Raw genomic sequence first — 144,179 nt, forward strand, 5'->3', positions numbered from 1 at the left:
GAATGCATGTGAATATACAAAGGTGCATTGCATTAAACAAGTCAAATGAGCGTGAAATAATGGCCGGCCTACCTGCTTTCATCCATCATTTGTTCTAAACTTATAATTAATCAATGAGCTGAGGTGGAGTCTTAGCCAGTAGTACCATGAGGGGTGTGTAATGCACTTTAGCGTAGACAGCCAATCAGTTGCCAGATTCAATTTGTCAATCAAACACAGCAGCCAATCAGAGAGCTGGCCATTGATCAGCAGGCCCTTTATGACATCACAGACAGACCCACGGAACTCTCTGTGCTTGTCTGCTGGCTGGCTGGCAGTTGGGTGGGTGTGCGGCAGAGGGGGAGGATGTACGTGTCGTTTCTCCTGAAAATTGCGGTTTTTCGGCGTTTCCGGAAAAAGTCGCGGTCCGACGCGCAAAAGTGGGGTATCGTAGAAATCGCCTTTTAAAGACGCACCTTTCTGGCCCCACAAAAATGGGCATTTCAAATTAGAAACAAGTCAAATGAACAAAATAGTGTGAATAAGTAAGTATTTCAGGGGTGAGTTAGCAGGTTATTGATGTAGTTAGTCCTGATTTTTTTGGAAGTTGCAGTGACCACTACGCCATTCAAAATAGGCAGGCTTTAGCATATGCAGTTAGGCCCCGTAGGATGATTTTAGCCAAAATGTGCCCCAAACACTCAAACCGGCTTGTACTGTAAGTCCCCGGAAAAAGTGACACCTAGATCCCTCTCTTCCTCGGTAGTTTCAATTATAGTGCCATTTACACTATATTTAGTCTTTTTGCAACCCAAGTTCATGATTTAGCATTTTTTGGCATTAAACTGTAGTTGCCATGCTCTTGATCATTCCTCTAAACTACCTAGATCATCAATCATTTGTTTTACCCCTCCTGTTGTGTCTATCCTGTTGCATACCTTTGTGTCATCTGCAAAAAGGCAAATTTTACCCTCAATTCCATTTGCAATATCACCAATAAAGATATTAAAAAGCAATGGTCCAAGTACAGATCCCTGGGGTACTCCACTTGTAACCTTTCCCTCCTTTGACTGTACTCCATTTACTACAACTCTCTGTTTTCTGTCCTGCAACCATGCTCTTATCCATTCAACTATCTTAGAATCCAATCCCAAGCTTTCACGTTTATTTAATAGTCTGCGATGTGGGACAGTGTCAAAAGCCTTACTAAAGTCTAGATAAGCTACATCTACAGCCCCACCTTGATCTATTACTTTAGTCACTCAGTCAAAAAAGTCAATAAGATTTGTTTGACATGATCTTCCCTCAGTAAACCCATGCTGTTTTGGATCCTGAAAATTGCTGGTTTTGAGATATTCTGCAACTCTTTGTTTTAAGAGTGTTTCCATCAATTTCCCTACTACTGATGTAAGGCTCACTGGTCGATAGTTGCTTACCTCTTCCTTGCTTCCACTTTTGTGCAGTGGGACTACATTAGCTGTTTTCCAGTATTCTGGGATTACTCCAGTAGCTAGTGACTGGTTGAATAATTCTGTTATTGGTTTTACCAGCTCCCCTTTAAGCTATTTTAGTATCCTTGGATACTATCTGGCCATCTGGCCCCATTGATTTATCCACTTTCAGTTTTGAGAGTTCTGTGAGGACTTTCTCCTCTGTAAATGTACTTGTTTCTCCCTCAGTTTTCTGACTATACTTGCAACTTAACTATGGCCCCTTCCCCTCTCTTTTAGAAGTGAATACTGAGCAGAAATAATTATTAATATTATCTGCTATTACATTGTTCCCCTCAAGAAAACTTCCACTCTCTGTCTTTAGTCTTATTATTCCACTTTTTGTTTTTCCTTCTTTCACATATATACCTAAAAAAAGTTTTCCCCCCTTTACCCACTGACTGGGCCATTTTCTCTTCAAGGGAAGAGAAGAAAGACTGTTATGTACGTGACGCACTGTTAGGACAAGAAAATTTAATAAAATGTAACCTTTAATTGTTTATTTTAAGATTTGCGACATATAAAAAACTGTTAAAGTGACAGCACACCCCACATAATAAAGTCTATGAATATTGATTGAAACAAGGGGTTACCTTATAAACACTGCCAGTGCGATTGTTCACCCCCCCCCCTCTTTTTGTTCCCATTTTCTCTTCAGCCTGTGCTTTTGCACAGCTGATTACCTTCTTAGCCTCCTTCCAGCCTCCTTCTGTCTAACAAGATATACCTCTTTGGCCTCATTCTTCTGCGTCTGCTTACATTTCTTAAAGGCCAACTTTTTTGCTTTCACAATACTTGCTACTTCTTTCACAAACCACAATGGCTTCCTTTTTCTTGTGTTTTTCCTAACTCTTTTGACACAAAGTTCTGTTGCTTTTAGAATTGCACTTTTTATTTTTTCCCACTTATCCTGCACTCCTTCCAAGTTCCTCCACTCTGCCAAAGAATCCCTTACAGGATATAGATCTGGTTTTTTTTATTTGACGGGGCGTGGCCACGGCGGGAGGAGAGTAGGTGAGAGTGCTCGAGCCTCCCCATGCCGGCTGCATGAACAAGCGTGCTTTTCCCCCCGGGCAACCTAGTTATCTGCTCCGAGGAACAGCGTCTTGATCTGGGCATAGGAGTCCCTACCGTTCCGGGCAGCGGTGATTCGTGGTGGTGAAGCTGAAGCGGTGGCGCTTTGGAGCAAGTGGATGGACGACCTCCCCCCACGCTGGTGAGAGCAGCGGGCGACTGAGGGACGCGTCGGCGCTGGTAGCTCCCGGCACCCAACCAGGAACACCTGACGTCACAAGCCGGGGACGCCGCGGTCAGGCATACGGCGGCTGGGTGAGACGGACGCCGGGCTGAGCTGCGGTCCCGGCAGAGTTCTGCAAGTGCTGCCGGAGCGTGTCGCCACCGGCTGGTGAGGCAGCTGTGGAGTGGCTGGGCGGACATCCTCTGTGGAGCCTAAAAACCGGAGAGAGTAATTGCAAATACTGCCCTGGGTCTGGTGTGAGAGCAGACGCCGGGGGCGGTTGAAATACCCAGAAGTCGGCTCCCCAAAAGTGCTGCGACAAAGAAACGACGGCTGTGGGCAGCAAGGGGCAGACAGTGAGGTGAAATCATCCAGGTTCCTGGGTGTGAGCCAGGGACCTGTTTGGGCAGCATAAGCCACGAGGACCGGAGATCCCTGGAGGTGAAGAGGGTGCTGGTTTGAGCACAGGACAGATTGTAAAGACAGTCCGGAGTCGCAGTCGACATATCTTAAGACAACACAGGCAGAGTCAGCGCCAAAAAGTGCAGCTAAAGCAGGAAAGCCCAGCTAGCAGTGAGTAGTTGTGCTCTTGCTTTTTTTTTTTTTCTCATAAAGAGGGGCCGCTGCCTGGTGAAGGGTGAAGGGTGCTGACTGGGTCACAGAGATAGAACTGTGGGACTGCCAGTTTTTTGTGCATACAGCATTATGGGCAAAACAGGGCCAAACACTGCTGCGGCAAGATTGGAAAAGTTTGCCCGGGCTCAGTCCCAGACAGGGAGCAGCTCGCAATCTAACACCCCAATGACTACTCCAGTAAAAAGTGGCAGTGCTCAGCAACCTCCTGAAGTTACGTTACAGCAGGTGTTAGATGCTGTGAATAACTGTGAAACCCGACTCATGGAACAGCTAAATAAAGTCCAATCGGACATTATGTTACTTAGGGATGATGCCCAAAAAACACGTGATAGGGTGACCGAGGTAGAGAGCCGTGTCTCGTTTTTGGAGGATACACTTACCCCCATGCAGACCCAGGTCAATGTGATGTCGGGTCAACTTACTGATATGCGCCTGAAAGTGTCTGACATGGAGGGGAGACTCAGACGTAATAACGTGCGTTTTATCGGCTTTGAGGAGCGGGTGGAGGGTAATGAACCCGAGAAATTCCTAGAGGCTTGGCTAATCCAAATGTTCGGTAGAGAGGCTTTCTCGGCCCAGTTCGCGATAGAACGAGCCCACAGAATTCCGGGTCGTCCCCCGGTACCTGGGGGCCCCTCCCGTACTCTAATCGCTAAAATCCTTCATTACAAGGATCGGGACTGTATCCTGCGGTTGGCTCGGGACAAATTGGACTTTACGTATAATGGAAAGAAAATTGCTACCTTCCCGGACTTTCCTATAGATGTCCAGAAAGAGCGGGCAAAATATAAGGATATAAAAATAAGATTGAGAGACTTGGGCGTGAGTTACTCTATGCTTTATCCATCCAAATTGAGGATTGTGGTGGATGGTAGCACCAAATTTTTCTTTTCTCCAAGAGAAGCAGCCAGTTGGCTGGATGAGATGTACCCTGGGAGAAAGCAAGTGCTGGCTAAATAAGCTTGTATATACGTTATTATTATCCCGCTTGGATATTCTCATACTTGCAGGACCCCGGCTGGGAGAGGAAAACTGTGTAGATGAGTTTGTCGATGCGGTAGATTAGTTATGTTATTGATGCATCTATACTGGCGGGATCTGGGCTCGGATAAGAAAGTGTATGGATGAGATTGTATATATGCTTGAATTACTTGATATCAGCACGATCTTGGCTCGGATAGGAAAGGGTATAGTCGAGCTGCATATATGCTAGATAAATTTTGTTACTGACTCAATTATATCTGTATGGACCTGGTTTAGATAGGGAGGGGGTTAGAAGAGCTGGCATTCATACTAGATTAAACTATTATTGAATTATGCTTATCTGCAGGGTCCAGGCTCGGTTAGGTAAGGGTATAGATGAGCAAGTATATATACCAGATAAAGATGGATTAGTCTGCCGTTTTTGGTTTTTCTTTTCTTTTCTATCTTTCTCCTTCTTCCTTTTATTTATAGTTGTAAGATCCGGGCTTGGGTTGGAAAAGATAAGAAAGGATATAGTTGTGATGGATATTTGCTGGAGTAACCTGTTATTGACTCATCTTAATCTGTACGGTCCTGGCTCGGATAAGAACGGGCACTGAGGAGCATGTATATTTGTCACTAATAATCTGTTACTGAATATACTTATACGTGCAGGTTCAGGGCCAGGATGGGAAGGTAGGAGGAGGGAGGAGAAGGGAGAAAAGTCATTTGGTTGCTGGTTGCCGGGGGGGGGGGGGGGGGAGTCTACTTAAATGCATAATGTGATGAGAAGTGGGTAAAAAGCAGCATGGGCATGGGGTGGGGGTGGTTGCTCTTTTTCGTGGCCATTAGTCAATTGCCCCGGGGGTAAAATTTATTTAGGGGAAAGTTAATTGGGGGTTATATTGCGTGGGGATATAGGTATGCCTAGTGGGTTAGGTCATACAGGGTGGGGGAGGGGGGAGGGGTGTTCTGTGTATTTTTGTATGTCAGTATGTATGCTTCACTCTGGCCTTACATGGTGCTCTATGGAAAGCTTAATTAGCGACTCGTGGTATTCTCCTATGGTGGGGGGCAAAATGATCAAAGCTATAGATTATGGTTAAGTTATTAACGTGGAACGTCAGAGGGATTAATGGTAGAATTAAAAGATCTTTGGTCTTAAAACAATGTAAAAATCTTGGGGCGGATATTATCTGTCTCCAAGAAACTCACTTGAGAGGAGATAGGCTACTGTCCCTAAGACGTCCGTGGATAGGATATGCCTATCATTCTACTTTTTCCTCAATGTCAAGAGGGGTTTCTATGTTGATTAAAAAATCTCTAGCATTTAAACCGGGGTTGGTAAAAATTGACCCAGCGGGGAGATTTATCTTCGTGGAGGGTAGTATCAATCACACAAGAATATGTATGCTTGCAGTGTATATACCCCCCCCCATTTTCTTACGAAATTATTAAAGCGGCCGTGGAGTTTTCAGATACATTCTCAGATTGTCAGGTCATATGTCTGGGCGACTTTAATAAGGTTCTGGACCCGAGTCTAGATAGATGGAGGAGTTCTAATGATGCAGTGGTTAAAGAAGATAAAAAATGTGCAGAATTTATGACAGAAATAGGATGGTGGGACCCTTGGAGGGTAAAATATCCCGAGCGTCAGCAATTTTCTTGTTTTTCCTCCTCTTATGTAGCATTTTCTAGAATTGATATGATATTCGTAACAGAGGGCCTCCTCGATAAAATCCCCTTGATAGAGTATAAAGGCCGTGGTATCTCGGATCACTCCCCTGTGGTGATGCAGTTGGACTTAGAGGGAGAGACGGGGTTTAAATATTAGAAACTGCAGCCCTTCTGGCTGGCCCAAATGGGAGAGCAGGAAGAAAATGAGGCGGTGATGGCAGAGTTTTTTGAGTTGAATAACGGGTCCTCTCAAGTGACCATAATGTGGGATGCCTTTAAGGCATTCATTAGAGGGGTCCTGATAAAGAAAATTGCAACTTTAAAAAAAAAGCACCGGGCAAGGGCCAACGAGTTGGAGGCAAGGATGGGCAATTTGGAGTCGGAATTCTTAAAGAAGAATCTCGAGGTTGATAGGGTTGCTTGGCAGCATGCCCAACAAGAATGGTTGGAATATCTACAAGATATAACATGTAGAAGGCTAATATCAGGGGATAACCGATGGTATGCAAGTGCAGACAGGGCAGGAAAATGGCTAGCACACCTGGCAAAACAGGACCGGCCCTCGACCGTTATCCCAAAGATCATATTAGAGTCAGGGGAGGAGGTGGTGGAGACCCCTAAGATTGCACAGGCCTTTGCAACATATTTCAGCAAAGCATATCAATCGCAGTTAGGTAAGAGGCAGGAAGAAATTGAGGAATTTTTGGGATTAATCACCATGCCACGACTCCCGATAGAAATGAAAGAATTTCTTGATGCCCCCATAGAATTAGAGGAAGTGATAGTGGCGATTAAATCCCTACCGGCTAATAAAGCGCCTGGGTTAGATGGGCTTCCCGGAGAAATATATCAGCAATATAATAAAATTTTGGGGCCGCAGCTGTTAAAATTGTTTCGGGCAATGGAGGAGGAGGCGAGTATAGCCCCGTCAATGTCGGAGGCCTCTATAATAATGATCCCTAAAAACGGAAAGGACCCTTCACGGATTGATTCTTATAGACCGATTTCATTAATTGCCTCGGATGCTAAAATATTTGCAAAAGTATTAGTGAACCGATTGAGCAAAATTATTAATAACATCATTCATCCAGACCAAACCGGTTTTATGGCCGGTAAATCAACAAGGATCAATCTGAGAAGGGTCTTCTCGTATATCCAAATGGCGGAGGTAGGGGGTATTGACGCAGTAGTGGCATCCTTTGATGCCAATAAAGCGTTTGATTCTATTGAGTGGAAATACTTGTGGACTGTTCTTAGGACCTTTGGGTTTGGAGATAGGTTTATAAAGTGGATTTCACTTCTTTATAAAAATCCTAGGGCAAGGATGACGATAAATGGGTTTACTTCTCCTTTGTTTCCATTGTTCAGGGGTACCAGACAGGGGTGCCCCCTATCCCCCCTGCTTTTTGCGGTGGCAGTTGAGCCATTGGCTTGTGCACTAAGACAACTATTGGGTAGAGGGGAGCAGGGATTAGATTTGGGCGTTAATATGGTGTCATTATATGCCGACGATTTATTAGTGGGTGTCTCTAATCCAGAGGTGGACATCCCCAGAATTCTGGAATATCTCCAGGAATTTGGGGAACACTCTGGTCTTAAAATGAATTGGGAAAAGTCGCACTTAATGTATATCGGGAATAATAATAATATCAGTATGGATTTGGTGGGCCTATCCAGTGGCGTAGCTACAGGGGTCGCAGCGGTCGCACCTGCGACCGGGCCCCTGAGCCAGGGGGCCCAACCCCCGCCACTATAATAGGCCGCTGTTATGTTCTGCGTATGTGGCACCCCGACCTGGACCAATTTGTCCAGCGAATAGGAGTCGGAGGGCGGATCTGGCGAGGTGAGGGGTCACTGCACGTGGGGAAGTAGGAAGAGAGGACAGCGCAGGGAGAAGAGCGCGGCGTGCCAGGAGAGGAGAGACAGGCACAGGAGAAGACCAGTAGCGGGTCCCGGACAGAGCCGGAACACGCCCAGGAGACAGCTGATGCCGCAGCAAGAAGGCTAGAACACCGGGAGTGGAGAAGCCGGCGGGGAGAGACTTCAGCGCGGGTCAGGAGAGGTGCAGCTGAGTGTGGCAACGCTGCAGCAGCAGCGCCCACACTAGCGTGCCCTCCTGCAGAAGAGTGACCCAGCACCAGCCCTCCAGACGCCGGGGGACCCCACCGCGACGGGCAGGAGCCTGCAACTTGTTCCTGATGTCAGGTATCTTTAGCCCGGGTCGCCCCAGGCCTGCCTCCCCGTCCACTCCCTGCCACCAACGCAGTATACCCTGAAAGACACCCCCCTGTTTGCTCCCCGTGGAGCGCACCTATCCTTGCCTGCACCCCACGGCATGCCACCGCATTTCTCCCCTGGAGTGTCCCTATCTACGCCCATGCCACCCTTAGCACCCCACCAGGAGAATGAGAGGTGACAGCCCCTCCAAATTTAGTAAGTAAATGTTTCTGCCTGGCTTTATAGATACATACTATATTATATATATTATAATATATGTGTATATATATATATATATATATATATATATATATATATGTGTTCTAGTTCAGCCTGGCACTCCTTGGACTTCTGCCGTGGGTGCCTCCTGGCAAAATAACATACATGTCGCATATATGTGTGTGTGTATGTTAGTGTGTGTGTGTATATATATATATATATATATATATATATATATATATATATATATATATATAATCGAGCACATATACAGATTTTAATTTTGTTGTATGTAGGGGGGCCCCAAGCTGACCTTTCGCACCAGGGCCCATGAACCCTTAGCTACGCCCCTGGGCCTATCTCTTCAGCCGGTAGAAAAGTTCAGATATCTAGGAATATGTGTGTCGAGAATGGCTACCGATTACATCAGCGACAATCTCATCCCACTGATTAAGGACATTAAGGTTAAGTATCACAAATTGGAAGGGTAAATCTAATAAAAATGTCAGTATTGCCCAGGCTCTTATATGTATTTCAACACTCACCGGTATATATTAGGGATGATTTTTTTAAGAAAATTAACAGCATTATCTCCTCTTTTATTTGGTGGAATAAGAGAGTAAGGATCAAGATGGACACGATGTGTAGAGATAGGGATGGGGGGGGGTTGGCGGTCCCAAATTTTAAGATCTATTATATTGCTGCCCAGCTGGTCCATCTATGCTCCTGGGTCCGGGAAGGGGAAGCCAATGAAGAGTTGGTTAAACTAGTGCAATGCGGGGGGGCAGAATTAGCTCCACTTCAGCGTCTTCTATTGAAAGACCTGCGGGGGAATCAGCCATCAATTATAACTCAAGCAGTGAAAATCTGGCAATGGGTATGTAAAGTGACCAATTACACGGGGATAGATCCCGATACCTCAATATTCTCCCTGAATACCATGAGAGAAATAAAAGAGCAGCAGGGAGGGCAGGCTTGGGGGAAATACGGGGTGACCACGTTAAGACAATTTTGTTATGAAGGAAATATTAGATCGTTTAGTGATCTACAGTTGGAGTATGATCTGCCCAGACATATGTTCTTCAGATTCCTCCAAGTTAGAAGTGCTTTGATGCAGGAAGGCTGTGGGACACTGGAGAACATTGCTGAATCACCAGGCAAAAAATTTATTAAACAACTTGGCAGTGGGAAGAGATTGTCTAAGGTGTATAGGTATCTGAACACATATATTCAAAATGAAGAATTGTTGGTTCTAAAAGAAAAATGGTCTACAGATATCCCGCGGCTGGTTGAGAATGATTGGAGGGAGGCTCTGTCATTTCCAGGTAGGGCTACCACCTCAATTCGAATTCAACAAGTACAATTTAATATTCTCCATAGGAGTTATATAACTCCGGTTGAATTGAAAAAAATCGCGGGAGCCCAATCTGATAGTTGCCCCAAATGCAGGGCCGAGTCGGGGACATTTTGGCATCTCATGTGGGAGTGTAAGGTAATTAAAAAATTCTGGAATGAGATAATTGTTAAAATGGAAATGGTGGGAGTCCCTCGGGGGTCCCTTACGGAGTTAAATTTGGTTTTGGGGGTATGGGAGGAGAGAAACCCGGCATGTGAATGGAAGCAAATGGTGACGAATTTGTCAGCCATTGCTAAAGTAATAATAGCAAGGCAATGGATGGCCTCCTCGGGCCCAAAAATCATGGATTGGCTCTGCATGGTTAATAGCACATGTGAACATGAGCGTTATGTATACGCTACAAGGGGAGCTGGCTTAAAATTCGGTAAGGCTTGGGGTCTATGGAAACAATCAAGGTTTTATAAAGTAGATGTTCGGAAAGATGGGCAATGAAGAAGGGAGGAGAGTTATAGATAGTAGAATGGCACAAGTAATTTGGGTCACAATAGCCTACAAGGTAGGTAGAATAGGGAAGTCCACAAGAGATAACGACTGGGTAAAAGGGGAAATTAAAAAAAAAAAAAATGCACTTAAAGAATATGTGTATATTATTTTTTTGTTTGAGGGGAATAGAGAGATATTAATCCACAGGGTTTATCACCGTACGTTGAGTTATAAAGACAATGACATGAAAAAGGGGCTAGCTTAATTTGGGATAATTTAAGGATAAAAAATAAAATCAATATGGAGTTTATTTTATGAAGGAAATATTATAAAGGATAGACACAAAAAGGGGTAGGTGGCAGGGTCAAAAATATAAATAAGGAATAAATTCATAAAGATAAAGAGTTCTCACAGTGTAACGTTAGAGACACGGGGCACCAATAGTTGCTCTTCTAGTAGGTAGGTTGCCGTACTTCCAATGTCTATAGTCTACGGGTATAAACTAAATTAAAAGGGTATCCAGAGCCATGAGCCAAGATCAGATTAACCATGCAAAACCCGGAACCAAAAAACGTCCGAGATGGAATTAGTAGGGGGAACTCTAAGGTAGTTTAAGGAGCCACGAGTTTGTTGGAGGGAGCTGCCAATAATTAGTAATGTAAGAGTTTTAATATTTAAGGAGAGCGGTACAGCGTCGGCAAGAAGTATAGGCCAAGAGTTTGTGTGTTTGTAGAAAGGGGGAGGGTTGGGAGGGGGGAGGATGGGGGGGCAGGGGTGGGAATTGTATGTATGTTATTAAATGAAATGTAATTGTTTTTTTTCATATATAACTATTTTGTATTTTACTGTATTACTTGTAACGTCGGAATAAATAAAACTCAATTTAAAAAAAAAAAGAATCCCTTACAGAGTTTCCCATCTCTACAAAATCAGCCTTCCTAAAATCTAACACCTTTGTTTTTGGGTGCGATGAGTCAGTCTCTGTCTTTATTTAGAACCATACTGCTTGATGGTCACTGGATAACAGATTTTCACCCACATTTATGTCAGATATTCTGTCACCATTTGTAAGTATTAAGTCTAATATTGCGTCCTTACGAGTGGGCTCCCTCACCAATTGCTGGAGGAATGCTCCTTGCAAGGAATTCAGCATGTCCCTACTTCTGGTGGAACTTGCAACAGGCAGCTCCCAGTTTACATCAGGTAGATTAAAGTCTCCCATGATTATCACCTCTCCTTTTAATGCCATTTTATTGATGTCCTGCAATAGGCTCTTCTCCCCTGTTTCTATGGTCACCCAAAGGGCCTCAGTTTTATCTTCAATACTTTGTATTAAAGTAGTCTTTATATAATTTTTTCACATATATTGCAACCCTTCCTCCAATTTTTCCCATTATTTCCTTCCTAAATAAAGTATATCCTGGTATAGCTATGTCCCAGTCATGATTTTCATTGCACCATGTCACGTATGTCGTGTCTCTGTTTCGGGTGGACACAAGTCTACAGAGGTGCAAAAAAGACTTGCTGGTCAGGAATTGTCATCTCAAGCGGAAGGTGACACAGCAATAGCGCTTTCATTTTATGCCACACCTGTGGCTGCGAGCAAACAACTCAGATTTCCTACAAGACCCACTGGCGGTGATGCAGGGCAGGCAGAAGCGAGTTTGGACATCTGGTCCGGACTTAAGGACCTGCCAACATTTGCTGACATGTTTACTGTCACCAAATACGATGCTGTCACTATTGAAAAATGGTGGAGGATTACTTTGGTGACAGCATACAAATAGACATGTCAGTGCATGTACATGTACTGGCAGGCAAAAAAGGCCATTTGGAGGCCCCTGCACAAACTGGCTCTATTTTACCTGAGTTGTCCCCCCCTCCAGTGTGTACTCTGAAAGAGTTTTTAGTGCAGTTGGGAACCTGGTCAGCGTGTGGCATAGGAGGTTGCTTCCACAAAATGTGGATAAGATGATGTTCATCAAAATGAATAATCAATTCTTCAACGAAGACCAGCAATTGCCTCCAGAGACTAAAGAGGGACCTGTAATGGTGGATTCCAGTGGGGACAAATTCATAATCTGTGAGGATGTATGTACTGAAGGGGGTGAAGAATCGGAGAATGAGAACAATGTCTTGCCTCTGTAGAGCCAGATTGTACAGGGAGAGATGATTTGCTTCTTTTTGGGGGGGCCCAAACAAACCAATCATTTCAGCCACTGTCGTGTGGCAGACCCTGTTGCTGAAATGATTGGTTTGTTAAAGACAGTGTGAATGTCCTATTTACGCAACAAAAGGGTGGGTGGGTGTTTCGGGGCCCAAGGTCAATTCCATCTTGCAACAGATTTAGATCCAAAAACAGCCGAATATACAGACTCAAAACACGAAACACTAAAAGTGGCTGGTGCACATGCCTAGTGATAAGGTAGAAGTGAGCCAGAGGAGAAGTGTCCCATGGCAACCAAAAAGCTGCTCTGTATACTTTTATATTATGCAAATTATAGGTGTTACTTCATAGCTGATTGGTTAACTTTTACTCTATTATCACTGCTTCATACTTGCAGAGGGGGGGGGGCTGCTGCAATGCGGGTCCCCCCGCCGCTGCAGCTGTCATGCTCCCCGCACCGCTGCCGGTCCCCTGCATGGGGCCAGCGCATGCGCAGTAACTTCATACATGTGCTGGCCCAAACCTCCATGGGTTTTTCAGCAGCCCTTGGGGGCTTAATCAGGTTCCAGAGTCCTGCGCATGCACAGTGTCGTCCGCGATACTGCGCATGCGCAGAACCCGTTCCGGAGAGAGGGAACACCTCCCAATGGGACTGCCTTGAGTGACTTGCAGGTCGGCCTTCCAATAGGATGTCATTAGCATGCCAGTCACATTGAAGCCAGAGCAGTCTCACAGACTGCATCTGGCTTCACTTTAGCACAGACAGTGGCGGATTTTACCTGGGGGGCAGGGGCGGATTTAGGGAGGAGGGCGCCCCTAGGCACAACAATAATGTTTACTAAGTAGGACAGTTTATAGGGGCAGTATCTGCATGTCCTATCCATTTACACTCTATTTAAGATGGAATATAGTACAGTACAGTGGATATTTTGCAGTTTTTGGTACATTTTGGGCTGACAGTACTATCACAGGCATCCAAGTGCCGCCCCCAAACATGTGCCGCCCCTAGGCCGGTGCCTCACGTGCCTAATGGGAAATTCGGCTCTGCTGGGGGGGCTACAGCCCTCCAGCCTATAGGTAAAAACCACCACTGTTCATACATCTGCCACTGGATTCGGACCAGTTCTGGTTTTTACTCATGCCTGAAAATGTACTTTTCAATTTAAGAAAAGTAACAGAACTATAAAAGTTGTAATGCACAAACCAACCAGCTATCTTTACATTATTGCGAATTCTTTATTTTAACGTAAAGCTCCGGACCATTCCGTTTTTTACCCAAACCCGTAGAAACAGTGTTTACCCACAGCATAACTATATACTGTATCAAGTTTGGATGATCTCTTCCAATACTTCCTTGGTACTAGAGATGGGTCGTTCGCGAACAAAGCGAATCTTTTGAACGGATCCCATGAAAGAACGAGTGAGCCGTCGATCCCAAAAAGGTGATCCGTTGTTATTTTACTTTCAATTTCGTTTTTAATTACAATGCATTTTCCTGATCTCAGCACTGCCACCTGTGGCAGCTGAGATGTACTGACTCCGGAGACTGAGTACAGTGCTGTGACTGCAAGTAAAAGAAGGTATATTAAGGCTGCTGCTGCTAGGGATGGCCATCGGTGCAGACACCATTGATGGTTGCCATCAGTGTTCCCTCTAAGCTGTGCGCACGTGCGCGCGCACACACCTTGACAAGCGTGCGCACAGACATTACAACTGAGCGCACAAAGCAGCAGTGGTCCCCTTTTTGCAGTTGTGGTCTCAATTAATGTGTTTTACCCATTAGCTACATTGTGTGCTGTGTTTTGAATGTTTAAATGTTTAATATCATTTTGAAGTAAAGTTAACACAAATGCTGAACGTCATTTTCCAGTTATATATAAGTGATGCACAAAAATGTAAATTTTATTCCAAAGTTGCACAGCCAAAATCTTTAGCCGCACACAGCCTTCGTAAAATTAGAGGGAACATTGGTTGCCATCGACGGCGATTCTGCACCCAGCCATCGATCAGTGTTTTGCTCGGTTAAGTATGTCCTTATTTGTTCAGCTCACTGTTTAAAAAAAAAAAAAGAAAGAAAAAAGGCAATAAATGATTGTAAAACAAATTATTCTTCGTTATTAACAAATTACCCCTTCTTTCAAAGCGAACCGCCGACCCGCCTAAAAGATACGAATCTTTCCACAGACTGAGCTGCTGGGACACAGCTCTCGCTAGTGACCCGTTTTGCCCATCTCATTCTCTACTTGGTACATCATCAGACGTCACCATATGAATAGTAGGCGGAGACGTTGAACGTCGCCCTCCTCCTCCGTTCGCAGAGAACACCTGCATCCGGGTCTTTTCTATAGCTTTACACTCTGGCACTATGGTCATGGCGGAGGGAACGGCAGTGCTAAGGAGGAACAGGCCGGGCACGAAAGCTCAGGTAATTCCACACCATTCTAGAATACAGATCAGTTGATCCTTTTAATTGACTTCGGGCATCGACACGATATGACATGCCAGCAGATTCCTGGGAAAAGGTTGATATATAGGATGTTGGACAGGCCTCAGCCTATACCGTGACGGGATGAAGGTGGGAATGCTGGTCCGCAGTACTACACGGAAGGCGACAGAAACCTTAGTATTTATTTCGTTTTGTGAGCGAGCCCTTTTATTATTATTTTGGTTATTATGCAGTTGACATAGACAAGATCCTGGGGGTGGGAGGAACAGTGAGTCAATAAGGATGTCCCGGCACAGAGCAGAGCGTCCCTGCTGGCTGGCAGTGAGACGCGATCCCCTTCTCCCGGGGGCCTTTTTCGTATTCGGGATCCGCATCCGAAGATGATAATTCAGGGTTAGATGGACGACGTTGGTTATGTCTCGTGGACCTTCTTTTTTTTTTTTTTGCCGTAAAGATTGATGCCAAGCTGTGGCTAGTAGCTCTGCTAAGTAGATAGGGTACGAGTAGGAAAAGGAGTGGAACACGGTTGCTGTCAGGAGGGGCAGCGCTCAGTAACCGTCAAATCCAATTTACAGTAAGGACAGTATATAAACTTCATACAGCTTCAATGATGGCCTGGAGGAGAGTGGCCATTTTCAATACAATATAAAATTACACCATATAACAATATAGTCATTGAAGTGGTATAGTTCAGGTATTTACTTATCGGTTTACAGAACTAAATCAGTATAAAAAATTTTTTTTTCTGTGTAAGGTTTTTGTAAGTATTTATGTGCATTAATGCATGAAAAGTGGGTGTTGCTGCTGCTTTATCAAACTCAAAACTGTTCATTCAAATGTTATAATGCAGTCGTTGATTGCATGCAACAGGAAATAGATTTATGCCCTGGTCAGAGTGATATCAAATATTTGTTAATGTTTTATGGGGACTATGTAAAAACCGGACCGGACAAGACCCCGGACCGGACATTAAAATCTGCAGTCCGGAGCTTGTAGTGTCTGGTTAAGGGAGGGGGAAGGGGGATATAACCACCTCCCTGTGTGGTCCGGACCATTTCGTTTTTATCTACATGCCTGGACCATACAGGTAGGCTTTATTATACCCCTTCTCCTCTCCGTGACATACCCTGTTTTATGGGGATACGGCCAATTGGGTGACAGTCCATAGGTCGATCACTATTGGTCAACATAGTCATGTTTTGTTTTTTCATAATTCACTATGTCCACTTGGACGTAGAGGGAGAATACAATAGTGTGCCAAGTGTACAGAGCCATGCAACAGAATGCAGTAAACGTTTATATGGTGCCCATATCGTCCTGTACAAAAAAATGACTCCTGTTGACTTATTGCTTGTGTTGATCTTTTGACGATGTTGAAATTTTTTTATGTGTTGACCTATTGATGACCTAATTACTGTCGACCCTGTGACCTATACCCATTTCATGTTGCTGGTCCAGTTTGTTTTTGACCTTTAATGAAATAATAAAAGCTAACTTTTATATATCGGTAGAGAACTGATTGTAGTCTATGGGCTACTTTATGGCCCGCTGGCTGGGTAGAGGATTCCCCCAGAAGTGGCTGCTTTGCGGTGCAGTCAGCGCATGTGTACACTCCCTGGCAGAGCAGTAGTCTACGCTTTCAGGAGCCCTTGGCCCAGCGTCTGCTGATTAATGCATACCGCTGATGCGATTGTATAGGGATATAGTCATATTATCGACCTGACTTAGGTCAACAGGATTCTAGGTCGACATGGATGAAGGTCGACATGGTTTTATGTCGACAAATGCGTTAGGTCAACATGGTTTTTTTCCCCCACTTTTTTTGAGCCGACATGTGCTGACAGGCGGTATTTCATGCCCTACCATCCACTAGGGTGTGGTGGGATACTAAAATAGTGTGCTCGAAGCATAGCGAGCAAAGCGGTTGACTTCCAACTTTGTCGACATTCGGGATGAAAAAATCCGTCGACCATGTCCCCGTCAACCTAATGACTGTCAACTTATGCCCCTTTCCCACTGCAGGTCTAAAACGGTAAATTGCCAATTTTTTAGCGCAATTTACCATTTAAGGCTGCAGTGGGAAAGTGCCAGAGTTGAAATGCTGGTTAAAGATAACCGGTATTTCAACTCGTTTTAAAAGCAGAGTCCTACACGGTTAAATACCGTTTTTGAGGCAGTGGGAATGCCTCTGAAACGGTATTTAGTTAAAAAAAATAATCGGCGTGGTGTCCCCCCCACTGCCGTAACCAGCACCAGGCTGAAGAGCCAGGGCTGGCATTGAAAAATCAGGAAACCCGACAAATAGGGCTTCGCTGATTTGGTACTTGTGTACTTTCACGGCTCCCATCGCATGCCATATGTAGTGGCATGCAATGGGATGCGGTTTTTGCAGTTTTTTTTAGCATTTTTAAAAAATCGCATGCGATTCGATCGCATGCGATTTTTAACAGAAATGTAGTGTTCACTCTAGGAGTGACACCGGGCAGGGCGATGGGGGGCGGACCGGGCACACCGACGTCACAGCTGGGGGCGTGCCCGGGCCACCGACGTAATGAAAGAGGCATGCTTGGGCCGCCATTGTCATCAAAGGGGGCGGGCCCGGCCGCCACAGTCATCAAAGGGGGCTGGCCTGGCCCCTCCGAATACACTGTGCTGCCGGGGAAGCGACAGGCATCGCCGTCAACGGCGACGCTGGGCTTCCCCGTGAGGCTGTTTTAGTGGGGCGCTGCGAGACGGGCAGGGCGCATTTTGCCCTTTAAATATCGGGCAGGGCACAGCACCCCGCTAAAACAGCCTAGCCGGAACACTAAAAATGCATCCAAATGCATTGAAATTAGTATCAAACATGTTCAATGGCCCCCAAATGTAATTTTTGAGGCTGTACCACCCCCACTATCAACGCGAACCCGAAGCGTGGCGAGCACAGCGGTACGCGTCCTATGACCTTTTCATACCCCCACTATCCACGTCGGCGTGGATAGTGGGGGTATGAAAAGGTTGTAGGACGCGTACCGCCGCCCCTCGCGGGCTCGCCACGCTTCGGGTTCGCGTTGATAGTGGGGGTGGTACAGCCTCAAAAATTACATTTGGGGGCCATTGAACATGTTTGATACTAATTTCAATGCATTTGGATGCATTTCTGTTAAAAATCGCATGCGATTTTTTTGCTATGCGATGGACATCGTGGGAGCTGTGATTGTACACAAGTACCGCTGATTTTTTTAAAACCAGCTCCAGGTCTGGGGCTGGTTCCCAAAATACGGGGGACAAAATGAGTAGGGTCCCCTGTATTTTAAGAACCAGGCACAACCAGCCAGCAGGGTAATGCCACAGCCGGGGACACTTATTATATAAGGTCCCGCGGCCAAAGCATTAACCCTACCGACCAGTCAGCCTGGCCAGGGGTCCTGGGGGAGTAGGGACCCCCCAATAAAGGGGTCTCCCCCCTCCAGGACTTACCTGACCAGGCTGAAGCCTGGTGCTGTCCCCGGTGGCCCTGTGTGGTGGCCACCGGGCTGATCATTGTGTAAAAAGAGAACCACCTGTGGCGACCACCCCGGCATCGATTGCAGGAGCCGAGAAAGTCGGCTCCTGATTGGCCAGAAATCATTCTGAGTAGAGACGCCGAGGAAGAAGGATCTCTGCGTCTCTAGTGTACAGCGGAGGCGGAGCGGGTACCACTGCAGCCGGGAGCAGCGCGACTTCAACAGCCGATGCCGGGGTGGTCGCCACAGGAGCAGGTTAGTAGGATTTCCTTCCCCAGGTACCCCTTTGGATTACTACGGATCCAGGACCCCGGACCCGGAACCAAACCACCGGACCGGACCCTGGGACCTACCTACGGGATCAAGATAGGTAAGTATCAGTGTGTTTGTGTAATGTATGTATTAAACTTTTATTTTTCTAATGTGTCAGTGTGTATTTATCTATTTTTTTTTTTTACTGTGGAACTACTAGACCCAGCGGGCCCTTTAATGCCCCGCAGGCTGGGACTTGTGGTTCTCCAAGTCCCAGCTTGCGGGGGAGGCTTGCTGGGACTCATAGTTCCACAGTTTAAAACAATAGGTTTTCCATCTATTTTTTTTTTTTTACACCATGATCAGCCCGGTGGCCACCGCACAGGTCCACCGGGGACATCACCAGGCTTCAGCCTGGTCAGGTATGTCCTGGAGGGGGGAGGAACCCCTTTATTGGGGGGGGGGGTCCCCACTCCTCCAGGGCCCCTGGCCAGGCTGACTGTTCGGTAGGGATGAATGCTTTGGCCGGGGGGACTTGTATAAAAAGTCTCCCCCCGGCTGTGGCATTACCCTGCTGGCTGGTTGTGCCTGGGGCTGGTTCTTAAAATACGGGGGACCCCTACAAATTTGGTGGACCGGGCACGCCGACGTCACGGCGGGGGACGTGCCCGGTCTGCCGCGTCACGGCAGGGGGCCTGCCCGGGCCGCCGCGTCACGATAGGGGGCGTGCCCGGGCCGCCGCGTCACGATAGGGGGCGTGCCCGGGCCGCCGCGTCACGATAGGGGGCGTGCCCGGGCCGCCGCGTCACGATAGGGGGCGTGCCCGGGCCGCCGCGTCACGATAGGGGGCGTGCCCGGGCCGCCGCATCACCCCAGGAGGCGTGCCCGGGCCGCCGCATCACCCCAGGAGGCGTGCCCGGGCCGCCGCATCGATGAAGGGGCTTGCCCGGCCATGACCACGTCACTGAGCTGCCGGGATGCAGCCATGGCCGGGCAAGCCCCCTTCAGCGATGCGACGGCCCGGGCACTCCGGCGGGCAGAATGCAGGCTGATTTAGCGGTGCGCTGCTAATGGGGCAGGGCGCATTTTGCCCTTTAAAAATCGGGCAGGGCGCAGCGCCCCGCTAAAACAGCCTAGCGGGAACACTACCCTTGTAGTTTACAACTTATTTCAAACGTTCAATAAGGTTTTCAATACCTCGTTGGTAGAAATCACCTGGTGTAGACTCGGATGAAGATCTTGTTTCATGCGCGGGGTCGTTTGTTTACCTTGGCTAAGCCATTCCTTTCGCTGGTTCATATTGATGTACAGGCACCATTTTTCGTCGCCAGTAACGATTCGGTAAAGAAATAGTTCCTTGTGTCCATGAATTGAACGGTGACAAGCAAGCAAACCAGCGGAGATTGTGGCTCATTGATGTGTTTGTCCTTTGCTTAAACCAGGCATGTCCAACGTTGGCCCTCCAGATGTTGTGAAACTGCACATCCCAGCATGCTTTGCCACAGTTTTGCTATTAGAGAATGCTAAAACTATTGCAAAGCATGCTGGGATGTGTAGTTTCAAAACATCTGGAGGGCCAACGTTGGACATGCCTGGCTTAAACTGTTCAATACAGTAGACTGTTGGCTTCCCAGCCTCTAGTTTCTGTAGTAATAATATGTATGTTGCCTTTCTTTCCTTCAATGAATGTATCAAATACATTCGCATATTAATACAGAGGAGTCTGAGTCGGAGGCGAGGAGTCGGAGTCGGAACATTTATCTACCGACTCCACAGCCCTGACTGCTAGGGTGGATATTCTCGCATCTATGCCAGGGCTATCCCGTGAACTGGCGCTGGCTGCCATTTCCCCTGACCCTGATGTAGAGAAAGGTGATGAAAATGATGATGGTGAGGAGATTGAGGAATCTCAATGGTCTCAGCCTCCCATTCAAGGCACGGAAAGTCAAATCCTGGCTATTAGAGAGGTATTACATTTACCTCTCTCTGCTCCTGTAGAAGGGGATCCTTTCTTTGTGTCTCATAGAAGACAGGAGGTTGTGTTTCCAGAGCAGTTTGACTTAGAGGAGGTTTTCAAAACAGCTTGGAAAAATCCTGAAAAATGCTTCCAAGTATCTAAGCGTTTTAAATCTGCCTTCCCCTTTGACCCTGAGGGTAGAAAGGTGTGGGAGCAACCTCCAGTAGTGGACGCTTTGGTGTCCCGCTTGTCCAAAAAGGTAGTGCTCCCTGTCCCGGGGACTACAACCTTGAAAGACACGGTCTACAGGTAACTAGATAGCACAGTTAAGGCTATATACACGGCCAGTGGCACGTCTCAGCGCCCAGTTCTCGCTAGTTGTTGGATGGCTAATACCGTATTCACTTGGGCGAATCCGTTCCAGGAAGGTTTACTAGGTGACATGGATGTGGCCACAGCAGCTGAAAAGCTGCATCACATCCAAGACACAGCAAAAATGTTGTGTGAGGCGCAAAAAGTATTAAGCGTCATTAATGCACGTAACTCGGCCATGGCTGTGTCGGCCTGTAGGGCCTTATGGTTATGGTAGTGGGCCGCAGATGCGGACTCTAAGCGCAGTGTGGAAAATCTGCCCTTCTCAGGGGACAGATTGTTTGGGAGTGAATTAGATTACTTAATTTCTAAGGCTACGGCTGGAAAGTCCACCTTTCTTCCGTCTGCTTCCACACAGGTAAGATGCCCTTTTACAGGGAATACCCAGCAGTCCTTTTGGAACTCAAAATTTCGACCTAAGGCCAAAGGTGGGGCAAATGCCAACAGAGGTGCTTGTGGTAAAACCAAGAAAGCAACAGCCTCTTCCAGCAGGGACCGTAGTGTGAGCACTGCTGCACCCAAGCCCTCAGCATGACTGGCTCCTCCCACCTCAAGATATCCTCGCGGTGGGGGTTTGGCTGAAATATTTCAGCCACGTGTGGGAGGCTTTATCCCTCGACCTGTGGGTCAGGGATATTATTTCACATGGCTACAAGCTGGAGATCGAAAGACCTCCCCCTCAAAGGTTTTTCAGACCGGGACTCCCAGCAGCTGTGGAGGATCGCAGGATTCTCAGGCAAGCGATGCAAAAGTTGGTACTCTCTCAGGTACTGGAGCGGAACCAGGGATACTTCTCCAACCTGCTTGTGGTGCCGAAGCCAGACGGCTCGGTCAGACAGATCCTAAATTTAAAATCCTTGAACCCTTATCTTTGGGTCTTAAAATTCTGTATGGAATCTTTAAGGGCGGTCATTGCAGGGTTGGTAGAGGGAGAATTCCTGGCATCCATCGACCTGAAAGATGCCTATCTTCACATACCAGTGTGGAGCCCACACCAGGCGTATTTAAGATTCGCCATACTGGACGAACAGTTCTAGTTTTAGGCCCTGCCATTTGGCCTGTCCACCGCTCCACGCAATCTGAGGATTCAGTGGATAAACATAATTCCATACCTGGACGACCTGCTCTTGAAGGCGGAGTCAGAGACTAGCCTTCAGAAAGCAATAGATTGCCAGATGTGTTTTGTCAGACCACAGATGGATACTGAACATACCCAAATCTTCTGTAGTGCTGACCCAGCGTCTCCAATTCTTGGGGAAGAAATTGGACACGGTGGAGAAGAGTGTGTTTTTCCTGGCGGAAATGATTGCCGCACTTCAGCAGTTACTGTTGGAAGTCCTGACCCCAGAGAAGGTATCAGTGTACCTGTGCATCAGGTTAATGGGAAAGATGGTGGCCTCATTCGAGGCACTCCAGTTTGGGAGATTCCACTCAAGAGTGTTCCAGTGGGACCTATTAAGCAAGTGGTCCAGCTCCCATGTCCACATGCACAGGTTAATCGGCTTGTCAGCAAAGTCAAGACAGTCTCTGCAGTGGTGGCTCCACACTCTGAACCTCCTTGCAGGGCAGAGATTTGTAATCCTCGGCTGGGGAGCCGTAGCACAAGGAGTACACTTTCTAGGGAAGTGGACACTCGTGGAAGCAAAGTGCTAAGTGCTCTCTTATGTAAGAGCCCCTATCTGATATTTCATCAGGATAGGGCGGAGCTTAGGACGAGACAACAGTTCCTGCCGAAAGTGGTGTCAGCGTTCCATGTGAACCAACCAATAGTGGTACCTTCCAGTTCAGGACATCAGGATACACCAGAATCCTTAGATGTGGTCAGAGTTCTGCACGTCTACGTCAAGAGGACTGCGCGAGTTCGTAAGACTGAGTGTCTTTTTGTGCTCTATGATGCACAAAAGAAGGGCTGTCCGGCCTCCAAGCAAGCTATTGCTAGGTGGATCCGTTCCACCATACAGCAGGCCTATATGGCCGCAGAATTGTCGGTACCGGCTTCTGTGAGAGCTCACTCCACCAGAGTGGCTGCTCGGGGCGTTTCCGCTCTGCAGCTTGGTAGAGCTACCACTTGGTAAAGCCAACATACCTTTGTCAAATTTTATAAAGTTGAAAGTGGCGAAGGATGATACCCAGTTTGGGCAGGCTCAGCACGTTCCCGCTCTTTCTTGGAAGCTTTGGGACCTCCCCAATGTATTGAGACCTCAGTACCCCATATGAATGATAGTGAAAATAGGATTTTAATACCTACCGATAAATCCTTTTCACAGAGTTCATATGGGGTACTGAGCGTCCGCCTCAGTGCGGTGTTCTGATTGCAAATTATAGTGATCTTGTTCCAGCTGTTCTTGCAGTTGCGAGACAGTGGCTTCATTATTATATTGTACGTTACAGGTCTATTGAGTTGTGTGGGAGCATCTGAGTTTTGGTGACATTTGCTCCCTTTATAATCACTTGTTGATTAAAAAGTTATTATGTTTCATGACACAATAACAGGATTAACTAAATTTAGTTGAGTGTTGTTGTGTTTGTTGTGGTGTGCTGGTGCGACTCTCACCACATTACTTGTTAACATGTTATTTCCTACCTCACATAGGGGAGATAGAGGGGAGGAGCCAGCACACCCTGGTTGAATAAATGTATGTGCCTATCTCCTGTCGGATGACCTTTATTCCCAATGTATTGAGACCTCAGTACCCCATATGAACTCCGTGAAAATGATTTACCGGTAGGTATCAAATTCCTATTTTGGTACTTATATGTGAGTTGGGCGCCCGTTACGTAGTTTGCTTAGTGGTGTATTGAGAATACCAATACACCATTATGCTTGCGTAAACTGGGCAAGTTACGCAAATTACGTAATTTACGCAAATTACGTAACTGGAGCCCTGCGAACACATAAAGGATCATATGCCCACTATCCACGTCATAAGTCCACGTGTGCGTGGAGTCAATTTTAGAAAGTGTGGCAAGCGCAGCAAGCCACCGAGCCCGAAGTGTGGCGAGCGAAGCCAGCCCCGCGAGGGGACACAGATACGCGTCCGCTCGCCATGCTTGGATAGTGGATGTTTGTTTGTGTGTGTGTGATTATACTCCCCATCCAGCTGTCCCCGCTGCCTCCGGGACTCTGATCCCTGCATCGCGGCCGCCATGACAGTTGCAGCTCGCTACGCTATTAGCATAGTTACATAGTTACATAGTAGGTGAGGCTGAATAAAGACTTGTGTCCATCTAGTTCAACCTATGTTTATAGTAGCTTATCCCCTGTTGTATCATATGTTATGATATTTTAAAGACAGATTTTGTAACTCATTCGTACCCATGGATGTTTTTAACCAATAAATGTTTATCCAACCTTATTTTAAACCTATTTATAGTGTCTGCCGACACCACTTCTCCAGGAAGAGAGTACCAAAGTTTGACTGCTCTGACTGTAAAGAATTTTTTTCTTCTAGATGAACAAAATCTTTTTTCTTCTAATCTAAACTCGTGCCCTCGCGTCCTAGATTCCTTTCTAGTAGAAAAAAGGGTGTTTGACAGTTCCTTATATTGGCCCCTAATATATTTATACATGTTGAGCATATCCCCCCTTAAATGTCTTTTCTCTAGTGTAAATAGTCCCAAATTGTTTAATCTTTCCTCGTAGTTTAAATTCTCCATACCCCTAATAAGCTTTGTTGCTCTTCTTTGGATTTTTTCTAATTCTATGATGTCCTTTTTATAGTGCGGGGCCCAGAACTGCACTGCGTATTCGAGGTGCGGTCTAACCAATGATTTGTACAGAGGCATAATTACTTTTGAGTCCCTAGTTTCCATGCCCCTTTTAATACATGCAAGAATTTTGTTGGCCTTTTTTGTTGCTATATTACATTGAGCACTACACCCCAGTTTGTTGTCTATTTGGACTCCTAGATCCTTTTCGAGTACTGATTTACCCAATTCATCCCCACTTAGGTAATAGCTAGCACACTGGTTTTGCCCACTCATCTAGATTGTCAAGATCATTTTGAAGCGTGGTGTCTGATGATTTAATAACTCTGCTCAGTTTTGTATCATCCGCAAAGATGGATACATTGCTGAGTAACCCCATCCCAATATCGTTACTAAAAATGTTAAATAAAATGGGCCCAAGAACTGAACCCTGTGGCACTCCACTTAGTACTGGTATCATATTAGATACGGCCCTGTTCACGACCACTCTTTGTTCTCTATTACACAGCCAGTTCCCTACCCATCTACAGATATTTGCCCCTAATCCCATGTCCTCCATTTTATTTATCAACCTCTTGTGTGGTACTGTGTCGAAGGCTTTAGCAAAATCTAGGAAAATCACATCTACAGCGTTTCCATTATCAAGGTTTTTGCTAACCTCTTCATAGAAACCAAGCAGATTAGTTTGGCATGAACGATTTTTCACGAACCCATGCTGGTTATTACTGAGTAAACTATGAAGGTCTAAATATTCCTGGATGCCATCTCTTAAAAATCCTTCAGATAGTTTACCCACTATTGATGTTAAACTAACAGGTCTGTAATTAGCGGGATTTTCCTTTTTTGAATAATGGCACTACCTCCTGCTATTCTCCAGTCTTTCCTGATGATAGTGAATTATCAAAGATATAATGTAGAGGGGAAGCTAATTCCTCCCTTAATTCCATTAGTACCATAGTGCCTCTGGGGAGCAGGGAAACCATGTGATGCTCCCCCAGCGGCTGCCGGGATCTCCCCTCTCCGCCGCCATTACGACGCCAGCCCCCGCCGTGCAGGACCACCACCGACGACCGCCCTGTAAGTAACAGCAGGGCGGCCGCCATCTCCCCCCTCCGCATGGCCACACCTACCCTCCACCTGCCCGCACCTATTAGCCAGGTGCCCAGCAATGGCTACGCTAAGCTACATTGGCAGCGTAGCCGGGCGCCCGGCTAACATAGAAGTACCCCTATTTTTATTAATCCATTCTCCTCGTTATACGGATATCTTGCTGGAAATTTATGATGAGTAATTTTGAATATCTTATTACGATAAGACGCATTATATGCATTCCTGTCTCTATCTGTTGGACACCTACCCGAATGGCGCCTTCGGGTATTTCAGCTATATAAATCTTGCAGAAAGTGTGATTCTATGGGCAGTATTCAATGAACATATTCACCGCATACAGCGAATCCTGTTTAGGATTCGCTGCACAGTCGCCGTGTTTCGGAGCCTCGCTGTCCCCCTGCTATCCCCCTATTGAATGAGGCAGGGGCTCGCTGCCCCTGACTGCGAATGTGAACCCCTGTGGCAGACGCCGCAGGGAGCCTGAGGACGGCGGCAGGCAGGGAGATGGAAGTCTCCCTGCCTGCCCCAAAACGTATGTGGGGGGGAGCAGTGAATATATGAATATCTAATGATCGGCTCTCGGCCCCCTGCTGGCTGCTATGTGTAAAAAAAAAAAAAAAAATATATATATATATATCTCCAGAATGCTTAATAAAAAGCAGGGGCGCTCACCAATTTTGCTTCAGTCAGCGATTTTAATGCAAAGAGTCAATCAAAAAAGTCGACGTTTCAACCCTCAAGGGGCCTTTGTCAAGACATAAAGATCAGCCATCGGTACAGCAGGCAGAGAAGAGATATATATATATATAGTTTCTATGAGGAGGTTTGGGTAACAACTGTGGAAGTCGAAATTGCAGCTCTATGAGGAGGTTTGGGTAACAACTGTGGAAGTCGAAATTGCAGCTCTACGCCATTACCGTATTACGACCGCACCCTGCGCAATTCCATGGCGCCACTTGCGTCTTATTAGCTTAAACGTAACTACCAGGGCTGGACGTGAAACTTTAATGGTTAAAGTCTTAAAGATATGTTCCCTTTTGTCTCTTTCTGTTCGCATGAAACTCCCTGAATGAACCCCAAATGTTGTTTTGATTTAACTTGTTTCAGTTACCGTCAACAGTTAAGTATTAATTTATTTACAGTTTCTTATATAGCGAAGCAGATTCCTTTGCACTTACAATAGTAGACAGTCTACTATTGTAAAGCGCAACGGAATCTGCTTCGCTATATAAGAAACTGTAAGTAAATAAATACTTAACTAGCACTTATTTATTCGTGATGAAGTGATCCTCACTGTAAGCCATAAAAGGATAAAAAAAAATGTATAAAGTGAACTTTTTTTTTTAAATCTTTTACATAGTTACATAGTAGGTAAGGCTGAAAAAAGACTTGCGTCCATCTAGTTCAACCTGGTATAGATATCCATTGCTGATTTGGTAGGTTCTGGTATTTTACAGACAAATTATATTTCTTATTTGTACCCATGGATGTTTTTCTCCAGTAAATGTTTGTCCAACTTTGCCTTGAACGCATTTAATGAGCCAGCCGTTACCACCTCTCTGGGAAGAGAGTTCCAGAGTTTGACTGTTCTGACCGTAAAGAAATTCTTTCTACTAGCTGAATGAAATTTTTTTTCTTCTAATCTATACTCATGCCCTCGCGTCCTAGATTCCTTTCTAGTAGAAAAGAGGGTGTGTGACAGTTCCTTATATTGGCCCTTGATATACTTGTACATGTTGAGCATGTCCCCCCTTAAACGTCTCTTTTCTAATGTAAATAGTCCCAAATTGCTTAATCTCTCCCCGTAGCTTAAATTCTCCATTCCCCTAATAAGCTTTGTTGCTCGCCTTTGGACTTTTTCTAATTCTATGATGTCCTTTTTATAGTGTGGGGCCCAGAACTGTACTCCGTACTCTAGGTGAGGTCTCACCAATGCTTTATATAGTGGCATAATTACCCATGAGTCCCTAGTTTCCATTCTCCTCTTAATACATGCCAGAATTTTGTTGGCCTTTTTTGTAGCTTCATTACAATGGGCACTACATCCTAGTTTGCTGTCTATTTGGACTCTTAGATCCTTTTCCTTTTTTCATCACACAACATACTTTTTTCATCACACAACAACAGCATATAATACATAACAAAGTGCATGAAAAATTCACACATCCATGGTGAGGTAAACCGCTGATAAGCAGTCATTACCAGATAGGCATAAACTGATAAATTAACCGTTCAAAAAGGGCTTGGTTGGATAAGACCCGGGTGCTAATTCTGCTGCAAGTCCCGATGGTAACTCAGTCTGGCAGATGGCTGTGCAGTACCTCTGGCTCACTGTGCTATTATCCCCTGCGTTCTGACCCTTCTTGCTTGAGTCTTTTTGTGGACAAGCGCCTCTTCCCCCGTTTAAAAAGTGTATTTAATTATTTATTTAGCTGCAGTAATTTACAGAAAAAGTAAATCCATTGTTTTCATTCTATTTTCTACTTCTCAGCCCAGAAAAAAATACTATGTCACTAAGTGATCATCTGGGCTTTTCATTTCTCTGCAAAGGCATCTCGCAGGCTGTGTTAAACAGTGTGTCTTGTGTTCTTTGCAGTCATACTGGCTTTATATAAAATTCCCTGTGTTCGAGTTAAGGTAAATGGAGTATATTCTGCACTATTTCATATCATCATTGGCACTAGGCATGGGTGCCTACTTTTACCTATTATGTCTTTTGTGCATGAGGGCTTGGCATGGGCAGTAAGATGTTATGCACACATTCATCACAAATAGGTTTTTCTTTGGCCCCCGTGTTGCAAGCAATTAGCAGGGACCCTCAATCTTGGCGAAGTAAAGTTTTCATGGATAAGGAGGGGTACTTACAAAAAATTTGTGGTGTTTACAAATATTCCTCATTTGGACACAACCATCTCTCTCGCTCAGATTTTTTATTTATTTTTTTGGTAGCAGGGGGATTATTCTTTTTTTAAATTATTTCATTGGTTTTTTTATTTCCAGGATTTTTACAACTGGCCTGATGAATCTTTTGAAGAGATGGACAGTACACTGGCAGTTCAGCAGGTAAATATTGTTTAAGCTCCGTTAAATTGTTGTCTTTTATTTATTTTTTTTGGTACAGAAAGAGGAAAAGGGGAAAACCTTGAGGGAGCCAGTTAGAATGTATAATGCACAATTAAGGCCCAATGGCCTTTTTAGTGAATTAAACATATAAAAATAATTATAGCACAATAATGAATAATACCAAACTTATTGGCGGGTATTTAATACAGACAGGTCAGTAGGAGAACTGTATATAGTCAAATTTGTTCTCTATAGAGGTTCCAGCCAAACCATTTAAAAAGAATAGTAGATGAAGAGGAATGGCCCCAGTCGTTTCAAACCTGTAGTGTTTATGAATCTTATTCTGAATAACTACCAAGGATGGGAGCACCTGATTTCCAGTGCTCAGCAATCGCACCCTTGGTTGTAATTAAGATTACATATTTCTGTCATATAGGCAATTGGTCCAAAAATAGGTGAAATAGTGCTATAGCAGTGTCTGCATGGACGGTTACACCTAGGATTGCACTGATCATCTGCAGTGCCTTACCCCATAGTGGTTTTAAATGTGGGCAAGCCCAGAAAAGATGGTAATTATCGCCTACTACCCCCCCCCCCCCCTTTGAAAGATTGAATCCCTCCCATTTTCATTGAGAGATCTGCCCAGATATCTCCACACTTAAAGTGAAAATGTAATTTTACTTTTTTTATTATCTAAAATTTTAAATTGATACCACCAAGAGATTCCTCCCCTGTGTAAAGGCCAGACAAGTTTGGCTTTAATAGAGGCTGGGAACACTGGTTTCTTCTGGGGAGGGGGCAGAAAAGAGTGAAGCCAATGTCAAATTTTTACAAACTTGAAGAAATCTTCTGAATAGCGTATGGCAGTGCCTGGGGTGCCGCAGCACAGTGATGGGTGCCACGGCACAAGTGTACCTAAAGAGATAGGCGGAGGGAAGTATGGAGTGAGGTGCCAGTAGGGAGGCGTGGAGGGAGATGAGGAGGGGGGGGGGGTTTGTGTGGGATGACTCGCAGTCAGTCGGCCACAGCAAGGGAGGGATGACCATGTGGTTCTTACCTGTGCCTTTGGTCAGAAGGGTGCGGCTACCAGAGTGGCTGGCGCAAGGGGGGGGTCTAGTTCTGGGAGTGTGGTGCAGAGCTGGATTAAGGCAGGGGCTCTGGGGGTCTCTTAAAGGGACACCCTCCAGCCACATTCCAATCTCTCTGTTAGCAATACAATCGTGTCACTGCTCCCCACCCACCACCACTGTCAGCCAGCAGCGCTTAGCCTCTAACTGGGTGAGGCTCTGTTTTCCCAAGTGCCAGGGTCCAGGAGTTGTGCGTCTGTTCCCATTGTCCCACAAAATAAAAAACGAGTGGTCTGACAATGTCATAGGGAGAAAAGTAATTTTCTCTATAATCCATATGGGATAATTGTGGTTTCAATACGATGGCGGAATAGAGGGCCCTCTCCGCAGGAGAACGGCACATAAGGATTTCTTCAGAATGGATGTACTGACTCGTCCCCAGCCACAAGACAGTATAGAAAAATGTGCCCTCAGGAGAGGATGCACTCCTGGAGGTCCGGAGAGTTTTTCTTCAGTTTACTTTACTTTATTATTTAAGGTTTGCTTTTTGGACTACACAGCATTCCTGCTTCGTGGGAAGACGGGTAAGGGTCAGTTGCAGGCCTTTCAAGGAACCGAACTGCTCCCTGCTGCAGGACCGCTGTCCTGAGTGGGTGATTGTAATTGCAGGCATTGTGCTGCAGCGAGCACACCCCCAGCATGCCGCACACCCTTGGCTTAGTCAGAAGACGTCTTTGGTGAGTATTACCCGGGTTCCCCAGTTTATGGTGATGCAAGATGGCTGGCCGCGCAGCCCCCCACTTAAATTGGATGCTTATGTACTGCCACCGGACCACCAGGGCATGTTGCTTCACTGGAACACTGTATAACAGCAAAAGCACCAGTATAAATACTTGTGAAAGCACCAGTGCCGTTGCAAGGGGCTGGGCTTACTCCGAGTGGGACCAGAGCTCTGTGGGAGCAAATTTTCTGCTTCCTACTTCTCCCTGCATGCTGTGGGCACCATTGTTATCACAGCAGACCTGTGTCACAGGGGGAGTCTCAAGTGCCTGCTTGGTCTAGCAGCATAAAATCTATGCTGGAGAATAGAATATGTCTTCACAGCTTGCTGCTAATACACTGCAGACTAAGAAGGTACAGCAGAATTTAACTGTCCTGATTGCCAGAGTAGATATCCTCACTCCCATGCCAGGGCTATCACCCACACGTGGTATTGCTGCCATTACACCTGAATCTGAGGAGGATTTAGATCTGGGGTAGCCAACCATAGTCCTCGAGAGCTACCAACAGTGCATGTTTTGCAGGTCTCCTCACAGAATCACAAGTGAGCTAATTAGCTCCATCTGTGTATCTTTTAAAATGTGTCAGTGATTAATGAGTGCAGCTGTGCAGCAGCTAGGTTGTCTGGAAAATGTGAACTGTTGGTAGCTCTCAAGGGCTAGGGTTGGCTACCACTGATTTAGATGAAGGCAATTACGTAGGGTCTCCGGAGTCTCAAGCTCTGCTTTAGTGATCTGAACCTTTAATCCTAGTGATTAGAGAGGTCTTAGACCTCCCTCTGGTTGACCCTGTTGAAGCGGATCCCTTTTTTGTGTCACATAAAAGGCAGGACATAGTCTTTTCAGAACAAGCGGATTTAAAGGACACCTTTCAAGGCTGCATGGAAAAATCCAGAGAAGTTTTCAGTTATCAAGATGTCCACATTTCCCTTTGATCCCTCAGGGAGGAGTGTATGGGAGGAGCCGCTTGCAGTGGATGCCTCGGTATCCCGCTTGTCCAAGAAGGTGGTACTCCCAGTGCCTGGGACTTGCATGCCTAAGGATACGGATGACAAGAAACTCTACTTCACGCTGAAATCCATGAATACAGCCAGTGGGACGCCCTTTGCTCGCTAGTTTTTGGATGGCTAAGTCCATTTATACTTGGGCAACCCAGATGCAGGAAGGGTTGTTGGGCAACATGCCGGTGGCACAGGTTGCAGAAAAGCTGCGCCACATTCCGGATACAGCTTTGTGAAGCATAAAAGGTGCTTTCTTCTACAATCCCCATGGCAGCCTTAACACTGGGATATTGCCCTTCCCCCATAGATTCAAACAGGATATTTTTCTCTAGGACAGCCCACCTTTTGTATAATAGCCCCCTCCTCTCTCTCCTCTGTGTCTTTTTTTCCTGTCTCCGTTAGAGAAGGACAGAGTAGCCTGTTTTATTTTATTTGAATCAGGGTTACCTTGATCAGCATGGAGCTGAATGCTGTTGCTCCCCGGGGAGAAGAAGATGCTAAGGACAGTGACAAACTAAAGCAGCCCATACACGCTGCTCTGTGGGCGTGCTGTACTAGCACGGATCACATTGCATTGCATGTGCATCCGTTGTGCATGCAATGCAATGTGATGAAACATATGTGCAAGCACATACTTTTTGTACTTAGGTTTCATCAAATTGCATCGCATTGCATGCACAACGGATGCACATGCAATGCAATGCAATGTGATCCGTGCTAGTACAGCACGGAAAGCACGCCCTCATAGCAGCGTGTATGGGCTGCTTAACCCTATGCATAGATTCCTGCATATGGTGTATGGAGATGCACGATAATTGCTGATTATGGACTCACACATGACGGCAACTGGAAGAGAATGCAGACGTTGATTGGTGGTGACCGGATCAGAGAGCAGGCAGACCGGGATGGAAGCCGCGTCTGTACGCTCTGGAGCACAGGCAGAAGGGGCGGAAGTTCGCGATGCGCGTCGCTTCCACACAGAAATGCCGGAGGTGTGTCTAGCAAATGTTTCCCGCGGAAACAAGGGGAAGCAATTTTTGTTCCGCTCGGCCATCCTGAAGGGAAAGGCTGGAAAGGAAAGGGTTATGGCGCCCTATTTAAAAACGCCAGGCGGAGAGACAGAGTTTATGCAGTCAGTGGTGTTGGAGCTGTATTGCTGGATAGCTGAAAGCCATTATGGATGCGCCTTCTCCCCACAAGCCGGTTGATGCCCCAGTGAGGTAAGCCCTTTGGTTTTTGGGCATTAGTTGTTTTATTTATAAGAGACTTAGTATAGTTTGTTTCTTAGAGTGTGCCTGCTGCTGATACTGTGCATAAGAAGAGGACAGCTAAAAAGAAATTCATAGAGGTTATCTGCATGTCTTGTGATAAACCATTTACGTCAGCTCAGAAAAAATCACTGTGATGGATGTGAAGCTGGGTAGAAGAAATTGGATAAGAAGGCAGAGCAGTCTGAGATTCTTAAAGATCTAATGAGCTGGATGAAGCAATCCTTTGTGATGAGTTTTGAGTTTTTACAGTCGCAGACTCCTAAAAGAACCAGAACCCAGGCAGAATTTAGTAATGAGGGGGGCTCATCTGAGGAAATAGAGTGTCTGGAGAAGGACTCCATGGATGAGTCAGGTGAAGTGGAAGTTGTAAGAACCTTTAACCTGGATTTAGTGGAAGGGATGCTGAAAAACATCTAGAAGGCCATGAACTATAAAGAGGAAGCAGGAACTTCAGAAGTAAAGGATCCCTTATTTGAAGACAGAGCAAAAAAGGGACAAACCTTTCCAGTCCACAAGATGGTGAGGGAAATGATTTCGAAAGAGTGGACAAGTGTAGATTAGAAACTGACACTAGGTAACCGTGTCGAGAAGATGTACCCATACAAGGACGATGAGTTATTGGGCTGGTGTTCTATGCCGAAGGTAGACGCTGCTGTTGCAGAACTTACTTCAAGATCTACTATCCCAGTTGAAGATGCAACAGCCTTCAACGATTCAATGGATAGGAAGATAGAAAATGCATTGCGCAAGGTCCACTCAGCTTCTGCTGGTTCGCTCAAATCCACGGTGGCAGTAGCATCGGTCTCGAGAGCCTTGAGATTGTGGGCTTCTAATCTTCATACGGATATAGGTGACATAATTTCAAAGCAATACTTGTTGAAAATTCTTGAGATTATGCAAAAGTCGGTGGACTATTTGTGTGAGGCTTCCTTAGACTCTGTATCTTTCGCAGCAAAGGTATGGCTGCTGGTGTAACGGCGAGAAGAGCGCAGATGCGAATTCCAAGAATAAGCTTGTGACATTACCATTTGAAGGAAAAAAATGTTGGGGTTCTAAGTTGGACGGGTGGGAAATCTATTCGCCTACCGCAAGATAGAATAAATAGTTTCCCTTACCCAAGTTCGAATAAACAGTCGTACAAGGAGGCCAAAACCTACAGACCGTGTAGGCCATACAATAGAAGAGGTTCCAACACTTCACGACAATCCTTTCGCCAGTCCTTTCGTGGGCGATTCCAGACTGATAAAGGAGGAAGATTATGACTAGAGACAGGATTATATGCAACATAAAAAGCTTGAAATATGCATGCAAATATGCATTAAAAGTTAAAATATGCTACATTAAATAATAAAAAAGTAATTTTTTACTTATTTATTTAAAAATCAGCATACAATTAGTTGCAAATAAACCTCAAAAATAAGCCCACCGCATCTACAGATGTCCAGTGCTTTAAACAGGACTTTTTTTTTTTCTTGGCTGCTACAGCAGACTGCAGCATCCAAAGCTGCTCTTGCATCAACTACACGGACCCTCGTCTCCAGCGCCGATGTCAGCATAGCGTGTGAGGGCGGCGCAGTGGAAGGCTTCCTCCCTGCGCTGCATACTCACTGTGACACAGCATTTCCTCTGCGCCGCGTGATATCACAACCCTTCCGCCCACCTGCTCTGCTGCAGAAGTCTGTCTTTTGGTGTAAAGTCACAGGCCAAGGGCGTGCAAAGGTTCAGGAGCTTCATAATGGCATCCGCCTGACTCACTTTGATCAACATGGATTGGCAGCCTAGAGCAGTGTCAGACACATCGTACATCCAAGGTTCCCCCAGCCTGCACACTCTACCACTACCTGGCCAGCAGCATCAGGGCAAAGCAGTGCTGTGGCTCGTGGGTGGGAATAGGGCGGGGTCTAAAATATGCACCATTACTAGATTTTAGGTAAAATATGCAATAACCAGTGAGAATGGGCAAAATATACAAATGCATATAATCCTGTCTCTAAATATGACTATCGCAATTTGTAAGAGAATGGAGGACCACGATAAGACAAGTGGGTGTTGAACATAATTCAGGAAGGTTATCACCTAGAGTTTGCAGAATTCCCAACTCACAACAGGTTCATGAAATCCAGGGTACCAGAAGATAGGGAAAGAAAAGTGGCACTCTGTGCGAAAATACAGCAATTGATAGAATTGAAGGCGATAGAAATGGTACCGGAAGGTCAACACCGAGAAGGATTCTATTCAAACCACTTCTTGGTGGAAAAAGCCAGTGGAGGGTTCAGGACCAGCCTAGATTTGAGATAACTGAATTACTTCATAAAAGCGATAAAATTTCGAATGGAGTGTCTAACTTCCATAATATCAGGGATAAAAAGAGACGAGTATTTGGCCTCAGTAGATCTGAGGGACGCATACTACCACATTGCCATATGTGTGAAACACAGAAAGTTCCTGAGATTCTATGTGGCAGGTCAGCACTTTCAGTTCACATGACTACCGTTTGGACTGAAGACCTCTCCAAGGGTATTCATGAAGGTGTTGATCACGTTAATGGTGGAGTTAAGAAAGAAGAAAATAGAAAATATTCTTCAATTTTATACACAGATGAATAAACAATTAAAAGTGGTCACATTCACTTTATTTATTTATTTTTTAAAAAGAAAGAAGAAAGTCCAGATATGGCCATATTTAGACGATTTACTGATTGCTGGGGACTGGAGTGTAGCTCTGACACTAAAAACATTACAAAGACACGGATAGATCATAAACGACGAGAAAAGCCAATTATGTCCAACCAAGAAGGACCAATTCCTGGGGGTCAGAGTAGACACAAGGGAATATTCAGTGGCCTTGTCATTAGAAAGGTGTCTGAAGATAAAGAAGTTGATGGAGTGGGTCTTACAGAGAAGAAGAATTCCATTGATAAAAGCAGTACAATTATTAGGGATGATGGTGTGCACAGTGGAACTCAAGACAACTACAGTGGTATCTGCTCCCACTGTAAAATAAAGGTTACAAAGACCAGCATTGCATAAAGTTGCCACAACCGGTAATAGATTCTCTGGAGTGGTGGACAGAAGACTTAGAGGGCAGAAACAGAAGACTTAGAGGGCAGAAGCTCAAGTTTGGCGAATCCTCACTTTCTAGTGCTAACAACGGATGCAAGTTTGTCAGAATGGGGAGCCCATCTCGGAAGTTCTTCAGTTCAGGGGACATGGTCTCGGGAAGAATTAAGAAACTCTTCAAATGCAAGAGAACTGCAGGCAGTCTGGGAGGCGATGAGTCTGCTGAAGTTAAAAATCCAAAAATCCCATCTCCGAATTATGTCCGACAACGTAACAGTGGTGTCACACAGAAATCATCAAGGGGGAACCAGAAGTCAAACGCTGATGAAATTGTCGGAAAAGATCATGGTCTGGGCAGAGTTGAATCTGTTATCAATCTCGGCTGTTTACATACCAGGCAAGAAAAACATTGTGGAAGACTTCCTGAGTCGCAAGGCGATATTACCTGGAGAGTGGGAACTGAACAAGGAAGTGTTCCAGGAGATTGTGAAGCGGTTTGGTGTGCCGGAAGTGGACCTGATGGCCACATTTACCAACAGAAATGTGAACAAATTTTGCTCAAAATTCTGGCATCCCCAGGCAGTGGCATTAGACAAGTTTGCGATCAAATGGAGATTCAACCTGGGATACGTGTCCCCCCCCCCCCCCCCCCTTCCCTTTTCCAGTAATATCCAAGGTACTGAAGAAGATGCGGGAAGACTGGGTACAAGTAGTAGTAATACTACTGCATTGGCCGAGAAGGGCCTGGTATACGAATGTGCTGAGGATGTCGATGCAGGAGCCTTGGAAACTGCCAGACAGACTGGACCTGCTGAGTCAGGGGCCCATGCTGTATCAAGATTCGTCAGCATTGTGTCTAGAGGCATGGAAATTGAGCGGCAGATATTGAAAAAGCACAATTTATCACCACAAGTTACGGAAATGATGATGGAGGCTAGGAAGAAGGTGTCTTCTGTGGCCTATTACAAAACTTGGAAAAGTTCATTAACTGGGGAGGATTTAAAGGTGACTTTACATGTATTCCCACAGCCAAGGTGCTACAGTTCCTCTTTGAAGGTTTTCAAATGGGTCTAGCCACAGCTACAATTAAGGCACAGATGTCACCTCTGAGTGTTTTATTGGATAGACCGCTAGCAGAAGACAGAATGATCAAGAGGTTTGAAAGGGCGATGAAAAGAATCAGACCGCCAATTAAGTTCATTGTAGCACCATGGGACTTGAACCTTTTGACTGTTCTAACTAAACATCCGTTTGAACCTGTGTCAGAGAGCTCGTTAAAATTCCTTACCTGGAAGGTTGTGTTTCTTGTTGCAGTAACATCAGCTAGGAGGGTGAAAGAGCTGCCAGCTCTCTGGATAGAGGAACCCTACCTAGTGATATTTCCAGATTGGGTAGTGCTACGAACACATCCAGAGTTTGTTCCTAAAGTCGTATCCACATTCCACCTGAACCAGGAGATAACGCTACCTGATTTCTGTACGAACCCACAAAATGAGGAGGAAGTATCTTGGCATACTTTAGATCTGGTCAGAGCTATATCGTTGTACCTTGAAATAACTAAACCCTTCCGATCTACAAATCATCTATTTGTGATTCCAGAAGGAATAAAGAAAGGAAAGGCATCGGTGAAACAGACAATATCTAGATGGATCAGAGAAACCATCCTGTTTGCGTACAAGAAAGTTGGCAAAGCGGCTCCTCCTATCATTCAGGCACACTCTACCCGGGCAGTATCCACTTCCTGGGTGAATAAGGCGAAGGTGTCAGTGTCAGAGATCTACAGGGCGGCTACATGGTCGTCGATTCATACGTTTGCTAACCATTATGCACTTAATGTGTCTACTGCCCACTTTGGGAAGCATGTGCTACAAGAGGCTCTTTCTGGCTGATTAGAGTCTATACAAATAAATAATTTCATGCAGTATTTAGCCCTCCCGTGTGTTTTGTTTACTTGGGTATGTCCCAGTGTTAAGGCTGCCATGGGGATCGTAGAAGAAAGAGGCGAATTATACTTACCGATAATTCCTTTTTCTTCCTAGAGATACCATGGCAGCCATTTGTTTTCCCTCCCTGTGTATTATGTTGTGTTGTGTTTTTCTTCAGGACCATTATTACGGAGACATTAAAAGACACAGAGGAGAGAGAGGAGGGGGCTATTATACAAAAGGTGGGCGGTCCTAGAGAAAAATATCCTGTCTGAATCTATGGGGGAAGGGGAATATCCCAGTGTTAAGGCTGCCATGGGATCTCTAGGAAGAAAATGGAATTATCGGTAAGTATAATTCGCCTCTTTGTGAAGCATAAAAGGAGTTAGGCGCTATAAATGTGCGTAATTCAGCCATGGTGGTGTCAGCATACAGAGCTCTGTGGTGGCATCAGTGGGTCACAGATGCAGACAACAAGCGCAGTGTGGAGAGTCTTCCATTTACGGGGGAGAGACTGTTTTGGAGCGAGTTAGACTAGTTGATTTCAAAGGCTACAGCTGGAAAATCTAAGTTTCTCCCAGCAGCATCCACACAGGTTCAACGTCCCTTTTTAGGGCCTAGCCAATAGTCTTTCAGGCCGCCAGGTTTTGCCCTAAGGTAAGAGGTAGATCAAATGCTAACAGAGGCACACGAGTCAAGTTCAGAAAGGACACTGCCTCTGCCCCTCATGACCGCAGCTCCAGCACAGCTGCACCAAAACATTCTGCATGACCGCTTTCACCCACCACGACATATGCTTGCAGTGGGAGCGCGGCTGTCGCACTTCAGCCATGTGTTTGATGCCTCCAGCCTAGATTCCTGGTTCACTGATCTTATTTCACACGGTTATATGGAGGAGGGGGAGTTCCTAGCATCCCTGGACGTGAAGGATGCCTACCTTCACATTCCAGTGTGGGCCCCACACCAGGTGTATCTCAGGTTTGCCCTAAAAGACGAGCATTTCCAGTTCCAGGCCTTCCCCTTGGCTTGTCCACCACTCCGCATTTTCACAAGACATGGCGGAAATGATAATCATACTCAGGACTCAAGGGATCAACATTATCCCGTACCTGGATGACCTGCTGATAAAGGCATGGTCAGAGTAAAGCTTCCTTAGTGCAATCGATACCACCATGCTGGTGCTCTCAGACTACGGCTGGATTTAGAATCTGCAGAAGTGCTCACTGGTGCCGACCTGATTTGTCCAGTTCTTGGGGATGATTCTGGATATGGTGGAACAGAAGGTGTTCTTCCCAGAGGACAAAGTGATAGCACTTCAACTGCTAGTGATGGCTGTTCTTACACCAATCCCAGTATCAGTCCATCAGTGCATCCGTTTGCTGGGCAAGATGCTTTCTTTTGAGGCAATCCAATTTGGGAGATTTCACTCCAGGGTGTTCCAGTTGGACCTGCTGAGCAAGTGGTCAGATTTGCACCTCCAAATGCACAAGTGTCACAGGCCAAGCTGTCTCTACAGTGGTGGCTGCAGTCTCAAAACCTGGTGGCGGGTAGGAGATTTGGGTTCTGGGACTGAATTCTCCTTACAACGGACGCCAGCCTTCTGTGAAAGCTTGTGGTGAAGCGGGACATAATGTGCTTTAATTACATTCTTAATTGTGGGTATAATATGAAATCCCAAATTTTTAAGACAAACTTGCCAGGAATACTAAAATTTAGTTCGTAGAGATTGAAGGAGGTCAGGGTGGAAGTTAACAAGGAGTGTTTCAGTTTTATAATAAGTGAGGGAGAGCAAATCCTCAATTATCCATGTCCATAACAGAGCCGTATAGTGAGGTATACAGGTGAGTGCCAGTGGCAGATCAATATAGGTAGATGTGACCGGAAGCCTGTCCTCACTGGCTACATTCTTTGGGATCACTGACCGGGTTCTGATTTTATGGGACCTGGCCAATAGGGGATTCCCTCTTACCACCTGTAACTGCCGGTACTTGTGTATTATCACAGCGATCTGCTACGCTACGCTGACAATGTAGCCTAAGGTACGTTGTCAGCGGAGCTGGCGCCATGATGATACAGTTGTTCATCGTGTGTTTGTTGTGCTTTATACTTAGAAAAAGACTTGTCCTTAATGTGTAGGTGCACCAAGAGAGAAATATAAAATATAACCTTTATTTCACTTTTATTAAAAGGCTGCGAAAATATTAAAACGAAAACACATGGTCATACAGTGGAATTCTCACAATATTAAAACAAGGGTGGCAGGCAGATGGTGCACTAGTAATCATATAAACAAGTGTCTCTTGTTGATAGTGTGTAACAGTGTCATGCAGTATTGGTACTGTAGAGATAATTCACTCTTACAATGTACTGGTCCTTTGACCTTGCTCCTGTAATGCTCTGTGTGCCCCACTAGTGGTATCTGAGCTCACTATATAGAACCTGCATGCACGATCTGATCAGATTCACAAGCAACTGATGTTAAGTATTGCCTCAATGAGATGTATGTTTGAACATAATGTTAGTTGCATGCTGTGTAGGGTGTCCCGTAGCACATGTGCCTTAGGGAAACATACCCCTGTCAGTGACTCCTGTGGCTCTATATGCACGAGTATCAAGCATATCGCCACTTGGGCACTGACACTCGCAGTAGGAGGTGCAGCAGGTTAGTGAAATCTCAGCCCTTATAAGGGCTTTAGGGACGCCACGCTACCAGACACAGAATCAAAAATACATAGTATGAAAAATAACAAAGCGCATCAAACTGCCCGCGCACCGCTAGCCGGCACGCGCTTCACAGTTTCAGCTTCTTCAGGGCCAACCCGACCCCTGCCCGGGTTTAAATACCAGTAATCCAGTATAATTGTCCAATCACGCTACGCGTAATGCCGCGCCTTCGGACGGTGTCAGGTAAGGTCCTGCTGTGCATATTCAGGTGAAAAAGTCGTTGCGCTGTCGGGGTATGCGTCAAATGACGCGTCTCCCTGTTGTCTGCTCAGGATTCTTTCTCTATACTCGTTCAGCATCTCAGTCATGTCAGTATCCCAGGTAACCTAATCTGGACTGACGCTTCCATTTGTGAAGTGAATAGAGAAGGTAAAAACACAAGGCGCATAAATATGTTGCAGTTGTGATTTATGGCATCTTACAGAGACATTGCTGAATGAGATCCCTTATATTAATTAACCCGGATTTGTTTTTTTCATATAAAAAAATTACATTGTTGCCAGTGTGTCTCATTCACATATAATGATTGTGTAGTAATATGATTAACTTGATGATATCCTGCTGTCTGTCTAAGTATGTGTGCATCGGATTGAAAAGAATACCCAAAGTTTGGGCATTAATATATGGGTCGATGATGATGAAATGTGTATTACTTGTTTGCACATAAGTGAATAAAGAAACTATGTTTAATTGTGTGATGTTTTACTCATTGTACAGTAGTGTTAGACCACTCCGTGTATAGGGGTAGTGGCAACAATGTCACCAATCAGGAAGGTTAGAAAAAATATAAAATGTGACTGCTCTCTCATGTTAAATAATAGAGAGGAGTGTGTGAAAGATCCTTATACAAAGATCGTTTTGTGAATGACTGACCAAATGTAGTGATCAAAATGATTTAGTGAATCTAGATAATAAATAAAACATGTTAATGGAAAGGTATAAGTTTAGTGCCTGGACTCTGTATCAATCCGTGATGAAGAATAAGATAATAAATTGGATGATAAAAAACTATACACACTGTGCGATCGTGAAAATAGAAGTGAAAAAAAAAATGGGTGGATTGGATCGTGTCCAAGTGAGGGGCCGATTTAGTGTTAATATACTTTCAAATAGGTGTTATACTTCTTTAATATGTGAGTATATGTGCGTAATTTCAAGTTGTTATTCAGGAACTATTTTGTCTGCAACAAAAACTTCTACCTCCAGGTACGGGGGACTGCAATGGGGAGCCCTTGTGCCCCCATGTATGCAATCCTGTACCTAGGGTGGTGGGAGTGTGAAGTAATTTTTAAAGAAAAGAATGAGAAGTACACAGATCACATCTTACTCTGGCTTCGGTACATAGACGATCTTTTGATCATTTGGGTAAGAGAGCAAAATCTGTTAATGGAACTGATGGGGGTCCTGAATAACAACAACTTGAACTTACGCCTCACATATGAAATGAGCCAGAGAGAGGTCAAATATCTGGATCTTCATATATCTATTGAGAGCGATGGATCTGTCTCCACCGACCTTTTTCCGTAAGCAAACAGCGACCAACTCGCTACTACTTAGTGACAGTTCACACTACCTGCCTTTGATCAAAGGCCTACCCAAAGGTGAATTTTTGAGGACAAAACAATATTGTTTCAGCAATACCACCTGCAAGAGGAGGGCGAGAACTCAGTGATCGTCTGGAGGACAGAGGTTATAGCAAACAACATATCAGGAAAGCCTACAATGACACTCAGACCTATGAAGAAGAACAACTATTGGTCCCTGCTGTTAGAAAACACATTGACACAGAGGATGACACGGTGCGCTTCATTGGCACCTTCTGTCAGGAGTGGCAAAAAATACAGGGCATCCTCAACAAACACATGGACATACTCAGAACTGATCACGATCTATCTAACATCCTGAATGATCGGATTCAAATGAGCTGGCGAAGGAGCAGGAATCTCCGTGATTTTCTCGTACACAGCCATTTGGAGAAGATCAGGAAACCTCTACAGAGAAAGTTGGGATCATACAAATGCCGCTCATGCAAGGCATGTACGATCATGACACAGAAGCAAGAATACACAGACAAGTTTGGCCATGTCAGGAAAATTCAAGAATACATCAATTGTGACACAGTAGGAGTTGTGTATAATCTCGAATGCCCCTGTAAGAAAACCTATAAAGGGAAAACCAAGAGGCCCCTGAACTACTGGAACACCTGTCGAGCATCAGAAATGCGGACAGAGATGAGAAAGCAATGAAAATTCTCTCCCCGGTAGCCTGTCATTTTCACAAGCACCGCCAAAGTAAATCTAATGGCCTGATGGCATAAGGAAAGGGTAGTTGTGGAATTGGGGGGTTCGTTGCACAAGATAGGGAGACTCAATTGTTTAATCTGGATGGCCCCCTGTCATGTGATTAATGAGACATATCCGTAGATCACAGGGGTGTGCTACCACAGACAAAGATAGGTTGTCCATTTAAATATTGGGGAGGGGAAAGGTTTGTCTTTAGTGGTGAACCAATTGGCAAGAAAGAGATCATAAAATATAACTTTTATTATTTAAGTTTAAAAAAGGACTCCGAAATATGACAAACAACATAAAACATCAAACAAGTGAGTACAGTGCATTAAAAGATGCACGTGCGGAGTCTTAGATCCACTGTCACAGTACTAGTATGTGCCTATGGCGATGTATGGGGGACACTTTAAAATATTCCTTGTTCAATTTTAATGAAAGTGTCACCAACTAGTTTCTGAGGTCTGTGTGTTAATTGGACTAATTGCTGCTAGGTACTTATTGTTTTAAGATAACACTAGTAGTCTGTTGTTGATATGAATGTGTCTGTGGTATTACCAAAGCGGTTCATTCAAACAGCGGATCACACTAATCTTTGCGATACTACGTAATGTGGGTTATTACAGTTCCTTACGGTGCAGCGGCACCAATGAGTATACTGATATTAAACCCATACATAAATTAAAGAGATATTGCTGTAGGCAAACAGGCATGAGTATTAATATATGACTGAGAAACTATTCACCCGACAATAACAAGTTGATAATATTGAATATTGCTTGGCCGGCGTACGCTTCGCAGATCTTCCTCGGGGCAACCAGTACTGTTGCCCTGGGCAGGTTTAAGTGGCTTAGGCATTTTTGAATCCACCAATGGGAGGCTACCTAATTTAATTAGTACCTCCCCTATCATATTCATTGACGGGGATATGTCTTTTTTGCATACTATGTTGCGTGAATGTCGCTAGTCATATTAAAGTAGTATTCGGTATGTTGTACTATGTCCACTGTTATATTGGACGTTTTGATCCATAGGTGCTTAGTATTCAATCATATTCGTGTTTGACCTGCCGATAAATTGGAGCAATCTCAAAATTCTTGACCAATATGGTGAAATATATTAATTCTGACATTAAGGGGGCATGATTATTGTTTTTGTTGATACTGGGAATAATCAACTTCAGTCTCCGATTATTTAAAGTCACATAGTCAGCTTATGTTAGCGGAGTTGCATTATCAATCCTTTATCGGTAAATACTTGGATCTTGTGAGCAGGGATCTGGACACATTAGAAATAAATAAATCTCTCCATTTCCAGGACAACCTAACAAAGGAGGAAAGGCAGGCTTTGAATGAAATAAAAAAATGGGACGACACCATCATTAAACCCTCCGACAAGGGGGGGAACATTGTTTTATGGGGACGAGACAAATACATCTGAGTTAGAATGTCAGCTATAAGAAATTTAACGTTTAATCCACTCGATAACTACTTAGAGATTTATAGGAGAATGGTGAAAAACGCCCAAGAAGAGAGTATCATCACAAAATCAGTTAGATTTCCTACAAGTAGAGCACCCAAGGGTGGCGACACTATACCTCCTACTCAAGGTACACAAAGACGAAACAAACCCACCCGGGAGACCAATAGTCTCGGGGGTAGGGGTCTCACAGAAGGTGCGAGCAAATTTGTGGACCACTGGCTGCGGAAATATGTATACACATTACCATCGTATACCCGGGACACAATGGATGTCCCAAACAGAATCCAGGACATCATCCCGAGTGACAATTGGTAGCTTGCCACATGCGATGTGGAGAGTTTTTATATACCAGCATCATCCACAAGTATGGCATTAATGCCACTAGGTATTTTTTAAGCATGGAGCGTGAGGACCCCTTCAATGACTTCCTGATACAACTTCTCCAATTTGTACTGACTAAGAACTTCTTTACATGTAATGACAAGTTCTACCTCCAGATACAGGGGACAGCTATGGGCAGTGTCTGTGCCCCAACCTGTACCTGGGGTGGTGGGAACGGGAGATAGTCTTCACTGATCACCATAAGATCTATACCAATCATGTCCTCTTGTGGTTGAGGTGAATATAGATGACCTGTTCATCATATGGGAAGGTGACAGGTCACTATTCATTGAATTTATCAACAGACTCAACCACAACCAACTGAACCTCCGGCTTACATTTGATATAAGCCAAGAAACAGCCACCTTTCTCGACCTGAAGCTGACAAAGGAGATAGATGGTCATATTTCATCAGACCTTTATCGCAAAAAGACAGCAACCAACTCTATACTACACCATGACAGCTTCCATTTTCCCCCAGTCCTTAAGGGTCTCCCAAAGGGAGAATTCCTTAGGACTAAGAGGAATTGCTTTAAAAGAGAAACATATGAGAAAAGAGCAGAAGAAGTGGGACATCGACTGGTGCAAAGAGGTTATAGTAAAAGGGCAATAAAAAGAGCAACAAAAGAAGTAGAGAAACTAGACAGAGACCAACTTCTAACCCAAAAAACAAAGATCTCCAACAGAGTGATGGTAAAGTACGCTTCATAGGCACCTTTTGCCGGGAATGGAGGACAATTCAGGATATTCTCAATAAGCATATCAATGTTTTGAGAACAGACAGACACCTGGATAAGATCATAGGTGATAAAGTCCAAATAAGCTGGAGACGGAGTAACAATTTACAGGACACGTTGGTTCACAGCCACTTAACAAAACCACAGCCCAACACGAGACATAACCAAAAAATGGGCTCGTACAGATGTGGTAGCTGTAAAGCATGCCCATATATGACAAACACCACAGACTTTGTAGACCAATTTGACAAAAAATGGGCTATCAGAAATTACATCACCTGTACCACAACTGGAGTGGTGTATAATTTGAAATGCCCATGCAAACGAACGTACATAGGGAAAACCATCAGGCCTCTCAAACAGACTGTTGGAACACATTAAGAATGCCAGCAGGGACAAGCAAAATATGAAAACCTTAACACTGGCGGCAAAGCATTTCCTTAGGCATCACCAGGGCAATCCCAAGGGATTACAAGCCTTTGGTATGGTCCGGGTAGAAAAGGGCATCAGGAGAGGCAACATGGACAAAGAACTCCTACAGCAGGAGACCAAATTAATCTTCTTAATGAACACCATGCTATGCAGCCTTCCTGTGAATATTCTAGCATAATATCCCAACAATACCACCTCAGAATACTCTGATCAATACCATTCCTCTAACTGTCTATGCAAGGCCACATTATACCTGACCGATAAATAAGCATAACAAATCTGTCATACCAACCAATTACCAATACCCAATTAAAAACCTTTCCTCCCTGGGTATATTGCACACAGAATAAACACTTCATTTTGCCACCCACTTCAGTAACAGGTAGTTGCCAAATTAATTGGCATATCAGATATGGAATACTCTTGAATACCAACAAAGTAACACAACACCATCATAAAAAAGGGACAAATGGTGTACCTTTTAATAAAGACAGCAGAACACCCACGTGATGTAGCACTGATACTGCACGAATGAATTGGTGAATTCTCACACAAGTTTTTTTTTAACCACCCTCTTTTTTTCCTTTGATTGCAATTCGCTATCACTTGCATGCTTTTTTCATCAATCACTGAAGTACATGTCACCCACAAAATATATTCACCTTTATAGCAACTCACTGAATGCCACTGTCTGCATCTGGCAATAGGAATGACAGGTAATCCACCGACACTTTACATGACAGCATTGACTCATCAATGCTCACATATTCCCAATCACACATTGCTAGCCGCGTCACTGAGCACTAACGGATAATCCCCACATATCCTTGACTATCTTTATATCACCGATCGCCTCACTTACCACTCCTAGACAACAATGTCCAGTACAATGGTGGACATAATGGGGGAAATTTACTAAAGGAAATGTGTAAAAAATTGGTGTAAAAATAGGTGTATTTGTATCCAGAAATACACTTATTTTTGACATTTACTATCCCGAAAATACGGCAATTCGTATTGATAGCACATCTATACGAATTGCCGTATTTTCCGGATAGTAAATGTCAAAAATAAGTGTATTTCTGGATAAAAATACACCTATTTTTTACACATTTCCATTAGTAAATTTCCCCCAATATGGCGAGAACCCTTAAGTGCAACCACAAAGTGTCTCCACAAAAGCACAGAATACCATGCACTATGATATATACTGCTTTACCGATAAAGGATTGATAATGCAACTCCGCTAACATAAGATGACTATGTGACTTTAAATAATCGGAGACTGAAGTTGATTATACCCAGTATCAACACAAACCATAATCATGCTCCCCAATGTCAGAATTAATATTTCACCATATTGGTCAAGAATTTTGAGATTGCTCTAATTTATCGGCAGGTCAAATACTAATATGATTGAATACTAAGCACCTATGGATCAAAACGTCCAATATAACAGTGGACATAGTACCACAATAACTCTCACTTGTAAGTAGACTGTGTCCATCTAGGAGTACACTAATGCAAATACACACAGGATACATACCATTTTGCTATCAGAGGTTGCTGGGCGCAACTTCATTAAGAGTAGCTGACTAGATGAATCTAATAGTCAGAGATCTCAATCAGTTATAGTCAGCATTAATATAAATAACAAACATGCCTCTCTACTTTCAGAATCAATATTTCACCAGATGGATTGATAACTTTGATATATATGATCTAAAGTACCAGATGGTGAAACCAACAGGATTCTGACATTCATGCCATATATGATTGGACGGCCAGGATCAATGGTTAAAACCCCATTAATTCATTACATCCACAATTTAGGATTAATGGTAACATAATTGATGCTGAACATACCGAATACTACTTTAATATGACTAGCGACATTCACGCAACATAGTATGTAAAATAGACATATCCCCGTCAATGAATATGATAGGGGAGGTACTAATTAAATTAGGTAGCCTCCCATTGGTGAATTCAAAAATGCCTAAGCCACTTAAACCTGCCCAGGGCAACAGTACTGGTTGCCCTGAGCAAGATCTGTGAAGCGTACGCTGGCCAACCAAGCTGTGCGGACGTCTTCACATCACTGTCTAATACTTCTGTCTGTGTATATCAGTCCTTATCAGGTAGTATAAGTATTTGTGTAATTACTAAAACGCTGCCTTCACCCGACTGATAGCCGGCATCTAGCGTGCCAACTAGCACACGCTAGGCTGCCTCGCGGCTGACACTCTCCTGATAGGAGAGACGCAGCTGACGGCAGCTACTTGCCTAGAGCTAATAATAATAACGGTGACCTCAACCGCAGTATATGTATATCACTCAGTCATATATTAATACTCATGCCTGTTTGCCTACAGCCATATCCCTTTAATTTATGTATGGGTTTTAATATCAGTATGCTCATTGGTGCCGCTGCACCGTAAGGAACTGTAATAATCCACATTACGTAATATCGCAAAGATTAGTGTGATATGCTGTTTGAATGAACCGCTTTGGTAATACCACAGACACATTCATATCAACAGCAGACTACTAGTGTTATCTTAAAACAATAAGTACCTAGCAGCAATTAGTCCAATTAACACACATACCTCAGAAACTAGTTGGTGACACTTCATTAAAAATTAAATAATTGAACAAGGAAGATTTTAAAGTGTCCCCCATACATCACCATAGGCACATACTAGTACTGTGACAGTGGATCTAAGACTCCGCACGTGCATCTTTTAATGCGCTGTACTCGTTTGATGTTTTATGTATCATATTTTGCAGTCCTTTTTCAACTTAAATAATAAAAGGTATATTTTATGATCTTTCTTGCCAATTGGTGCACCACTAAAGACAAACCTTTCCCCTCCCCAATATTTAAACGGCATAAGGAAAGGGGACATGGATATGGAATTCCTCAGACAAGAGACCAGATTAATTTTCCTGATGGACACTATGGGGGAAATTTACTTAAGAAAATTTGTAAAAAATAGGTGTATTTGTATCCAGAAATACACTTATTTTTGACATTTACAATCCCGAAAATACCGTTATTCGTATTGATAGCACATCAATACGAATACGAATTGCCGTATTTTCGGGATAGTAAATGTCAAAAAATAAGTGTATTTCTGGATACAAATACACCTATTTTTTTTTTTACAAATTTCCTTTAGTAAATTTCCCCCTATGAGTGAGATTTAATAGGATGAGAGATTCAGAAAGTGAGAGATTTGGTGAGAAATCTCCAGTTTTTTTAAAGTGGCAATCATTTGCACTTCAAAATCAAACTGGTTTTGCAGTGCAAATGATTGCCGCTTTAAAAAACCTGTAGATTTCTCACCAAATCTCTCACTTTCTGAATCTCTCACCCTATGTCTCCAAAGGGTCTCAATGAGAACAGCTATTCAGCATTCCTCGAACTCCCTACTAAACACTCCCATTACCTGTTTTGAATGCCCAGTTACCTATAATGCGGATATGAATGACTCTGAGACAATCAAGACAGGTGTGCACAGTTTGTAACAACATACTTGACAAACGTGGTCTTTTTAAGAGGTTAGACACCTCAACTATTGGACTATTTCACCTATTCTCCGCAGTGACAAGCATGATCTCACATATACATGCTCAATCTATTTCAAGACGGGATTGGGTGTTTTTAAAAGTCTGAACCTGTACGATCATTCACTGCAACATACTCTCATATGTAAATGAAATTTAATTTGGGCATAGGGGCATATTCAGAATAGATGATGCTATTCCCCATCTGTCTCCCCAACAACATAGGATATGTGGGACAGTGACCCATACTGTGTGTCTCCATATATGAAAAACTATATTCTTTATTATAGACATTATGGCTATTAGATAACCACTACATGAGAATAAATGCTCATTAATAACAGCATAACCATCATATGAAAAATTATCCCGATACAGAGCTATGCCCAACAAATGTTTCCTGCTACCTTTTCCCTGCAGCTGCCAGGTTGGTGGCTGCCTGGGAGGCATTTTTGGCCCAAATATCGACATTCTATTTGGACACCGAAAAGCTGCACTGCGTACCCTCGCCTGGCTCGCTGTGCTTGAAATGCAAAAACCCATGTTGACCTAGTCCTAATGTACACTTTTTAACCCTATCAATCTTTTCATGTGTCCACCTAAGGCCAGTTGACCTTCTCTGTCGACCTTAACCCCTTCACGACATTTGACGTATATATACGTCATGGCCGGGAAGTACTTCCCGACCGTTGACGTATATATACGTCATGGCTTAAAACTGTCACTGCGTCTAGAGACGCAGTGACAGAGGGACGATGTCTGCTGTCCCTGACAGCAGACATGTCCGTGCATGCCCATGCATCGCCGCCCCCCCGTCGGCGATCGCTGTGATTGGCTGTTCATTGTGAACAGCCATTCACAGCGTTTTCTGTGTCACCGGCGAATAACGTTCGTCGGTGACACGGGATCGGAGGTGATTGGTGCTGTAAAGTACAGCACCAATCACCGCGGGGTGTAAGGGTGACACTGGTGTCACCCCACCTCACCCCTCCCGCCCCCAAAGGCCGTGATTGGTTCGTCGGACCGACGGACCAATCACAGCCATGGAGGGGGGTTTAAACTAACGGTGACTGCACTGCAGACGCCATTCCGGTCTGGAATAGCGTGCAGTGCGGTCACCGTGCCCAGCTGCCGCCTATACTGACCAGAACCCATCCAAAATACTTACCTGATCATTGATATTGCTTATGCTTGTGACATCTTGTGACATCCTGTGACATCTTGTGACATCCTGTGACATCTTGTGCTGCTGCGATTTATTAGATAGAGAGAGAGTTAGAGAGAGAGAGATAGAGAGAGATAGAGAGGCCTAGTGCTATATTTTGTGCTGCTGCAGTGTGATAGAGCTATAGATAGAGAGATAGAGAGAGATAGAGAGAGATAGAGAGAGAGAGAGATAGTGACAGATTGTGCTATATATTTTTTATATAACTGACTGCTGCCCCCCCTTTTGTGCTGATCAGTATAAATTAACTGATCAGCAACTTTTTGGGGGCGCAGGTTTTTTTTTATATATAGATATACCTGTCAGTGCTGCTGCTGCAGTGTCATAGAGTGATAGATAGTGAGAGATAGAGAGAGATAGTGACAGAGAGTGATAGAGAGTGCTAAATTTTGTGTCTGCTGCCCCCGCCTTTTGTGCTGATCACTATATCTGAGGTGATCAGCAACTTTTTGGGGGTACAGAGGTTTTTTTTTTTTATATATACCTGTCAGTACCACCAAAGGTTGTGCACCTGCTGCCCCTCACTGGTAATCAGTGTCGCATCACTGATAACCTTTTTTATTTTTTGTGAGTGCTGTGGGGTCTTTTTTACATTTTTTTTTTTACACACACTGTGATTTTGTGTGTGTCCTGTGGCCACTGTGCGCTGATCAGTGACGTACATCACTGATCAGCTTTTTCGGCACAGGGTTGATCTATTTTTTTTTTTTTTTGGATCAAATTCCTGTTGCCTTTGAGCGCTGTTCAGTGACGGACGTTACTGACCAACATCTGTGCCCCTTCCATTTTTTTTTTTTTTTTGAACCCTTCAATTTTTTTTTTTTTTGTATTATTTTTTTTTCTGCACTACATACATACACACTACACACTACATACCCCCCGGGTTGAAATAAAGTTTGTACCCCCCCCTACACTATACACGTATTGAAACATTTCACTACCAGTAACACAAAAATATAAATGGCATCCCAAATGTCATCCCAAATGTCGTCCCAGTCATCCAGGAGAATGTATTCGGTGGAGGAGGCATATGCCATGCTTGCCTCTGACTCTGACACAGCCAGTGAGGCAAGCAGGGAATTTGAAGGATTTGTCTTAAGCTCCTCTTCCTCCTCTGATGATGAGGGACCCCCTCAAAGACGCCCCCGTAGAGCAGCTGAGACCCCCCCCCAATAATTGATCTCGTATGGACCCCACCACCAGACAATTTTGAGCCCCAGGTTCCTGAGTTTTTGGCCATCCCAGGAATCCAATTTGATTCAACAGGTCTCAGAGAAATTGACTTTTTCAAATTATTTTTCTCTGATGATTTTATAAATTTAATGGTGGACCAAACTAATTTATATGCCCAGCAGTTTATTGCTCAAAACCCCACGTCATCATTTGCTAGGTGGACCCCTGTAGATGCAGTAGAGATGATGACGTTTTGGGGTCTGGTGTTACATATGGGCATAGTAAAAAAGCCACAAATTAGGCAATATTGGAGTACAGATGTTCTGTACAGCACCCCATTTCACCGTATGGCCATGCCCCGGGCTCGTTTTGAGGCAATCCATAAATTTATACATTACACCGATAATGCACAGTGCCCACCCAGAGATGATCCCACCTTTGACAGGCTATTCAAAGTCAGGCCGGTCATTGATCATTTCAGTGCCAAATTTGCAGAGCTATACATCCCTGATAAATGTATTAGTATCGACGAGTCCCTTATACATTTTAAAGGAAGGGTTAAATTCCGCCAGTACCTTCCCAGTAAGAGGGCAAGGTATGGCATAAAAATGTATAAGCTGTGTGAAAGCACCACAGGGTACACCCACAAGTTTAGGGTATATGAAGGGAAGGATTCAAGAATTGAACCACCAGAATGCCCCCCCTCCCTCGTAGGTGTTAGTGGAAAAATTGTCTGGGATTTAATGCACCCCTTCCTGGATAAGGGTTATCACCTCTATGTGGATAACTTTTACACCAGCATCCCCCTGTTTAAGGCCCTTGGTTCAAGAGGTACAGCAGCTTGCGGTACTGTGCGCAAGAACCAAAGAGGCCTCCCCAAAACGCACATTGCCCAAGTAATGAGAAGGGGTGAAAGCAGGGGAATATGCACCGAAAATATGTTGTTGGTCAAATATAAGGACAAGAGGGATGTCCTTATACTGACAACAATTCATGGAGACAGTACCACCTCCATCCCTGTACGAGGTACCAGTACCCACACCTCAAAACCAAATTGTATCCTAGATTACAATAAGTACATGGGCGGAGTGGATCTTTCAGATCAGGTACTGAAGCCGTACAGTGCCCTGCGGAAAACAAATATCTGGTACAAGAAGCTGGCCGTGTATATCATCCAGATGGCACTGTATAACGCTTACGTGCTATTCCGTTCTACCGGCCAGAGGGGGACATTTATGCACTTTCAAGAGGAAGTCATAAAGAGCCTAACATTTGGGAATCAGCAGGCAGAGGGCCCCAGTACTTCTAGTACTGGCCCCCGTATTGTACCAGGGCAGCATTTTCCCAACGAAATCCCCTCCACTGCAAGAAAGGGCAGGACACAAAAAAGGTGCAAAGTTTGCTATAAAAAGGGAATAAGAAAGGAAACTATTTTCCACTGTGAAACTTGCCCCGACAAACCCGGCCTATGTATAAAGGAGTGTTTCAAAATATACCACACATCTATGGATTATTAGGTTCATCATTTCACCGTGCTTCGGGGGTCTTGCTAATGCCACATAGCACCCACCATTCATTCCACCAGAATCTGAGCTGCAAAAACCAAAAATCACTCCTTCCCTTCTGAGTCCTGCCATGCACCCAACTGGTATTTTTTGGTCACATGTGAGGCATTGCCGTACTCTGGAGAAATGGGGGCACAGATTTTGGGGTGCTTTGTCTCCTTCATTCCTTGTGAAAATGAAAAATTTTGAGCCAGAACTGCATGTTTGTGTAAAAAAATGTAATTTTCCATTTTCACATCCCAGTTGTACCAAAATTGGTGAAACCCCTGGGGGTTTGAAATGTACACTATACCCCTAGATGAATTCCCTGAGGGGTGTAGTTTGCAAAATGGGGTCACTTGTGGGGGGGTTCCACTGTATTGGTAATGCAACATAGCACCCACCATTCATTCCACCAAAATCTGTGCTGCAAAATCCAAAAATCACTCCTTCCCTTCTGAGTCCTGCCATGCACCCAACTGGTATTTTTTGGTCACATGTGAGGCATTGCCGTACTCTGGAGAAATGGGGGCACAGATTTTGGGGTGCTTTGTCTCCTTCATTCCTTGTGAAAATGAAAAATTTTGAGCCAGAAGTACATTTTTGTGTAAAAAAATGTATTTTTTTCATTTTCACTGCCCAGTTGTACCAAAATTGATGAAACCCCTGGGGGTTTGAAATGTACACTATGCCCCTAGATGAATTCCCTGAGGGGTGTAGTTTGCAAAATGGGGTCACTTGTGGGGGGGTTCCACTGTATTGGTAATGCAACATAGCACCCACCATTCATTCCACCAAAATCTGTGCTGCAAAATCCAAAAATCACTCCTTCCCTTCTGAGTCCTGCCATGCACCCAACTGGTATTTTTTGGTCACATGTGAGGCATTGCCGTACTCTGGAGAAATGGGGGCACAGATTTTGGGGTGCTTTGTCTCCTTCATTCCTTGTGAAAATGAAAAATTTTGAGCCAGAAGTACATTTTTGTGTAAAAAAATGTATTTTTTTCATTTTCACTGCCCAGTTGTACCAAAATTGATGAAACCCCTGGGGGTTTGAAATGTACACTATACCCCTAGATGAATTCCCTGAGGGGTGTAGTTTGCAAAATTGGGTCACTTGTGGGGGGGGTTCCACTGTGTTGGTGCTTGGGGGGTCTTGCTAATGCGACATAGCACCCACCAAAATTCCACCAGAATCTGAGCTGCAAAATCCAAAAATCACTCCTTCCCTTCTAAGTCCTGCCATGCACCCAACTGGTATTTTTTGGTCACATGTGAGGCATTGCCGTACTCGGGAGAAATTGGGGCACAGATTTTGGGGTGCTTTGTCTCCTTCATTCCTTGTGAAAATGAAAAATTTTGAGCCAGAACTGCATGTTTGTGTAAAAAAATGTAATTTTCCATTTTCACATCCCAGTTGTACCAAAATTGGTGAAACCCCTGGGGGTTTGAAATGTACACTATACCCCTAGATGAATTCCCTGAGGGGTGTAGTTTGCAAAATGGGGTGACTTGTGGGGGGGTTCCACTGTATTGGTGCTTTGGGAGTCTTGCTAATGCAACATAGCACCCACCATTCATTCCACCAAAATCTTTGCTGCAAAATCCAAAAATCACTCCTTCCCTTCTGAGTCCTGCCATGCACCCAACTGGTATTTTTTGGTCACATGTGAGGCATTGCCGTACTCGGGAGAAATTGGGGCACAGATTTTGGGGTGCTTTGTCTCCTTCATTCCTTGTGAAAATGAAAAATTTTGAGCCAGAACTGCATGTTTGTGTAAAAAAAATGTAATTTTCCATTTTCACATCCCAGTTGTACCAAAATTGGTGAAACCCCTGGGGGTTTGAAATGTACACTATACCCCTAGATGAATTCCCTGAGGGGTGTAGTTTGCAAAATGGGGTGACTTGTGGGGGGGTTCCACTGTATTGGTGCTTTGGGAGTCTTGCTAATGCAACATAGCACCCACCATTCATTCCACCAAAATCTTTGCTGCAAAATCCAAAAATCACTCCTTCCCTTCTGAGTCCTGCCATGCACCCAACTGGTATTTTTTGGTCACATGTGAGGCATTGCCGTACTCGGGAGAAATTGGGGCACAGATTTTGGGGTGCTTTGTCTCCTTCATTCCTTGTGAAAATGAAAAATTTTGAGCCAGAACTGCATGTTTGTGTAAAAAAATGTAATTTTCCATTTTCACATCCCAGTTGTACCAAAATTGGTGAAACCCCTGGGGGTTTGAAATGTACACTATACCCCTAAATGAATTCCCTGAGGGGTGTAGTTTGCAAAATGGGGTGACTTGTGGGGGGGGTTCCACTGTATTGGTGCTTTGGGAGTCTTGCTAATGCAACATAGCACCCACCATTCATTCCACCAAAATCTTTGCTGCAAAATCCAAAAATCACTCCTTCCCTTCTGAGTCCTGCCATGCACCCAACTGGTATTTTTTGGTCACATGTGAGGCATTGCCGTACTCGGGAGAAATTGGGGCACAGATTTTGGGGTGCTTTGTCTCCTTCATTCCTTGTGAAAATGAAAAATTTTGAGCCAGAACTGCATGTTTGTGTAAAAAAATGTAATTTTCCATTTTCACATCCCAGTTGTACCAAAATTGGTGAAACCCCTGGGGGTTTGAAATGTACACTATACCCCTAGATGAATTCCCTGAGGGGTGTACTTTGCAAAATGGGGTGACTTGTGGGGGGGTTCCACTGTATTGGTGCTTTGGGAGTCTTGCTAATGCAACATAGCACCCACCATTCATTCCACCAAAATCTTTGCTGCAAAATCCAAAAATCACTCCTTCCCTTCTGAGTCCTGCCATGCACCCAACTGGTATTTTTTGGTCACATGTGAGGCATTGCCGTACTCGGGAGAAATTGGGGCACAGATTTTGGGGTGCTTTGTCTCCTTCATTCCTTGTGAAAATGAAAAATTTTGAGCCAGAACTGCATGTTTGTGTAAAAAAATGTAATTTTCCATTTTCACATCCCAGTTGTACCAAAATTGGTGAAACCCCTGGGGGTTTGAAATGTACACTATACCCCTAGATGAATTCCCTGAGGGGTGTAGATTGCAAAATGGGGTGACTTGTGGGGGAGGTTCCTAACTTTTAGCACTTATGGTGCCTAGAAACCTACATGGTGCCTAAAAAAAAATCTCATAAAAAGGAGGCTCCAAAATCAAGTAGGTGCTCCTTCTATTATGAAGCCTGTGGTTTGGTCAACGTGCACACTAGGGCCACATATAGGATATTTTTGAAAACAAAAGAATTGGGGGAATCAATTTTTAGTCACATTTCTCTAGTAAAATCTACTGTATTCGTTAGAAAAATGTATTAAAATTGAAACTCTGCAAAAAAAAAGAAATTTTGAAATTTCACCTACACTTTGTTTTAATTCCTGTGAAACACCTAAAGGGTTAACAAACTTCCAAAATGCTGTTTTGAATACTGTGAGGGGTGCAGTTTTTGAAATGGCATCATTTATGGGGGTGTCTCACATACAAGTCCCTCAAAGTCACATCAGAACTGAACTGGTCCCTAAAAAAATCAGTGTTTGAAATTTTCATGAAAATTTGAGAATTTGCTATTCATATTGTAAGCCTCCTAGTGTCCAAAAAAATTAAAAGGAAGTTGAAATAATGATGGAAACATAAAGTAGACATATGGTCTATGTTAGTTATTAACTATTTTGAGTGGTATGATTATTTGTCTCACAAGCAGAAAATTTAACATTTTGCAAATTGCTAAATTTTCCATTTTTTCACGATATTTTGGTATTTTTCACAAAAAAACACAGACTGTATCGACGAAAATTTACCACTAACTTGAAGTACAATGTGTCACGAGAAAACAATCTCAAAATCACTGGGATAAGTAAAAGCAAAAAAAAGTTATCCCCACTTAAGTGAGACATGTCAGATTTGAAAAAAAGGGCTCTGTCATGAAGGCACAAACTGGCTCTGTCATGAAGGGGTTAATAGTGTCAACCTAACAACTGTATACCTACAAAATATGGTAAACTTTTTTTTTATAGCTTGTGTACTACAGGTTGAGTATCCCTTATCCGAAATGCTATGGGCCAGAAGCATTTTGGATATTGGATTATTCTGTATTTATTTTTATATTTCAGTGAGATCTTGAGGGTGGGACCCATGTGTGAATGCAAAAGCACATCATACACATGAAATACACACAAGGTTTCAAAATATGAAACCAATATTGTGTACTATATCAGGCACTGAGTTTGAATGCTAGCCAATCATTTTATTACAGATATTTAGTGCCAATTACATATCCTGTCCACAGTAGTGCCAGTCACAGATGTTCCCTGTAGTGCTCAACATGCACTGTACTTACAATCCATTGATTCTTTTGTACCATGCTTAGACTCTGAGCGCTGGGCTCCCTTAGCTCTACAGCCCAGGGGAGTCACCTACATGCCTGGTGGTCACACCGCAGCCTCCAGAGGTGATCCGGGCTGCGGCTCACCCCAAAGCCCTTCTGCAGCGTACCCTGGGTCCCTCTGCCAGACTCACTGAGTGGCGCACTCTGGGCAGCAGTGGCTCCTCTCTCCTTTCGGAGCTGCATACTGGGAGCTGTAGGGTCCAACTGCTGCGCCATGCCGCCTCCCTGGTCCGCTTTGGCCCCCATTGGTAGATCGGGCTGCAGTGCATCAATCAGTGGTTCCTGCCCGAGAGCCATTTGGCTAGGTGGTTCTTCAGCCACACTAGCATATGGGTGGGCGCCCATGCCAGTAACCAAGTAGGTATAGGGAGGTATACAAATTGATAAAGGTAGGCATGGAGGGTGGGTGCCCCCTCCTGTGCTAGTACCAGAGAAGGTACAAAACTGCAGCAAAGTAATTAGACAGAAAATGTGTGTCTTGGTGTGGTGGACCTTCGATCAATAACTAAACAAATAGAAAGTAGCTTTCATTTAGATGTATTTAAAAACTGTGAAATATTAAAAAGCATACAAATAATGACGAACACAGTGAGAATAGTGCGTGTTTAAAAACAGCACGTGCGGGGGTTCCATGTGTGATTCAATGGTCTTTATTTTGTTATTCTTTGACTGCAGCATTACAAAAATGCTCTGCTAAAAACATAGAGAAAAGAGTCAGGTTGCCCAAACCTGAGATCCCTTTGTCTCTATGGGTTATAATGGTTAATAGAATCCAAAATTGATATGATGTGTTAATATTAATCCTCATGATTTACTTATAATTGTAATATATATTTGCAGAGGAATATGCACATCAAATAAAAAAGGGACAAAGTATGATATTAGGTCTCTGGCAGACCGTGAACCCAAACAGTCGGTATCGTGTGTTCTATCCCCAAAATTGTAAGGGGGTGACACCGTGCCGACTGGACCACTGTAATAATAAGCTACACTGAGCAATAGTGGATGTGTTTTTTTTTCAAGGCCTTGTTTTTTCAAAGACTTCCAGCGTTTCTCTGCTCTAATTTGAAATGTATAATTGTATCTTATTCTCTGTGTAGATTAGCGTTGACAACGCCCGTTTTGACTCCTCAGCTGTCACGCTAAAAAACTTATTATACCGGCTGATACCCGAAGCTGCATTCCTCCAATGTGGGTACACGTATAAAATGAGCTGATTCATACCTACAAACCACATTCACTATTGCTCAGTGTAACTTATTACAGTGGTCCAGTCAACACGGTGTCACCCCCTTATAATTTTGGGGATAGAACGCACAATACTTTTTGGGTTTACGGTCTGCCAGAGACCTAATATCATACTTTGTCCCTTTTTGATTTGATGTGCATATTCCTCTACAAACATATACTACAATTATAAGTAAATCATATGAGGATTAATATTAACACATCATATCAATTTTGGATTATGTTAACCATTATAACCCATAGAGTTCTAAATCACTAGGGCAGGGGTGTCCAAACTTTTTGCGACGAGGGCCAGATTTGGTGAAGTGTAAATGTGTGGGGGCCAACCATTCAGCCTGACATTCTTTGAATCATTAATCACATCAGAATGGTCCCCCAGCCTGCCCCCATTCACTGTATGTCCTCCAGCCTGCCCCTCCTCCACTGTATGTCCCCGACTCTGCACCCATTCACTCTGTCCCCCAGCCTGCCCCACTTCTCTTAATGTCCATCAGTGCCTCCATTCATTGCATGTCCCCAAGCCTGACCCTCCTTCACTGTATGACTCCCATTTACTGTATGACCTCCATTCACTATGTACCCCACTCTGCCCCCCATTCCCTGTATGTCCCCCAGCCTGCCCCTGCTCCCTATTCTCTGAATGGCCATCACTGCCTCCATTCACTGTATGTCCCCCAGCCTGACCCTCCTTCACTGTAAGTCCCCCACTCTGCCCCCTCCCTTCTCTGTATGTTTCCCATCCCCTTGTGTGAGCCAGAGGACAGAGAGGCAAAGCAGGCACTGCAAGGACAGGAGATGCTTGGGCTCCCGCTGCTGCCCTCCTTCGCTCTGCATGTTACGAGAGCAAGCTTCCCCCTTGCTGCATTCCCTCCCCACACACTGCTGTCACTGTGATTGTGGAGTATGGTGGTATACGATTGCAGCAGCAGGGGTAGGACGCCAAACACATCTGACTGTGGGGGCCGGCACCTCCTCACTGCAGCAGACAGCAAGGTAAAGGTGCGGTCGCCGTGGCCCCACCTTTAGTGCCCTGTGTTGTGCTTCCCACATCTGATGCTCTGCCCGCTTCCAGCTGGAGGCTGCGGGCTGCTTGAAATGACAGCACGGGCCGCATAAGGGTATTTGGCCTTTAAAAGGCATAAATGTAGGTGACCTGTTTTTTAAAGCAAACTGACAAAAACAGACTATTCAGTCTCTGTAGAAATTGAAACCTTGTTCAAATACTAATCAACACACATTGGGGCAGATGTACTAACACAGTCTGGTTGCGCTTCTGAAATAACGTCCCGCTTCTCCTGCATAACGAGGAGAAGCGGGCACTCGTTATGGGGAGATGTATTAACATCCACCATGCCGATAAGGAGAGCCGTTATGCCCAGCGTTAACGGCTCTCCTTATCGGCTCCCTCGCCGCCCCGCACATGCGCACTCGCCGTCGCCCCCCCCCCCCCCCCCTCCCCCCCCCCCCAGACGTAATCCCCCCCAGTTAACCAGCGTTAAGTGCATTTTTGCACTTAACGCTGGTTGATACATCTGCCCCATTGACACTGTTGCAAAATTGTAACAAAGGGATCTGAGGTTTGGGCCACCTGACTTTGTCTTTTCTCTACGTTTTCAACAGAGCATTTTTGTAATGCTGCAGTCAAAGAATAACAAAATAAAGACCATTGAATCATACACGGAACCCCCGCACCTGCTGTTTTTAAACATGCACTATTCTCACTGTGTTCGTCATTATTTGTATGTTTTTTAATATTTCGCAGTTTTTAAATACATCTAAATAAAAACTACATTTTATTTTTATTGTGATTGATGTAAGGTCCACCACACCAAGACACAAATTTTCTGTCCTAATTACTTTACTACAATTGTCAGTAGTAGCACACCCCTGAGAGGTAATATTATTATTATTATTATTATCATCACTCATCATTTGTATAAGCAGGGGGCAAACCAATGTACTGACCAATCGACACATCCAATCCTGTGCGACAGACTCTCCCAGTTTTTGTCTACAAAACTGCAGTGTGCAGCTAACCTTCCCTCATAGCTCTTCTCGCCACAGGTCAGGCAGTGAGCATTTTCCTCACGGTATTCAGTCCAGCCCTCCTTGAGAAGCATGTGATGCTGCCAAATGTTGCACTCCTTTTGCAGACTCATCGGCTATAGTGCATATTTGTAGTAAGCTGGTTACTATTAGCAACTTCTCCATGGTTTGATACTTACCAATAATGCCATTGTTTAATATTGCATGGAGACATTTACAGTAATTTATTTGCTTATCCTGGTAGTTTTACAATGAACAACTCTGATGGGAGAGGGGAGCTACTCATGGTGGGCATTTTTTTATGCAACTAGCACAGTGGTATTTCCTTTTTATTTGTTTAAATGTGAAGCTTATAGAGGTAAGGGTTCTTGGCAGTGCTAGCAGAAAAGTTCCCACACTGAGTAGTAATGATATGCGTTTGAGGCATCAGTAGATCTGGGTAGCAAAGGTTAATGGTTTATACCTTGGTATATCTATATCTTGGGGCAGTACGGATGGGGTAATGGTTAGCATTACTGCCTCACAGCGCTGAGGTCAGGAGTTCGACTCCCAAGATGGCCCTACCTGTGTGGAGTTTGTATATTCTCCCCGTACTTGCGTGGGTTTCCTCCCACAATCCAAAAATATACTGGTAGGCTAATTGGCTTACAACAAAATTAACCCCAGAATATCTGTGTGCGTGTAGGGACTGATGTGAATATTCAAATATTCTCTGTAAAGCGCTGCGGAATATGTATGCGCTATATAAGAAACTGTTAATATTTAAATAAATCTATACCAAGAAGTAATCCTTTTTGCATATTTCGGTACTTATGTAATATCTGGGCTCCCGTTTTTCTTATGAGACCGCGGGGCTCGCCACGCTTCGGGCACAGTGGCTCGCTGCGCTCGCCACACTATATAAGATCAACTCCGTGCGTAGTTGGATAGTAGGGGTATGAAAAAAATGGGGTGCATTTAACATGGGAGCCCAGATAATACAGAAGTACCCATATTTCAGAAAACATATGAATGACATTGCTAATATTCCAAATTCAATTTTGCAGTACATTCAACAGAATATAAGAACAGATTGTTCCAACATTGACAAAATACTAGAACCCCCTGAAGGTCAAGATGAAGGTGTGTGGAAGTATGAACATCTTCGGTAGGTATTTTATCTTCTTTACAAGCACAATAGTTTGCTGTAAATTGTCAGTGACGTTCAACAAAACTTCTGTTGCATACAATTACAGTAATATATTACATTTTCCCTATAAACAACAAATGATATATCACAAAACTTGATTTTCTACCCATCACTGACCTTATCAATCCGCACCGTGTTGGTGGTATAAGTGGGTGGACCCCCAATCAGTGTACTGTGTGCTCACACATGGATAACCTTCCTTTGGGCCAGGTGCCTCGCTCAGCACACTTTACCCAATCAGAATCCATGTGAAAAGTACAGTAAAGTATGAAAGTTTTAATAATTTAAATGGTGAAGGTCGTGTCGACCTACTTATGTGTCGACCATATGTTGTGGATCTATTGACTGTTGACCTAGACATGGTATGTCAGCCATCCGGGTACCATTTATTAATTGAAACCTGTGGCATTCTTTTAATGGTAGACTAAATGATCTTTAGTTTATGCCAGTGGTTCCCAAACTGTGGGTCCTGACCATCTCAGCATGGGGTTGCGATTCCATGTTACTGACCATCAGGCTGATGACTTTTTAATCTTAGTCAGTGATTCAAGGAGTCTGAAAATTCTGTTGAATTGTCTGTTATTTAGCCTCCTCACATCACTTTGTGCCTCCACAATGCTGCCATGCCTGTGCTGTCTGCTGACTACACGTGATGTGATGACCTTCTGCAGTAACTTGCTGCGGTCCTCTGATTATTTTTATCACCTGATGGGGTCCCAGAGCAAAAAAGTTTGAGGACCCCTGGTTTATGCTGTTGTGGACACTACAAGTCCCAGCATGCACTATCACAGTTTTAATATTATGGAATGGTAGAACTGTGGTAAAGCATGCTGGGATGTGTAGTTTCACAACATCTAGAGAGCCATAGGTTGGCCAGTCCTAGTTCTGGGGATGATACAAAATTTATATATGAAAACCATTTTTACACCTATATGTTGTGCCTGTGTTAAGGTGTAGGGATAACAGGCATGCTTCTCGGGTTAAACGTGATATGACAGCATAAATGTCAGTCTATGGGGGAGGGTAATAAATCACGTATTGGTATTTTGTCTACTCCATAAAAATACAGACCTACCAATTCAATGTGCCAGTTTTTGGATGGATTTTTTGCTGGTGCAGTTTTGGCTTTTGTCTAAAGTCATATCTGCATCCACAGAAAATAGTTGACTAAAACACATTGATCCTCAAGTAATTTACGGATCCATGTGTTTGCTAAGCGTTTTTCGACCATTGCACGGATTGAATACCCCTCCCTCTCAGTATCTTGTGGCTAAGGTTTTACCCCCCCTTAGTCAACCTAGTTTGAGTATATAAGACCACAGCAATTTTGCAAGACATTGACGTGCTTTTAGTAGAATTTTTGTGACTAGGGCCCTTATTCTGATTGATGCGGATATTCCCGAATTCTTACGGTGCGGTCCGCACGCCACGCTGTGCTGCCGCGTGCGGCCATCGTCCGTAGAAACGCCCACGTGTCCTCCGCATTCGGACGGGCTCACTCTTTAAGAACAGGGCGTGTTTACGGACGACATACAAACCATGCGTGTGCGGGGGAAACACTCAGATTCTGCACGGTATTACAGAGTATGCACGGGAATACCGCATCCGAACGGATGGCAAGCGGTCCGTCCGCACGGAAGCGGTGTATTTACGCAAAACTACCCACTATTATGTCTATTCTGCAATACATCACATGACCCACTTATTCAATTACCTATCCTCATAAAAAAATGTTTATTTGGAATTGGAATCAATTATATGCCAATATATCCTTACAACCATGCCTAACACATGCATTGCACACATTAACCCTTACAGCAATTGAAGTGCAATGGTTTCAATTAAAGCACTGACAAGCGTCCTATTAGTGAGTAATGAGTAAAGGAGTCGATTGTATTGGGTTCAGGTGTTAATGCTTGTAGTCATTAGGCGTTCCGTTCGCCTACCGCAAGACCGAGTGGTTTCCGCAAAGCAATACTTGACTTATGGACACCGCACATTTCTATCGGTTTTGTTCGCGTGCATTCGGAGTGCTATCCGAATGCACGCCCCCCAACATAAGTGTACTCCCCCGTGTCCGCCCATGTTTCCTCCCAGTTTTGCCCACTTTGAAACTACGCCCATGTGTCATTCCGCATGACGCCCATAATACGCCCATATTTCCAGACTGATTGCGGTGCACAGTTTTGTACGGGATTTGGCCGAACAGGTACGGAGTCAATGCATGGCACATGCGCGTTGCGTTCTCCACGCATGCGCAGACGCCGTAAAGACGCTATCCGAAAGTATGCGGAAAAGTACGCATCAATCAGAATAAGGGCCTATATTACTTTGTACACTGTAGATGGTTTATATACTGTATAACAACTTTAAAGAACAATGCAACTAATAGGCTTGGGGTTCATTAGAATGAATACTAGGGATGCCAATCTCGGGGCATTTTTTCAATCCCGGAATTCCAGTTTGAAAAATGCCCAATCCCGGGATTGGCTGCCTAAATAAAAAAAAGGCCCGGCCACCCCGGCTACGGCGGGAGCAGCCAGGAGCTGTGTGGGTAGACTGCTGAGAGCCGGGCCGAGGAGCGATGCTGTTGCTGCTGGAGGTGCGTGTGGAAGCTGGCCCAGGGAGCTACAGGCATGCCTGAGAGTTGGGCCGAGGAGTGATGCTGTGGGTGGGCGGAGCAGCTGTTTAGCCTGCTCAGCGTGACCTTTGACCATCACGCCGGGCATCGGGAACAGCCTGGCAGCGTCTGAGTGTGCAGTCTAATCCCGGTGTTTTTGGGGCCAAATACTGGGATCCCGCCGATCCTGATCCCTGATGACTACAATCCAATATTTATATATACTATGAGAAAACTAAGTTTATATATCACACAGGAGGATCTTTTGCAAATCCTTGATTTTAGAGCATTGCTTATCTATCAAAATTAGAAAAAAAAATGTGCTTTTATCAAAAATTATTTTTATATAAAACAACCATTTTTAATGTTAAAGAATAAACCTTATTAGACATATGGTATAGCAAAATATCGGATACAATAAAGTAAAAAGATAATAGTCAGTGTAGTGATTAAAGATGTTCGTTGCTACAGTGTCTGTTTGGTTTTCCTATTCGTATTAGTTACAGAAAGCATATAATCTGTTCTAAATACAGTAGATGTAGTGGTAAATTCTGTCTCCATATTAGTTCCCCCTTTAAAAATGTGGGGAATCACTTTGCTAGTCTTCGCCACTAGGCATGCACAGTGCTGAGCTCTCATACATCATGGTTGCATTTGGCTGCTGTGCATGTAAAGATGCTGCTTCACTGGAAAAAATTCTCTTTCAAGAAAGTCTGTTTCCTCCAAAGGATGAATTTCTCTGGCACTTTGCCCAGAAAGCAGGGATTGCATTTACTTGTAGCATGTATTTTATACGCTATATAAGTAAATAGGAACTCCATTTTAAAATAAGTGGTTCCTCATGTTGTGGTCTGCAACACTGGGGTGAATGAGCTGCAATCATTAATCTCCTTTTCGAACACCCTCTCTGTGCAATGTGTGCGGATTCCATGCTATCAGGAGTCCTCTCGGGTTTTCGGTAGCTTGACAAGAATGTCGCCTGAAACACAGCTCAGAAGTTTTTTCTTTGTCTCTGTGCTGTTCCATTGCATGATTGTGCATGGCTATGGGTCTCTCACTACATCCTCCAAACAAGCATACTGTAAAGGTGGCCATACATCAGAAAGACATTGCACCCAATCATACAATGTCAATGGATTATATGCAGATTGTGTGCACACAATCATACAATGCCGGCCAGGGAGATTGGAGGATTGGTCCTCTGATCTGATGTGCTGCACGTCAGATCAGTTGAGATTGGGCACAGATTGCATGTGCTTTTAAGCACATGCAATTTTGTCTTTAGATGGCTCATACAACCAGAGTCATGTGACACTCCCTCCCTGACTAGCAGAGAAGAGAGGTACAGCTTCCGGGCGGCCCGTGGCAGTGAAGATGCTGTGAGCCTCAGAAGTTTCCAGTGGCAGATGGGCCGGCGGCTGGAGAGAGCAGTGGGCATCCTTTTGCACAATTCTATCACTACTCTGAAAACCGTTTTATTCGGGCTATTTAATAATGGCATACGATACCAGGTGACCCAAGCAGAGGGGTACCCTGGTGAAGACCTGTCTGCACATTAAGTTCTGGTCTTACACTGGCTCCACAACAACCAAGCAGTTTCTGTTTTGAAAAGTTTTTATTGATTTTCACAATTTTTGAAAACAAATAGAACATTAGTATGCATATATAAATGAGCTTTGTACAAATTGGTGTATAAATGACCGGGCCCAAAGACATGTTGGGTTCAATGTCTATTTAGACTGGGCATAACATTGTGCTTTAACTTTAGCTGTAACAATTTGACTATGAAATCCCGTTGGGGAACTAAAAGAGTCTGGGTAGTCCAATACAAAACAATATGCTTCCAATATGCTTCCTTGATAAGCAGATTGAAGGTGGTTTATATATTTGTGTGATGTATTTGTGTATATGGATTTTATCATGTATGTTATTTGAATTGTAAAGTCTGGGTTAAATTGCTCACACTTCGCTCACTTTTTGCTAGGTATTATCCTGCGCATGTCTGGGTCAATGGTTTCCATACAAATAAATCTCATGCCTCCCCATCTGGCTCTTATGCTGGCATTTTAGCAGCACATATATAAAAACACATTGCCTCTACAGAGGCATTATCTTGTTTACATCAGTAAAGTACAGCCCGCCCCTTGTCAAATACGTCATTTTGGAGGCGTTTTTCTTTTGCCGGTCCCTCGTTTTTTTTATGGTAAGTTCCACCTTCATATCGTCATCTTACGTTGAATGAGTCATTTGACGCTTCACATACATCGCCTCTACAGAGGCAGTATTTTGTTTATAGCAGTGAAGCTTAGCCTGCCCCGTCTCCCTCGTCAAATTACGCGTCACTACGGAGGCGTTTCACTCACGCCGGCCTCTCGTGGCTAGCTCCACCTCTAATATCGTCATTTGACGCTGAACGCGTAATTTGACGCTTCACATACACTGAGATCTAGACCTCTACTATCTCGTCATGTGACGCCGAGCGCGTCATATGACGCTGTACGCATTACGCACGCCAGCTATAATAGCTGGGCTGTCTTATACACTGGTATATAGGGGCCAGCCTTACGTGCATTATACCCACGCCCACTTTAGGACGGCAACCAATGCCGATACCAGACTATCAAATTGATTGACAGCTTCGGGCTCATTTAAACCTTCAGAGCGTACGTAGTAGCCACGCCCTCTGACGAAGTCTATACGACAAAAAGCGTCAGGGCGTGGCCTACGACGCTCCCTCTTTCCTCACTACTGGCGTCTGGCTCCTGGTTACCCCTGCACGCCTCCCTGCAAGCCAGCATAGCGGTGTCCTTTGGCGGATCCTTGTTCTAGCGCAGATGTGTGAGCAGTCTAGCCTGTGGCTATGTTTTAAAATCTTGTGGTACCCAGTCCACAGTGCTTTTACTTGTGGTACGAGTCTTTATCTGCTTGTACCTGGATTTTACCATTGTCCATTAAACTTTTTATAAGTGATATTGCACCATGAAGCGCCTTTTCTCTGCCTTTCTCTAGATCCATTTCTCTCTGCGGATTCCAGAGATTTCACCCATAGAGAAAAGCAGCTGCAGGTCCAAAATTGACTTTGGTGCTGGTATTCCCCCTATTGTCACATAAGGGGATCATTTACTGGAGAACTGTCTGAAATACACTTGGCGCAGAGGTTCATGCCTGTTCCATACATATATATATATAGATATAGATATTTATATGTTTGAAGTCTCTTGAGGAAGGGGTTGCACCCCGAAACGGCCCGTCGAGGCTCAATAAACATCTTAACTTCAAAGAAATTGCTGCAGTGACGTGCTTGATCCTCTTGGGGATCCCTGCTTTGTATCCTATTTTGGCAAAGGCACGCAGCATCGTTGAACTGATTGTGGGAGTGCCGGTCCACCACACGCTATATATATATATATATATATATATATATATATATATATATATATATATATAGTAAGCCAGCCAGAGAGACCCTCAGTCTCCTGGAACGACAGGACCAGCACACCCTTATATTAGATGCAAAAAGTGTATTTATTGAAGCATCGTGTCAATCATCATCAAAGAGATAAAAATTCATCATACTTAGCAGTGACTGGCCAAGGACTGAAGACAGCAGCATACAATCATGCACAAGTGCCCTTAGGACACGATGCTTCAATAAATACACTTTTTGCATCTAATATAAGGGTGTGCTGGTCCTGTCGTTCCAGGAGACTGAGGGTCTCTCTGGCTGGCTTACTATATCTATTTGTTCAGACCTTGAACCCCTGCCTGAATTACATTGGAAAGTGTGCGTTTCCCACAGAATATTGTATATATATATATATATATATATATATATATATATATATATCTATATATCTCTGCAGCGTGGGGGGTTGCGGCGGCACTCGAATAAAAACACATCAGCCGATGGTTGTAGTCACCACAACCATCGGCTGATGTGTTTTTATTTGAGTGCCGCCGCAACCCCCCATGCTGCATATAACATACACAGTTTATTTTCCTGTTGGATTGCAAACAACTGGGAGTGCCACCAAAGGATTTCTATATATCTATCTGAACATTTATTTTACATATAAATTCTTATGAATAATTGTGTTTATTTTGTATATAAAAATACTGGATGTTTTTTATTAATTTTTGTGTTCTTTGTTTTAACCTTTTAGGCAGTTTTGTCTTGAACTTAATGGTCTTGCTGTCAAACTTCAGGTAATCTGTTAAATGTAGATAAAAATATATATTTTCTATGTGCTTCAAAGTAAATTATTGCCTGTAATATTTTGTAAAATAATCAATATTAATGCTTTGTATTGTATTTTATTTCAGACTGAATGTCACCCTGAAACTTGCACTCAGATGACTGCAACCGAACAATGGATTTTTCTTTGTGCAGCTCATAAAACACCGAAGGAGGTGAGCCACTCCAAGGGAGGTTGCGCCTACATTTTGCCTGCACTGGTGAAACAGCCACTCGAGGAACAAATGCAACCTGTTTAAAAAACACTTTATTAGCCATAATGCTTCACAAATTGAGCAAAAACAGTATAGAAAAAAACTTGTATCTTTACTTTACAGTTTAATGTAGTATTGGTAATAATAATTCTTGACACTAGCCACAACAAGGATGTTTTCTGTGGAACATGCAGGAAGGAGTCAGTCACTCTAATTGAGCATGCATTGCTCCTCCCCTCCTACTTCACTCCTATCTATACAGTGTACACATTTCTGGCCCTCTTAAATTTTCAAATCAACCTAAAAAAATGTAGCTTCAAAAACATTTTTGGGGGGATATTTATTTCTAATGGTGGTACCGCAGATGTTTATATTATATTGTCAATGTATGGTAAAGAGTTACCTCTTTACTACATTTATGTATTTTGCGGAATATTGGTTTAGTTTGAATACCATAATAACTGGGTGGCAATTCATGCCAGAACATGTAACATTAGGATTTAACAATAAGCATTACTAGGAATAAAGTGTATGATTCCCACAGTGACTCATTCTCCTGCAGGGTGAAGTTCCAGCAGTGGCATAACAATGGCACTGCAGCCAAAGCTGTGGCTGGGGGGAGCTGGCTCTGTGGGGGCACATGGTCTCTGCAGATTACAATGGATCTGGTCATCTGTATGTAATCTGCTGAATATGTCCCTACAAAATTGGCATTGTCTTGGAGGAGACAGTTGCTAGAGGTCCCACTGGGTAGCGTATATCAGGTTGAGTATCACTTACCCAAAATGCTTGAGACCAGAAGTATTTTGAATAATGCATTATTCTGTATTTCCAAATATTTTATATTTAAATGAGTTATCTTGCAGTTATGTTGTCTAAACACATGAAATACACATAAATATATTTCCACTAAAGTCCTATGGGATACTGGGATCGTCATTGGGTATTAGAGGGTATCCGCAGGAGACAGACACATCTATTACTGTGAACTGGGTGTACTGGCTACTCCCCTCTGATTCCCCGCCCATGAACCAGTTTAGAAAAATGTGCCCTCAGGAGAGGAGGCACACTGCTGAAGCTCCAGAGAGTTTGTCTTCAGTTTTATTTATTTTATAATTTTGGGCTTGCTGTGTTGGACTTCACAGCATTCCTGCTTCGTGGGAAGTCAGGAGAAGAGTTAAGTTGCAGGCCTCTTAAGGTACCGAGCTGTCCCTGCTGCAGGACCACTGTCCTGAGAGGGTGATTGTCATCGTGGGCATTGTGCTGCAGCGTTAAACACCCCCAGCATGCTGCACACTCCTGACTCAGTCCGAAGAAGTCAGTGGTGAGTACATACCAGGTACCTCACAGTGGGGAACCCCGGTGCATTGTGCAGCAAGATGGCGGCGGTCGCGGGGTCCCTGCACAGGGACCGCGCAGTGCCCTCTGTCACAAACTGGATGCTAGGGGCTAGCCACTGGACCACCAAGGCAGTTCCCCATAAAAATGCTGTACAATACAACCAGCGCCAGTATAAATATTAGTATAAGCCCAGCACCATTACAGGGGGCGGGGCTTGCTCAGAGCGGGACCTCTATGGGAGCCAACACTGCTTCCTGCTTCTCCCTGCCTATCAGACGCTCCCCAGCAGTGAGGCATTGGAGAGGGACATCTGCAGCAGAACAGCAAGTGTTTAGCGCTTAACTAATGCTTATTGTGTTACTTTGTGCACTCAGTACTTTATGCATATTACTTGAATGTATATGTGCTTGTAAACTAACTTGTCATTCTGGGAGTACAGGTTAAGGTTGTGCTGGTCCCCTCAGTGCCTGAGTACTCCCCCACAGGCTTGTTAAAGCTATACACACACAGTGTTAGAAGCTCGCACATAGTTTCTATACACTTCACACTGATTTATATCTGTATTTCACTGTGTATTCTGTTTGTGGGAAGGTTACAGTCTCCGGCATGGTGAAAAAGATAACCTGTGTGATATGCAGAATAAAGTTTGTGCCTGGGTCCACCTCACAGATTACTTGTGAGCAATGCATGTCCCCACAACTCAGTGGGCTCTCACACCAGCTTAGTGGGACACAGCAGTCAGACTCCCAGGAGCCTGAATGGGCCACTGGTATTAAAACTGTTACAAGAGACTTCCGGTGGGCCGGGCACCTAGTGTGGCCGCATTTTATCTGGGCTCCAGCCCTAAACATTTTCTCTGACCTGGAACAGGGATTATTCAGCTAAATTTACCTACACAAGTTGACAGCTGCAGTGCAACCACATCAAGAAGTGGTTTATTCCTGCTATTGGATCTGGAACCGCTATTTCTCCACTGGAGTCGAGCCTGCAAAGTACAGGCATTCATGACCGCCCCCGCCATCTTGGGCACGAAGTTAGAAGCTAGGAGCCTCTGCTGTAGTGACTAATCTCCCGGCTTTTGTGCACTTCCCCTACATCGGACACTGCAAAAAAAGTGGTTTGCAGCAGATATGGATACTGGTGAGAGAGAGCTTACCTTTATAAGGTAGATTGAGGTCTCTCTGAAGGAGAACGTCTGGTGAACTATTTTCTGCTGCACTTTGCTATCCTGTGCTGCAGGCTCTACGTGGAGTGACAGACTTTCCTACTATAGGTGCCTGAGGATGCTGGAGCCTGATATCTTGGGCTGCTTCACCCTGAACTTGCTGCTGCTTATTGGAGCCTAAACATCACTGAATCTGCTAGTGCCTGACTAGTTAATGACTGCTTGTTGCTGCTTGGAGTGAATTCACTTTCTCCTGCACTAAGTGCTGTTTGACTGTGAAGGCACAGTCAGAGGCCTTATCTTTCTTTTCACAGGTTGCTGCTGGTTGTAGGGGCTCTCTGGTGATAAAACTGCTGGTTGCTATATTAACCTTTTGTATGATCACACTGCTGCTGAAGTTTACCATCCTCTATTATTCACACAGTGGATGTATCCTGGACTTTTTTGCAGACCTTGGTGAGGACAGTCGCCTGTCTAAACAGATGTCTTTTATTATCGTAATATTTCTCTACTACATACTTAATTGTTTTGTACACCAATAATTTCCACTAACTTTTGATGTGGTCTTCTCTCATACAGTTTTATTTTTTTTACATCTAGTGGTGTATACTGTATTTGCTGATTCACTATTCATGTTCTGTAATTTGTGAATGCAAAGCTTTTGTTATCTATTGTCACATATATCACATTATGTTTTGCAATATGTCTGTTGCTCCTCAGCATGAGGAATACTCTCCACTACCCCCTGTCCCTTCAGTATCGCCAACAGTGACAGTTATGTCCCCAGTGTCCTGTATCACTCAGTTGCCTATACTTTCACTTAGCACTTTAGCTCAGGCATTTTGTGGCATTCTATTACCCTATTTGGATATGCGCTTTGAGCGTTTGGTGGCACGGCTGCCTCCCACCTCTGCTGCCTATCAGGAAACAATCGAAGAATCTAAGACCCAGATCTCCCACAGTGTTATAGGATCCACGCTTATAGATCCACTCTGAGCCTATTGAGGGAGTTACTTCCTCTCATGTTATCCTACCTTTTCAGCAAAGCTCATTGGTATCTAATGAGGGGATGCACTCAACTTCTTCTGAAGATGGTTTGAAAACCACAAGACATACCTCTTTACCAACACCATATATGAGCTGTAACTCTGAGATTATTCCAACACACGACAAGTTGGACCCTGTGACTCCTTTTTTAGACTCCCTAGGCCAGGCATGTCCAAAGTCAGGCCCGGGTGCCAATTGCGGCCCGTGCTGTCATTTCAAGTGGCCCGCAGCCTCCAACTGGAAGCGGGCAGAGCATTAGATGTGGAAAGCACAGCACAGGACACTATAGGTGGGGCCCTGGCGAGCATGCCTTTACCTTGCTGTCTGCTGCAGTGAGGAGGTGCCAGCTGCCACAGTCAGATGTGTTTGGCGTCCTACCCCTGCTGCTGCAATCGTATATCACCCTACTCCACAATCACAGTAACAGCAGTGTTTGGGGGGAGGGGGGGGGGTGCAGCAAGGGGGAAGCTTGCTCCCGTAACATGCAGAGTGGAGGAGGGCGGAAGCCCAAGCATCTCCTGTCCTTGCAGTGCCGGCTTTGCCTCTCCTTCCTCTGACTCACACAAGGGGCTGGGAAAATTACAGAGAAGGGAGGGGGCAGAGTGGGAGACATACAGTGAAGGAGGGTCAGGCTGGGGGACATACAGTGAATGGAGGCAGTGATGGCCATTCAGAGAAGTGGGTGCAGGGGAAGGCTGGGGAACATACAGTGAATGGGGGCAGAGTGGAGTACATAGTGAATGGGACTCATACAGTGAAGGAGGGTCGGGCTTGGGGACATACAATGAATGGAGGCACTGATGGACATTAGGAGAAGGTGGGCAGGCGGTGGGACAGAGTGAATGGGTGCAGAGTGGGGAACATACAGTGAATGGGGGACATACAGTGAAGGAGAGGCAGGCTGGGGGACATAGAGTAAATGGGGCAGATTGTGGGGATCATTCTGATGTGATTAATAAATCAAAGAATGTCAGGCTGAATGGTCGGCCCCCCACATTTTTACCTCATCAAATCTGGCCCTCGTCGCGAAAAGTTTGGACACCCCTGCCCTAGGCTGATACATTTTTTTAATTTGATGACCAATCATTATCATTTATGCTAGAAATCTCTGATTGACTACATACTGTGCTTTGCATTTCTCACTGTTAAGATTGTCATTCAAGATGCCTTAATGCTTCATGTTTTCGGCAGGAATCTTATTCTTGCTGCTACACAAAACCTCATTTCATACCATTTATTATTGTTCCAGGGACTTTTTGGCCCAATAAAATGAATATTCTAGCTCTTTTACACTCATAAATGGGACAGCTCACTTGGTAATGACCCCCTTAGAATACTAATGTACAGTAAAAAAAAAAAAAGTCTATTGTTTTACATCCCCCCCCCCTGAAATGTTTTTATACATTTCTGCAGTATTGATATTAAAGCCCAATAGCCATTACCCAATATTGCTGTAATTCCTGCTTATATAATTCTCTGTGTGATTATTATTGCGCCGGTTAATATTTTCCGCGTACTTGTGTAGTTTCACCGCGCCCGATATATCAGATACGATATCGGATGATATATTGGACGATATATCGGATGTGATATCGGCGGATATATCGATGCGATCCTATGCGATTTTTTTATTTTTTATTTTTATCTGTTCATAACCCCACTATCCTCTACGCATGGAGATGATTTTATATAGTGTTTCGAGCCATCGAGCCAGAAGCGTGGCGAGCAGACATGGATTACTGCGCTCGCCACACTATATAAAATCAACTCCATGTGTAGTGGATTGTGGGGTTATGAACAAGTACAAAATCGCTTTGGATAGCATCCGATATATCGGGCGCCGTGAAACTACACAAGTACCTTTTCCGCTTCATGTTCAAATAGCTCCTTTACATATATGAGCATGTTATCTTGTTACTATCTGACTATCTGTAAATACCCTGTTTGTTGTATCACTGTCTTCTTTGTAAAGTGCAACGGAATATGCTGCGCTATATAAGAAACTGTTAATACATAAATAAAATAAATATACTCATCAGATTGTTACTCGTTTCATATACTTTTTTTATTTTATTATTATTATTGTTTTATATAGTCTATAATATCATTGTCCCAATTTGAACATTAATATGTTTTGTTTAACTTGCCATATTGCTCACAACTTTCTTGTTAGATGTGTTCCTTTGATGCCTGTGCTTCAATAACTGTGAAAACTGTGTCTTCCCAGCTGGCTGCAAATACTGTGCAGACCAAGCAGGTGCAGCAGGATTTATCAGTCCTGTCAGCAAGGATGGATAACATTACCTCCACCCCGGGTAAATCACGCAAGCGCACTTCGGCCGCCATGTTGCCTGAGTCTGATACAGATTCAGAGGACAACGGTGAGGACGAGTAGCCATTACAGGACTCTGTCTTCCCTGTGTGGCCCAAAAGCTCTCATTATGGCAATAAGAGAGGTGTTGGATCTCCCTCTGACTGAGTCAGAGGAGGGGGACCCATTTTTTGTTTCACAGAGAAAACAAAGCATTGTCTTTCCTGAGCAGGCTGACTTGGAGAACACATTTAAGGAAGCCTGGAAACAGCCGGAAAAGCTAAGGGTCTGCCAAGCTAAAGTATAGCTCTGATAAAAAGCTGGATACCACCCTTAAAGCCATATACACGGCAAGCGGTGCATCTCAGAGGCCAGTCCTCGTCAGCTGCTGGATGGCAAAGTCTATCCATACCTGGGCTTCACAAATCCAGGAGGGTTTGTTGACAGACATGTTAGTGGCACAAGTCGCTGAGAGATTGTGTCATATCCAAGACACCTGAGACCGCCACTGCCACCTCTGCCATCGCCGTGTCGGGTCGCAGGACCCTGTGGTTACGCCAGTGGGTAGCAGACGCTGACTCCAAGCGTAGCGTAGAAAACCTTCCCTTTAAAGGGGAGAAGCTGTTCGACAGTGATTTAGATGAACTCCTTTCCAAGGCAACAGCAGGAAATTCCACATTTCTGCTGACAAGACACCCTTTCTCTGGGCAGTCATATCAGCCGTTTCAGTTATTTCAGCCTTCCAGGCCTAAGCAGCAAGCAAGAGGAGCTTCCTCTGCTGCCAGAGGTGGCCAGGGTAAGTTCAGAAAGGCTGCAGCCCCAGTGTCACAGGACCATGCTCCTTGTACATCCACCACAAAGTCCTCCGCATGACTTGGGTATCCCTCCACGAGTCTCTTGCGAAGTGGGGGGTCGACTGGCGCATTTCGGCCATGTATGGGATGCCTCTCACCTGGATTACTGGGTGAGTGATCAGGCTGGAGTTCGCAGGACCTCCCCCTCAGAGGTTCTTCCGATCAGGCTTACCAGCATCTACAAAGGATCAGGTAATCTTGCGCCAAGCAATACAGACTGGAACAAGCGCTGGTCATTGTACCGGTCCCAGTGGAGGAACGGGGCAGGGATTATTACACCAACCTGTTTGGGAACAGGTACATCGGTAAGACTGAACGTGCTGGGTCTGGTCCCCTGTACGCCTTTCTATTTGCATTGTGTGTGACTGTATGCTAGTACTGTATGTCTGACTGTTTTCTGTCTTATCTCTGTCCCCTCTATACCTACCCTGTAACAGTGTTATAGGTGTATTACCTCACAGTAAATATTGTCTGTGAAGGTTGTCGCAGTGCAGTTTGGGATTTTAGCTCTCTGGGGAAATGTTCAGAAAGGCTAAGGCATCTGAAGCCCCTGTGCTTAACACCTGTAAATTCTGCTCTGCAGGTCTGTCTACACAGGGCCCAATACAAGATTGGCTATGTTTGAATTGTAATGTGCCCCCCTATTCCTTCAGTGCCTGTCCCAGTCAGTACTACGCAGGAACCACAGTGGGTGAATAATTCACCATGTGCATGTACCACCCATGCTCCTGCAGGATATGTGCAGCTCAATTTGAGCATCTATATCCAGAGTGCAGAAAAAACGGTCAAATATCAGAGTCTGTGGCCTCTTCTGCAGAGGATGAGGAAGACGAGGGCTCGGAGGGGGCTCATTCTGAAGACCAAGATTCTTCGGTAGTGGTGGACTTCACGGCCTTAGTACAGGTGGTTCGCACCATCTTGCAAATTAAAAATGCGCCGGTGGCACCTAAACCTAGAACGCCTTTGTTTAAGCATAAAAAGACTGTTAGGACTGAATTCCCATAGTGTGATGATTTTACAAAGTTACGCCAAGAAGCATGGCAAACTCCTAGCAGGCAGTTTATAGTTCCCAAGAAACTAGCATCCTTTTATCCTCTGCCGGGCGCAGAATGCTCCAAGTGGGAGATACCGCCCTTTGTTGATGCTCATGTCGTACGCGTAATTTGTGTGTCCACATTGCAAATTCCGTCCACATCTTTTTTAAAAGAAGCTACGGACAGGAAACAAGAAACTATCTTAAGACCATTTTTTCCCTTTCAGGGAGTGTTACTTGGCCAGCGTTCGCTATAGCTTGGGTTGCCCTAGCTACGTTACAAAACATCAATGCCTCTGAGGAGAAACAGTTGTGTTATGTAATGGACATTAAACATGCTGCGGCCAGTGAGGCGCCAGTGGATGTTATACAACTAGCTTCTAAGGTGTCTGCTACATCAGTTGTAGCACACCGTAACCTCTGTTACGCTCTTGGAAAACGGATACCAATACCATAAAAGCTCTAGAAGACTTGCCTTTGCTGAATAGCTTCTTGTGGCCATGATAGCGGCCTCTAAGGGAGCATTCTTGCTGTCTACTCCTACACCTAAAGCACACCAGTTATTTTGGTTCTTCCGTATGCAGGGAAAAGTGAAGGGACAATCTCTCCCAAGACAACAGGTGCTTGGTAAGGGTTCCAAGCCAAAGCCTAAACAATCTTGGGCTGCTCAGCCCCCACCTCAAAAGTCTGCAGACAAAAACTCAGCCTGAAGCTGCGGGTCTCACCTTGGGGCTTTCAACTTAGTCTGCTTCAATTTGCAAATGTTTGGTGCCAATCCACCACAGATGCATGGGTTCTAGACAATGGGTTCTAGACATCCTCTCTCGAGGTTACACAATCACCTTCTACAAACGACCTACGACTTTTACACGTACAAGTCCGGATCGGAACGTTTTTATCAAGGCTCGGGCATTGCAGACCGCAGTACAAAATTTTCTAGATCAAGCATGTCCAACCTGCGGCCCTCCAGATGTGCTAAAACTACACATCCCAGCATGCATTGCCATCATTCTAGCATTCCCTAATAGCCAAATAGTGGCAAGGCATTCTGGGATGTGTAGTTTTAGCACATCTGGAGGGCCGCAGGTTGGACATGCTTGTTCTAGATGCAGGGGTCATCGTTCTTGTGCCTTCAGCACAGTGGGCAGAGGTTTTTATTCCACCATTTTCCTAGTTTTGAAGCCCAACGGAACTCATCGCCCTATTCTCAACCTCAAAGCCATGAAAAAATTTATTTGTGCGCCCTAGTTTCGCATGGAAACTCTCCTATCCATAATCCTGGCTTTGGAGCCTTGGGATTTTATGGTTTCTCTAGCTATACAGGATGCCTACCTGCATGTCCCTATAGTGCCGGCTCATCAACCATTTCTCCCATTTGCTCTTATGCACAGCCAATTTTAGTTCCAGGCTCTGCCATTAAGCCTCTACAGAACTGAGAGTGTTCACCAAAGTTATGACAGCTCAACTCCACTGCATTCAGATAATGGACAACCTGCTCATCTTAGCTCAGTCCCCAGAAACCTTCCTCCTTAATCTTCAAACTACTATCCGTAGTTTGGGTGATCAATTTAAAAAAAAAATTGTCACTGCATCCCTGTCAACAGATCTCGGTGCATTGTTAGATTCCGGGGTACAGAGAATTTTTCTGCCCCTGGGCAAAATTGCCAACATCGAATTCGACTGTTGGTAAGCAAGTGACGATATTTACTTAGCAATGCAGGTTCTAGGGTCCATGGTACCTTGGATATGGGCAGTTCCACTCTCTGCCTCTTCAGCCCCTCCTACTATCCAAGTGGAGGGGACAACAGCAGGTGGCTTACTTAAATCACCAAGGCATGACTCGCACTCTAGGGGTGATGGCAGAGGGAAGCGGGACCATTTGTCTACAGCAAAAAGATAGACAACCATTAGGTCGACATCATTAGTTAGACAACCAAAAAGGTCAACACTGCCAAAAGGTCGACAGTCAAAATGTCGACATGGGGGGTTCACAGTTTTTTTACCCAAATGTCGACACATTCGACATGGACACAGTTTGAAGTGAACCGCAGCCCCTCGCATCGCTCGATCGCAATGCTTCGGGCACGGTGCCTCGCTGCACTCGGCACACTATTTTATTCTCACACCTCGCCCCAGTGGATGGTAGGGCATGAAGTACTGCCTGTCTGCACATGTCGGCTCAAAAAACAGTGGAAAACCCCATGTCGACCTTTTGAGTGTCGACCTTTTGACTGTCGACCTAATGGCAGTGTCGACCTAATGGTTGTCTATATCTTCTTTCTGTAGAGAAATATTCCGGATACCAAGGCAGAGGCCACTTGCCTTCTACATTGGGCCGAGTTACATCATCCAGCCATTTTTGCAATATTTATCCCAGGAGTCCTCAACTGGGAAGCGGATTTCCTCAGCAGGAATGACGTCCATGCAGGGGAATGGGCTATTCATCCGCAAGTCTTTCAGTTGTTGGTAGACAAATGAGGTCTACCAGACCTAGACTTCATGGCCAAATGGCACAACACCAAGCTACCCACATTCGGAACAAGGACAAGAGAGACTCCCCTTGTCGATGCTCTAGCGATACAGTGGACCTTTCACCTAGCGTATCTTTTCCCTTTGTTCTTCCTAATACCAAGTCCTGCGCAATTTCAAGCAGGAAGGAGGACTACTTATTCTCATTGCGCCAGCTTGGTCCAGGTGCCATTGGTGACTCTTGCAATAGAAGATCCATTCCCACTGTCTCTACAGCTGGACTTACTGTCTCAGGGGCCCTGTCTGCACCCAGATATATCTCGGCTTTCTGATGGCTTGGCTCCTCAGTCATCCATGCTAAGGGTCTTATTCTAGTTCACTCTTTCTGACAAAATCCTTCTTAAATGGACAAAACCATGTGCACTGCAGGGGGGCAGATGTAAAATATGCAGAGAGAATCAGATTTGGGTAAGGTATTTTGTTTCTGTGCAGGGTAAATACTGGCTGCTTTATTTTTACACTGCAATATAGATCTAACTTTGAAGTAAAACCCCACCCAAATCGAAGTATCTCTGCACAAGTAACATCTGCCCCACCTGCAGTGCACATGATTTTTCCATCTAAGAAGAAATTTGTCAGAGAGTGAACTAGAATAAGGCCCTAAGTGCTAAAGGTTTCTCGCCAACAGACCTTAATTAAGGCAAGAAAAGCAGTCTCTTTTCGCATATATTACATGGCATGCCTACTTTCAGTGGTGCACTACTCCCACTTATAATAATAATAAACGAGTGTTCAAAGTTTCCTGACTTCTGGAGTTTCTTCAGTCCGGCTTGGATTTAGGATTACCTTTTAGCCTCTCTTAAAGTTGAAGTTTCAGCTCTGCCTGTTTTGATTTCAATGCAGAATTGCTTGTTTGCCGGATGTGCGCACTTTCATGCAGGCAGTGCTGCGCATCCAGCCTCTGTTTGTTTCTCCTGTTGCTCCATGGGATCTCACTGTAGTTCTAAAAACATTGCCAGGTCCTTCGTTTGAGCCTTTGCAACACTGATCTTAAATTGTTAAAACAGTGTTTTTTCTAGCTATTGCTTCAGCACGTGGAGTGATATAAGTGCTCTATCCTGCCATGCACCTTTCTTGATTTTTATCACGATAGAGCAGTTCTACGGACAAAAAAGGACGATCTCCCTAAAGTGGTGTCTAAGTTTCACCTCAACGAGGAAGCTGTGGTTCAAGTTTTCCTGTTGTCTAGCGTCTTTGCTGGGGAAGCCTCCTTCAATGTGGTATGGGCTCTCAAAATGTATGTAGATCGCACTACTTTTTGGTTTTCACAAGTGTGGATGGCCAGCTACAAAACAAATCTCCAAAGCTTATACAAGAGCGACTCTTCCAGTTCCAAATTCCAATTCGGCCCATTCTACACGGTCAGTAGGGCCTGCATGGGCAGCACACTGCAGAGCATCAGCAGAACAGCTCCACAAAGCTGCCACATGGCCATCAAACAATACTTTCCTTCAGTTTTAGGTCTTTGATGCCTTTGCGTCTCAGGTTGCTTCGTTTGGGCGCAGAGTTCTCCTCTCTGATCTAGAGTGTTCCCTCCTTTAAATAACTGTTTTAGGACGTCCTCCGTGTGCTCTGGACCCTGCAGAGGAAATACGGAGTTATGGTAGACTTACCATGGTTAACTCCTTTTAATCAAGGTCCACAGTGTCCACATGACACCCACTCTGAATGCACCTGGCCTTTCGAGTTCACTTATTCTCAGTTGTACATTTGTCTGTCTGTGTTAGAATGTGATCTTGAGTCATTCGGTCTTCCTTCTGTACTTCTGGCTTCTGCCTTGGGTTTTGTTACAAAATTGAGTGCCTGAGGTCAGGCAGTGGGGTGTGCGGGAGGTGGCTTGGAGCATCTTGGTACAAAAAATTTAACTGTTGGTGCTCCGGACAGGTATGGATTGTATGGTCGACAGTCATTAGGTCAATACCACTAGGTCGACATACTGGAAGGTCGACAGGGATCTAGGTCAACATGGCACAAGGTCGTTAGGTCGACAGTCAAAAAGTCGACATGGGTTTTTTGAAAAAAAAAGAAATATATAGTGCTGGGGTTTGACTGAATAAATCACTGTCACAATTGAATTATTAAATATATTTATTATATAATAGACATTACAGTTAACAATATTAAGAATAGTGGGGAATTAAAAATATGAAAAAATTATATTAAATGGTCTAAAAAAAGAGCGTTTGTGCTAGCATATTTGCTCCATTTGGTGGATGTTATAGCAACAGTTCATTTGCACCAAAAAATTGTATAGTTAGCAGACCAAATGAAATGTTGATGTCTCCTGCAATTTGAGAAGATTGAAGAGAATGTCCCTGAGAATTGCCCAGCATGAGGATCCGAATTTACTCAGAAATGGCAGACTGGATGGTATGGATATGAATACCTGGCTTCTCACTGCATACAAGGCTGAGATTGTAGAATCCCTTAGGTTGGAAAAGCTGGTCCGGAATAATGTAAATAGAAGTCTGGTTCTACAAGGTGCAGACTGGAGCAAGAGTGGAAGCTCAATGCGTTTCAACGAGAGAATTCTCTAATATTACTGCAATGTCTGTTACATTATATAATTCATTATCTAAATCTTTTAGGGTGTATGGAAATAATCGGCCCTGCATTCGCAAAAATAGTTCAATGCTCTTTGCAGACAGGCGTTTTTCCCGAACCACTAAAGGAAGCAATAGTCAGACCACTTCTTAAAAAAATCTAATTTAGACCCTGACTGCATGACCAACTACAGGCCAGTATCAAATCTTCCTTTTCTAGGAAAGGTTATTGAGAAAGTGGTTGCAACTTAACTTGAGACCCACCTGTCAACCCATGACATTTATGATCCATTCCAGTCAAGATTCAGGAGAAGACATAGCACAGAAACAGCTCTGGTATGTGCTCAATGATCTTCTAAATGCAAGGGATAGAGGAGACTGTTCAATCCTAATCCTTCTGGACCTCTCTGCAGCATTTGACACCATTGACCATGGGATTCGAATTGAGCGCCTGAAGAATTTCTGTGGCCTGGGTGGCACAGTCCTGGTTCAAATCATTTCTCGCTGGCAGGTCACAGAGTGTCATCTGGAGTATACTCTTCACCACCAGTGCCGTTGTCTTGTGGTGTCCCACAGGGTTCTATACTATCTCCCATGCTTTTTGCAGTATACATGCACTTGGTGACATAATCAGATGTCATGGCCTGGTCTACCACTGCTATGCAGATGAAACCCAACTGTATCTGTCCTTTGCTCCAGGCACCGATAACACAATAAGAACCTTAAATGGCTGCCTAGCTGAGCTCCAGGAGTGGATGAGTTCCAGTTGGCTGAGACTGAACCCAGATAAAACAGAAATCCCGATGATAAATCAAAAGGACAAGATGGCAGCATAGCCAACTGACAGGTCTTAAACTGGGGGGCACAGCACTAAAAAACTCTGATCACGTGCGGAATCTTGGTGTGGTCCTGGATAGTGGCCTGACACTTAAACATCAGGTGTCAGCCACAATCAAATCCTCATTCTTTCATCTGAGAAACATGGCCAGGATCAAGCACTTAATTCCCTCAGAAGACCTGCCTAAAGTCATACATGCATTTATATCATCACGACTAGACTACTGCAATGCTCTCTACCTGGGTCTTCCAGCAAAAGAATTGCACCGCTTGCAGCTGGTACAAAATGCAGCTGCCAGACTGTTAACTAACCAGCCCCGCTCCTGCCACATAACTCCCATTCTCTACGCCCTTCACTGGCTACTTGTAAAATCGCGAATTGTTTTCAAGATTGGCTTACTCACTTTCAAGGCCCTACATCACCAAGGCCCAAGGTACCTGCAGCAGCTGCTGATTTCTTACTGTCCTACTCGACTACGACGATCCGTTGAAGAAGGACTACTAACAGTACCCAGAATATCCCTGAATTCATCTGGGGTCGAGCTTTCAACTTTGCTGCTCCAACTCTATGGAACACAGTGCGAGAAGCCCCCACTGCAGAATCCTTTAAAAAAAATAGACTAAAGACGTACTTATTTACTCAAGCATTTCACTGACATCTACTGTTAAGCTTGTTTTGAATTTCGAGCTGTAAAGACAATGGTGAAGCACTTTGAGTCCTATTGGGAGAAAAGCGCTATATAAATATCATTATTATTATTATTATTATTATTATTATTATAATAATAAATATATTTAATTATTCAATTGTGACAGTGATTTATTTAGTCAAACCCCAGCGCGCTGTATATTTCTCTTTTTTTCATTTTATATACTTTAGGAAACCTTACACACTCCCATATACAGCAGCTATACTTGTGGTTCCTGGTTCTTAACAGTTGACAGGGACACAGTTTGCACAAGTGCACCGCATCCCCTCGCATGCTCGCTGGGCACACCATGCTTCGGGCACAAAGCCTCATTGCGCTCGACACTTTATTTTAATCTCCCTCCACACCCTAGTGGATGGTAGGTCATGAAATACCACCTGTCGGCTCAAAAAACAGTGGAAAACCCCATGTCGGCAGTTTGACTGACCTAGACCATGACCTAATGCTTGTGTCGAGCTGACGACCTTGTGCCATGTCGACCTTCCAGTATGTCGACCTAATGACTGCCAACCATCTTTAGGTCGACCAACCAGACCGTATACCCTCCGGACATAACCTACCAGCACACCATATATCTCTACATCTCCATCTCTCTCTCTCTCTCTATGATGGCACATCACAGCATATAGCGGTACCTTTGGCACACTGGGGCAGATGTATTAAGCTTTAACAAGAGATAAATCCAAGGGTGATAAGGAGAGATAAACTTCCAGCCAGTCACCTGCTAACTGTCATGTTACAGTCTTGAAAAAAGTCATTAAGGAGCTGATTGGCTGGACGTTTATCTCTCCTTATCACCCTTGCATTTATCTCTTGTTAAGGCTTAATACATCTGCCCCAATGCTCCCTCCTGGTGTCTAGGGTCATCAATTGGTACACTCCTGAAGCGATGTATAAAAAAAAAGTTGAGTGTCAGTACACACACTTTTATATAAATTGACTTTTGTGCCAGTAGAGTGTGTGTTTTGTGTATTTACATTTAATTGTATGTGTGGGTGTTTTTTTTTTTTTTTTTTTTTAATCTTTCATTACGAGACTGTTTCAATAAGCGAAGTTGCATGCAGGTATCTCATTTGCATAGCTGCGAACAGCCCCGAGGCAGCTGTTACGCTCATTTCTATGCTATTTTATTATACTGTTTTTGCTAATGATATTTGAGTTTCATTTGGTCTGTTTAATATTGGTATAAGTAAATATAATTTGTCTGTAAAATATAATTTGTCTGTAAAAATATAATTTGTCTGTAAAATATAATTTGTCTGTAAAATACCAGAACCTACCAAATCAGCAATGGATATCTATACCAGGTTGAACTAGATGGACGCAAGTCTTTTTTCAGCCTTACCTACTATGTAACTATGTAATAAAAAGGAGAATCGCCTCTTTTAACCAAGTTATTTTTTTGTTTGTTTTTAGTGCCCTGCTATAGATTACACAAGACACACGCTTGACGGTGCTGCATGTCTTTTGAATAGCAATAAATATTTTCCAAGCAGGTAAGTACTTTGTTTTGTTTTCGTACCAAAGACCCTATAGAGCAAAATATAATGTTTAGGAATATATAAGCTATAAAATCATTTAAACCGGGGTGCTTTGGCAGGGCCAGATTTGTAATTTATCCCACACTCCGCTGCTCCTTGCTTCCTCACTCTTTCTTATGGCCCCCATACATCAGCAATCACAATTAATTGCTTCTCAGATCCAGTGATCCCCCCCCCTCCCCAGATAAATGGTTTCTGTAATCTATTTGACACATTACAGATTTGTTTCAGTGATTGGCAGATTTTTCCTGTTAGAATGCCCACACATACAAAAATGAAACTCCAATAAAACCAGATTATTAAACCTGTTTAAAAGTCTGATTCAGCAATCAATTGGCGATCCCTATTAATTTTTGATTGGGATCGCCAAAAGAAGGAGCCCACACATTAAAGATTAATTGTGACAATCCTCTCCAGAATGGAGGATTGTCACAATTGCTGATGTATGGGGCCCATTAGTCTCCTATCACTGTTTCTCACCACAGCATGCACTGAACCCCTTTTTTTTTGTCAATTTATCAAATCAGATTTCTTACATGAAGTCAATAGTCTTTAAAAAGTAAACACTATCAATTATATCCACAATTAAATATGTGTAATGTAAGTTTTTCTGTAATTGTAAGCAGTGAGGCCATCTGCCCCAGGGCTGTTCAAATGTTGGTGGTCTATAGCCATCTGGCCATGCACAGCTGCTGCATATATATGGCTAGCTGAGGGAGTCGAATGCTGTGTACACACGGTGCAATATGATTGCTAGCGATATATTGCTAGCAATATATTGCCAGCAATCATATTGCTCAGTGTCTCCTTTTCATCAGCGATGAAAAGGAGACACTGCTACGGGGCGGAGGGGGAGTGCAGCAGCAGCAGACGCTGCTGTCACTTTGAAGGGAGGAGGGAGGGAGCAGCGGCACAGGGCTGGGGAGATCAATGCTGATCTCCCCGGCGCTGACCTCCGTGAAGGGAGGAGGGAGGGAGCAGCGGCACTGGGCTGGGGAGAACAATGCTGATCTCCCCGGCGCTGACCTCCCGGCACAGCGATCGCCGGGGAAAGCCGCTGGTCGCAGGAGCATGCTCCAGCTACCAGCAGGGAGTGCACACGGGAGCACGTAGCTGGCGATTTATCGCCAGCTGCGCTCCAAATCACTGGCAATATGGTGGCTCAGCGACCATATTGCCAGCGATTTTACCTAATATTGCTCCCGTGTGTACACACCATAATAGAATTTTTCCCTCAGCCTCTCTATTATAGCACTTTTTAGCAGCCATGCAGTAATGCCTCACAATCTTGGAATGTGCACATGCGCGATAGTCACTGTCATGTCTGTGCATGATGACGGATGTCAATGCAGAATCTCTTGCAAAATAAAGTGAGAAAGAGAAGGTCATTTTCCTGGCTCTGGGGGAAGAGCTGTGGACAGTCTGCTATGAGGCAGTTTGTTGTAGGGGTTGCGGTAATCCACTTTAAGGGACTACACACCTATTACAAGTTGCTGCTACAGGTTTGGGTGCACTGTACAGCATCATATAAGTCTAAAAACAAATTCCCAGTGCATACCTTGTCAGTCTTAAATAACTATGCAAAAAGGGATTATGTTAAAGTATATCTTCTGGAATGGAACATTTTTAAAAGCTCCCTTAGTTATTAAACACTATTAGTCTCTATTATATGCATTTATAACACTGATAAACGCATCACAATATATTGCGTTTATGGTGTTGTGTCTAAGTGGGCCACATTAATAATTCATCACATATTCAATGTGATCTGAGTGCAATATTAGTCCCAGGATTGCATTGCAATATGCGATCACTACTTTTCTATATTAACCAGAAGTAAACGTGATTTGTCTCAGCGCTTTAGATCTGCTGGTGGTAAGTAAACACAAGTGGTGACCCCACACCACAATGGAACAGTGAAACAAAAGATAATGTGTCTATAACACAGTGTTCAAATCCCTCCTGCAATCTGTGAGGAATAATAGAATAAAACATTACTATTTGGATAAGGGCAACTCCTCTTCTATATATAAAACAGATATATAATATATTGAAAAATATTTTTTTATATATTTAAAAGACATTCATATAATAAATACAGATAAAATTGGTCATCTAACTATAAAAACCATTTAATTTCAAAATCTTTATTAAGACCATGAGGATGTAAAGTATTAAGGTTATAAATGTATTTCATCTTTTCTCTAGCTAATTGGGAGGCTTTATTCTTTTTTCTAAGGTCATCTTTTATTTCCTTGATACCTAAAAACCTCACAATATTGCCTACATTAGAGTTATGCACAACCTTGAAATGTTGAGACAAACTGAGTCTCCAGACTTTTTTTGATATTAAGATGTTCAGTTATTCTAGTTTTAAGAGGTTTAGGTGTACGACCAATATAGAAAAGGTTACATAAACATTCAATGGCGTAGATGACATTTGGTGTGTTGCATGTAATAAAGTTTTCTATGACGAAAGTGATTTGATTTGATTAATCTTCAGTTCTGTGGTTTTCGAGTGACCTTCACATTTAACCAATTTGCAGCCTCTACAAAGGCCGCATCTATTAAAACCTTTCACGCGAATCCTACCATTAGGATTGGATGTAATAAAAGTACTATGTACAAGTTTGGGTACTTATGTAATATCTGGACTCCCATTTTTCTTATGAGACCGCGTCCCCTCGCGGGGCTCGCTGCGCTCACCACGCTTCGGGCACGGTGGCTCGCTGCGCTCGCCACACTATATAAAATCAACTCCATGCGTAGTTGGATAGTAGGGGTATGAAAAAATGGGGTGCATTTAACATGGGAGTCCAGATAATACATAAGTACCCAAGTTTGTTTCTAATGTTTGGAGCCGTTTTATAAATACATTTAGGGGCCCTTGGTAAATGGATGCCTATTACTGGGTCTTGTAGTAGAATTTTTCCAATTCCTCCTGAAGGATTTTTTCTTTTCTTTTTTTTTTGTGTTGAAATTGTCATTAGGCGCTTGTTTAGGTGATTTAGGTCTCAAAAGGGGGTTTCTATCTATTACCTCTGTTTCTCTTAGGGTATGAGAGATGGTGGGTACCCACTTTCAATGAATCTTTCTGCCATTTTAGTGGCCTGTTGTTTGTACACTGCAGTGTTAGAACAATTACGTCTAAGACATTTGAATTGGCCACCTGGGATGGCATTTAGCCATGTGTTATGATGACAACGGTCTCTCTGTGTATATGAGACAGTCAGTTGGCTTAGTGTACATTTTTGTTTCAAGGTGTCCATTGTTTTAAAAAAAATAGTGATATCCAAAAAATCGATGGTTGATTGGCTAATATTAAATGACAATTCAATATTTTAATATCATTTTTAAGATTTAGATGATCACAAAAAGCCTTTAGGTTGTCATAATTCCCTCTCCATATAAAGAAAATATCATCAATATATCTTGACCAAAATACCAGGTCCACACGCCATGTGTTCCTCTTCCCAGAGGCCCATGAAGATGTTCGCATAGCTTGGGGCGAACCTGTGTCCATTGCTGTCCCCACTTTTTGGGTATAGAAACTACCATCAAACATAAAATGATTATTATTCAAAATCAGATTAACACTTTCAGTCACCTGAAGGGTCTACTATTTACACTATCCATATACCTTTCTGAAGTATTCCATTGGTATTTGAGGCAGAGAAGAGTCACCCTTATCCAAATAGGAACATTTTATTCTATTATTCATCACAGATCGCAGGAGGGATTTGAACACTTTATGTGAAGAAGTTTCTATTTATAATGGTTGTCCTGCTCTCTATTTGGATTTCTTCTCTGTAGAGGGGCCAAGTCTGGTGGTGTGCTAGCCGCCACCAATGACCTACTGATTTAATACTGATTTGTTGTGAGGATACACACTGGAAATATGCCAATCTCCATGCAACTAATCTCTACAAACTGTCTGAATTTAATCAGAGGCTTCTTGACCTATTACATGAAGTGCCAAATGTCATTGCCTCTCCTTGTTTGCATGGACAGGATCATGTCAAGGCTGTACAAGATCTGTCTCCTGAATGTGCAAACCCTACCGCCAGTACTGTTGAGCATGAATATAACCTGAACTTATTGGAGGCTGATTTCCTTTTGTACTGGTTTTGCAGATATGTTCTCGGGGCCGCGCTCAGTTCAAAAAGCTCCCATATCTCTACAATGGATGTGTCCTCTTTACACTTCTGGTCCACTATGTGTATATTCTTCGCTGTTTTTTATCCTGTGCTAACTGGGACGGTACTGCTTCTGAAGTCTTTTTTTATTAATGCAGAATTATGGTCGAATTAGAGGACATGCTCGTCTGCCTGGATAGTTTTACTGCCTGGATAGTTTTACTGCCATATCTATATTTCTTTTTTCATTTCTATTTCATTTCTATTTAATACACTTTTTTTTCCCTCTCTCTTTTCTTTCTTATGTGGCTGTGTTTCTTTATATCCTGTATGCCAATTTTTATTACATTTGTGAAATGTTTATTTCTTAGTGTGATGCGTGAGTTTGTAAAACTAAGTAGCAGGAAGGCAAAGTTAAGTATATTCTGTCCAACATATTCTTACTTCACCTGTCTTTATGGTTACACTTGATATCATTATATCCCCTTATATCCATATAATGTGGGTAAGCTTTCCTAAGGCCATTAGTATTTTAGCCCCTGTCTGATAACCGTCTGCATATCCTTCATTACTTTTGAGTTAGATAAGTATTCGTATAGTTTAGAATAGTATTAGATAGGTAACATAGTGGGGTAGGGGTAAACAGTTTTTTTGGGGGGGATCCAGGTGCACCTAAGTTGGGAGTAGGTAGTACAGGGTGGGGGCTATGGGAAGGGTTATTTTAGGTTTTATTTTTGTTTATGGTAGCTAGGTATTCATGTTTTTTTTTTTTTTTTTTTCGTTATTGCAATTTGCCTCGGTGTATAATCATTCTATCCAGTGGTATCTTTCAGGGGGACTCACAGAAGCCTTACTGGGCCAGCAGTATGACAGCCATGCTGGAAACCGTGTCCTTTAGGGTTGCAGCAGACGGAGAAAATGCAGCAGGATCTTTCTATCCTATCTGCTAGAGTGGATACTCTTACTCCTACCCAAGGGCAACCACATAAACGCAGCTTAGCGGCCATTACTTCGGACTCTGAGGTTGTAGAAAAGGAGGAGGAGGAGCTTGACCCTTTAGAGTCTCATTCCCTATTAAAGGGCTTGGGGCCTTTAATTATGGCTATACGGAAGGTGCTAGAGCTTCCACTTGTGGACCCTATAGAGGGAAACCCCTTTTTTAGATCACAAAAGAGGGCTAAGATATATTTTCCTGAACAAAAAGATTTAGAAAACACATGTAAAGCTGCATGGACAAATCCTGAAAAAAAGATTTCAGGTTTCTAAAAGGTTTATATCTACCTTACCCTCTGATCGGTCAGAAGAAAGGTGTGGGAGGAACCCCCAGTAGTTGATGCCTCTGTCACACGACTCTCAAAGAAGGTGGTGCTTCCTGTCCCCGGTGCATCAACATTGAAGGATGCCGTTGATAAAAGATTGAAAATGTACAAAGCCAGCAGGGTATCACCGTGCCCAGTCCTGGCTAGTTGCTAAGGCTATATACACCTTGGCAACACAGGTGCAGGCAAGAAAGTCTGGTGTGAGAAGGAAAATCTTCCTGCGGATTTTAAGCTGGACAGTTTCAGGTGGTTTTTGCAGGCGGGTCTGGATCTCTGTCCTGCGTCTCGGATCTCTAAAGGTTCACATTTCGGCCTTGTCTGTGTTCTTACAGAAGAAATTGGCAATTCTGATTGAGGTGCAGGCCTTTCTCCAGGGTGTTCACTTCAACCTCCCTTTGTGCCACATCCGGCACCATGGGACCTAGAAGTGGGTTTTGAATTTTCTGCAGTCTTCATAGTTTGAACCTCTGGCAAAAGTAGATGTGAAGTACATTATGTGGAAGACCGTAATGATGTTGGCTCTAGCTTTGGCTAGGTGTGTATCTTAATTGGGAGCCTTGTTGTGTGAGAGTCCGTACCTCATCTCGACGGGAGTGGTGGGATCTTCCCGGGCAGCTGCCAGGGGGGTCTCGGTCTTACAACTTTGCAGAGCTGCGACGTGGTCAGGGAAACATGTTAAGAGTTACAAATTTGACGTCCTGGCCAAAGAAGATACCCAGTTTGGACAGGTGGTGCTGAAGAGGTCTCCATACATCCCCTCCCCTTGTTTATATTGTTAACCATTGCCTTGTGGCTACCATTTAAAGAAAAAAAAAACTTTTTCCAGTGTTATGGTTATTTGTTATGCTCTGCTGGAATGAATCTTGCATATCTCATTCTTCTCTAAAGTATGTCCATCCTCCTTTGGGCACAGTATTTATTTTCACCTTACCTGGCTTGTGGGTGGGGTCATAGAGGGAAGGAGTCAGAACACCCTGCTTGACGATCTTGTGTGCCTATCTCCTGCTGAGGATCCTCTATACCCCATCTTATTGAGATCCCAGTATCCCATATGGACTACGAAAAAAGGATTTACTGGTAGGTAATTAAAATATTATTTTTGATACCTACCAGTAAATCCATTTCTGTAAATCCGCCCTCCCAGCTTTTGTCACCTGCCAGTTTTTGTTCCTCTTGACATGCATGTCTTTCTTGTTCCCCCTCATTTCCATCTCCTCTCATTCTATATTTTCCTAACTGGGGGCTGATGGGTAGTAGAGGGGGAGAAGCCTTACACTTATAAATTCAGAAGTGCCCAGCTTCCACTAACCACCTCTATATTCATTGTACTCAAGTGGCCCCTGCGGATTCCAAGAAACCAGTAGGTTCCAAAATCCTGTTACAAAGATTTATATAAATAAATAAATTCAGAGCAAATTGCATTCCGATTTGATTCAGTAGTACCCACAAGTCTGGGGACGGGTCCTTTTGATAAGGTTTGCTAGTAGATTGGCTTATTTATTTCCCTATCTATTAAACATAGTCCTATTTGGTCTATGCTTGTTCTTTAAGAAAGGTATCTTGCTTTGCAAAGGTAAGCCTCCTTATGTGTAGGACTATATTGGTGTTTATAAGTATGATCAGTTAATGTGAGTATATTTCATTCTTGTAATCACAAAGTAATTCTCTGAGGATAGCCTTCGAGGCCCCAAAACATTGGCATATTGAGTTCCTGTTCCGAATTGTCCGTAACATAATTATGCAGTGTTTGCCTAATATTCCAAATACAATTGTCCACATAGATCACAGGTCATCAGGACCCCACAGAGTGCATGCTTTGCAGGTCTCCTCAAAGAAGCAAGTGAAATAATTAGCTCCATCTGTGGATGTTATAAAATGGGTCAGTCAGTAACGAGTGCACCTGTGGGGTGACCTAGAAAATGTGAATTGTGTTGGCTTCTGAGGATCGAGTTTGAAAACCACTGGCATAGATAAGATATGCAGGGAAACACCAAAATTTAGCAAAGTTAGTTGGGTTGTGGATTATTAGGTCGACACATGAAAAAGTTTGACATTCATAAAGGTTGATACAAGCTTTATATGGAAAAGGTCGACACAGGGTTATCACTTTTTTGGGTGTCTTTATCGACATGATAAAGATACCGCATCCCCTCGTATCACACCATATTAGTGCATTGCATCTGCTTTGAGCATGGCGTCTTGCTTCACACGGCACACTATAATAATCTACCTCTATGCCCACTTTTATCATAAAGTAAGAACAAGTCGGGTTAAATAAAAAATACAATTTCTGAAAACCTTGTGTCAGCTATTGACATGTTAACCTTTTGATTATGTCGACTTAGATAAAGTCAATTATTGCATTTGCCGACCTATTGCCGGTGGTTGGGACAAGTCTGTGTGCTAGCGTGGCTTAGGTGTGTGCAGCTTGGTGTGGTCCTGTTCAGCCTGGTGCCTGCAGCAGTGATGCATACGGACAGCCATTGCCGTGGCTTCTCAATCATACGTCCGCGTTGTCTGTGCATTTTGGAAGCACATCCAGTTTTCAGTATCGTGGTTTCCTGCCTATTTTGCATCTTATGCCACTGGACAGCCAAGGGTTCAGTGTTCCCTGTTGCTCCCATGGAAGATATGGTGGTTGCCTCGCCCCAGAAGACCGTAGTTACACTGCTGAGGTAGTACTAGCTATTCTTAGGCAGGGTACACATCAGAACGATTAAGGCTCAATTCCATCAATCTGGATCAAATTCCGACTGATTGGATGTAGATTGGGCATGTTTTTGCATGTTTAGATCCAATTCCGATCCGATGCGCGTCCCCGCTGTCGTTTGCTGCAGTTAGGATCTGTAAAAGATCCATTCAACTGGATACAGACTCAGATCGGATTGGGATCAGATTGGATGCAGATTATTAGCAGATCGTGTGCTCCAACAGATCGTGCAACCATCACACAATCTGCTAACGATCTACTAACAATCGGATCTTTCTGGTGTGTACCCAGGCTTAGTTAGTTTAGGGTTGTAGTTTGTATGGCTTTTTTTGTTCTTCTAATGTGTCTTCTAGTGCTAAGAGGGGGCATGCAAGAAGCACTTATCCAAACTCTGCCTGTGACCAATCTGTTGTGGGAAGCCTAGAGAAGTTATATGTGGATTATGGATTCTTTCCCTACCCCTAATACCTATATACAACTGCCAACTCTTATGGTGTGAAAGTCTTTTGTTTCTATGGAAGAATTCTGTAAAGGTGTAAAAAGATCCAAATCTCAGACCAGTCTAGATTATGATTTTGAAATCATGTCCCCCAGTATTTTGTCAGATGAATAAGTCACAATGTTGTCCAGTGTAGAATCTGGTAAAGTTTTGAAAGATGATAAAATGTTTATTTATATTTTAGTAGAAGTTGTCTTGAAGATTTATATAAATTAATTAAATGGGAACTCCGCACAGTTGGGGGCATGGTGGGATTTAAACCTATGACCTCAGTGCTCTGAGGCAGTAATCTAACCATTACATGTCTGTGCTGTCTTGTTAAAGGTTATAGGTTATATATTTCCAATACAGTAGCAATTAAATCTGGAGTGGCTATTGCTTCTGTTGCCTGAGATTGTGGTGTTCATATCTGCAAGATGATCTGCAAGAAATGGTGCTTAATAATCGTATCCGTAAGAGTATTCATCTTTTCAGAAAAGCAGTGAATTGTGTATGTGAACTTTTCTTAGATATTTTATATTTTTCCGCTAAATCCGTTACTTCTGGTGTCATGGCAAGAAGAGAATTGTGGCTGAGATCTTGGGCAGCTGATTCCCATTCTAAAAATAGGTTGACTTTGTTGCCTTATGAAGGACCTTTCTTATTTGGAAGTAGATTGGACTGGAGGAAGATGTATGGAGGGAAGTCCGTAAGATTGCCTCAGAACAGGATAAACTAATTTATGGAGGTGTTCTAGGCAACAGTATAGGCAAGCCAGATCGTACAGACCAGGATGTCCATATAGAGAAATATTTTTCAGGTATGTCCAGAGGTTACCAATTAGAATTCTTGAGCAAGATAAGATAAATTTGTGAATTGAACACTGCCAAGTGTCGGAGTGAATACCACAGCTCTACAAGAGTGTTTTAGAGAATTAATCAACTCCAGAGTGGTGGAGCAAGTTCCTTGGGCAGAGGAAGGAAAGTTATTTTATTCCTGTTTGTTTATTGTGAAGAAGGCATCAGGTGGATTCAGGAATTTACTTGATCTTGTAAACCTTAACAAAAGAATAAACAAAAAAAATATCATAGACCTACAAGATGCTTATTTTCAAATTCCAATCTACCAAGGCAACAGAAAATATCAGCGTTTTTGCAGGAAAGGATTGCATGTCTAGTTCACTTGAGTTAACCCCTTCTCCAAGAGTCTTTGGAGATCTGGACTTCTCAATTGATGAAGTAGAATGGGCCCGGATGTTTGAATTAACCCATAAGACCATCAGTTCATCTAATTATATAGAGAGATATATTAGAATCTTTCACTATTTATACTGGACTCCGGTTAAGCTGAATAAAGCATGGCCTAACACAACGGATGTCTGCTGGAGATGCGGAGAGGGGGTGGGCGATATGATTCATATATTTTGGGCCTGTAAAAAGCTGCTTCCTTACTGGGCAGAGGTTGAAACTCTGATATATAAAGTTTGTGGGATTAGAATTAAGGTTACACCCCATCTCCTACTCCTACATCTCCTGCAGATAGATCTGGCATATCCCCAGAAATTTATGGTATTACACATCTTGATGGCGGCCAAAACTTCCCTAGCACAGCTGTGGAAACAGGAACTTATTCCGGGTATAAACATGATAATCCGAAAAATTGAATATTGTTACTCAATGGAAAGGGGAACACCAAGAAAAGGGGTACTTAAAAACTGGTCCCTGTGGTCTCAATTTAGGAATGCATAGAATAGATGATGACGGAATATTGAAATACGAGGCGGCAATATGATCTTACTTCTATAGGCTAGATATCTGAAAGTGAAATGTCTGCATATCTTAGGCTCTTGTGGGATAAGGACCCCCACGGAATGAATGTGATTGTCTCGTTATGGTCTTCTGTTTGTTTTCCCTTCCTTTTTTCTTTTCTTCCCCCTTTTTTTTTTTTTTTGTTTTTGTTTTTGTTCGATTGGGTATATAAATGAATGTATTTGGATGTAAGGTTGTGGTATCTATCTGTACTAGAGGGGAGGGGATGACTAATCACCCCCCTCGTTGTGTAAATCTGATGTGTTTATATTTGAAAAATAAATAAAGATTAAGATTTAAAAAAAAAAGAGTGTTATAGAGAATTAATCAACTCCAGAGTGGTGGAGCAAGTTCCTTGGGCAGAGGAAGGAAAGTTATTTTATTCCTGTTTGTTTATTGTGAAGAAGGCATCAGGTGGATTCAGGAATTTACTTGATCTTGTAAACCTTAACAAAAGAATAAACAAAAAAAATATCATAGACCTACAAGATGCTTATTTTCAAATTCCAATCTACCAAGGCAACAGAAAATATCAGCGTTTTTGCAGGAAAGGATTGCATGTCTAGTTCACTTGAGTTAACCCCTTCTCCAAGAGTCTTTAAAAAGATTATCATGACTTTAATAGCCAACCTCAGCAGGGCATTATGATTTTAGCTTACCTTATCTCAGGTCAATCAGAGGAGTCCGTATCAGAAGCGGCAGAATTCACACTTCACTTTCTCTAAAAGCATGGGTAGCTGGTAAATTGGGAAAAGTCAGTTATGGCCATCCCAAAGTTGCGGGCAGGAGCACTATAGCGTTCTGCACTGTATACGGTTTACTTGTTTGGTTATTCCTTGAAAAAATGTGTTGGAACATGAGACTGAAGATTATAATGGTTTCCTGTGTGGATCTGTTTTAATATTACATCAAGGTAAAGTCACTCAGTCAAAATATAATAAATAATATATCCCATAAACCATTATTCTTAATAAGGCATTGTTAGTCAAGATTAGATAGCATAAACCAATGTGTTTATGTGCAAACAGCATCTTTTTGAATCAGTGTGATTCTTCTTCAAGCGAAGGCATCCACTCAAGTTCAACCATCCAAGGCATGAGATTGGTATACCTATTTTATAAAATCGTTCCAGTTACAAAATAGTTCTACATGAGATTAAAAAAATATTTGCTTATGTCCTTTGAACAGATCATCATTGCCCATTGATCATCAAAAGTAATCTTTTGAGAGGATTGGTGTCAATTCCTCTAAGTTATGCTGTAGTTTTGATTTTGTGACATTTTTCTGTCAAAAATGTATATGCATGTCAGTAAGGTGGTCATATGCAGCCGTCAGGGAGTGCTGCGTTCAGTGAGGTGGGGATGTGCTTCTTCTCTATGAATAGTGTGAATGATGTTAGTGTTTACAGTTGTGGCTCTGTGATGGTGGATATGGTGACAGAAGAAAGTAGTTCAGGTGATAGTTAGGGGGGGATGAAGTCATGTGACCTGGGATTTCCAAGCAGGTTAGTGGAATTTCAGTCATTATAGCACACCTTTTTATACAGTAGCATCACTCCTCAAGATTAGTAGACTGACCCAGGCATCATATCAATGTTATATGGTTTATACTATTTCCTTAGGATAAAAATACATAACTAAGTACCGTCGGTTTTTGGTCTTGAGAAAGGAGTAAAATCCGAAACGTTGACCTTATCCATGTGTGGGGTCTTCTTAACAAATCTGTGTGAATGCTGCCATACACACCTTCTGCATTATTCCTACATACAGTACCCCGGTCAGCTGAACCTTGATTGTTTTTTGGAGTGACGATATTTCCACTGCTATGTTATTGATATATTATACACAAAATAAGTTTTTAATGTAGTAAAAAAAATGTTTTTCTTTTTTCTACAGGGTTAGCATTAAGGAGTCTTCTGTTGCTAAATTAGGATCGGTGTGTCGTAGAATTTATAGAATATTTTCACACGCTTATTTCCATCATCGCCAAATATTTGATGAGTATGAGGTATGTGTTTAATTATCATTTTGAAAGATTACTTATACATGGTGGGGGTATTTTTTTGAGTGAACAATGGTAATCTTTGATTAGATGCTTTGATTTAGATTTATGTTTTTTGATTTGCTAATTTTATTGGGCGTTCATCTGTATTCTTTGAGGATTTTAGCACTGTTAAAATTTTATATTTAGGTTATGTTATAATTTGAGGCATCCTCTATGGGTCATTAGGTCAACAGTGTCTAGGTCAATAGGTCGACCACTATTGGTCGATATGCACATGAAAAAGGTTGACATTAGGTAACATGGTGGCTGCAAGTGTTAAGGTGCCCACACACTATAAAGATCTGCGATCATAAGATGTGCGCATAAATTAGCCTTCAAATCTTTTGTCTGATCTGGACAAAAGATTTCAGGCAAGCGCACATCTTTACCAATGATTTTTCTTAAGATCCCGTGTGCGTTCCTATGGATCTTTTGTTAAATCTTCTGATCTTTTGTGCAGCACGTAAGATCAGAAGATTTAGAAAAAGATCCACGGGAGCGAGCATCGGCCGATTTTCGACCGATTATCAGTAAATATTTATCGAAAATTGGCCAATCGGCCCAAAAATCGTTCTAGTGTGTGGGCACCTTTACACTGCACCACTCTGTCTGCTTGCTATCCCTGGGTGTCCTGGAGCCCTGAGATTCTGTTACACCAGGCACTAATCATGACAAGAAACCAGCACAGGAGACAGAAAACCCTTGTCCCAGCGACTGGATATGAGGTTTTTTATTCCAAACCTCTCCTTCTAACCAGGGTCAGGATCTGGTCACCTCATACTCCTCCCCTTCCTGTTTAACTCTCTGAGCCCTTCCTTAACTAAGCATCTGATTCACCATTCTTCATTGAAATTTGGTAGTGAGCTTAAGTAAATTCTGACCTACATTAAAACACTACCGACTAAGGAGTACTAACACCAAATCCACTAAATGCTATCTTTACCTGCTGTCTGATCATCTCACATTCTTAAGGTGCCCTCACACCAGAAAAATCTGTGATCTTAAGATGTGTCTTAAGATTTCCCTTTAACTCCCCTTCAATCCTGGACAAAAGATTTTGTGCAGAAAGTATAGTTTCATAAAGATTTATCTTAAGATTTCATATATATTTGAACCCCTTCAGTGGTATGGCCAGAAATTTTCCAGGCTGAGCTGCGCTGTCAGCTCGGGCTCCCCTGGAAGATTTCCATGTATGCTTCTAGATGGATCTGGTGTGAGGGTCCGTCACACAAGACTATACAGAGTAGAGATAAATATATGTGTGAAGCCTTCTGCTTGATATAGGCGAGTGGTAAGGTGCCCATACACGCACCGATTTTGTGTGCTGTGCATTTCGAACTTCAAGCTGCCATGCGATTTTGGCATTTGAAGTGGATGCGATGCGATTTACTGTACTTTGCAGGTGCAATGCGATTTAAAGTTAATAGTTACAAATGTACATCGCATGTACTACTAAAGCGATGCAATGTAGCACAAAAAGTACTGCCTGCAGATACTTTTTGTGCTATACAATATTGTACCCGGGGACGCGCATCGCATCCCCGCAGGTACACAGTGCGATGCGTTTTGAACTTTAAAAGTTCAAAGCGCATGCGATAATCGCAGCGTGTATGGGCACCTGTAGTTATATCAATAACTATGCAGGGGTGTGTTACCACGGACAACAATGAGTAATCTTAGAGCAGGACAGAGTATGGTTTATCTCAGTGTGGTACACCTGATAAGAAGAAACTATAAAGTATACCTTTTAATTAGTTCATATAATAACTGCGAAATATATAAAACAACACAAAACATATAACACAAACAGAGTGAATAAAGTGCGTGTTAAAAAAGCACATACGGGGTCGCCTTCAGTGTCATTGACAGATATGAGTACCTTGTAATGATGTTTCCTTGTAATGATGTGGCTGTATAGCCGATTCCATATACGAGAGGAGACAGTGGGAACTCACTAATGTGCTGCAAGGAATGGAGGCTTGCAGTTTTTTAGGATACAATTGCTATTACAGAAATTTGATCTGTGTGTAAGAAGCTTCCATTTCCTAAGTGGAGTGTATTGCTGTGTACAGGTATGGTTTCCCGTATCCGCACATCCTGTATCCGAATTATTCCAAAAACCGTGTTTTTTTGGAATAATTAAAAAAAAAATTCCCTAACCCTTTTTTTATACTTACCAAGTCCCCCAGCGTCCACAGCAGGCCTTCAGCATCCTCTCCGGCGTCTCCAGCAGTCCCAGGAGTGCATTGCGCGAGTGCTCGTGCACGCCGGTGACGTCACTGGCTCGCCTGGGACCTCTGGAGACGCTGAAGGCCTGCTGTGGACGCCGAGGGACCATCGGGGCACCACCAGGGGACAGGTAAGTATGCCTAAATTTATTCCAAGAACCGGAAAAATCCCTTATCCGGAATGCTCGTGGTCCCGAGCATTTCGGATAAAGCCATGTACACACGGGGCGATATATCGCTCACGATGAGCGATATATTGCTCGGTGTCCCGTTTGCAAACTGGAGCTCGCACCTGACGATTTATTGCCGGTGCACACTCCCATCGCTGGCAATATGGTCGCTCAGCGACCATATTGCCAGCGATATTTGCTATAATAGCCCCTGTGTGTACGCACCATAAGGGATACTCAACCTGTACTAATCTTGCAACGAAGTTATGGTCCATTACAGACTGGTTAATATGTTGCTATACAGTATCAGCCTGCTGCTCATAAATGATAGCAGAGCATAGAAATGGACACAATGGAAGAAAAAAAAAAGTAAATTATATTATAAAAAGAGGAAATGTGGAAGAGAATATAGAAAGAGAGATGGATTATTAAAATCTGTGCCACATTTATTTAATTTTTGTTTTATTCCTCATTTCTGTAGTGTTTCTAGCCATGGCTTAACAGTAACAGGCATTTGGTGATTGAGCAGCTGTAGTGGCCAGGGGGGATTCATGGTGACATGGCCTGCTTGATAATAGCTGCTGCTGCCTACATTAGTGGCTGGAGCTCTATACGAAGGGGGCCCACAGGACATCTAGCCTTTCCCCTGCTTGGCCAGCCTGGCCGAAAAAGCCCTTTTACCACCAAGTTATACACCTAAAGTCATACTTGCCAACTGTCCCAGATGGAGTAGTAGACTCCAGATATTTCAGGTAGGCATCTCCAAAATCACATGTACCTTCCTAGTGAAGTGGGCAGGATGGGGGAGGTAATTCCTGGATCTGTATGGAGGTTTTATATAATGAATTGCTAAAACTGTGTCAGGGCATTCTGGTACGTGTAGTTCCACGACAGCTAGAGGGCCTTGAGTTTGACACCACTGGTTTAAAGCTAAAATTACACATTCCATAGTTTTAGCTCCCCTTTCCCATGGACCAGCTTGTCACAGCAGTTTTTCATTACGGTTTTAGTACCTAATGACATGGGATCCCACTCCTGCTGTGGTCATCTGCATATCCCCTCTGGGCTACTCCTGTGACACCAAGTATGCCACAAATGGATGGAGATGCAACATCACCTGTAGTGCTTGGCTCCAGAGTTGCACAAATTTGACTATATGGTACTATGCTTTTAACAACATTGTGGATTTCTTTTTATTTTTGAAGGCTTCATTTCAAGGGTTTCAGGGACAAACTTCTTCAAAATCTAGGTAGATTAGAGGAATGGTCAAGAGCATGGCAGCTACAGTTTAATGCCAAAAAATGTAAATCATGCACTTGGGTCTCAAAAATCCAAAGACTAAATATAGTATAAATGGCACTATAATGGAAACTACTGAGGAAGAGGGGGATCTAGGTGTCACTATTTCAGGGGACTTAAAGACAGGTAGGCAATGTAACAAAGCAATGAAGAAGGCAAGTCAGATGCTTGGTTACATAGGGAGAGAGGTATCAGTAGTAGAAAGAAAGAAGTAATAATGCCACTGTATAGGTCATTGCTACAACCTCATCTAGAGTTACATATAGTAGGTAAGGTTGAATAAAGACTTCCGTCCATCGAGTTCAACCCGGTTAAGCTAATTCTCCCTTGATATCCTTATATTTAGTTGTTACATTTGTTTCCCTGATTTATTTTGAGTAGCCCTGGATATTTTTAGCCACTAAGTGTCCGTCCAACCTTGATTTGAACAAATTTATTGTTGATGCTGAAACCACCTCCTTTGGCAGAGAGTTCCAAAGTTTTATTGCTCTGACTGTAAAGAATTTCCTTCTTCCAACCATAAAAAATCTTTTTTCATCTAATCTATACTCATGCCCCCTGGTCCTAGTCTAATTTCTTGTGGTAAATATGGTCTGTGACAATTCCTTATATTGTCCTCTGTTGTACTTATACAGGTTGAGTATCCCTTATCCAAAATGCTCGGGACCAGGAGAATTTTGGATAACGGATTATTCCGTATTTCGGAATATTTTAATATTTCAATGATGTATCTTGAGGTATCTTGCATTTATGTTTTACATATACATCAAACACATGAAATGAACACAAATATATTTTATTTGTGCATAAAACAAGGTTTCAAAACATGACACAAAGTTTGTGTACAATCTCAGGCACTGAATTTAAAAGCCAAGCAATCATTGTCTTGCACATATATAGTGCCAGTTACATATCATTCCCTCAGTAGTGCTGTTACAGATGTCCCCAGTAAGTTTTTATCAAAAAAATAATTTTTTGTTCACTTTCTGGAATGTATGGTTTTCGGAATAATTCGGATAACGGATATTCGGATACGGGATACTCAACCTGTACATGGTAATCATGTGTCCCCTTAATCTACGCTTTTCTAATGTAAATAGCCCCAATTCTTATAGTCTTTCCTCGTAGGGTAGGCCTTCCATTCCTCTTATAAGCTTTGTTGCTCTTTGGATTTTTTCCATTTCTGTGATGTCTTTTTTTATAGTGCGGTGCCCAGAACTGCACTCCGTATTCAAGGCGAGGCCTGACCAAGGATTTGTATAGTGGCATTATCACTTTTGAGTCTCGAGATTTCATGCCTCTTTTAATGCATGCAAGCATTTTGTTTGCCGCCTTCACTGCTTCGTTACATTGGGCGCTACATCCCAGGTTATTGTCTATAAGGACCCCTAAATCCTTTTCAAGTACAGACTGCCCTTATTCTACCCCGTTTAACTTATAGTTAGCACCCTTGTTGTGTCTCCCCAGGTGCCTGACCTTACATTTGTCCACATTGAACTTCATTTTCCTTTTTTTGGCCATTTCTCCAGCGATGCGAGATCACTTTGAAGTGATGTGACATCATCTTCTGATTTAATGACTTTACTTAATTTTGTATCATCTGCAAAGGTGCTTATGTTACTGAGCAATTCCGCCCCTATATCATTGATAAAAATGTTAAACAATATGGGTCCCCAGACTGAACCTTGAGGCACTCCACTTAGTACCGGTAGTGTCTCAGATAGTGCTCCATTTACCACTACTCTCTGCTCCCTGTTACACAGCCAGTTTCCTACCCATCTGCATATATTTTCCACCAGTCCCATGTCCCTCATTTTAGTTATAAGCCTCTTGTGGGGTACCGTATCAAAGGCTTTGGCGAAGTCCAGGTAGATCACGTCCACAACGTTTCCTTCATCAAGGTCTCTGCTAACTTCCTCATAGAAAGCGACCAGATTAGTTTGACATGAACGATTTTTTGTGAACCCTTGCTAGTTCCTGCTAAGTATATGATGTTCGTCCAAATATTCTAAGTTACTATCCCTTAAAAAACCTTCGAATATTTTACCCACTATTGATGTTAAACTTATTGGTCTGTAATTTGCAGGGTCCCCCTTTTTTCCTTTCTTGAATATTGGCACAACCTCTGCTTTCCTCCAGTCCTTTGGTACTTTGCCTGTTGATAGTGATTTGTTAAAGATGAGATGCAGGGGGATGGCTAGTTCCTCCCTTGATTCCCTGAGTACCCGCGGATGGATCCCGTCAGGCCCTGGTGATTTATTTGTTTTGATTATACTAAGCCTCCTAATTATGTCCTCATGCCTAAAATCCACAGTGAGATCTGTGTTCATTGACCCACGATTTGAAGGTGTAAGTTCCACAGTTTGATTTCCATTAGTGAAAACAGATGAGCAGTATTCATTCAGTAGTACAGCCTTTTTACTGTCTTCAGTGACCTTATTTCCACTGCTGTCTGTTAGTGTGCCTATATTTGCTTTTGTTACCCGCTTGCTGTTTATATATTTAAAAAACTTTTTGGGATTGGATCTGCTTTCCATAGTGATGCGTTCTTCATATGTGCGTTAGCAGTTTTCCTTATTCTTTTGCAAGTTTTATTTGATTCCTTATAGCTGGCAAACGTTGTTGCATTTAACTTTTTTATATAGAGTTTGAAGGCTCTAGTTTATTTATTTATAGCTGACCTCACTTTTCTGTCCATCCAATGTGGCTTTTTTTTTTGTTGTTTCTCGCTTTGTTTACCTTAGGGATATATTTGGTTGTTAATTGGGCGAGAACATTTTTTTAACGAATCCCACATCTCCTCTGCATTTTTACCCTCCATTAATTTGTCCTACTTCACTTTTCTAAGAGCTACCCTAAGTAAATTAAAGTTAGCCTTCCTGAAATTTAGTGCTTTCACTTGCCACTTATGTTCTGACTTACTGAAGGTTATTTCCATGGTAACCATATTGTGGTCGCTGTTGCCTAGTTGCTCAATTGTTTCAACATTTGAAACTAATTCTGTGTTGTTTGTTAATACTAAATCCAAGATCGATTCATTTCGGGTAGGTTTATCTACCAATTGACTGATATAATGGTCTTTTAGCAAACTTAGGAACTCGTTGCTTCTTGATGATTTTCCTGTTTCCCTCTCCCAATCAATGTCAGGGAGATTGAAGTCCCCCAGAATTAGTACCTGACCTTGATTTGCTGATAGTTTGATCTGGTTTAAGAGTAGAGATTCTTCTTTAATATTTGGAGGTCTGTAGCATACTCCAATAATAATCTTGTTAATAGGTTTATTATTAGTGCCCGTGATCTCCAACCAAACAGCCTCTGAGTCATCTTCCTCTGTATCGACACCTATTACTTTCTCACTTGATAATAGGCTATTATTAACATATAAACACACCCCTCTGCCCCTCCTTTTTTCTCTATCCTTTCTGAAGAGTGTGAATCCTTCTATATTTAGCGCCCAGTTATGTGTCTCATTACACCAAGTCTCTGTAATACCAACAATGTCATAACCATACCATTATCACTGATTCTAGTTCCCCGACCTTTCCTGCAAGGCTTCTTGCATTAGCCATTAAGCATTTTAGATCGTATTTGCTTTTAGTCGTATTAGTACCATTAAACTTACCATTGTTATTAGAATTTTTTCCAATATCCACCCTCGTGCTTTGCTTCCTCTCAATAGACTCCCTTTTTCCCTCCCCTATAATCCCCCGATACAGGTTATTTACAGAATAGAAAGATTCCCCACCGCCCCTCATAGGTTTACTTATGACAATTTTCGTCGGTACAAAAAAGCTGTAAAGTTGTAGGATCACTATTAGTACATGGTATTGTGTTCAGTTCTGGTGGCCATATTTCCAGAAGGATATAAATACATTAGAGACTGTACAAAGAAGGGCAACTAAAATGATGCATGGCCTACATCACAAAAATACCAGGAAAGACTAAAAGATCTAAATATGTGTAGTTTAGAGCAGAGAAGGGAAAGAGGGGACATGATAGAAACTTTCAAATATATCAAGGGTCTTAACAAGGTACAGGTGGGAGACATTCTTCACAGGAAGAGGAGCAACAGAACACGAGGACATGCACTGAAACTAGAGGGAGGAAGATTCAGGGGAAATTTGTGGAAGAATTACTAGTAGTGGATAAGTCGAATAGCCTCCCTTCAGAGGTGGTAGAGGCAAATACAGTAGAAAAATTTAAGCTTGGGATAGGCATATTGATATCCTTACAAAGAAATAAGGATCAAATATGGTTTGAGGTAACATGTTTGAAAAAAGGGCAGACTAGATGGGCCAAGTGGTTCTTCTCTGCCGTCAAATTCTGTTTCAATAAACTTGTAACCTATATTCTTGAGACTCCATTGTATTTTGGTTTGCTTTGCTGTGTTTGTTCACATATTAATTTGTACCTTTTTTTCCCCCTCTTGTAGAATGAAACCTACTTGTGTCATCGGTTCACTAAATTTGTGATGAAGTATAATCTAATGTCCAAGGATAATCTGATTGTTCCTATTTTGGAAGAAGAAATGCAAAGATTGGTTGCTGGAGAAAGTGAAGCATGATGTTATAAATGTTCTGAGAAATGTATTGAGGAAAGATTAACAATTATGTACTGTATATATCATTCTAAACCAGGGGTAATCAACATCTTGCCCTCTTAATTTTTGCTCTAGCAAGACTATTTGCTGTGGATTTATGCTGGGTTAATTCACTTGCCACCGATGTGCAAGAAGTTGCCTGTCACTGTTTTAGACCCTTCAATCATGTATTGCTATAATAGCTCCCTTTTTGTTCTAAGTTTTTATTGTTGTTTGTGCATTGCCATTTTAAATTAGGAACTTCTTAATTTATTCATTGGCTATATATTCATGGATGGATGTGCTCCTCTGGTTTTTAGGAAATTAGCACGGGTTCATGCTGAAAATAAAATTGCTTTGAACTTGTAAACTGTAACTTTACATTCTGCTACACAATCCTTTAACTGTAGATATTACTACAGTAATATGAAAAAGTCAACTGCTTTGCTATGTTTTTGTTTTATCATTGCATTAAAGTATCTTGAGAATGCAGGATATGTCACTGTAAATTATTTTTCAAGATCTATTTTTCTGCTGTGAAATACAAAATTTTTACTGTTTATAGGAAGACCCATATATACAAAATAGTGATTACTTTGAATATCATTTTATTTAATGCATAATTGTACTTTGCTGTAAGGTGTGATTGAAAATTACTAATATTAACAATGTGGTGTCAGTCTGTATTATATCCAGGCACTGATCAATGGTTTGTGTTATTATTATTATTATTATTCTAGTTTTGCTAACAAGTTAGTCTGAACACACTTTCAGATGCTACAGATGAGTCATCATACATCCAGCCTCAGATAAGCCATGTAGCTTGTGAAGCCAGGTCCTGCGCAGCTCTGCTAACGCCAGGTGTCTATTTTCCAAAAAATGCAGCTCAATTACTACAAACAAAATGCCATGGGTATGGGTCATTAGGTTGACCAAATGAAGGTCGACATACATTTGGTCGACCACTGAAGGTCGTCAGGCCTTAGGATCGAAAGGTCGACACATGCATTAGCTTAACATTGGGATGGTCGAAAGTCAAGATGGAATTTTCATGTTTTTGTCCCGAATGTCGACATGGACATTCGGGACACTGCTTCCCGCCGCTGTGCTTGCCATGCTTTGGACACGGTGCCTCGCTACACTCGGCACAGTATTCTATTCTCCCTTCCTTCCACATCCTAGAGGATGGTAGGGTGTGAAATACCGCATGTTGGCTCAAAAAAAAAAATGTGAAAAACCCATGTCGACCTTTTTACTGTCTACCTTCCCAATATCGACCTAGATCACGTGTAGACCTTTTGACCCACAGAGACTGCTGATTAATTTGAAGTGTGACGTTTTGTATAGTGTGTGAATGATTCTTTATTTGGATTGAATCTGCAACAAATTCGGCTGAAAATCATTCGATTCAATTTGAATTCGATTTTGCAAAATCAAGTAGAAAAATAGACCAAATCAAACCGTGTGTGCGGGGCATAAAGGTGCCCATACACGTTACAATTATTGTATACAATATTGTATACAATATCGCATCTCATCCGATCTCGGTTTTGCGATGACATCAGATGAGATGAGATCTAGTACAAAAAGTATGTACTGCACATACTTTTTGTACTAGATCTCATCTCATCTGATGTCATCGCAAAACCGAGATCGGATGAGATGCGATATTGTATACAATATTGTATACAATAATTGTAACGTGTATGGGCACCTTAAGTCACACACAGATATACAAGTGCCATATATACAAAATAATCAGCACATCTCCTAGTGCTTCTTAGTGTTCCTAATTGATTATGAAGTAGTTTTTGCACAAAAACATCCAACCCTATAAGATTCTCATGTGGCATGGCGTGCCAAGAGGGGATGTTTGGCGTGACTGCAGCAAGATGTATGATGACACATCTGCTTCATTTCTTAAAGTGAGCTTTTGCACTACCAAGTACATATGTCCTTACTGGCTAATTGTTTAATAAACATAACATCTTATTTTATTTATTCCATTTCATTATTGATTGTTCTAGTTCTCAATTGACGAAGAAATTGTGTACTTTGTTATAGAGATTGTGACTATTCAGTAAAATATGAAAAATATAGGTATATATTGAGTTTTTAGTAGCGATTGTGTTTAATAACTATGTCTACATGCTTGTATGCATGGTACTACTGGGGTAAATCAGGCCTGATCACACATCCGCAACTTCACACAGGGACCGATTATCGATACACTGCGTATGGTCAGCCATGCATGTTAGTGCCGCTGGGCAGCGATTAAGTCCTGCTACTTTAATCTTCGCTAGCCATTTGAAAGGTGATTGACAGGAAGTAGGTACCTGGGGGTGGTAACCAACCATTTCAAGGGAGTGGCAAAAAATCGCTAGGCATGACAGAAATATCAGCAATAGGCTGTATATGCCTGTTTTCATTGCAACTGCTGAGTAAGTGGCTACTCTGAGCTTGCAATGACACGTGCCTAGTGGAAAAATCATTCAGGCGAGCATGTAACAAAGGATTTTGAACATATTCACATGGCAAGCTCAATAATTTGCAGAGCAGGATTTCACTCCAGCACTCCCAACCCTGGTCCTCAAGTGCCCCCAACAGTAAACGTTTTCCAGGTCCCCACTCAGAATCACAAGTGAAATAATTAGCTACACCTGTGGATCTTTTAAACTGTGTCTGAATAATGAGTGCACCTGTTCACCTGCCGGATGACCTTGAACCACTGCTCTAGCAGAGCAGCAACGACCTGAATGCTGGCATCTGAAAATTTGCAGCCATGTGATCAGGTGTGAATTACCGCCTACCTCCCAAAAGAAGTGTCAGTGGACTTTGAAATCAGTCTGTAGCCATTTGTCCCATGCCAGACAATGAATATTATCCTGGGTTTCTTACTTTTGTTGGCAGCAATAATGATATAATCTAGTCCTGTGGATGGGATGCAGTTAAAATCCCGGCGGTCGGGATCCCGGCGTTCAGAATCCCGACCGCCGAAATCCCGACACATTCTCCCTCCGTGGGTGTCCATGACACCCATGAAGGGAGAATAAATTAGTGTGCCGAGCGTAGCGAGGCACTGGGCCCGTAAGGTGGGGGGGCGATCCACGTCGTCCCCCCCCCCCCTTGTCTGCATTTCGGTTGTCGGGATTCTGAACGCCGGGATTCAGTACTGAATCCCTGTGGATAGATCAATGTGATACTATTACAAGGGTTGTAAATCATATTTAATACATAAGATTCAGGGCATTGTTCCTTAACACTGTAGAAACCCCAATAAACTATTTTTAGAAGTGTAACAAAAAAACACATTGTTTAGGATCATTTAAAACAAATGTTCTTAACATAATTCAATTAAAAAAAGTGCTTTTTTTTTCAAAGAAATATTAGCATATTAAGTGGGTAAAGCCTATTTAAACCTCACTTTGTATGTCCTTTGGTTCCAAAGTGTTGGCACCTTTTTAATCCAGCATTCTGGTTTTATTTAGCATATAATATTGGGTTTGTGTTCCTTATGTGTCTGGCATGTAGGCCCAAACTGGTTTTATCAGATTTTTACTTCAAAAAAGTTCCTGTGAATACTTACTGCTTCAAAATACAGCAACAGACATTCAAATAAGTCTGCAGCCATTTCTGTCATGGCGGATAATGAATATTACCCTGGTTTCCTTACTTTTGCCAGCAATGATATAATCTAGTCCAGGGGAGCGATCAATGTGATACTATTAGAGGGGTTGTAAATATATATATATATATATATATATATATATATATATATATATATATATATATATATATATATATATATATATATATTTATTTAATACATAAGTTTCAAGGAATTATTCTTTAAGACTGTATAAGTACAGTATTGTGTGGTTTGCAGAAAGCGAGTTTAAGAAATTTTGTGATGCAGCTTATTGTTATGAACAAGAACCCTTAACTACATCCTGTAGTGTAAAAGAGTCACTCAATCAGCTACCGCTGTTTACCATCAGGGGTGTGGATTGTTTGGTCTGCAACAACTAGGTCAACATGGGTCTAGTTCGACATGACATTAGGTCGACACAAGCATTTGGTCGACATGGGGTTTTTCACTGTTTTTTTACCCAAATGTTGACATGGACACAGTTTGAAGTGCACCACATTCCCTTGCTTCGCTCGCTATGCTTCGGGCACACTATTTTATTCTCCCACCACACCCTAGGGGATGGTAGGGCATGAAAAAACCCATGTCGACCTTGCTGCATGTCAACCTAGTGGTGTCGACCCAATGCTTGTCGACCTAGTTGTTGTAGACCTAATGACCGTATCCCACCCTCCGATATCTCCATTTGCTTTCCCAGTGCTATCCTCTCTAGATACGAAGTTAAATTATTTGTCACATTGGTGACAAATTCTATTTAACCTTTGACCAGGCATGTTTGCACACCAATACAAAAAATGGAGTTTAGGATATGACCTGTGATGGCGCGCTGCTGCCTGTGAGATGTACTTTCCCTGGTTATCACCCAATAACCATAAATTACCACAAATACAACAAGATGGGATTTCCAAGTCCTTGGCGCAACACTTGAATCAAGTAAGTTTGGAGATCTTTTTTCCAGGAATTTTTCTTATTTTTCAAGGATATTCTCAATAGTACATAAAAGAAGAGGGGAATCACTGATTAGAAAAGTCTCTACCCCAAATTTATGGGAACAACAATGAAGAGGATATAAGTGTAGGCGTACCCCTACTCACGGTAAGTAAGGTGATGTAAAGGCCCGTAGCGGTTTCTTTGTGATTCTTCTCTGTTTTCTCTGTCGAGGTTTATTTTTGTTTGTTCTCCGTTCAAGACGTAGAAGTGAAAATAAAGAGGAGGGATTAGTGGATGATTCTTATAGTATGAAAAACACCCCGTGTGAATTCTGATATAACAGAGGTGTGACTATCGTACCTTACTCACCCCAAAATAGAGTAAGATACACATACAAAGGTTTCTTTGTGAATAAATTCTTAACCAATGGCTATAATAGAAGACGAATATGCGTACCGCACTCACGTAAGTTGGTGCGGGGTATGTACCCGTAGCGTTTTCTTTATGTAGGGTTTTATGTTGATCCGTGAAGCGTGGTATATTCTCCCGAATAAATGATTGGGGGTGGAAATATGAAAAAAGGGGAAGGGTCAGTAAATAAATCAATAGATGAGTCTTATCATGTGGTGAACACCCTGTGCAATCTCAGATATGGGCAGTATGTGACTATCGTACCTTACTCACCACAAGACAGAGCAAGATACACATATAAAGGTTTCTTTTGTGAAGAAATTTATTGACCAATGGCTATAATAGAAGACGGATATGCGTACCGCACTCACGTAAGCTGGTGCGGGGTATGTACCTGTAGCGTTTTCTTTGTGTAGAATTCGTGACTCACAATGGAGTGTGTAGGTAAAACACCAAGGAGAAGATTCTTTTTAGAAGATTCTTTTTATAAAAGGGGATACAGCTTCACCACGTGATATATTCAAGTATATGACAGTGTGTACCCCAACATAGACTGATCCAAAATTTGCGTACCCAAACTTACAATAATGTAAGTTTTTTCACCACCTATAATGGTTTCTTTTATCCTCAGGGTGGAAAACAGTGGGGATGTTTTTCTCTCCCAAATATGACCAAAATTTGTTAAAAATTGTAAGTCCTTTATTCCATAATAAAAAAGTAAAAAATACAAGAATCCTCCATCCCAACAATGGTCGGATTATACAAGAGTCCAGAAAAATGTCCACAAGTATTCACAAGATATCCAGCATGATAGTAGAAAAATACAAAAATTGAAAAAAATAAAAAAATGAAAATAAAATGTACCGATAAAAATACAAGGTTTAAAATACATACGAAATGGAAAGTATGATGGCTGCTCACTCTCCTCAGGACTGGTCAACGCGTTTCGGTGCCCAAAGCACCTTTTTCAAGACATGTCTGCAGAGAGTGAGTGACCATCTTTTATACCTAGAGCAGCCTATCATAGCAAACAGGAAGTGAGGTTACACAATTAACTTCCTTTTGCATATAAAACTGAAAAAACATAGTAAATGGCATAGTGAAAGCAATAAATCGCTATATACATATCTTACATATTTCATCTGTATGGTTATTTATTTAAACGTGCCAAAACAATCCAGCGTGACCCGTATGATCAAGGCCCAGTATACACGGTCACCATGACAACCGTCCACTCGTTCCCGGAAGTCTCTTTTTATGGCTGTATAACAAATGCTGATGGCTTGGGGGATATGTGGGATGTATACCAAGTTGAAGCGGAGCTGTTTGATTACCGCTTGATAGCTGTGCAGCTTGTAATGCCGCACTTCACTGATCGCGTATGTGTAATCCTTACTTCCGGCTGCTGGAACGCAAGCTTACGGAAGCCTGGATCAATCAGGTGTTCAAGTTTGCGCGTCTACTTCCTGGATTCTGACCCGCACGTCATGCTGGTTTGTAAGCAGTCGGTCCAGGAGCGTGGTCGTTGTCATGGTGACGCGTGACTCTATAACGGGATAAGAGTGACATAATTACTACAGGCAATACCCCATTTGTTAGTATCTTAAAAATATATGTGACCTGTGGTCAAACCCTATGTGTGTTATGGTTATGCTTCGTCTGTACATAAACAGTGTGAGCATCACTGATGTGCTTATGGTCACAACATTATAACAACGGGGTGAACAACATATGACAGGGTAATTGATTTCATTCATATGGCCTGTGGTCCGGCACTATATATATTAAATGTGAGCCGGATGGCAGATTAATGACTCATTTGTATATGAGCAGTGTGAGTATAGCATGAGAATTTATGGCCACAACATTCTGTAGCAGATAGGGGTTCAAAAAACCAATGGATGGTATATCACAGCATGATATGTGTTATTTATGACCATAATATAATGAAGATTCAAAATGTACATAACAGTGATAATCAAGCTGGAGTGATGTTTATAGGAACCACTTCAGCTCGAAGTCGCTGTTAAGACCTCCTGGTAGTAAAGTTTTGCAATTAAAGATAAGATTCATCTCCGCCTTAGCCAGAGATGGGGTATTATCATTATGCCTGATGTTTTTGTTAACCACTTTCAGGCCACAGAAAGATGTTATTTCTGCCGGGGAACAGTTATGTACATTTTTAAAATGTGATGATAGGGCATGGCCTTCTAGACCCTTTTTGATGTTCCTAATGTGTTCTCCGAGTCTAGTTTTTAGGGCTCTTGTAGTGCGGCCTATATAGTGCTTGTTGCAACTACATTGTATGGTATAAATTACATTTTTCACATTGCACGTGATAAAGTCCTTAATATCCATTTTGAATCCATTAATCTCATATGTGGTTATTTTATTAGTGCCTTTACTCTTAATATTTCTGCATCCCATACAACTACCACATCTAAAAAAACCTTTTGTGGTTATTCTGGACATGTGGGGTTTAGAAGTGTAGTTACTTCTGACCAGGTTTGTTCTAATATTTGGGGCTTTACGGTAGATGTACTTAGGAACCTCTGGTATAATATTTTTCAGTATTGGGTCGCACAATAAAACCTTCCAGTGTTTTTTGAGGATCTTCTCTACTTTTTTGTGTTCTTCCGTGTTTGTGGATACGAAAGCTAGTGCAAAGGAATTATCCTTATTTTTTTCCTTGTTTGAGTTCCTATGTTGTATGATTTCCTTCTTCTTAAGGGACTCAATTTCTCCATCTAGTTTAGTTTCTTCGTAGCCGCAGGCCTTAAACTTCGTTTTCATATCTATTGCCTGTTCAAAAAATATTTTGTCATCGGAACAATTTCTTCGCAAACGTTGAAATTGTCCCTTTGGGATTGAATTAAGCCATTGGCTATGATGGCAACTCGAAGTGGGGATGTACGTGCCGGAGTCAGTTGGTTTCCGGAAATTTTTGTGTTTTAACGTTCCATCCTCCACATATACGGTGACATCGAGAAAGTTGATACTCTTTTCCTCAATTTCAAAAGATAGTTTTATATTGAGGTTGTTGTTATTGAGAAGATCGCAAAAGGTTTTTAAAGACTCCCTGTCTCCCTCCCAAACGAAAAAAATATCATCGATGTATCTTGCGTAGGACACCAGATTCGCCCCAAACGGGTTATTAGCCCAGATGGTATTCAGCTCCCATGCCCCCATAAACAGGTTGGCATAGCTTGGGGCGAATCTGGTGCCCATTGCAGTCCCTGTACGCTGCATATAAAAAACATCGTTAAAAAGGAAAAAATTGTTTTGCAGAATAAATGCTATACTATCCAGGATAAAGTCTTGAAGACCCTGTGGTTTATCTGATAGAGCAAGAAACTGTTTGGAACTTTGTACACCTTTGTCATGCTCTATAATGGTGTACAAAGAGCCTACATCCGCTGTCACAAGGAGGAGATTATCTTTCCATGTGATGGAATCAATGAGTTTAAGGAAGTCCCCTGTATCTTTAAGATGGGATTTATTTAGGGAGACAAGGGGTTGAAGGTGATGATCCACAAACATAGACAAATTGCTGGTAATTGACTCCACCCCGGAGATTATAGGTCTTCCGGGTGGGTCTATAAGGCTTTTGTGCACTTTAGGTAGTACATAGATGACTGGGGTGGTGGGTTTGTCGTTCAGGAGGAATTTTGCTTCTCCTGAGGAAATAATGTTTTTATCCAAAGCTATATTGATGAGACTTTCTAGTTTTTGGATAGTACTGGACGTGGGGTCTCCTCTTAATTTTTTGTATGTTTGTTTATCTTGTAATTGTCTTAAAATTTCAGCTTCATATTTTTCTATGTCTAGAATGACGACCCCCCCCCCCCCTTATCAGCTGGTTTAACTATGATTTTTTTATTTTCTTTTAAACTTTTCATAGCCAGCTTTTCTTTTACAGAGAGGTTTGATACACTTTTGTCAATTTTTATGGATTTAATATCCTCCAAAACTAAGGTCGAGAATGTCTCCACATATGGACCTTTGCAGTGTTGCGGGAAAAAAATTGATTTGGGTTTAAATTTAGGTATGATGTTCTCATTTTCTGGAAGTTGTTCAATTTCATCATTTTTATGATAGAATTTTTTAAGAGCTAGTTTCCTTGAAAATCTCTGTAAATCGATATATAAATCAAAATTATTAACATGATTTGTGGGAGCATATTTTAACCCTTTTTGTAGGAGGGTTATCTCCTCTTGGGATAGATCATGGGAACTTAAATTAAAAATTTTGGTGGCCATTAAAATGGGGTTATTGTCATTTTCCTCATTGTTGGAGGCTACTATGGAGGTTTTAATCCTTTTTTCCCTTTTGTTTTTATATGGCTTTGATTTCCTTGTGGTGGATTGTAATTTTATTTTACCTCCCCTCTTACCTCTATATTGGGATCGATGTTTTATCGGTTTGGGGATGAGGTGTGACTCATCTCTAAAAAAGGAGAGTAACATGGGTCAAGATTCTCTGTGAATGAGTCCTCCTGTATTAATGGACTGTATCTGTTTTGTGTTTTGAAGTTCATAGAGTTATTTCTTTGTCTATCACTGTTATCACCCCTGAAGGTTTTTGGAGGGATTCTCCATTCGGGTGTCCTTTTAGTTTCCTTTTTAAGGTATCTGTCGGTGTTATTAGAATTGTATTTATTCCAATGGGGTGTGTGGTTTGTCTCCCTACGGTCATACATGTTGTATTTCCGATAGGGTGAACGGGTCCTGTTATATCTAGGATATTCAGTCTCATTTTCACGGGATCTTCCATTAAAATTACTTCTCTCTATATAGTTTGTCCTGTGTCTATATGGCTCATGAGTGTAATTTTTCCTAGTGTAATTCCTTCTTTGTCCCTGTGTGTGTTGTTTAGCCTCATTAGAAGTGTTTTTTGTTGGAATTTTAATTTTAGTTTTATTAGACTCTTCTGGACTCTCATTAATTTCTTCTTTGTCCCGTTTGAATTTCTTTACTTTTCTTTGTATTATGGCTCTTTCTGCTCTCCTAACATTAGAGGTAATAGTTTGTTCCAACACTTTAAAGTCTTCGTTTTTAGCATAAGGGAGGGCTAGTGATTTATACATTTTAATTTCTTCCTCCACTTTTTCTAACTCTCTCCTCCTTTCTTTGATAATCAAAGTCATGAGTGAAAAGGAACACTCATTTATGATTATCTCCCATTGTTTCTTGAACTCTTCTCTTGCAGTGGAGAAGGTTGAGGTTTTATTAATTTGACCATAAGCACATCAGTGATGCTCACACTGTTTATGTACAGACGAAGCATAACCATAACACACATAGGGTTTGACCACAGGTCACATATATTTTTAAGATACTAACAAATGGGGTATTGCCTGTAGTAATTATGTCACTCTTATCCCGTTATAGAGTCACGCGTCACCATGACAACGACCACGCTCCTGGACCGACTGCTTACAAACCAGCATGACGTGCGGGTCAGAATCCAGGAAGTAGACGCGCAAACTTGAACACCTGATTGATCCAGGCTTCCGTAAGCTTGCGTTCCAGCAGCCGGAAGTAAGGATTACACATACGCGATCAGTGAAGTGCGGCATTACAAGCTGCACAGCTATCAAGCGGTAATCAAACAGCTCCGCTTCAACTTGGTATACATCCCACATATCCCCCAAGCCATCAGCATTTGTTATACAGCCATAAAAAGAGACTTCCGGGAACGAGTGGACGGTTGTCATGGTGACCGTGTATACTGGGCCTTGATCATACGGGTCACGCTGGATTGTTTTGGCACGTTTAAATAAATAACCATACAGATGAAATATGTAAGATATGTATATAGCGATTTATTGCTTTCACTATGCCATTTACTATGTTTTTTCAGTTTTATATGCAAAAGGAAGTTAATTGTGTAACCTCACTTCCTGTTTGCTATGATAGGCTGCTCTAGGTATAAAAGATGGTCACTCACTCTCTGCAGACATGTCTTGAAAAAGGTGCTTTGGGCACCGAAACGCGTTGACCAGTCCTGAGGAGAGTGAGCAGCCATCATACTTTCCATTTCGTATGTATTTTAAACCTTGTATTTTTATCGGTACATTTTATTTTCATTTTTTTATTTTTTTCAATTTTTGTATTTTTCTACTATCATGCTGGATATCTTGTGAATACTTGTGGACATTTTTCTGGACTCTTGTATAATCCGACCATTGTTGGGATGGAGGATTCTTGTATTTTTTACTTTTTTATTATGGAATAAAGGACTTACAATTTTTAACAAATTTTGGTCATATTTGGGAGAGAAAAACATCCCCACTGTTTTCCACCCTGAGGATAAAAGAAACCATTATAGGTGGTGAAAAAACTTACATTATTGTAAGTTTGGGTACGCAAATTTTGGATCAGTCTATGTTGGGATACAAACTGTCATATACTTGAATATATCACGTGGTGAAGCTGTATCCCCTTTTATACAAAGAATCTTCTAAAAAGAATCTTCTCCTTGGTGTTTTACCTACACACTCCATTGTGAGTCACGAATTCTACACAAAGAAAACGCTACGGGTACATACCCCGCACCAGCTTACGTGAGTGCGGTACGCATATCCGTCTTCTATTATAGCCATTGGTCAATAAATTTCTTAACAAAAGAAACCTTTATATGTGTATCTTGCTCTGTCTTGTGGTGAGTAAGGTACGATAGTCACATACTGCCCATATCTGAGATTGCACAGGGTGTTCACCACATGATAAGACTCATCTATTGATTTATTTACTGACCCTTCCCCTTTTTTCATATTTCCACCCCCAATCATTTATTCGGGAGAATATACCACGCTTCACGGATCAACATAAAACCCTACATAAAGAAAACGCTACGGGTACATACCCCGCACCAACTTACGTGAGTGCGGTACGCATATTCGTCTTCTATTATAGCCATTGGTTAAGAATTTATTCACAAAGAAACCTTTGTATGTGTATCTTATTCTACCTTGGGGTGAGTAAGGTACGATAGCCACATATTGCTTACGTCAGAATCTGCACAGGGTGCTCATCACATGATAAAATTCACTTATCGATTTATTTACTAATCCTTCCCCTTTTCATATTTACTCCCAATTATCCATTTGGGAGAGACACCACCTTCTACGGAGCAACAGAACTTCGAATAAAGAAAACGCTACGGGCATATACCCCGCACCTACCTACGTGAGTGCGGTACGCATATCCGTCTTCTGTTGTAACCATTGGTATATCCTTCTATAAAGATACCTTTATATGTGTATCTTACTCTATTTTGGGGTGAGTAAGGTACGATAGTCACACCTCTGTTATATCAGAATTCACACTGGGTGTTTTTTATACTATAAGAATCATCCACTAATCCCTCCTTTTTATTTTCACTTCTACGTCTTGAACGGAGAACAAACAAAAATAAACCTCGACAGAGAAAACAGAGAAGAATCACAAAGAAACCGCTACGGGCCTTTACATCACCTTACTTACCGTGAGTAGGGGTACGCCTACACTTATATCCTCTTCATTGTTGTTCCCATAAATTTGGGGTAGAGACTTTTCTAATCAGTGATTCCCCTCTTCTTTTATGTACTATTGAGAATATCCTTGAAAAATTCCTGGAAAAAAGATCTCCAAACTTACTTGATTCAAGTGTTGCGCCAAGGACTTGGAAATCCCATCTTGTTATGTTTGCACACCAGGCTGGACTTCTTATAACTTATACCCACATTTAATTATTAACCGTTTCTTATATAGTGCATACATATTCTGCAGCGCTTTACAGAGTATAGTTGAGATACTTCCATTATAGAACATTTACTCCTGAAGTTTATTCACTTAATTGGAGTTGTTCTACCCCAAATTTTTCACCTATACAGTGTACTAGATATGCCAGTTTGGGCCTACAAGCCAGACACACAAGGACAGAGTGCAACATTAACCCAATATTATACTGTATGTTAAGTATCAATAACGGTTTCGGTCAAACTGTTCCTTGTTTGCAGCTAGTCCAAGTCAGACACTCAGTGCGCAGGTACAATATCCCTATTTATCTATCCTAGTTTTATTGTTCGATTTATGAATATTTTTTGTTCACTAAAGCATTTGCCCTCATTCACTTATTTGTGCCTGTGATCCTGTCCTGTACCTACATACTACTTACAATTCTGTGAACATGACCATTTTGTCTTGTGATTCTTTACCACAGTCATGTTCTTTTTTTTTTCCCATCAATTCAATTTTTGTGACAGATTTTTAATATGGGGTACAGAAAAGAAAAAGGGGGACATATTTAGGGGGGTGGGGGAGGGGGGGATATCGGGTAACAGGCATAATCAGCATGCAGTGTACTTCGCTACGCAGAGCGAACAGGATGGCATAAATAAGAAAGAAACAGGGAAAACAAACACAAATTTGTATCAGCTAATATCAACATCAATAAATAGGAAGAAAAATTATACTCGGTAGCAGGAATCAGGTCATGTTACACTTCCTAGGGGATATCGTCTATTGAGTAATCAGGTCATATTACACTTCCTAGGGGATATCGTCTATTGAGTAAGGTGAACATGGAAAGATGGCCCAGGTTATTATTAACTCTCTGGAGGTTCGTTTAGGCTAAACTGATGCAGATCTGTAGGAGAAGGGGAGGGGAAATATTTAGCACTCTCGCCCTCCGTTATGTAGGTGTGCCATGAAAGCCAACGTATATGGGGGGAAGTGGCGAGGGAACAAATGGGGCGAAGTTGGTTTCCATACGGAAGTGATGATTTGTCTTCAAAATTACTTGTAGCAAGGGTGGAGAGGAAGGTTGTTTCCAATGCTGGGCCAAGTTGGCTCGGGCAGCAATAAGAGAATGTCCTAGGACATACCTTTCCTTAAGGGGAATAATCTGGGTAGACCTGAAACAGAGCGAGGGTTGGTTCAGGTGTTACCGCCGCCTTCAATACAGTAGAGATCAAGCTGAAAACCTCAGACCAGTATTGTTGAATTATGGGGCACGACCAGAAAATATGGTATATGTTGCCTATACATCCACATAGCCTCCAGCATTGGTTAGAGCAGGATGGCCAGAAGGTGTGCCTGGTCAGGTATAATCTATTAATCTATTAATCAATTTAATGTGCATATCTGTATGATTTAAGCAGCGGGACATTGCATAGGTGGTATGAAAGATTTGTTGCCACTGCAATGGGTAGAATGTTATACCAAGATCTGTTTCCAATTTCATGTGGGAGGGTGTTTTGGAAAAGACAGTAGGGGTTACCAAAGTCCTGTACCAAAAGGAGATGTCGCCTCTAGTTTCTATCATGAAAGGTCTGGACAGGAGTGTCTGATATGTAGCGTATGGAGGGGGGGTATAGGATGAAAAGTGGGCCTTCCACCAATGCGCTATTTGTAGGTAATGGTAGTATTCAGAGGTGGGGATACAGTATTGACGTTGTAAGGTGGAAAATGGGAGCAAGGCATGTGTTTCTAACCTACAGTTGTGTTCAAAATTATTCAACCCCCAATGCTGTAAAGGGGTTTAGGGACTATAGTGTACATTTGGAATTGTATTCAGAATGAAATCCTACAAGGACGTTTTAAAGAACCAAATGCAACTAAAATGACATCAATTGTTTATATAACACAGTGTGTTTTGTGGTTTCTTCATTGCCACAGTTATTCAACCCCTTAAAGACTACCACTCTGAAGAAGAGAGGTTAATTCTGGTGTTTTCAATCAGGTATTGAAAACACCTGTGGATGTCACCGAGCACCAATCAAGCATAATAAGCACCAATTAGGCAGCTTTAAAATGACTGTGATACTCAGCTCCTTCTAGACATTTACTGGTGTGGTTACAAACATGGTGAAGTCAAGAGAATGGTCCAGGAAGACAAGAGAAGAGGTGATTTGTCTTCACAGGAAGGGCAATGGCTATAAGAAGATTGCAAAGAAGTTAAACATACCAAGAGACACCATAGGAAGCATCATTCGCAAATTCAAGGCAAAGGGCACTATTGAAATGCTACCTGGTCGTGGAAGAAAGAAGATCCTGACTTCGACTGCTGTGCGCTACCTGAAGCGTAGAGTGGATAAAAGTCCCCGTGTGACTGCTGAGGAACTGAAAAAAGATTTGTCAGATGTGGGTATAGAAGTTTCAGCTCCGACAAGGCGCACACTGCGTAATGAAGGTCTCCATGCCAGAACCCCCAGGCGCACCCCCTTGCTGTCTCCCAAGAATAAGAAGAGTCGACTGCAGTATGCCAAAAGTCATGTGGGCAAACCACAAAAGTTGTGGGATAGTGTTCTGTGGACTGATGAAACAAAATTAGAACTGTTTGGGCCCATGGATCAACGCTATGTTTGGAGGAGGAAGAACAAGGCATATGACGAAAAGAACACCTTGCCTACTGTGAAGCATGGCGGAGGGTCAATTATGCTTTGGGGCTGTTTTGCTTCTGCAGGTACAGGGAAGCTTCAGCGTGTACAAGGTACCATGAATTCTCTTCAGTACCAGGAGATATTGGATGAAAATGTGATGCAGTCCGTCACACACCTGAGGCTTGGGAGACATTGGACCTTTCAACAGGACAATGATCCCAAGCATACCTCCAAGTCCACTAGAGCATGGTTGCAGAGGAAAGGCTGGAACATTTTGGAGTGGCCATCGCAGTCACCAGACTTAAATCCGATTGAGAACCTCTGGTGGGACTTAAAGAAAGCAGTTGCAGTGCGCAAGCCTAAGAATTTGACTGAACTGGAGGCTTTTGCCCATGAAGAATGGGCGAAGATACCCGTAGATCGCTGCAAGACACTTGTGTCAAGCTATGCTTCACGTTTAAAAGCTGTTATAACTGTAAAAGGATGTTGTACTAAGTACTAAGATTGAATGTCACTTGGGGGTTGAATAAAAACTAATAATGATGTGAGCACAGAAAAGACATTTGTGGTTATTTCATTATAAACTTAAGTTTATATTTCTCTGACCTACAAGTGCCTCTTTCATGTAAATGTAAGCAAGATGAATGAATGATCAAAATCAATGTCAAACTGGCCAAAACATTCAATTTCAGTGGGGGTTGAATAATTTTGAAGACAACTGTATCTCCTAGGGTGTTAACCAGGGGCTGGCTGGCAACTTTTAGCCTGGGGGGCAAGTCCAGAGCACTAGCCCATAAGTAACGACCATCATGAAATGGTGGTTTTTCGGTAACAAAAATATGTATTAATAAAAAAAAAAGATAATAACGACACCACAGGCTGCTCCCCCTGTATAATAACAGGACACCACAGGCTGCTCCCCCTGTATAATAACAGGACACCACAGACTGCTGCCCTGTATAATAACCGGACACCACAGACTGCTCCCCTGTATATTAACCGGACACCACAAACTGCTCCCCAGTATAATATCAGAACACCACAGGCTGTCCCCCAGTATTAAAATAACAGAATAGGACACCACAGGCTGCTCCCTCTGTATAATCATATCAGAACACCATAGGCTGCTCCCCCTGTATAATTATACCAAGACTGTCCTGGTATAATTATACAGGGGAAGCAACCTGTGGTGTCCTGGCAGGACACCATAGGCTGCTCCCCTGTATAATTATACCTTACACCACAGGCTGCTCCCCCGCATAATAACAAGAAGACACCACAGGCTGCTCCCCTATATTAAAAGAACAGGACACCACAGGCTGCTCCCTCTGTATAATTATACCAGGACACCACAGGCTGCTCCCCCTTTATAATTATACCAAGACTGTCCTGGTATAATTATACAGGGGGAGCAGCCTGTGGTGTCCGCTGCGCCCCCTGTATAATTATACCTTACATCACAGGCAGCTCCCCCTGTATAATTATACCAAGACTGTCCTGGTATAATTATACAGGGGGAGCAGCCTGTGGTGTCCTCACAGGACACCAAAGACAGGCTGCTCCCCCTGTGTAATTATACCTTACACTACAGGCAGCTCCCCCTGTATAATTATACCAAGACTGTCCTGGTGTAATTATACAGGGGGAGCATCCTGTGGTGTCCTGGCAGGACACCACAGGCTTCTCCCCCTGTATAATTATACCAAGACTGTCCTGGAATAATTATACAGGGGGAGCAGCCTGTGGTGTCCTGGCAGGACACCACAGGCTGCTCCCCCTGTTTATTTATACCAGGACACAACAGGCAGCTCCCCCTGTATAATTACACTAAGACTGTTCTGGTATAATTATACAGGGGGAGCAGCCTGACACCACAGGCTGCTCCCCCTGTATAATTATAACAGGACACCAGAGGCAGCTCCCCCGCCCCCCATTATAACACCCAAAACATACTGCTCTGCTGTAACTGTAACTTGCCCGGGTCCGTGCTCCCGTCTCTCTGCCCTGCCTGGCTGCCACACGCTGCGACTCCATCCTCCGAGTAGCAGTACTCCGTGGCCCGCCCCTTCCCCCCTAGACGCAGGACGCATGGTTGGCCAGGAATGTCAGTGTAACAGGCGGCCGGCCCGGGACATGTGAACATGTCCTCATGCAGGAGGCCGGCGGCCATGTTCCTGTAGCCGCGGCACGGCTACAGGAACAGAATGTGAAATACAAGGCGGCCCGAAAAAGTAACTTTTTGAGCGGCCCGGGGGCACATGGCACTCTACCCCCCGGCCCAGCCGGCCCCTGGTGTTAACACCAAGAGCCTTCCATGTGTTTAAGTTGAGGTTAGGGATCAGTTTCGCTACGGTTGTAATGGGGATGGATGGTATAGCGTTCACCGGGACAGAGAGGGTAGCCAAAAGTTGGTCCCAAACTTGTAAATATGCCTTGGTGGATGGGAGTAGTGATAGTTGAGTGGGTCTAGCGCGTTTTGGGATTCTAATTAAATCCGCAAGGGGAATATGAGGGGTCGAGGCTTGTTCAATGGATACCCAGCCAGTGGAGGAGTTAGTGTCGGTGTAATTTTTAAGAGGGACTAGGAGGCACGCTGTATAGTAACTAACCAAGTCTGGGAGGTCCAGGCCTCCAAAGGCTCTAGGTAGTGACATTCTGGAACGGGCTATAGCTGGGGGCCTGGATGACCACACATACTTTGTCAAGATAGTCGTGCCAAGTTGCAGGTATTTCTTAGGGATTGCATAGGGAATGGTGCGGAACAAGTACATTCATTTAGGGAGTAAGGACAGCATTGCAAGGAGGGGGGTGAGGTTGACATTAAAGACATTTGGGGCGAAATGTAATAGGGTGCGATTTTTTAGACTAAAAAAAAATCGCACCAAATCGCACCTTTAAAAATCGCATTTTTTGCCGCGAATTCGCATATGTAATGAGATGCGAATTAGCGGCAAAAAAATGCGATTTGCCGCGATTTGCCGCGATTTTTAGTCATGAAAATGTGCGCATTTTCAGTCATGAAAATGTGCGCATTTTTATAAATGCGCTTTTGTGCAAAAAAAAAAAAGTTAAAAAAAAAACGGCGTGGGGTCCCCCCTCCTAAGCATAACCAGCCCCGGGCTCATTGAGCCGGACCTGGTTCCAAAAATACGGGGGAACAAAAAGCATAGGGGTCCCCCGTATTTCTGAAACCAGCCCCGGACTCTTGGACCGGTCCTGGTTCCAAAAATACGGGGGACAAAAAATCTGGGGGTCCCCCGTATTTTGAAACCAGCACCGGGCTCCAACAGCCCGCGGTGTCATGCCACAGCCGGGGGACACTTTTTATACAAGGTCCCCCGGCCAAAACATGAGCACCGTGGCTGGTCAGCCTTGGACGGGGTACCTGGAGGAGTGGGGACCCCCCCAATAAAGGGGTCCCCCCCCCCCAAGCTTCACCCGTCCAGGGCTGAAGCCCGGGGCTGTCACCGGCGTCCGTGGCCAGTGGACGCCGGCCTGATAGGGTTAAATACATCATACATATCATTACATTGCTTTTTACCGGCGAACTACCAGTGCCAGCAGACCTCCCCCGCATGCTGGGACTTGGAGAACCACAAGTCCCAGCATGCAGGGCATTAATGGGCCCGCTGGGACTTGTAGTCCACCTGTAAAAAGAATGTTTATAAAAAACACACACACAGAGAAGTACAAGTTTATTACACACACACACCTCAATTTTACACAGCATACTTACCATTCCTGGATCCAGCGCTGGTCTGGCTGCTTTACAGCCGGCTCCCCCCGCACTGACAGGCAGCGGGGAGAACCGCTTTCTCCGTTGCCTGTCACCGGCTTTCTCCGTAGCTTCTGTAGCTCTGTCCCAGTGCTACAGAGGCTGAGAGCGTGATTGGCTGAGCTACAGTATGCGTCTCCATGGAGACGCATAGCTCAGTCCTGATTGGCTGAGCTATGCGTCTCCATGGAGACGCATACTGTAGCTCAGCCAATCACGCTCTCAGCCTCTGTAGCACTGGGACAGAGCTACAGAAGCTACGGAGAAAGCCGGTGACAGGCAACGGAGAAAGCGGTTCTCCCCGCTGCCTGTCAGTGCGGGGGGAGCCGGCTGTAAAGCAGCCAGACCAGCGCTGGATCCAGGAATGGTAAGTATGCTGTGTAAAATTGAGGTGTGTGTGTGTAATAAACTTGTACTTCTCTGTGTGTGTGTTTTTTATAAACATTCTTTTTACAGGTGGACTACAAGTCCCAGCGGGCCCATTAATGCCCTGCATGCTGGGACTTGTGGTTCTCCAAGTCCCAGCATGCGGGGGAGGTCTGCTGGCACTGGTAGTTCGCCGGTAAAAAGCAATGTAATGATATGTATGATGTATTTAACCCTATCAGGCCGGCGTCCACTGGCCACGGACGCCGGTGACAGCCCCGGGCTTCAGCCCTGGACGGGTGAAGCTTGGGGGGGGGGGACCCCTTTATTGGGGGGGTCCCCACTCCTCCAGGTACCCCGTCCAAGGCTGACCAGCCACGGTGCTCATGTTTTGGCCGGGGGACCTTGTATAAAAAGTGTCCCCCGGCTGTGGCATGACACCGCGGGCTGTTGGAGCCCGGTGCTGGTTTCAAAATACGGGGGACCCCCAGATTTTTTGTCCCCCGTATTTTTGGAACCAGGACCGGTCCAAGAGTCCGGGGCTGGTTTCAGAAATACGGGGGACCCCTATGCTTTTTGTTCCCCCGTATTTTTGGAACCAGGTCCGGCTCAATGAGCCCGGGGCTGGTTATGCTTAGGAGGGGGGACCCCACGCCGTTTTTTTTTTTATAAAAACACTTTTACACATTTTTATTAACAGAACCATGCACAGATCTCAATGATCTGTGCATGGTTCTGTCAAATTCGCCTGTCAGAACCTGGTCTATTTTTTTTGCGATTTTTGGTAACATTGACCAAAAATCGCACCCTATTACATTTGCGAGTTGTATACTTTATAATGGGAAAACATCTGGATGCGAATTGAAATGTGACTAAAAATCGCACTTCTAAAAGTGCGATTTCGCGGTAAAAAGTGCGATTTTTTTACCGCGATTTTCAACCTATTAAATGTGCGATTTTCGGAAAATGTGCGATTTCGGCCGTTTTTGACCAAAAATCGCACATGTCTAAAAAATCGCACTCTATTACATTTCGCCCTTGGTGTATTCGAGGGAATATGAATGCCCAGGTACTTTATCGATTCTGTTTGCCAATTGTATTTGAAAATTGATTTTAGATGTGATAAGTGTCCGCAGAGATTAATCGGAAGGGCATCTGTTTTGGTAGTGTTTAGTTTATTATAGGAAGCTGCGCTGTAGGAGTCTAATGCTGTGTACACATGGGGGCGATAGGGGCTATAATCGCTGGGAATATGGTCGCAGGCGACCATATTGCCAGTGATTGGAGTGCGCACCAGCGATAAATCGCCGGGTGCGTGCTCCCGTTTTCTGCCCCATTGTAATCGCTGGTCGCAGGAGCTTGCTCCTGCAACCAGCTAATTACCTCTGTGGCTCCCCCAGCAGAGGTTCCTTTTCATCAGCGACCATCTCTGGTCGCTGATGCAAAGGAGACACTGGGAAATATATTGCTCAGCTATATATTGCTAGCAATATATTGCTGAGCAATATATCTCCCCCGTGTGTACGGGGCTTTAGATCACATGCAGGCAGGGGAACGTTCTAACTGGGTCGGTCACAAAAAGTAAAACCTCATCGGCAAAAAGACTTAATTTATGACATTGAGGGCCTATCTGTAAACTGGGGAAGTCTTTATTATTGCGTATAGTCAGGGCTATTTTTCTGCAGGCTCCAGCAGGAACTGTGGCCCTTATTCTAGTTCACTCTTTCTGACAAAATATTTCTTAGATGGACAAAACCATGTGCACTGCAGGTGAGGCAGGTGTAAAACTCCACCCAAATCTAATTATCTCTGCACAAGTAACACCTGTCTCACCTGCAGTGCACATGGTTTTGTCCATCTAAGAAATATTTTGTCAGCATGAACTAGAATAAGGGCCACAGTTCCTGCTGGAGCCTGCAGAAAAATAGCCCCGCGTATAGTAATGGCTAGGGGTTCTATTGAGAGGACAAAGATTAAGGGAGATAGGGGACACCCCTGTCTTGTGCCATTTGTAATACCGAAGGGATCAGATAGGAAGCCGTTGCTGAACACCCGGGCCGTGGGGGAACTATAGAGCGTCAGGATTGAATTGAGAATCTGGTCTTTGAAGACAAAACGTGTCAGCACTTCTTGCATATATTGCCAATTCAGCCTATCGAACACTTTTTCAGTGTCAAGGGATGGGAGAAGAGGGTCTTTTAACAGGTGGGGGAAGAGGCTCCAAGGCCTCGGAGGGATTGTTGATGGGTTCGGGCACCACTTCCATGTGACAGGAGCATGGTCAGACCATGTGATTCATGTTCATTTTTTTAAGAGCATTTCGGAACCATTCTATTCTGGTTACAGCTGGACATCAAATAAAGGAAGCAATAGATTCTTTCATGAAATGGATACTTAGTTAGGGTTGCTTAATCAGAGCTAGGCAAGATTGGCTTGAAATATAAAGAGAAAACAAAATGGGCAAAAGTACAGTACCCCACTAGGTGATGTCATCTGTCACGTACTTTAACGGGTTTATGGTTTTGGTCTACGTATAACTCTGAATTCAATATAGACATATAGAACACAGGAGTAAGGAGTCCTGAGACCTGGATCATGAACCTGACTGTTATGGTTGGACCTTACTCTTGTGGCGTGTACACACTTTATGATTTTTAAACCAATATCATTAATTTTGGCCCTTCTGAATGATATTGGTCAAAATATCAGCCAGTGTGTGTGCTTGAGCGACTATGCGTGGTCCATACTTGTTCATGCACTTTGTTCGTCAATTTCAGATATCTTTCACAAAAAGCTGTAGAGTCTAGTTAGGTCGTTCATCACTGGGGAAGTTCAAGGGAAATTGGTCACCAATATCTTTAGTGCGTACATCATCTTTGTGTATGCACCCCTTAGCATTAGGATGCTGCAACAACCCATTTTGTGTCCTCTTTTCTAGGGGGCAATCTATTCTGCCCACTTTGGTACTTTTTCGTGGGTGGAATATATAACCTGTGGAATGGATTACCCAAAATTGTCTGCACCAACCCTGCATTATGGTTATTTTGCAGTATACAGTAGTTTATTGTTATTCACCTGTCACGGATGGAGGATCGGATGGAGTCGTGTGAGTTACAGGAACCACAGATGAATCAGGAGAAGTGGGGGTAAAACTAGCAGGTTTAATGATTGACTTTTTCACAAATGGAGAACAACGGAAAGCACTCAAATACTTCTTTAAAGTTTACGGGAGAACAAAATATGAGGCAATAAGTTATTTCGTAGTAAATAATATGAAACCATAAGTTCTTGCATGGAAATAATATGAAGCAATAAATCCTTGTGTAATAACTTGAGAAAGTGGATGATGGGATATGGAGTAGACTGAAGGTGGGAGAGACCAGAGGGAATACCAATGACGAATAAGTTTGATTGGAGGCTGGGAATGAGAAATGGACCCAGCAGAAATGGATCGGACTGGATCGGTGACCAGAGGTGCCGGGTTGGGCTATGGAGCACGGAGAATAAACTGGGAATCCCAAGGCACTAGGATAGTCAGGAGGACTCCCAAGGTGTAGCAAGCTCAGGAGACTATTTGTTCTGACAAGGTTTTGCCTATGCTTCCCTAAGTACCCAGCTTCCCTAAGTACCCAGGGACTGGCTGCCATTGGCTGGAATGTCAGGAAATCCTAACCTGGCCAATGGTAGCTTGCACACACTTTTGCCCTCAACAAAGATGGCGGCGCTGGACTCCCCGCGCAGCCTGAGCATGCTCCGGTTCAGCACTGCTCTCCAGGCTCCCCATGCTGCCAGACACAGCCCTGGATCCCCACCGCCTGCTGCCAGCCCCGGGGGAACTCTGGCCAATGGCCATGGACTGGTGAGTAAACCACCCGCTGTGTCCGGCAGCGGTGTCCTGTGACATCAACCTTTTCTGGTCTCCACACAGAATAACAGGCGAAATAATTAGCTCCTCCTGTGATCTTTTAAAATGTGTCTGAATAATGAGTGCACCTGCACTGTTGGAGGTAATTGAGGACCAAGGTTGAGAATCACTGCACTAGGTGACACTGGATTAACAGTGAGGAATAGAAGGGCGGATGGGCACTTAAAATCAGTGTGACCAACTCCCCCCCTTCTACTTCCTCTCTCAAACAGTTTTAGATTGTGCCTTGCGGGAGCTGGTCATTACTTGCATCTCTTGGGCTTTTAAAAAACAAAAAAACTAAATTTATTTTGAGCTTTTATCAGGAGGAGGACAGGTACGTAGCTTCTGCCCCTACCTACTGGGGCATGCAGCTTGCACCTGGATCCCTGGCTGTTGGGCCAAGTAAATCCATTGGCATACGCACAAAAACACTGGGTGTGCCCAGGAAAATACTGGGCCCTCCACCTTGCAAACGGGGGCGGCTTCCTGCCTTACGGAGGCAAGTGGCAGATGTCACCAGACAGCATTAGTTGGCTTGCAAAGCACCAAAATACAGCTGTTTTGCAAGTCATCTATTGTGTGCGTGAGAGTGTATTGTGTGTGCACCATGGCAGGGGCTACTTCAAAGAAGATTTCCTGTAATTTCCTTTGCCTCTAATATCCCTTTCACACTGGCAGAGCCGGGTCACATCCCGGGACACAACACAAAAATGTACACTTTCACAGTGCTCAGACCGGGTTTTGACCCGGGACAGCCCCATTCGCACTGATCCCGGAAAAACCCTGCAGTGCAGATTGTCCAGTGCCGCATGATGTCCCTGTGTGTGATGTCTCACTGCACCGCCTCCACGTCCAGTTCCAGACTCCTGTGGCTATTTGGCGACCCTTTCACTCTGACAGATTTCCTGGGATGTTGCGCGTTCATGGCAATATGTGAAAGGGGTATAAGTTTACACCTCATTCTGAGGGTGCTATACTATGTGATGCACCTCTCAGGATGTTCCAGGCTGAGCTTTCAACTTTCTAATGTTATGTCACAATTATCCTCTAAATTGTCATTACCGAAAGGGATATGGAGACTTCAAGGTCTCGGCAGGCTAATTTAGCATCAGCGGGTGAGGTTCTTACTAGAGCTTTTGGCTCCGGTAGCTTCCTCTGCCCTTTTCCCTCCCTCTTTGGTTCACAAAGATATACTTTTTCCTCAGGTTCCTCAATTAAATGACAGACAGATGAGGATATACCTCCAGAATAGCCTGAAGTGGTTTCTCTACGGTTATAGGATTTCATTCAGGTTGTTCGATTTGTCAATTCGATGCAGACAAAGGTGAATAGGCTCCCATACACCATTTTGTTTTTGGTAAAAAAACTAAAAAAACATTCAGCTGTATTCCCTACCTCAGAGGTGTTGGGCGAATATTTACAGGCAGCCTGGTTACACCCTGATAAGAATTTTAATGTCTTTTCAGTTTTTTTCCACTTATACCTTTACTGTGGATAGCAGAAAACTGTGTGAATCTCTTCCGTTAGTGGACCCCTCAGTTTCTAGACTGTCAAAAAAGACAGTTCTTTGTATACTGGGAGCTTCATCCCTTAAGGACCCCTCTGACAGATGGTTGGAAACCACCTTAAAGACAATATACACGGCTGCAGGTGTCTTACAACATCCTGCTCAGGTATGCTGTTGGGTCAACAAGACCATGGAAGTCTGGGCTAGTCAGGTTGCCAATGCTTTGGGGAATGATCCAGCAGCTGGGGAGCTGCTTTTGTTAGCGGAATATATTTGTGAGGCAGCGGAATATCTTATAGAGTCTGTCTGTCTGTGACTGATGTCTGTATTATTGCTGCATGTATTTCTGCTCTCTCAGTTTCAGCTCACAGAGCCCTTTGGCTATGCCAGTGGCAGGCAGTTGCTGACTCCAAACAGGCGGTGGAGGTGCTGGCCTTCAAGGGGGATGTGCTGTTCATTCTGGAATTAAACAAGATGATTTCCCAGGCCACAGGAGGTACATCTCTGTTTCTTCCTGTTAAACTGCATATCACATGTGGTTCCACTCTTGTCACGATGTTAGGGTGAGAGAATTAATTACCTTCGGGTACAAGATGGTCTTCCTACTATCGTCACCTCACCGTTTCTTCATGACTGGCTAGATGGCTTCTCCAGAAAAATGCATTTTTTTTTTGCAGTAGGCCATTCGCAATCTTCGGGACACAGGAATGGTGATACGGGTCCCAGCCAAGCGGAGAATGCAGGGCTTCTATTCAAACCTCTTCCTGGTGCCGAAGCAGGCCAAAAAGTGGCCCATTTCTGTGATTGCAGGTCTTGAGCAGGAGAAGTTCATGGTATCCCTTAATATCAACCTGCACATACCCATTTGGCCTCCACAGTAAGCTTATCTCAGAATTGCAATACGGGATTGTCACCTTCGGTTTCAGGCATTACCATTTGGCCTGTCCTTAGCGCTCCATATTTTTTATCAAAGTGATGGTAATGATGATGGAATTGCTCAGATTTCAAAGAGTGATGGACTTACCTGGACATTTTCTTACTGAAGGCATCTTCCAGGGAGGTACAACATTCTGTTGACTCCAGAGACCCTTGTTTCCCATATATGGATCCTCAGTCTACAGAAATCACAGCTTCTGCTTACTCAGAGGTTGCAATTTCTCGGGATGATCCTGTACACCGTTCCCAAACAAGTTTTCCTGCCACAGGACAAGATTCCATCTCTCCAGGCAACAGTTTGACTTCTGTTGTAGCACTGCCAGGTCTCCATCCTTCTATGTACCCATCTGTTGGAAAAAATGGTGACCACTTTCGAAGTCGTCCAATACAGACATTTCCGTTCATGCCCATCCCAGCTCTGCCTTCTTTATCAATGGTCAGGTTCTCATCTTTTCCTCCAGCAGCAGGTGACTCTGTCTCCGCAGGTTCACTTTACACTAGCAAGGTAACTCATCTCCACGAACCTCCTGGAAGGCAAGAAGTTTGTCATTTGTGACTGGACCCTCCTTACCACTGATGCAGTCTCCGAGGCTGGGGGCAGTCACGATGGATCACCAGTTTCAGGGTCTTTGGACACCAAGGGAATCCCTGCTTTCGATCAATGTCCTCGAACTCAGACCGGTGTATTCTGCCGTGTTTCAGGTAGAAACTCTACTTCAGGGCAAGGCTATCAGAGTGCAGTCTGACAATTCCACGGACGTGGCCTATATATACATGCACGGTGGCACATGCACCCAGGCTGCCTTGAAAGAAGTCAGTATAGACAATTGGGAGGCCGACTACCTCAGTTGGCAGGACATAATTCAGGGGAGTTGTGTCTACACCCGCAGATCTTCCAGAGGCTGGTGTTATGTTGGGGGTGTCCTCAGATCAACATGATGGCGTCTTGACACAACCATCAACTGCTCCTTTATTATGCTTGCACAAGGGATCCAGTTAATTTATCTCTTCCTTCTGTTACCTCAGATTCTGCAGCACATTTGCAGGGAGAGGGTCACGGTTCTACTGTTAGCACCAGATTGGCTTTACCAGTCCGTGTACACAAATCTTGCATCTATCCTGATAAACAAGCCTTGGCCTGTGCCCCTGCTGGATGATTTACTGTCTCAAGGACCTTTCATCTGTCTGGACTTAAGGCATCTTCATTGATGGCAGGGTTATTGAGAGGTCCATCTGGAGAAAGGTCGGCATCCCTGCTGCATTAAACCCTACCATGATGAGGGCCAGAAAACAGGTCAAATCAGTCTATTACTATCATATTTGGAGTACCTACGTTTCCTGGTGTGAGGGGTGTAGGGTTTCTCCCAAGAATTTCAAGATGGCCCGGTTTCTCCTTTTCCTGCAGAGTGGTTTCTCTTCCGGCCTCTGGGATATTTAAAAGTATCCACTCTCTCCATTTTATTTCAAAGGAAGTTGGCTTTGTTGCCTCAGGTACAGACTTTTTTTTCCAGGGAGTGTGAGGCTCCACAGCTCACACAGCTCCATGGGACTTGGACATTGTTTTAACTTTCCTCCAATCTCCTTATTTGAGTCTTTGGAAGAATTGGAACTGAAATAACTTGGGTGGAAAATGGTTTTACTGCTTGCGTTGGTTTCAGCCAAGTGAGTTTTATAAAGAAGTGTCTTTTTCTGTCCAAGGTGTCACATCCACCATGGCTCTCACCCAAATCCCCTGTGCCTTGCCCAGCCCTAGGCTCTCTAACCGCATGTCTAATGCTATGGCGCTCACCTCCGCTTGTGTCCCTGGTCCTTGTGGGGTACATGTGTCCACGCTGTCACCGCGTGGTGACAGTGGTGCTGTGTGCTCCGGTGCCATGCTGGGCATGAGCGGCATGAGACCTGAACCGCCATGTGTATTTGTGCCTGGTTAGTAGGGCCGGATTTATCACTAGGCCCGTGAGGCACTGGCCTAGGGGTGGCACCTGTCATGGGCGGCAGGCTGCGACCATCAGCCGATGCCAGGCAGTCAGAAGTGACAGCCGGGCAGTGAGCTGTGGGCTGCCCGGCTGTCCTCAAAGCAGGTTCGCACCTCCAGCACAGATCGGATCTTTCTTCCGAGTTCCGATCTGTAGCACCGCGCTCTGCTCCCTCGAGTCCCTCCCCGCTGTGCTGATTGACAGCTGAGCTGCCGGCGCCCTGTAGCAGTACAGGGCAGCCGAGCAACGGCTCAGCTGTCACACAATGTAAGCAGCCTGCGCCTATGTCACTGAGTGGCTGCTGGGTGTGGACGAAGGCTGTTGAAAGAGGCGGGATCTGGGCAGGCAGCGTCTGCTGTAGTTCTTCAAGTTCTGGAGGTCGACTGTAGTTCTTCAAGTTCTGCTGGGCTGACTGCAACTTCAAGATGAGTAAGGCAGTCAGCTCTTACATCTATTATCATTTTAGGCAGGCTTTGGGTTATATATATATACAGTTGTGCGCTCACCTGAGGTGAGAGACGCTGAGACGCTGAGGGACGCACTGTGTGACGCTGTGTGACGCGCATCCGCTCAGCCGGAAGCCGGAAGTGCGGGGGGACGCGAGTCAGCTGCACGCTGCTAGCTGCACGCTGAATCTCGCTGTACAGGGGGTTGTACAGCGGCACCAGGGCTTCGGGGGGGGGGGGGCGGGCAAAGAGCACCGGGAAAAGGGACTGTACACCGGGACCAACTGTACAGAGGCAGCGGCACCAAGGGGGTGTACGAGGGGGCTGTACAGTACAGTGCAGTGGCACCAGTGCTGTAAGGGGGGGACCAGACAAGGAGGACCGGTCTAAGGGGCTGATCAGTGGCACCAGGGGGACAAGGTGAAGCCTGGACACCCTCAGGCAGGCCTGTCCTTCACTTCACTGACAAACAGGCGCCATCAAACAGGTGCCTAACCAGGTTACCATAGAAAATCATCAGGGAGCCGGAGCAGGACTCACGTGTGCGGAGGAGGCGGTGAGGCGAAGAAAAGCAGGTCGGTCAGGGGAAGCAAGCACCAGGAAAAGGACGGGGTACGCTGCGAAGCAAGGAGCTGCACGATCACCTGAGGAAGCATAAAACCGCAAGTATACTGCATCAATCTGTATAAATTTGTCTCTCTTGTTGTCTTTTGCCATTTATTGTACTGTTTTTTTTTTCCCTCTCTTCTGTTTCTCAATTTGCTTTGTGCTTTTTTTAATTATTGGATTGCTTAGAGTTGTTTAGAGTTGTTTGGGAGTATCCTTTTCTTTTATTCTATAGGGTAGGTTCTGCATAGGATCACTGTTATAAGCAGTACATTTTTGTCTACTTGTCTTTTGTCTCTTTTCTTCCTTCACTCTACACTACATATTTTCTTTTTTCTGTTCTGACTAAGGTATAGGTGCCCATTAGTTTCCCCCAGTAACATAGTCCACAGATAATAAGTACTGAAATAAAATAAAATAAAATTTAAAATTTAAAAAATTAAAATAATTTAGCATATAGCACCCCCGTACGAAACAGCAGAACCCAAACTAATTAACCATGAGTGGGGTCGGCAATCTCACTCAGTGCGTGTCTTGCCAGATGTATGCGCATTTGGATCAAAAGATCCAGAGAGAATACATCTGTGGGAGGTGCGTAGAGATGACTGCTTTGGAAGCCCAGATTTCTGATCTAAAGCAGACCATCGAAACTCTGAGGGACATTGCCAAATTAGAAGAAAGTTTCCGCCTCACGGTGGAAACTTTGGAGGATCAGGGGGTTTTAGCAGTAGATGAGGAGGTAGAGCCAGCTAGCTGGGTAACAGTCAGAAGGGGTAGTAGGGGGAGGAAGAGGCAGGCCAGTGCTGACTTAACCAATCCCAGTAGATTCCCCAGATTGGACGAAGCTACTGCGGATGTTACTTCAATACTGGTGGGGTCGGATGTGACCTGTACCTCTAGCAACCAGAGGACAGGCACATCAGACATAGTGGGGGCTAGAGAACCAGGGACCACAAGACAGATGGTGGTGGTAGGGGATTCTATCATCCGTAAGACAGATAGGGCAATCTGCTACCGGGACCGTGATTGTCGTACAGTCTGTTGTCTTCCGGGTGCTCGGGTACGGCATATCGCGGACCGGGTGGACAGATTACTGGGAGGGGCTGGAATAGACCCAGCGGTCATGGTGCATGTTGGCACAAATGATCAAGTCAGCGGCAGGTGGGGTGTCCTTAAAAACGATTTCAGGGACTTAGGACGTAGATTAAAAGCAAGGACATCCAAGGTAATTTTCTCTGAAATTTTACCTGTGCCACGCGCTAGTACAGGAAGACAGAGGGAGCTTATGGAGCTAAACGCGTGGCTAAAGGGATGGTGTAGGAAAGAGGGGTTTGGGTTCCTAGAGCATTGGTCGGACTTTTCAGACGGGCGCCATCTATACAGCAGAGACGGATTGCACCTGAATGGAAAGGGGGCGGCAGTGCTGGGAGGCAGGATGGTTAGAAGGTTGGAGGAGTCTTTAAACTAGGCATAGGGGGGAGGGATGCAGATATGAACTATGGGCATATTAGACAGTACAGTGATGAAGGGGCATTTAAGAGATTGGAGGGTGGAGAAGGGGGGTTGGGGAGAAAAACTAGAATCAGTAAGAACTCAATAGAGAAACGAGATCCCAACGTAGCCTCAACGGTAGCATCTAATAATAAACACAAACTCAAATGCATACTGGCTAATGCAAGAAGCTTAGCAGGAAAAATAGGGGAACTAGAGGCCGTGGCCATTAGGGATGATTATGACATTATTGGTATAACAGAAACATGGTGTAATGAGTCACACGATTGGGCGCTAAGCATGGAGGGATATACACTCTACAGGAAAGACAGGGAAAATAGAAGGGGCGGGGGGGTGTGCCTTTATGTAAAAAAGGACTTAATATCTTGTGGGCAAATTATGATCTCAGATACAGAAGAAGATAACTCGGAGGCCGTGTGGGCAGAGATAACTGATAAAAATAAAAAACCCAATAATAAAATTTTAATAGGGGTATGCTACAGACCGCCTAACGTGAACGAGAGGGATGAGTCTCTACTCCTAAACCAAATCAAAAAATCATCAGATCAGGGGCAGGTAATAATAATGGGGGATTTTAATTTACCAGATATTGACTGGAAAAATGAGACATGTAATTCATCTAAAAGCAGTGGGTTCCTAAGCTTGCTCAAGGATCAGTTTATCACTCAAACGGTAGATGCTCCAACCCGTAATGGGGCACTATTGGACTTAGTATTAACAAATAACATAGATTTAGTTTCAAACACCAGAGTAATTGAACACCTAGGGAACAGTGACCACAACATGGTCTCACTGGAAATCAACTTCCGAAAACCTCAATATAATACAGGACCGGGTAAAGTACTAAACTTCAGAAAAGCTAATTTCATTTTATTCCGGGAAGCTCTAAAAGAAATTAATTGGGGAGAGTTATTCGAAGGAAAGAAGGCAGAGGAAATGTGGGATACATTTAAAAATGTGCTAGAATCACTAACTACTAAATACATTCCAAAAGTCAACAAGGGTAAATTTAACAAAAAAAAGCCAACATGGTTGGACAAAAAAGTAAGGACAGCGATCAACAATAAAACAAAAGCGTTTAAGTTCTATAAAAATAACGTAAATGAGGAGACGTTCATCAAGTATAAAGAAACAAACAAAACTTGTAAAGAAGTAATCAAAGTAGCTAAAAGGGAAAACGAAAAGCGTATAGCCACAGAAAGCAAAACTAACCCCAAAAAGTTTTTCAAGTACATAAACAGCAAGCGAATAATTAAAGAGAACATAGGCCCACTAACAGATATCAACGGTAAAAATTTTGCAGAAGATAATGAAAAAGCGGAAGTGTTAAATAAGTTCTTCTCATCAGTATTTACTAGGGGAGAGCAGTTAGTGGAAAGCACAGATACCTCAACTGGGACAAACAAACCGGACCACAATATGGTTCTCTCGACCGAGGATATCATTTTGAGGCTCAGCAAAATAAAAACTAACAAATCACCAGGGCCAGATGGTATACACCCTAGGGTACTAATGGAGTTAAGGGAGGAACTAGCGACCCCTCTATATTGCATTTTTGAAAATTCACTATCAACAGGTATGGTACCAAAAGACTGGAGAATAGCAGAGGTAGTGCCAATATTTAAAAAAGGTAAAAGGGATGACCCTGCAAATTACAGGCCTGTGAGTTTAACATCAATAGTGGGTAAAATATTTGAAGGAATTTTAAGGGATGGTATCCTGGAATACTTAGACCTTCATAGTTTACTTAGTATTAACCAACATGGGTTTGTTAAAAATCGTTCCTGCCAGACAAATTTACTGGGCTTCTACGAGGATGTCAGCAAAAACCTTGATAATGGAAACGCAGTAGATGTGGTCTTCCTTGATTTTGCAAAAGCTTTTGATACAGTACCTCACAAGAGGTTGATAAATAAAATGGTGGACCTGGGACTAGGTGCAAATATCTGTAGATGGGTAGGGAACTGGCTGTGTAATAGAGAACAAAGAGTGGTTGTGAACAGTGCAGTATCAACTATGATACCAGTACTAAGTGGAGTGCCGCAGGGTTCGGTGCTGGGGCCCATCTTGTTTAACATTTATATTAGCGATATCGGGATGGGGGTTCTCAGCGATGTATCCATCTTTGCTGATGACACAAAACTGAGTAGAGTTATTGAATCAACAGAAGATGTGAACATACTTCAAAATGATCTTAACAAACTAGATGAGTGGGCTAAAAAGTGGAAGATGAGGTTCAATGTGGATAAATGTAAGGTTATGCATCTTGGGAGACGTAACCAGTGTGCAAGTTACAACCTAAGCGGGGAGGCATTAGGTACTTCAGCACTTGAAAAGGATCTAGGAGTCCATATAGATAATAAGCTGGGGTGCAGTTTTCAATGTCACATTGCAACAAAAAAGGCCAACAGAATTCTAGCATGTATTAAAAGGGGCATGGAAACTAGGGACTCAAAAGTAATTATGCCACTGTACAAGGCATTGGTTAGACCACACCTTGAATATGGAGTACAGTTCTGGGCCCCACACTATAAAAAGGACATCATGGAATTGGAAAAAACCCAAAGAAGAGCAACAAAGCTTATTAGGGGAATGGAGAATTTAAGCTATGAGGAGAGATTAAGCAAGCTAGGACTATTTACACTAGAGAAGAGACGTTTAAGGGGGGACATGCTCAACATGTACAAATATATCAGGGGCCAATATAAGGAACTCTCAAGCACTCTTTTTACTGCAAGAAAGGAAACTAGGACACGAGGGCACGAATTTAGATTAGAGGAAAGAAAATTTCGTTCCCTCAAAAGAAAAAATTTCTTTACGGTCAGAGCAGTCAAACTTTGGAACTCTCTTCCTGGAGAGGTGGTGTTGGCAGATACAATAAATACGTTCAAAATAAGGTTGGACAAGCATTTATTGGATAAAAATATCCAGGGGTACTAATAAGAACCATATTCTGTCTTTTACAGGGGATAAGCTATTAAAACGTAGGTTGAACTAGATGGACGCAAGTCTTTATTCAGCCTTATCTACTATGTAACTATGTAACTATGTACTATATATATTATATATATATATATATACGCTTCGGGCTCGGTGGCTCGCTGTGAAAAGGCTCGCTATGAAAAGGTCGTAGGACGCGTACCGCCGCCCCTCGCGGGCTCGCTGCGCTCGCCACGCTTCGGGTTCACGTTTATAGTGGGGGGTGGCGTGGGGGTGCATTTAACATTGTAAGCACCCATTTGGGTGCTTAACATGTGACAATGTAACAAAGTGACAATCCTTAAATAATTAAGTGATGTGCGTACCGGAAATATTTGAGAAAATCGCGTGTAGAAAGGTCTTTCTTATATCCGTCTCCTATTCGGTCCTTCCTGTCCACAGTCACGAGACTCGGATAAGGTATAGGATCCAAAGGAGATATTTTGTATTAAAAGCAGAAATTGCTATAAAGGTGACTGGTAATAAATGGTGGTTTGCTTGAATTACACCCAGTGAAAAGTGCTTAAATAATAAATGGTACTTGTGTATTTTGGCGGCGCCCCCGATGTCCGTCGTACGACGAACAGATCGCATCGCATGCCATGCACCCGATGGCATGCGATGTGACGCGATTTTGACCCCCTATACGACCAAAAATCGTATAAGCACCCTAAAGGGTGCTAACAATGTTAAATGCACCCCCACGCCACCCCCAACTATAAACGTGAACCCGAAGCGTGGCGAGCGCAGCGAGCCCGCGAGGGGCGGCGGTACGCGTCCTACGACCTTTTCATACCCCCACTATCCACGTCGGCGTGGAGTTGAGAATAGAATAGTGTGGCGAGCGCAGCGAGCCACCGAGCCCGAAGCGTGGCGAGGGGACGCGGATACCTTCACAGTTATACGCGTCCCCTCGCGGGCTTCACAGGTGTCCGTGGCGACGCGGACACCTGTGAAGCCCGCGAGGGGACGCGTTTACCTGTGAAGGTATCCGCGTCCCCTCGCCACGCTTCGGGCTCGGTGGCTCGCTGTGAAAAGGCTCGCTATGAAAAGGTCGTAGGACGCGTACCGCCGCCCCTCGCGGGCTCGCTGCGCTCGCCACGCTTCGGGTTCACGTTTATAGTGGGGGGTGGCGTGGGGGTGCATTTAACATTGTAAGCACCCATTTGGGTGCTTAACATAGTATAAGCACCCATTAGGGTGCTTATACAATGTTTAATCGCATCGCATCGCATCCTATGGCATCGTATGCCATGTACAATGGCATACAATTTCAAAATTGTATGCCATCGTGCACTATCGTACGATATCGCGTCGCATCGCATACCATCGTATGTGTTATGGTATGCGATGCGATGGGCGCCGCCAAAATACACAAGTACCTAATAAATTATTGACTCACATTTGACAGGGGTCCAATGTTGATAAGGACATCTGTAGCCTTTCAAAGTTTGGGTACCTTAAATAGACAAAACCTCCCACCAAAAGGAGGGGGTAGAGAAAAATTTAACAATGTTAAAAAAGCTTATCTGGAGTGTGCATCAATGCACATTGGAGAGTGGAGGTAGGTGTCCAGTGTGACCAACGCGTTTCATCCCCTTTTCTTTGTTTGGGACTTCTTCAAGGGTCATGACACCGTCCTGGCACTGGTACACCTTACCCCGCAGCCCACATCCTGACGAAATAGCCATAGGGGCCATGAAACGTTGATGACACTGCTGGAGCACTTTGTAATGTATTTGTCCTTTTAATACAATTATTTTTTGAAAGAACGTGGAGTGCCGACTCTCTTTGCTCTCTTGGACAAAAATCTGCTGTGTATATATATATATATATATATATATATATATATATATATATATATATATATTAGTGGTGGGCAACGATTAAAATTTTTAATCGCGATTAATCTCAGTAAATTTTTGCGATTAACTGCGATTAATCGCATTTATGTGCAAAAATTCAAGAACGTATTTAAAAAGTAGTGTATTGCGCACTTTTATTAAGAACTGCTATAGGAACAACAGTGCAATAACATTTGGCTTGCAAACACTTAGTAAAATGTGCTTTTTCACAGCAGTATTTACTCATACTGTAGCATTTAAAAGAAATGAATAGAATAAATTAAAATAATTCTAATATTTCCTCCCAACATGACCCATGCCTGGAGGGACAAACTACTCTACTCCTGGACTTTCCTCTTAATTTATGATTGCCATTACCTGTTTTGAACAGGTTAGATCTAGTTCACTAGTTCACTCTCTCTGACAAAATCCTTCTTAGATGGACAAAACCATGTGCACTGCAGGGGGGCAGATGTAAAATGTGCAGTGCACATGGTTTTGTCCATCTAAGAAGGAATTTGTCAGAAAGAGTGAACTAGAATAAGGCCCTAAGACAGGTGCTTCACCACAGATGATAGTAATCATAAATTAAGAGGAAAGCCCAGGAATAGAGCATTCTGCCCCTAGAGGAAAGGGTCATGTTGGTAGGTATGCTTTAACATCCACATTAGCATGTAATATTTCTTTAGCATTAATGTAAAATAAATGGTAAATTTTAAATATAAAATCAAAGCTATCTGCTAGCTGTTTGCTAGCTTTTTAGAGAAACGTTACCCTCAGAGTCCAAAGTCCACAATCATAACGTAGCAGTATAAACAGTGTATGGGGCAGATGTATTAAGCCTGGAGAAGGGGATAAAGCATACCTCACAACATGCCCCTCTCCAGGAGAAAGAGAATGCTCTATTCGTGGACTTTCCTCTTGATTAATGATTGCCATCCTCTGTTGTGGAACACCTTTCTTATCCATTATTAACCTGTTGAAAACAGGTGATGGCAATCATAAAATAAGAGGGAAGTCCAGAAACAGAGCATTCTATCCCTCCTGGAATGGGTCATGTTGGGAGGTATGGATTAAGAAGTGATAAGTGCAAGGTGATAATGCACCGGTCAATAATTATGGATTTGACAGGAGATGACTGTCTTGTACCTTATCACCCTGCACTTTTCACTGCTTTATCACTTCTTTATCCCTTCTTCACACTTAGTACATCTACTCCTATGTACAGTAGCAAGTGTCCCTGTTAGAGTGAAGTGGTCGAGCACACCAAAAAAGAATACACAGATGGCATTTACTGTCCATTCCTCCAAATAGAGTACATACCTAAAATATATCTGTCGAATCTATCTGTTGGAAACAAATATTTGTAAGGTATGAGAGCAAAGAACAATCATCAATCAACTATTTGCTCCCAAACATTGGAAAACAGACAAAAACAATTGTTTCGAGAAATTTGTTATATCAATACAACAGATGTAATGAATGATGAATGACCACTGTCTGTTTTCCAGTGTTTGGGAGGAAAAGGTTGATTGTTATATGCCCTCATACATTACCAGATTTTATTCTCACCAGACAGATTGGACAGATATCTTTTAGGTGTGTAACCTATTTAGCCCTCAGCACCAAGCCAGTTGCTAAGACACACCAGGTTATTTACATTTTCAGATGATAAACAAACTCTCTTCTTCTGCACAATATGACCAGCAAGAGAAAACAACCTTTCACAGGGTACTGATGTTGCAGGTGTGGCCAAGTACTTCTGTGCAATAGAGGCCAGCCTGCTGTTTGGATGTTGGACCACCACTCTAACGGACAGGACTCTGTACTGATGGTGGGCTCCGCTCTGTATCAACGCACACTGTTCTCAGCTGAATCTTCCTCTTAATCAGACTCTGATGAAGCAGCCAATAGGGCTAACTTTTTATTTGGTGGCTCTGTTGTTGCTTCCACCAGTTTCTCTGCAGCAAACCTCTGTTCCTTGAGTAAGTTGGTGACTGAGGCCCACACCTCAGTCTCCAGGTCTGTTATGAATGTAGACTTAAATTTGACCACGTAGGCAGGGTCATCATCTGAGCTCGCCTTGACCCGAGAGAGATGGCAAAAAGCATGTAGAACCACAGAGCACGAAACATACTTTTCTCCTCCCAGAAGTTCCGTCACATACCTGCAACAGTAAAACAAAAATTCAAACCCATTTTGTTGGGTATTGGAGAACGGCACTGACAATTCTCGTGGATACCAACAGTGGCATCCCAGTACTCAGACAGTCCCCAGTAAATATACTAAACCGTCCTACCCTTAACCCTCCCTGCAGGATCTTCACCGATGGGATACCGAGAGCCAGCATCGTAACTACATCCCATCCATGCTACATCTTTTACAGACAGTACAGTGAGAAAATTAAATATATGATGTATGTAAAATATACCTGCAGGGCTCCAGCAGCGTTTCCAACCTCTGCAGTTTGTCCATTTCAGATTTAGTTGGCATGGCAATCTTGGTGTTGTGTGTGGTGAGGACATCCCTCAGTGGCTGTTCATTTCTGCAGACGCTTTTTACCATGTCCAGAGTCGAATTCCATCTGGTTGGAATGTCTTGTATAAGCGACTCCTTCTTTTGTCCATGTTCAATTTGTTGTTTTTCTAATTCTGCAGCATTTGATGGACTGTGTTTAAAGTGGCCCACAACCTTTCTGCATTTGGCCAGGACATTGTCCTTTTCATACAAGTCATGTATTCTTCTTGTGATGGTGCGTCTTGAGGGAGGCTCATATGTGCTGTCATTCGTTGCGATCCTAAGAATGTTCTTGAGACCGACATCTTCCACAATACTAATCGGCCTGCAGCTT

At 43.4% G+C, this 144,179-nt stretch overlaps 1 protein-coding gene across 2 annotated transcripts; it reads left to right on the forward strand.

Annotated features, from left to right (window-relative positions):
* Nucleotides 1-14,694: 14,694 nt before the first annotated feature.
* Nucleotides 14,695-106,608, forward strand: MOB4 (MOB family member 4, phocein). Of its 2 annotated transcripts, XM_083153562.1 has the most exons (8): nt 14,695-14,850; nt 28,756-28,818; nt 62,226-62,326; nt 69,152-69,194; nt 69,312-69,398; nt 85,224-85,303; nt 97,695-97,806; nt 105,972-106,608. In XM_083153562.1, exons 1-8 carry the CDS (start codon nt 14,791-14,793, stop codon nt 106,101-106,103), a joined length of 678 nt encoding a protein of 225 aa, XP_083009688.1. In that variant the 5' UTR covers nt 14,695-14,790; the 3' UTR covers nt 106,104-106,608. The 2 variants fall into 2 exon arrangements, with proteins under 2 accessions (XP_083009688.1, XP_083009689.1); XM_083153563.1 differs by lacking the exon at nt 28,756-28,818 and having other exon boundaries at nt 14,724-14,850.
* Nucleotides 106,609-144,179: the final 37,571 nt, after the last annotated feature.

Source organism: Crinia signifera, chromosome 7 (assembly GCF_055691185.1).
Source record: "Crinia signifera chromosome 7, ASM5569118v1, whole genome shotgun sequence".
Taxonomy (NCBI): domain Eukaryota; kingdom Metazoa; phylum Chordata; class Amphibia; order Anura; family Myobatrachidae; genus Crinia; species Crinia signifera.

Bases quoted from the DNA above. Each gene is read 5' to 3' on its own strand.
- MOB4 (XM_083153562.1), top strand. From the start codon at position 14,791: ATGGTCATGGCGGAGGGAACGGCAGTGCTAAGGAGGAACAGGCCGGGC. The intron at 62,327-69,151 runs GTAGGTATTTTA...TTAACCTTTTAG, and splicing joins TGGAAGTATGAACATCTTCG to GCAGTTTTGTCTTGAACTTA. The intron at 69,195-69,311 runs GTAATCTGTTAA...ATTTTATTTCAG, and splicing joins GTCTTGCTGTCAAACTTCAG to ACTGAATGTCACCCTGAAAC.